Raw genomic sequence first — 141,957 nt, forward strand, 5'->3', positions numbered from 1 at the left:
GGCTCGTCGCGGCTCGGGCCGCCCTACGGCGCCGCGCTCATCGTGCTCTGCTACCTGCTGCCCTTCGCCGTCATGTGCTTCTGCCACTTCAACATCTGCCGCGCCGTGCGGCTGGCCGAGAGCCGGGTGCGGCCGCTCACCACCTACGGGCACCTGCTGCGCGCCTACGGCGAGATGCGCACGGCCACCACGGTGCTCATCATGATCGTCTCCATCATCTGCTGCTGGGGGCCCTACTGCGTGCTGGGGCTGGCCGCCGCCGCCGGCCGCTTGCCCTTCTCGCCCACCATGGACGCCGTGGCCAGCGGGATGGCCTGGGCCAACGGCGCCATCAACCCGCTCATCTACGCCGCCCGCAACCCCAACATCTCGGTGCTGCTGCGGCGCAGCCGGGAGGGCGGCTACAGGACTAGGAACAACGTGGTCGCCTATCTGTCGGTGCCGGGCCGCCGGGCCGAGCCGCGGAGCCGGGCCGAGCGTGTCCGGGAGCGCTACATCAATCGGCACAGCGGGCCCCCGGGCAGCGCCTTGTCCTCCTCCAGCCCGGCCAGCGGCGGAGAGGTGGCCCTGTGGGCCTGCAAGACTCCGGCCGTGCTCTTCTGCAGGGATGGGCAGCCGGACACGCTCTCCGACGGCACCCTGAAGGCCAAAGCTGGCACTGTCGACACCAGCCTCTGAGGGACGGGGGCTGGGATGGAGGCACCTGGCCCCGGGCCTGTGTGCCTGAAGAGAGTCCTGGTGCCCGGAGCCCTTTGCCACCGGATTACCGGGAAACTGTGATGGGAGTGTGTCTCTGCTGTGTGAGCTCTGGGTTGGTGGCCTCATCTGCCAGCAGCAAGAGCTCCACAGGGAAGAGAAATCCATCCCCGGGGAAGGGAAATCCATCCTCAGGGAAGGGAAATCCACCCCCAGGGGAGGGAAATCCATCCCCAAGGAAGGGAAATCCATCCCCAGGGGAGGGAAATCCATCCCCAGGGAAGGGAAATCCATTCCCAGGGAAGGGAAATCTATCCCCAGGGAAGGGAAATCCATCCCCCTTCCTTTTCAGCAGGCCTGATGCATCAGTGACGGCCACCGAGCCCAGCCAGGGCGAGACTCAGCTACAAGAAGAGCACAGCGTTTGGACCTGCAGAACGTGCCACTGTGAAGCTCAGACACACCAAAGCCGGCTGAATGACTCTGGGAGCTGATTGTTAAGTGCCAAGAAAGCAATTGAGAGCTGAGCGCTGGCAGCTGGAAGGCACTCTGAAAACACCACACTGTGAAAACCGCATTATGGCAGGAAAATGTTGCTTTTACCCGTTGTATGTGGAAGTGCCAACAATCATAAAGTCACAGACTGTAGGACAGGCTGAAAAAGTGGCCTATTTATATATTTTTTTAATTTAAACTCTGAAGCATAACAAGAAGAGTCATTGTGAAAGGGAATATGTATGATACTGGGAGGGAAGGAGAGGAAGGTCATACCTCAGGTGTCAGAATTTCAGCAGCCTTTTCTCTTTTTTTGCAGGTACAGTCAACTTAAAATACCATGAATATGAAAAACATGAGTTCCTCAGACAGACTAAAAGGGTGTGGGTGTAAACTGTGGTGTGCACAAGATGTGTGTTTTCTTTTTGAGCTCATCCAAAGTGTCTCACATCTCCAAGGGTTTTACCATAATTAGAGGAGCTGTGTGAGAGAAGTGTCTGAAAGGAGAGGTAAAGCAATACCACGTGTTCCCTGTGTGCTCTGCAGCGTGGGAAAATGTGTATGTGCACAGAACAGATATTGTTGTATTGATGGCAGCAATCCATTGGAATACAATATTTAAAAACCAGCTGTTTGCTGTTGAAAAAAAAATGGAAAATAACACCACGGAATTTATGCGATTGCACAGCATAAATTCAAATGAATTTATCAGTGTAATCTTTTTGTTCAAGGGCCCAAAGCCTTAAATTAGTATTTTGAATCAGAAATTAAGATTTGACCTTTGTTTGTCTTTGCCAGAGTTAAGTGTGAGACAGCATTTTTCCTTGTACAGGCTTTAAAAATAGTGTTTCAGTTTTACCAGTTTTTTCAGCTGTTTGTGACACAAGTGAACACACTATCATTATTTTGTAAGTGAGACAAGAAATAAATTGTCTTCTATGCAGGAAATGAAAGTGTCTCAGCCTGGCATCATTCTCAGGCTAGCCTTGGGAAGGGAACTCCTGTAAAAAAATTGCCAGATGAATGACAGTAGAGAGACCTAATTGTTTGTGAAATTTTAATGCAGCTGGTTTCCATGCTGTAAGCATTACTGTAACTTTCTTCTCTGATGCTCCTGAAGCCCACCAGGAAAAGATCTGACCCTTGACCACTCAGCACTGCTAATTTGCCCTGCAGCTACTGGATTTTGCAGGTTGAGCAGTGTTTTCTTTCTGTTTCAGAAGGAAGCTGTGCAGAAAGCCCACAGCTCTTCTCAGGAGCTGTTTGGCAGCAGTTTGGCACTGCTGGCTCATTGGAAGGGCAGGGCAGGAATTCCTGGCACAGCTGCCCTTCCACAGCAATTCATGGCTAAGTGTAAATGGAAAGGGCTGGTTGTGAATGATGAGATTGGATTTAACTCTTAGCTGGGTGGCTGCAGATGGTAACAAGGAGATTGGTGGGGGATAATTGATAATTGGCTCTGGTCACCTTCCCTGTCCCTTCTGGCCCCACCACCCCAGCTGACTCAGGCACTGAACAACCAGTGACTCCCTCTTTTTCACACTGGTTTCCTCTTCTAGTGATTTGGTGTCCTGACCACAGGCCAGGGGAGCGTCTCTGTGGCAGTCAAGGGAAGGACTGGGGATGTCAGCACTGAGGGAGCTGCACTGGGAGTAAAAACTTTCTAGGAAAGTGGTAGTGAAGCTGCTGTAACACAGGTTTCAACATATTTTTAACAAGCTCAGGCTGGTGCATGTTAGTCTTGCATCTGAGGAATTGAAAGAGGGCAGCTGGCTGTGGTCTTGGAGGCATCACAAATTGGCACATTTCTGTGAAAAGCTAACTTGGGCTGTAGCAAGGGGAGATTGTTGACCTGATCCTTTTTGACATGGACCTGCTGCAGCTCCAGTAGAGAGCCAGCTTGTGTTTTAAAGCTGTGCCTGGCCTGTGCTCCTCATAATCACAGAATCATTTCAGTTGAAAAAGGCCTCTTGGGTCATCAAATCCCAGCACTGCCAAATCTACCACTAGCCCATGTCCCTAAGTGCCACATCTACACGTCCTTTAAATGCCTCCAGGGGCTGTGACTTTACCACTTCCCTGGGCAGTCTGTTCCAGTGTTTGGCAACATTTTCTGTGAAGATATTTTCCCTAATATCCAATTTAAACCTCTTCTGGTGAGACTTGAGGCATTTTCATCTGGTTCTGTTATTTGTTACCTGAGAGAAGAGACCAGCCCCACCTGGCTACAATCTCCCTTCAGGTAGTTTTAGAAACCTTTCAAATCTCCTTTTCTCCTGGCTAAACACTCCCTCAGCCACTCCTCATATCACAGCACTGTTGAACAAGCAAGGTATACAGGTCTCTACACCCACATTTTTAAAAGTATATTTTAAAAAATCCAACCAAATGGTCCTAAATAAACCACAAACAGCAGCAAGAGACACACACAAACCAGGCCAAAGGCTGCAGGCTGCCTGCCAAAACAGTGCTTGAAAGGCTGCTGTGTCCCAGCTCTGCTGAAGGTTGCTGCCTCTCACCCAGCACCACACAGTGGGTGAGCAGGTCTGTCCCTGCACCTCACAATGGCTCCATGTGTTCACCTGGGAGAAAGAAACCAGGGGATTAAGCCACTGTGCCACTCTAGCTCTGAAAACTCTGCCTGTGGTTGCAGCTGCTTGTTCTTGGGTGAGAAAACACTGCAGTAGGTGGCTCCTGGCCAAGCCACTATGGGATATCATCCACACATGCCCATGCTGGTGTCACCCCACTTAGAGATCCCCTTTCTCTGGGCTGAAAAACTCAGAAGGCAGGAAGACACTGATGTTTTGGACACTACAAAACTGGCTCTGAGGCTCCAACCCTCCAGCTTCTTTCCTTTTTCCTACCTCAAGAAGAGTTTGGACAAAGCAAATTGCACGAGTCTTATTTTCTCAAAGATAATGGGACATGTTTTAGCACACCAGAAATCATGTGGATTATCCTCTGCAGGATATTCAGCATAAGAGAAAGAGGAGTTCAGGTGATTTGAAGGCCAGTTCAGCCCTGGATACCAGAGACAACTTCAGTGAAAGACAAATTAAAAATGAATCTTTGGGCTCTTTAGTCTCTTGTTGGCTTTCCAGCATACTTAAACCCTCAGTTTAAGAGTACCTTACTAATTGGCAATGATGACACGCTGCTGACTGAACTAATGCATTATATCTTAGAAGGAAAACGTTAAGTCTTGATGAATGACAAGCATTTAGAACATACTGCTCCAACTGCATGAGGTGGTAGTTTTCCTGCTGATTTAATCACCAGATTCATTCAAGTAGTTATTTTCCACTCTCTTCCTAATCTGAGGCTGAAGCCTCCGTTCAAAGCAAATGCTGTGTGCATAACTTATGAACTGTGAACAATTAGCAGTCCAATTAGCAGTATTTATAAGTGACAGCCAGATGGGCTGAAATATTTGCCATCAATCACCAGAACTGGGAGAGCTCAGGAGTATGAAATACCCGACTGCTGCCTCTCTCTCAGCACTGGTGTTGATTCCTGCCTCCAGCAGATGCCAGCAGAGATCTAAGCAGCCAGCACAACATCCTGGTGGTGATCCTGAGAAAATCCTCTTTCTGTTAACGGGATCAGCCACTGCCCTCAGAGCTGCTGCTTCCCAAATATGAGCACTCAGGGTAGGGGTTGTGACTGATGCCCAAAGAGCACCTCACCAAAACCTGGTTTGGAAGACAGATTCAACACTTGCTGCTCTTTGGGAAGTTTGTTGTGCAGGCTGAAATGAATAATTTGGAAAGCACATCAGAAAAGTGGCATTTTTTGTGTGCAGGGCTGAGCTGCAAACCTGCAGCCTGGAGGGCTGGTGAGATCAGTCCTAGTGCTGGCAGGGTGCTTTGTTCAGCAGCACAGCTGCCTCTGCACTCTGGCTGCTTTTGCATTTCCAGATGATGACTCTGATTATTAATAATAAATGGGTGCACATCTAGATCTGCTAGCAAAGCATTACAGAGCCACAAAGTAAGTGCTCGAAAGAAAAGGTCCCGAGTCCTCCAGAAGGAATAACCCACAGGAAGATCCAGTCTTGGGGGACCTCATGCCCAACTGCACAGTTCTGCTTTGCTGCTGCAAGCCTTGGGGTGAGTCCCAGTGGCTTCACTGGGGCTGAATGTGGGAGGATATCTTGGTTTGGAAAGACAGGTGTCTGTCAGGGAAAACTGGAGTTTCCCTTGGAACGGAGAATGTAAACCCCCCTCCCTACAAATTATTACAATTTTTGCAATTAAGAAGAGCTTTCAGGCAAAAATATGGGAATAGGAATAACAGTTGTTTACTAGGAATATTAAAAATACAAATGCAGCAATACAAAAAATAAAAAAAACCAAACAAGCAAACAAAAGTCCTAGAAAACCCTAACAGAGTCAGGAATATGACCTAACACCCTGTTGGCCAGGGTGTTGGAAGCAGTCCAAATAAATCCTCCTGCAGTGACAGATGTGGTTCTGTTGGAGCAGAGATGATCCTGCAGACAGGTTCAGTGGTGGTGAGATGAGTCCAGTCTTCCTCTGAGAATCCAGTGGAAAAGAGGAATGTCCGGTGTCCCTGTGTCCCCATTTTTATCTGGGTAGGAATGGTTGGCTCCTCCCCACTGGGTGGAGCATCTCCCAATGGGATGATGGAATGTGTCAGTCACTGGTGAGCCTCAATGGCCCATGAACAGAAGAGATCCCCGAGGGTGGATGAGGTTGATGAACGAGATAAGAAACCCTGCCCCACCTGGTTTAACAGCTGGGCTGTTATCAGAAGGCATCCACCCTCCTCCCCCCTGGAGTTACAAGAAAAAAATACAAACCATCCCCCAACTGCTTTTTACAGATGAAATAAAAGACAGGTTTTTTTGGTTACATAACCCAAGACAGAGGACAAGGCCAGCCCTCCTGCTGTTCCCAGTTTGCAGAGGAGTGATGGGTTTTCAGTGCCGTGCTGCTGGCAAGCCACCGAGTCCTGAAGTATCACCACAGCCAAAGTGCTTGGGCAACAGCTAAGCATTTCTAGGTATTTTTTCCCTAGGCAATCACCACTGCAAGAAGCAGGAGGAAAAGTGACATGGAGAGAGACAGACTGTGAATCCCTCTCAGTGGCATGAAATGGATGAGTCCCAGGGGAAATCAAAGTGAAAGCAGCAGGAACCCCAGGGCACAGCACCAAGGCCTGCACTGATCTGTCTGGGGAGTTAGGAATGATCTCAGCCAAGCAGAGCCCAGGAGGCTGTGACAGAAGGAAATTTAACAAGGGGGGCTGTTTGCTGGGGCTGTTTGTACTGGGTGGCAGAGCACACCAATGTGCCCACAGCCTCCTGGGGTGATCATAGGAGATGAGTAGGATCCAGCTGTGATTCAGCAGAGGAAGTAAATTCACCCTGAGAGGAACTGCTTGTTATTTGTGTTATTTCTTGGCCTGCTGGCACTGAGCTCCTCCAGGTTCGGCTGGTTGCACAAAGGCAAGCACTGCCAGAAGCCCACAGAACCAACTAGGGAGCAATTTCCAAGTACTTGGGAACCTTAATTTTATACATCCTTTATTTTCACCTTTATTTTTAATCTTATCTCTTGCATAGTCAGTTCAGAAGCTAAAGGAACATCAAAAGGTAATCATAAAGGTAACAAAGTTTTTTTAAAAGCTTTGTTTAGACCAGAGGATTGTGCCTTTCCTCAGAGGCCTTTCATTGTGTGCACTGAAGAGTTAAAGGTGTTTGCAAACCACAGTGCAAGTTTGCAACCACAGTTTGCAACCACAGTTTGCAAATGTGTTTGCAAACACATTTGCTCTCCCCTCAGACATGGGGACACCTCCTTGCCACCAAAAAGAAAAGCAGAAAGATGCAGCCAAGATGACTTTGGGGAAATCACTTGGGAAAATGATAATCCTCAGTTCCTGGGGTGGAGATTGGGAGTGGAAATAGCGCTGATCAGCCTTCCACGTCTGGAGGAACATCCTTGTTTCTCCCAGGGGCCAGAGCAAGTCTGGCTGAAGGCAGCAGGGAAATCTCCTCTTGCTTCTGCCAGCAGCTCTGATGGAGAGGCTTAAACACTTTGGGTTAAATTCCTGGGGGCTTGGCCACAGGGATTCACTGAGGGATTCACACTCAGAGCAGGTGAAAATTGTCCCCATGTTGGGGCTACACATGGACACCAGGCTGGCTCCTATGTGAGATTATGGAAAACACCAGGCTAGCCCAGCCCACCCCACTCCATGGGAGGCAGCTGGGAGGATGCTGGTCCTTCAAAACCCCTCTGGATGGGCCCTAAAAATTAACACGCCCCTCCCCAGGCTCATCTATCCTCAGGGTAGATGTGGACAAAACCAGCAAAATAAATTTCTCTGAAATTCGTCTCGCCCTCCCAGCAATTTCCTCACGACCCCATAAATGTAATTTGCTTACCTGATTTAGCAACATACTCTGAACTAATCTCAGCATCAGGGTTAAAAAATGCTCTGAGTAACCAGGTCACTTATTTCTTTCCAGTAGAATCTAATGTGCTGCAGCACTTGTGCCTGATCTGTGCCTGTGGCTTCTGTGCTCAGTCTGGTGCATTTTACAGAACATTTGGTAATATAGCATCCCTGAGGTCATGTCAAGTTCTGAATACAGCATCTGAATTGTGGAGTCTTTACAGAAAATGTAACTCAAATGGTGATCCTCTGCTGCTATTAAATGGGAAAGCTTTGCCATGGGAACTAGGTCTTGCCTGAGTGCTTCTCACTGATTTTATAGCAAAAATGGTTTTAGGCAATGATCAGGAGCTGGGTGAAGCACAAAACTGGGACTTCCTTACTTTTCCTTGAGCCTGGGGCATGCTCTGCACAGAGCCTGGCAAAGTAAAGCCCCTTCCAAGTAACAGACACAAATTGAAGCAGATGGAAAAGCTGCTGGTACTCCTCAGCACCCAAAGCCCAGGTGAAGCCAAGGGGCACTGTCCCAGCCCAGCTTACAGCAGCGTCCTGGCAGGCCAAAGGCAGGGGCTGGGCAGCAGGAACAAAGCTGTGTCCTCCAGACTGGCTGTGGTGGTGCCCAGGATGATCTTGGTTTAGTGCAGCTCTGCTTGCTGTTGCCCAAAACCAAAGCGTGTGAGTCCTGCCCCTCCTGCACCTCTGAGCTGAGAGCACGTGAGCATACATGGGAATGTGGGCCAATAAAGAAAGTAATGCAAAAATGGCAATTTCAATGGCTTACCTTCACAGAATTGCTTTGAGAACTGGGAAACTCCAGCTTGATTTCAAGTTGTTTGTGGTGTGACAACAGAGTGCATACAAGGTGTAAGGAAAGCTGGGTTCCCAACAGGCTCCCAAAACAGACCCTGGCACTGGGGCAAGCTGGGGACGCTGTAGGGGAGTGGGACATTCTGTGGTAATTTCAAAAGCCATGGAAGTAAGTTCAGATGACCCATGAAGCAGTTCTGAGGTAGTTTATCTCACACACATGTGCATTTTTGGTGCCTTCACGTGCACACACCATGCATAGACCTGAAGGTCGGGTATTGCCCAAAGCCACAGAGAAGCCACAGGCTGTGACCTTTGGCTATTTGACTCGAATTACAATGGAGAGAATTAAAATTAGCCCTCCTCAACCACACTGGAGGGAAACTTACGTAGAAAATTTAGCATGAGAACTTTTCAGACCACGGTAGAGATCGCAGAGGAAAACAAGAAGCGGGTTTGGTTTTGTTCTTGACAGCCCTAAAATGCTGAAGTTGGAAGGTGCCAGCAGATGGCTCTTTCCTCAGCCTTTGCTGAGGCTCTGGTGGTGCCGGCAGCACGGGATTTCTCCCTGGCTTAACTGCACACTCTCATCAAGCCTGGTTAAAGGCTAAAAAATGACACAAAATGCTCAGAGGTTTCAAGTCACAGCACTCCTGATTCAAACTGAGAACTCTCCTTTTCACATGCAGCTGTTGGAGGGCCCTGAACGATGCCAGGGAGAGAGCTCACAGGAGAGATGTCTGCAGGATTTACTGCAGGAGATGGAGATGGGGCTCACCTCCTCCCTCCTGCATCCATCACCTTTGTGTCCTCTTGGCCTCTCCTGTCTGCCCCAGGAGCAAAGCTCAAAGAGTGTGTCCACCCAAAGCACAGGCTGCAGAAATAACCAGCATTTATGGGAGTTGAGAATCACAGAATTGTTTGGAATCACAGAATCATTTAGATTGGAAAAGATCTCTAAGATCATTGAATCCAGCCATTCCTCCAGCACTGCCAATCTCACCATTAACAAAGTGCAATGTCTACATGGCTTTTAGATACCTCCAGGGATGATGAGTCCACTGCTGCCCTGAGCAGCCTGTTCCAATGTTTGGTAACTTTTTGGACAAAGAACTTCAATCTAAAGCTGCCCTGGCATAACTTGAAGATGTTTTCTCGTCTTGTTGTTTGTTACCTGGGAGAAGCGATCAGTCCCCACCTGGCATCACTCTCCTGTCAGGGAGCTGTGGAGAGTGAGGAGGTCCCCCTGAGCCTCCTTTTCTCCAGGCTGAGCCCTCCCAGCTCTCCCAGTTGCTCCCCATCAGACTCCTGTGGCAGTCCAGCACAAGGACTGTAGATTTGATCAGGCTCTGTGACAGGGATGGTGCCAAAGTGCAGTTTTACCCCAGAGCATCTTCTAGAGGAGTGACACGGGGGCAGTGGCAGTGGGGACAGGTCCCACAGCACAGGTGGGAGCAGAACTGGAACATCCCTGCTTTGCCTACCCAGTCCCGAGGGCCTCCAGCAGGGATATCAAAGTCTGACACGTCCCTTGGGCCCACGATCCCCTTTTTTTGGGATTAAATAAATAATCCAGAAGCCCAGCAGCTCTTGCCAGTGGCACAGAGTGGCTGCCAGCGGGATGGGAGCCAGGTGTGTCTCCCCATCGAGCCGTGCCTGCCCTGCCTGCTGAGCTGAGCTGTGCATGCAACGCTGCAATGCTGCAGTGCTGCAATGCTGCCGTGCCTGCATCAGGCCATTGCCACAAAGCCCTTGACTCATCTTTTCCAAGGGGAGGTGACACCTGACACTCCCAGCTCCGGCAGTGGCCGCAGCCCTGGGCAGCAGGGAAAGCTGCCAGGCTGGAGCCAAGCACAGTCAGGGCTGGCTCTGCAGGTTCAGTGCCACCAACCCCGGTGGCCCTGTGGGACAATTCCTCCAGGAGCACCGTGCCCAGCAGTTTACCTGGCACCAGCAGGTCTGGGCAGGTTTGGATCATCCAGCACACAAGGGTGCAGCTGGAGGAACAGCCAGGATTTGGGGCACAGGAGACTTTTAATCAGGTGAAAGCCTGGACAGCCAGGACATCAATGGCTCAGACAGCACAGTGCCCACCCTGGTGCCCTCTCCTCTGGGATGACAAATATTGTATCCAAAATTTGGGTTCTTAAACAAGACATGCTGCTAATCCAGCCATGTGGAAGGGTTTGAAGTCGAGGAAACTTGAAGGTTACTAGGACTTTTTTTCCCGTCACGTATCTTGGTTGAATAAAAAGCTGTGTCCTGACCTGGCTCACATCTCCCACAGCCACCCTGCCCCCATCCTGTGTCACACAATGGCATGGCCCAGGAAACCTGCAACCTGCCACAAACTAGAATTCCAGGTCCTCATCTGTTTGTGGGGTTTGGCCAGCTTGTTCACATCTATTTATGGACAAACCCAGAGCAGCCCTATGCTGGGGACATGAGGATTTACGATGGGAAGAGCAGCTGGAGCCATTCCTGTTTTCCTTGGGCCCTCTCACCACACAGCCCTGGGCTGCTTTCCCATGGCATCACCAGCCCACAGCTGCCAGGGCTGGTGATGGAATCTGCACTCCCTGCCAGCCCCAGTCCAAAATGGGAAGCCCATGGGCTAGAGAACAATGCAGATGCTCCCACTGGCACAGGCAGTGGGGTCTGGGGGTGTGGGTGCTGCAAAAATCCCTCAAGAGTGTTGGAAAAAAAAGTAACACAGAGCCTGGATGGAAAGGTGTGTGGGAAAGGAAAAGGTGAGCAGGAATGAGACAGGAGGGGTTTGGGCTACTGCCAAGGAAGCATCACTAGATAGGCTTGCTAGAGGCACAGTGGCCAGCCCAGCCAGCACTTCTCCTGGAAAAAGGGACAGGATCCAATCCTATGATGCAAAACTGGCTGCTGCCTCAATGCAGGATCCTGGAAAAGCCCCAGTGGGCTTTTGGAAAAATTCCTACCAAGTGGGAACAGGCATCAGCAACAACATGAGCAGAAATGAACAGGTTCACCAGCTGGGAGGCATTTCAGAACCCACACGTGGGTGACAATGAGGATGCTGTAATCCTGGATGGATGGAAAAACCCAACTGCCTTAAACCCAGCAGGGTGGAAAAACCCCAACTTCCTAAAACCCAGCAAACAGGGAAAGGGTGAAGGGGGTATCACCTGACCCCAGAAATGCCTGCACACACACTCGAGAAAGAGCCTCTTTTTCAACACCTGCCTCAATTCCTAATTATCCCTTTTTTTCCCCTAAAAAATAACTCACGCCTCTGCCATGTACACTCACTGAAATCGTTTTGCTTTATTGCATATTGCCATCTTAGAAAATGTACAGTCTCATAACATTACACAGCATTTCCCACTAGCTAGAACTACTAACATCCTTGCACCTAACAGACTAACTTAGTCACTACGAAGCTAATATGGTCGAAGACATAAACTTTCGTTTACAAATTATTATGGATTTTTTTTTGTTGTTTTGTTTTTGGCATTATTAAAAAAAAATCATCTTTAAAATACACACCCAAGAGAAAAGAGTGGCTACTTACACCAGCACCAATCTAAAAGTAGTTTTCGACAATGGCACATGGAATTACCTGCACACAGCCTTTGTATTTATTTATAGAGATATAATATTTTTTCTTTTTTCTATTTTTTTTCTGAAAGAAAACAAAGAAATGGCAAAGTCAGCCTGACAATCAGGCTGTTGTAAAACAATTTAAAAAAGAAAACAACCCAAGAGGTTTGGAAGGGCAAGAGGAAATCTGTCAGGAAAGGTCCTGATGTGGCACTGGGGTTGCAGAGGCAGGAGCCGGGGTGGGTGCTGGCACCCAGGGACCCCGGGAGGAGATTGCTCTTTCTGACCCCCACCACCTGTCCAATTAATAAACACGTGTGACCAACCATTCCTTAAACCATCAGAAGCCAAACTTTTTTTTTATAACCTCTTTTTTTTTTCCTTCTTATTTTATGTATTTTCAATTCCCCCCATAGTCCATTCCCTCAATTGTATCAGCCCCATTTTTTTCAGCCATAAATAAAAAATATAAATAGAGGCACTTTAGTTAAGGAATAGTATTATCATTACCTTTTGTCTTTATTTCCCCCTCCTTCTTAAAGCAAAGTGCTTAACTCCACCTTTGAACATAATCTGCAGGTTTTGCAGCTGCTTGGATATGAGGTGCTGGACTTTTTGCGCTTGCCTGGTTTATTTATTACTGCTTTGAATGCTACTCAGAAAGTCTTTTTTTTCTTCTTTTTCCTTTTTCTTTTTTTCTTCTTTTTTTTTTAAATCTACAGTGCGTTGAACGTTGCAATGAAGAAAAGAACAAAATGGTAAAACCACAGCTCTTGACAACTCTGCTTTGAGAGAGATTTCACAGCTTTCACTCAGCACACAGACCCCGCGGCCTTCAGGTGCTTAGAACCTTATTTTTTTTATACAAATTAGTTTAAACAGCACTTTTGCTATACAGTACATATAGTTAACTGACATCCCATACCCCACCAGTAATACCGATTATCTGACAAAAAAAAAGAACAACCAACCTTATTTCAAATAGTGTTAATATCTAGTGCAACAGGGACAAACTCATCTCTCCACAGGAAAAAGAACAAACAAACAAACAAAAAAAAAAGAGATCACAAAAGTATTGGTGGTATAAAAAGGTTTTGTTTTGCTTTCTTAAAAAACATACCACAAATAAATAAAAGTAAAAAGTAACAGTCCTCTATATACTCAGCATAATTTAAGAATAGAAATGTTAATATGTTAATGGTGGTTATTTTTTATTCTCCAATTCTTAATTTTCTAAACCCTTAAATTATTACTCCCTGAGAGCTCTGAATTACTTTTATTATTCTTTTTTTTGTCTTTTTTTTTCTTTTTTTTTTTTTTGGACTGACATTTGACAGGTAGTTCTGCTTACAAATTTGCAATGACAATGAACAGCAAACCAGTCAAAAAAGGACCTGGCTAAGAGACAAGTGTTTCTTGGCATCGCTGCTTCTGTGTGTCTGAGAAAGAAAAAGGAAAAGAAGGCAGGTGAAAGCTGGCGGGTTTTACCCCAACCCCTTTGTATTTCAGAGACCTTTGGTCCTGACCCACCTTGACAGAGGATACAGTTTGTCCCATTGAACAGAAAGCAAGAACAAAAGTTACAACGCAAAAGTTTTTATGCTCTTCGTCTCCTCTGAGAACCGAACCTTTCCCACCGCCTTGGGCCAGAAAACGTTGCAAAAGTATAAATACATCAGTGTGGCGTTACAGCGAGAAGCACTTTGGGGTAAAGTCTGTCCTTTAGCAAGGTGGCAGCGGGAGGAAAAAGAGCATTTCCCAAGGATGACGGGAAGAGCATCGCCGGGAGCGCCCGCGGCGCCGAGCTCGGGAACCGGCGCGAACGAACGCACGGATCTGCGAGTTTCTCAGAATCATCACGACAATGAGAGAAAACAAACAAACAAACAAACAACGGAATAAAGTTCAGTCTACTTTGCTCTTTTTTTTCATCTTTTCTTCTTTAAACCGCTCGGCTTGTGTGCAAGGCGTCCCCTGCCAACGGCCCGAGGGCGTTCTGAGCAGGAGAGCAGCAGGAGGCAGCTTCCCCGCTGGCCTTGGGGCCACGGGGACGACCGGCGGCTTGGGGTTGGGTCCTCTCGTGCTCCACGGACGCGGCATTGTGCTTGTGCATGGGGAGAACTACTTTTTGGAGTGGGGAGGAGGCAGTGCTGGCCCTCACCAACGTGAGCTGCCCACACACCTCCCTCCACACCCCCCGACCCGACTATGTACACAGTATATACACACACGCGCTCGCCCGCGGGGACAAAGAGCGCGCCACTGTTCCGCCTCGAACCGCCAGGCAGCGTCGTGGAAACAACAACAACAACAAAAAAACCAAAACCAAAACCAAAACCCACTCGAGAAAGACTGACCCGCTGTGTCTTTTGCTGGGTTTTGCTGCCAGTTCGTCTCTCAGAAGTTGAGCTTGGTGACGGGCCTCTCGCGGCCGCTCTCGGCCAGCTGGTTGGTGATGCGCTTGCGGTTGCGCTTCAGCTTGGTGAGGTCCTTGTCGAAGACTTCTCCCGAGCGCAGGGCCGACACCAGGTCGTCAAACTCGCCACCCTCCTCCCCGCTCTCCTTCGCCTTCCTCGCCTTGCGCTCCCGCTCCCGCTGCTCCTTCAGCTGCATGTCATGGTGAGGGGGAGAGAAGGCAGCTCAGTCGCACACAGGTGGTTGTGGGGGTGCCCAGCATCCCCAGGTGATCCCCAAACTCACGGAACAAGGGTGCTTTCCCACTCCAGTGCTTAGCTCATGAGAGGTGGTCAGGGTTATGGATAGACCACATCCCTGGAAGTGCTCCAAGGACAGGTTGGACAGGGCTTGGAACAAACTTGTCTAGTGGAAGGTGTCCAAGCCCACAGTGAGGATGTTGGAACTAGAACTAGGTCACTTCCAATCCAAGCCATTCTATGATTCTGAGATTCTATGGTACAAGCCATGGGCTGGGGGGTCACAGCAGCCAACAGACAGCACCAGCTCTGCTGCACATTTCAGCTGCAAGACCTCACCGAACCCAAGGTCATAAATCAAGTAACCAAAAGTGAAAAGCCATTGGGACTAAGACTACACAAGCTCCCTTCCCAGTCTTCAGTGCCACCCTGACCACCACGAGGACATCACGACACGTTTGGCACTCCCAGGTGCCCTGGGGGTGCTGCCAAACTTGCTGGTGTGTGCTCACCTGTGCCTCCATGCGTGCCCGGCGCTCCTCCTCCTCCTTCCTCTTCCTCATGTTCTCGTTCTCCTGCTTGGCCTCGGTCACAGCTTGCAGGAACTGGTCAAAGATGCCAAAGAATTCATCAGGCTGCATTTTGTCTGTGTCTTCTCCAAAGTGCTTCACAGCCTTGGAAAACTGGAAGAGAGAAGACAGGGGTGCATCAGCCTTGGATAAATTCACTGGAGAGGTGGAACTTTCAACCTGATGGGGCACAGTGAAACACTTCCAGCAGCCACAGCACACAGCAGGGCTTTGCCTCATCAAGCCTTGATTTAAACCTGAAATAAATCGCCTCATGTGTTACCTGTTGCTCTGCAAGTCCTGGATCACTACCAAGCTCCCTCTCCCCATCTCGCCTCTGGCTCTGCTGAGCCTCCCCTGCCCCAGCTCCACTTTATTAACTAAGCAGCAGTAAAAACAAGGAAGCAAAATACTGTGGGACTGAAGACATAAAACTAATAGTAAACACGGCAGGGGAAGGGAAACTTGCACTTTTAAGTTTTTCTTTGAAGTATTTTTGGGGTATTATTTATCATTGCCACATGCTCTGCTATTGAAACCAAATGTGTTGGTGAAACTTCTAAAAGAGATTTCTGCCCAGGCTCAGGCACAGCCCTGGGCAGGGAAATAGGGAGTTTTCTGGCCTCTTGTGCTGTTTGCACACCATTAATGTGAGGGAGGCGAATGAGGCCGTAGCAGGGGTCAGGACAGGACATCCACGATCTGCCAATGTCCCCAAGCAGCCCCCAAGCTGTCCTTGGGACTGACACTCTTTGTTCTCACTTCCAGTCTGAAGGAGGCTCTTTGTGCAGAGCAAGTTTGTTAAAATTGTGGAGGCACATTCTGCAGATAAGCACGCTTAAAAGAAAAGAAAAACAAAATCAAAGCACCAACAGATTTATTAGTTGCTTTGATATTGCAGGGTAGACCAAGAGGAACGTTTTTAAAGCCTGCCTGTATGATTTAGTTTTATTTGCAGGGGTGCCCCAGGCTCTTTAAAAGACATTTAGTGCATTTTTATTTCTTTGTTTACTTAAGAGACTTAACGCTTCAAGATGCAGGGAGGAATCTGAGAAGTGCCACTATATAAGTCAATATAATTGAGGTTAATCTTGCTGATTTTAATCAAGATATTACAATTCTCTGCCGTGTTACAAGAGATTCTGGTGGGGGAGGGAATGCTGAAAATGCTCTCCTCATGTGATATAAAGTTTATAAAATGGGGATGTTTCTGCTTTCCTAAGAGAAAACAGGAACACAACTTGAATCTGGACATATGTTTAAAAAGCAAAGAGCTGGAGCACTCCACATAGCCCATCCCTCCCAACAACCATGGAAAATTGCTTTAGAGTGGACTTCCACAGATGCTGGGGACCACGACCAGACCTTCTCCTCCAGATCCAGCCAAGTCAGCAGAAGATGGTGCAGTTTGCAGAGCATTTGTCACCAGTCCTAACCCAGTGCAGAGAATATCAGAATATCATCAACAGGCCAAAAGGGTGGCCTGGGTTAGCCACGGCCTCAGGGAGGTCCATCACAATGCCCAAGCATGGCTCAGAAGGACAGTGCCAACTGGAGAATGGGCACAGCCAGGGAGAGGGAGGTGAGGCTGAAAAGCTGCTCAGATCTCAGGGACACTGGTGGCCTTACCAGCTCTTTTGCTTCCGTCAGGAGATCTTCAACATCCGAGAAGCTGAAGCTGGCCAGGGTGATGAACTGGCTGACGACAGACACAAACTTGTCACCTGCTTGCTGGACCTGAGACTTCTGGAAGTCCAGCTCCTTTGGAGGGGGAAATAAAAAGGTAAATCTGGTCAGATTGTGGCTGATGAGGGACACAAATACCATTGGCCTTGGGAGTGTGCCTGAATCAGTGCCAGGGGTTCTGCCAGCACCACCACTGCTGCTTCCCCTGCCATGCATGGCACCCTGGATTACACTGCCTGAAGTAAGCTAGTATGCCATATCCTACAGGAAAACTTATGGAAGCAGGATAATTCAGCAAGACTGAGTCCTTTGGGATGCCTCCACCATTTCACCACCACTCCAGCTGTGCTGCAGAAGTGCTCCCCAACCCTCAGTGGTTTTACAGCCAAGGGGAGACTCCCCTGCACATCACAGGTCCTCCTTGGGCATCACCACTAGGCTTACTCAGCCTCCCTTGATGTATTAGACATAAACCATGCGTGTGCCTAAACACACATGGTAACTTCAGTGCCAGAACAGCCCTGAGAGGACAGGCACACGTGCAGGGCAGGAGGGAAAGGCAAACAGATCTCCAGGATGGGAGATAAAAGCAGCTTTGCTGGGAGCTCCCTGGCCTGCCTCCCCAAGGAAGGATGCAGTCCTGCTCAAAGCCAGGCTGGACTATACTTGATTTAAATCATACTTACAGTCTCCACTGCTCTCAGGCCGCTTCTCAGGGTGTTTATTTCTTTCTCCAGCTCAGTCATGCTGTTGGAAATAGCAGGATGTTAATTTTCAGCTTTTCCCAGCAAAATCTACAGCTCTCCGACCAACCTGACCATGGTTTTCCCACTGAAAAGCCCCCAACCCTGCCCACATTGCCTCCTCTTTGCAGATCAGCATGACTCAAGCAGCAAATCAGGCTGACAGCCTCTAAGCTGGGACTATCTCAAAGTGGCTGCAGCTGCTTGTTTCAAAGCAAAGCACTTTTTCTGTATTTTTAATCAACTGTGCAGGTTTAGCAAGCTCAGCAGCCTCCAGCCCTCTCCAAGAGAAAGGATGGCTCAGGAGAGGGCCTTGCTGGGCACAGATTTCTCTCCAGGTCCAGAAAAGATGGGATCATTGTCCCAGAGCACAGAGGACAGCTTTTCAGGGTACCACGGCTGGGTGAACACCAGGCAAAGCATCCTTCCGAGGAGCAGCGAGGCTTTCACAAAGGGAGACAGCCCAAATATAGAGAAATGAAAATAAATCACCACGTCTGGCGCTGGCTTTGTTTACACAAGGCTCAAGCCCCTGATGAGCTTCAAATTCAAGTGCTTATGGGTTTCTACCACTGTGTCTGAGGGGAAGCTTTCTCACAAAGCCTCGGTGACCACAGGCTTGATGCCTTTCCAGGGGTGTCTGAGCGAGGGCTGGGGTCCTTGGAAATGCTGAGGCTGGGTCATGGGGCAAGCATTCCTGGCAGGTTTAGTCTGGGAAAATGTAGTTTTGGGAGCCCTGTGCTCCAGCAGTTCATTACTAGCGGTGGGATTGACAGAGGCGGCAATTTCTGCTTCACAGCTGCAGCACTGGGGGGAATTCAGGGTTTTCCAGAGCTTTAGAAACTTTTTGGTTTCGCTCTAGATTGGACCAAGCCCAAATCTTACATATGGTGTCCAGTTTAGAGTGAAATGATAAAGTTTAGGGGGGTGAAGAAACCCTCTGTGCAGGCGTTTTCTTTCCCATCCGTGTGTCTGTGCAACAGCTGCAGATCAGGAGCATGGGAACGCCAGAGTCTGCAGCAGCAGGGAGCACGTCCTGCTCAGCTGTGCCCTCAGCTGATGCCTACAAACTGAGCACCACAGAACCATGGAATATCCTGAGCTGGAAGGGACTGACAAGGATCTCCGAGCCCAACTCCTGGTCCTGCACAGGAGAGCCCCAAGAATCCCACCCTGTGCCTGAGAGCATTGTCCAAATGCTTCTGGAGCTCTGCCAGGCTTCATGCTGTGACCATTGCCCTGGGGAGCCTGTTCCAGTGCCCAGCTACCCTCTGGCAGAAGAAGACTCTTCCCTACACACCAATATTTGTCCTGTCATTGTGCTCAATCCCAATGGCTGATGATTATTTTACATTTTATACATGAGGATCCTTGTTTTGTCCAGCACACATCTTCCCTGGGAACCCACCACTGCTACAAGAGATGTCTGAAGCTTGGAAGACCCTCGAGCCACCGTAAAGTCCAGGTACATTTCATAGCATCATGGAATGGTTTGGGTTGGAAGGGACCTCAAAACCCATCCAGTTCCAACCCTGCTGCCATGGGATACATTCCACTATCCCAGGTTGCTCCAAGCCCCATCCAACCTGGCCTGGAACACTTCCAGGGAGGAGGCATCCACAACTTCTCTGGGGAGCCTGTTCTAACTGCACCCTCCCTAAAGAGATGCAGTTTCAGCCCCTTTTCATGTCCACAGCTGACACGAATGGCTGCAGAAATGTGTGACCTTTGCTGCCCACATCCCTGAAGCATCAAAGCCCATAAGCTCCTGCTGGAGTTTAAAACCAAAACAGAGCCTGATTGATTTCAGAGATACTTCAACACACACTTGAGAGCTTTGCAGAGCAACAGCAGATTCCTCCTGAACTTCAAGGTCCAGGCTGTGTTTAAGGGCTTTGCTGAACTGGGGCAGCCTGTTCCCAACAGGTCAGTGGGCAGGGTTAAAAAGCTGATTGCACACCCCATGCTGGTGGAGCAAGGGGCAGGCAGGACCTGGGTGCAGGTGAGTCCCTCCCACAGCTGCCTGGTCCTGCCCCTGCTGCAGGCACAGCCTCCCTGGCAGATGAAGATAACCAGCTGCCCTTTATCTGCAGCCACACCGCAGCCGCTTCCTCCCGGATCACTTAATGCACCATTAGAAATTAATTAAATGCTTCTGCGGTGAGATAACAGCAGGAAGCGGCTGCTCCCAGCAGCTCTCCTCCCCCAAGCTCAGAAGTTTAGAGCCTTCACTGCCAGGGCTGTGATTTAAAGCTGCCAGGTGATGTTTGCTTCTGACTCCTGGGCTGCTCTGGGCCAGCGTGGCCACGGCAGGGGATACAGCCCAGCAGCCAGGATCTGGCCAGGAGGGTGAGCTGGGGTGAGGTGACGTGGAAAAGCAGGCTGAAATGAGGGGACAGGAGCTCCCAGTGCTGCCTAAGTGCCACCTCAACCCCTGCTTACTTGACTTTGGCTGCCTGCGGGATGTCTCGCAGCTCCTCATGCAGGTGGAGGACTTTGGGATATTTCTTTTCCACGACAGTGATGAGATAGTGCAGCAGGGTGATGTTCCTAGGAGAGAGGAGCAGAGAGGTCAGGGTGGCAGCATCTTGGGGAGCTCGCTGTTCAGGCAAAACCCCTGGTTAAACCCCAACCCTAGTCAGGAACTGTTTGAAGATTCCTGCAAGGATGCTGCTTGATGCCTGTCTGGGGACATGGGATGGGTCTGTCCCATGCCCAGCTACAGGGCAGAGCAGCCTGGTCCCTGCAAACAAGGGTTCTCCACAGCAGGAACCCAGGGGAGGTGACTTGAGCACTTGTCCTCCACTGTCTTTACTGATGGATGAGGCTTGAGACCTGACCCAGCTCCTCTTGCTCTGTGAACAGAGCTCAGCAGGGCAGAGCAAACCAGGTAATGGCTGCATCAGCATGGGAGAGTGGCAGAGGGAGTTCCTGTGAAGAAAAGCCCCTGGAAACCCTTTCTGTGGCTCTTGGCATCTTCAAAGGGGTTAAAAGGCATTTGGAACATGATCCTCCTCATCAGCTTTGGCTACAGTTTATCCAGCCCAGGAAGGAAAGGCCTCATCAGTCACTCTGCTGATCTGCAGCTTGGCTTCCCTTGAAAGCTGTCCTGCTCAAAAAAGTGCACACTCACATCACTGGATGTGCTGAATTGTGCAGCAGGAGGAGGGGCCTGCTCCCACCTACCCATGTCCCAGAGGAAATGCTGATGAGCCCTGCACTCCCCCAGCACCCCTGGGGCCCGTGGATGCTACCAAGGGTAAAGGCAGGGGCTGCTCACTTGTCAATGCTGGACTTGGTGTCCGCAATCTTGTTGAGGCTGGAGATCTTAAACCCAAAGGCGTTGCCCCTCTGGCCCTTGTTCATGTAGTTCCCAAAGGCCAGGACCACCTCCAGGAGCTGCTGGAGGCTGCTGCTCTGCAGCACTGCCTTGGAGCCAGCACGGATGGCTGCAAGCAGAGAGGGGTGGGACATTACCCCCTGCCACAACAGCCCACCAGCAACCCCCTCAGTGCCCCCAAAGAGTGACCATGAACCCTTTCCTTTCCTTTCCTTTCCTTTCCTTTCCTTTCCTTTCCTTTCCTTTCCTTTCCTTTCCTTTCCTTTCCTTTCCTTTCCTTTCCTTTCCTTTCCTTTCCTTTCCTTTCCTTTCCTTTCCTTTCCTTTCCTTTCCTTTCCTTTCCTTTCCTTTCCTTTCCTTTCCTTTCCTTTCCTTTCCTTTCCTTTCCTTTCCCTTCCCTTCCTTTCCCTTCCCTTCCTTTCCCTTCCCTTCCTTTCCCTTCCTTTCCCTTCCCTTCCCTTCCTTTCCCTTCCCTTCCCTTCCTTTCCCTTCCCTTCCTTTCCCTTCCTTTCCCTTCCCTTCCTTTCCCTTCCCTTCCTTTCCCTTCCCTTCCTTTCCCTTCCCCTCCCTTCCTTTCCCTTCCCTTCCTTCCCCTCCCCTCCCTTCCTTTCCCTTTCCCTTCCCCTCCCTTCCTTTCCCTTTCCCTTCCCCTCCCTTCCTTTCCCTTTCCCCTTCCCTTCCCCTCCCCTCCCCTCCCTTCCTTTCCCTTCCCTTCCTTTCCCTTTCCCCTTCCCTTCCCCTCCCCTCCCTTCCTTTCCCTTTCCCCTTCCCTTCCCTTTCCCCTTCCCTTCCCCTTCCCCTTCCCCTCCCTCCCTTCCCCTGGCTCATCCTGGCACAGAGGATGCTCTTCCTGGGAGTGATCCCTGTGCTGGCACAGAGTCCCTTGGCAGATGTGGTCACTTGCCTTCCACCTTGGGCTTGACCTCTGCAACTCTCTCTGCAAACTTTTTCTTGAAGTAGAGGGACTGCAGCCTTTGCTGATAATGGTTTATCCTGGAAAAGAGAGGAGGTGCAGGTTGAGCTTTGCTTGCTCCAGGCAGAGCTCCGTGGTTCCACTGCTCACAGCTGTGCTTACAAAGCATTCTTCAGCCAGGGTGATTAAAAGATAATGACCCCTTTTCTCCCTGAAACGGTGCTGGGATGGGAAAAATTGACAACTGAAGCTACAGCTGTGCTGGGGTGGATCCCTGTGGGTTCTTAAGCACATGCTTAAGCCTATCCCCTTAACTCAGCAGGTTCAACAAGTGGATTTTTACACCCTGTTGGTATGAACAAACAGTTCTTTCACAACCACTCCTAAGCAAAGGTGCTGATGAGGTCTGCGCTCCCTATGGATTTGTGATGAGCTGCAACTGGAGAGAGGCTCCCCACAATCAGAACTAATGAAACTGGACCTTCTGATCATCAGAATGATGGGCTGGGCTGGAAAGCCCCTCTCCTGGGTGAGTCAGTGATGGCTCTGCTCCTGTCAGTTGTGTTTATGCTGGCCAAGATCTCACTTGGTTGCACATGGCAGTCTGATCTGAGTCACTTGGATCAAGCACCCACGGGAGACATGCTCACACACAGAGCCACAAGCTAGGCTGTCCTGCTAATCAGAGGTGACAAAGACATCACACTGGGTTACAGGCCACAAGGCAAAATTAAAAAGCCGTGCTGGAAATCAAGGAAAACACTTGCATCAGCACATTGTGCTTTCCAAAGGATGAAGGCATGGGAGCAACGCTTAGGCAAGAGTCTGTGAAGAAGGAAGGTGACCTGTGATAGAAAAAGCTAATTCTGAGCATGACTGAGCCCCGAGGGCTCAGGTCTGAACCTCACAGCTCCATCCTGCCTGCCTTTGACACTCAGCAACCACACAGCACATCAGCACCGTGCTCATCCATGCACTTCTCGGGGAGCATTTCTATTTCTGATCTCCCAGTGCAATTGTAAAACTCGCTGACCTTGCCAACAAGTGACTGCCTTGAAGTTCAGCTAAGAAATTCAAAGAGCTCAGTGCTCAGTTCAATTTAAATAAGGAGCTTCAAGATTTTAACCCAGCACCTCTAGAGGATGTGCATGCAATAGATAAGGTTATTCATCCCTGAAGACTCCTAAGTTATACATGATTGCTACCAGGAGCAGGAAGAAATGACATTTCCTTTCAGTCTCACATAGTCTCAGGAGCCCTGGAGATGAGTCAGTCCTGAGGAGAGAAGTGGGACTCATCTACACAGCAGGGCAAAATGTACATACATCAGGCTTGAATATTCATTAGGATGAAAGGGAAAGGAGCATTGTGTTATCATTTTAACAGCACTTCCCACCTGGGGCACAATGCATCAGTCATAGAATGGTTTGGGCTGGAAATGACTGAAAGATCATTTAGTTGCAACCCCTCTGTCCTGGAGGGACACCTTCCACTTGACCAGGTTAGATTACAGAATCCCAGAATCATCAAGGTCCAAAGAGACCCTCAGGATCATCTAGTCCAACCACCAACCCAGAACCACCACAAAATCCATCTCCCCATCCCTGTCTATCCACCTGCTGTTTGTATAGGAGCACAACCCTGATTTCAGGACCAGAACATCACATATGATCCTTCTAATTTGGAGCACCTTGCTTGCCCTCCTGTCTGCTTGGCCCACTCATTTCTTAATGTGAAAAACAGTAAGGAGGGCTTATTTCCCAAGCAGGCTTCATGAAACAGCCACCCCCCAATCAGCCTGTGCAGCCACTGTCCCAAATGTGTCCCTGAGCCTCCAACCTGCTCATTTCGAAGAGGAACCGGTCAGCCTTGGCCATGCGGTCCAGCTCGTGCTTGTGCTCCTCCAGCAGGTCAATGTCACCCTTTTCAGGAACAAACTTCAGGAGCTGGACAGGAGAAAGCACAGCAGTGGACGTGAGATCCATGCACGCTTTTTTTCAGGAGTTAAAAAGTGATTTATTTCCTTGAGTCTAACACCTTTTCAGCATGTACAGACAGTGACCCCAAGGCACCTGTGAAATAAGTGTTATTGCTGTCCCTGTGACCTCCCTCACATTACTCCATCACGTCAGTGTCTCCTGCCTCTGCCCTGCCATCACTCAGCTTTTACAACAAATGAATCAAGTCTGCCTCAAGGAGGTTTCAACATCAGCTCTGCCAGAGGAGATGTCAGTCAGGGATTCCCATTTGTAGCAACTCCACTTATTAGCAGATGGAAATTTCGTGCAATGAATCCTCCCACATCTCTGCTCAAAGTGCAATTACCAGCTCAGCTTTAAGGACAGGTGAATAATATGCTTCCAAAGGGACTCAGAGGGGGTGAAAATGGGATTCTCCTTGGAGGACTGTCACAAACACAAATAAACCACCACCGAGCACAAACTTCAAGCTGCAGCCACAAAAAGGGGAAATGGTCCCAGGGCAGACCTGGGTACAGGAATGGCACATGGGGGCCATGCTGCTCCCAGCACTGGTGCCACAACTGAGCTGCTTTCCTGCTGCTCCAGCCCACCAGGGTGGTTTTTCACCAAGTGGCGGGTAAATAATTTGGGGCCCAGCACACTCAAAGCTGTGCTTTGGTCCCAAGCACTTGGCACAGCGATGTCTCAGCATGAGGCCACCATGAAGGAGCACCAGACACATCTCCCACCTGTTCCAGCATGTCTTTTGGGAGGTCCTCCTGCTCGTCCATCGTCAAAATCGCTCGTTTGATCTCCTCATTGGAGAGTTTCAGCCTGGGAGGTGGAGGGAAAGGAGAGTTATTCCCAGCCCAGCAACAGGGGAAGGCTCAGGAGTGTTTCCCTACACACCTGTGCAACATGAACAGCTGAACCCCCAGCCAGCAGCAGCATCACAAACAGCTCCATCCAGCGTGTTAGGGAGCAGGATGTGTGAGAAACGTGGTAGGACCTTGCTCTGCCAAGGCTCAGCACAACACTGGCCCTGACCCTGCTGCAAACAGGGGGCCAAACCCACCCAGCCAATTCCCTCTCCCCACAGCACAGCTGCCATTCCCTATTTCCCTGTTTTACAGTACTTTATTTAAGGATTGTAAGCAGCACATTGAATACCCAACTCTCAGATGTAACTCTTGCCCATAGCAATGCTGCTCCTGCAGTCCCAGCACCCCCAAAGGCCACAGGGCCAGTGAGGTGACATTCCCCTGGCAACAGAGCCCAGCCCAGGCTCAGGAGTGCAGCTCAGCACTGCCCCTGAAGCCACAACCCTCAAGGAAAATCTGGCCAATTTCCACCACTGTTCTTGAATTTAAACCCTGTCTCTCCCACTTTTCCTCACCACCTTTGGCTGGAGTCTTCCTCTAGGAAAAAATCAGAAAGAAATCCAAAATCTGGACAAGTGGATGTTCAGCATCCCAGGAAACCCATCATTTTGGTTTTCTTTGGAGGGGTGGGGATTCAATGCTCTTGGAAGTGTAAGAAGCTAGAAACCAGACTCTCCTCCACCTTTTTCTTCCCCTACTTCACCTAACAGGAATTGAAGATGCAGCCTCAAAGTGGAGATTTCCAAAACCACAGACCACTGTGTCACAGCGAGCACCACCAGGCTGGGCTTCCCTGGCAGGGATCTTTCTGCCAGCAGCCCACACTGAGCTGAGGCAACAGAGATGGAAAGACACCCTTGGCTCCTCGTGGGCTGGAGCAGCCATTAATTACAGTTTAATTCGACTGCAAGGAACCGCTCCCTGCAAGGACTTTGATTGCAAAACCACACGTATTTTTCTCATTCTTTGCATTGCGGTCTACAAAATAATCTAAATTAAATAAAGGGATAACCCAGAAACTCCTGCAACTCTATTTACCTACATCCTCTCTCTTGCCTGGCGTGCAGTTGTGGTTAAAGGCATTGCAACAGACCCAGTTTAAAAAATGTAATTCCCTGTACTGGCACGCAGGGAAAAGCCACAGAGTTGAAAAGAGCTGTTTGAGGAACCCCATGGCCCCAGTATCGGTGATCAGTGCTGCCAAGGGATGCTGAAACACTGGATGTGGCTCCAAGGAATGAGCTGGAACCAGAAACACGACCCACAGCAGGATGTGAGACCTTGGAAGTCAACCTGATCAGCAGATGAAAAGATCAGGAGCTGACTTGATCACTCTGAGTAATTAAACAAGGAGGGTGTTTTTCACCCCCACATCTCTTCAGGGTGCAGACTGAGACTGTGGAGTTGGCTTTTGGAAGCTAAGGCTGATACAGGAAGGGTGCTGGTCTCTGAGGCCAGGGTAGCAAGTGCTTGATTTAGCTTGGAAGATTTTGCTCAATTAGCTTTATTGAGACAGGCGCATCTTACAGACCTGGTAAGTAAATCTTCATTCCTTATGAGCCCATGTTTCTCATCCTGTACTCAGTCCTGTCTCACCCCCTCCTCAAGGGAGCACCCCAGAGAGGGTCTGTTTAATTAAGGAGTGAATGAAAATCTACCTCAGCCAGGGGAGGAAGCTCAAAGATTGCACTGAGCAGTGGCCAAGACACTTGCTGGGGTCATCGTACAAGGAACAAATCCAAAATCCTTGGAAAATATCCCCTCTGCTGCTTGCAGTGCCAAGCAGCCACATCCTGGGGTCAGGTCACTCTACCTGTCCCTTACAATGGCAGTGGCCAGGATGGGACAGGATCCGAGGTGGGATGTGAAACTGCAGGAAAACTCCTTTCACACCCAAGCAGAAACAGGAGGGCTCAGACCACCAACGCCAGTCTCCACCCTGATGAAAAGCATTCATTGCCTAGATCTGGGCATCTGGGGATCCCTGGGAGGCAGAAATGCTCCTGGGAGAAGGGGGTGGGCAGGCAGCTACTCCTCATCCATGGCAAACACCTGAAGCACAGAAAAGTCCCGTGATCATCTCCAGGAGGGTGGGGGAAGATGAGGGTGACTTTTTTAAGCCCTTACTCATTGAAAGCAAAGTCAACGATAAAAATGCATTTAAAAAGAAAGAGTTTGGGGGAAAAAAAAACCAACAACAACCCAATAACTTTTCTCAGGAATCATCACAAGCCACTGCCAAGAACAAGAGCCTGCCCCTGCATCGGCAGAGAGCAAGCGCGGGGCGCCAGAAGAAAACAGCTTCTCAGACGACTTGATGGGAAAGGGGCCAGTGAAAGCTAGAAGCTTATCTATAACCACAATAATTATCATTGTTGGCAGCAGCTGTCGAAGGCGAGCCGTCTGAGAGGAACGGGGTCACAGGACTCGCTGTCACAGGGATTTAGGGGCAGCAGCCTGGTGATGCGAGGTGACAGCTCGCCAGCCCCACCAGCGCGGGGCCGCCCGGCGCGGCTTTTGTCGGAGCCCGCGGAGGACGGGGCAAGTGTGAAGGGGAAAAACAAATTCCAGAAAGCAAATTCAGGGAAAGGGACGCGCCCTGCTTGAAAAGCCACATTCATTTGAGGGGGAAAAAAAATAAAAATGAAAAAAGCCTCACGTCGCCTCGCTGGGAGGGAGGAATCAAACGAGGCATTCACTGCCAGCGCAGCCGGAAAACGACGGAGCGAGGGGTGGGTTTGCATGTGGCAGAATGCAGGGCTAAAAATACACACCCACAGACAGGGAGCAAAAGCAAGGGCTTGGTGGGTTCACAGAGGGAGACACGGGAAGGCACTGACATCAGCAAAGTGTTCTCCAAAAAGCAGAAGGAAAAAAGCAAGCCTTAAAAATATTCTTGTGCTGCGTTACAAGCTGGAGGAAAATCCAGTGATCTCACTGCGCAGTAATTTCTCCCAAAGCAATGGAAACAGGCAAAAAAATAAATCTACAGAGAGAGATAAAGTATCTCACTGGCCGTAATCTTTCCACGCTGCGAGCCAGACAATGCCTGGTGAGCTCACAAACGTCTGGGCTAAATCAGGGGCCAAGCCTGCAGGTCCTTTTGCATGTGAGTGTCTGCTCAGCCCCGTGGTGGCCATGCAAGCGAGGCAGGACAGCAGAGCCCAGCTGCCAGACCAGTCCCTTTGGAACACTGGGATCAGGGACCCACAGCTTTGGGATGGGCAGCTGGGGTGGGCAGAGGCAAAAGGGTTTGCCCAGTGATCGTGGAGTCTGCTGGAGATGCGGGAGCTGGACCTGAGAATACTAAAAGGATGCGTGGGCTTTATCCCTACACCACCTCTGAGACACTTGGCATCAAATCACCCAAAGGGATTTTGGGGAGAGAAGCTCAGTTGTGGTCCTGGGAGAACCATGGGATGAGCTCCAAGCACTTCCAAAGCAGCATCTGGGGCAAGTCACTGCAACTTCAAAGCCACTCATCCCTGCTTGAGGATGGGCCTGGGAAAAGCCACATAGAGGCCTGAGGACCACCTTGCAGGGCAAGCCTGATCCTGCTTCTCCCCTAGGAACTGGCCCACAGGGAAAGGCAGGCAGGCAGCAACCTCCATCCTGCCCTTTTTTGGGATCAGTTACTGGCAATTCGTTTCCAGCCATTGCTTTCTTGGAAGAGCAAGGTTTGCTGGTGAGATGAAATTGAGACCTTCACTCAGTGAGATGTGCGAGATGCCTTTGAAGTTCAGTGCTTGGGTCTCTCCTCTTGCCACTGAAGGAGCTATTTGTGTGCTTGACTTCCAAACATACACTTAAACCTCTGGCTGAATCACACCTAAACCCACTCGATGCTCAGCCTACGTACGCCGGGAGCAGCTCAGCCAGTGCCCCAAATCCCATCGTTTTACTTGCTAATAGCTGCCTGCCACAGACATACTCATTTGCCTGCCGCTTTAAACTCTGCTTTCATCATCATCCTTTTTTATTTGGACTGCTAGGAAGCACGAAAATCCCCAGAAGCAGCCCAGAGCAGAGGCAGACAGAAGCAGGGCAGTTTTACCCCCAAACGCTGCCGCACTCATCGCTCTCACTGCCCACAGGCTGCCAGCCACCTCTGGGAGAAGCACCAGGGGCTGAGTTACCCACTTAGAGGTTTCCTTTTTTTTGCAGACATCAGCCTCTCCAAGCTTTCTAGGGAAGGAAATCAGCTGGGCTGCCCAGACAAGGCAACATCTCCACTTGGAAGAACCAGACAGAGCCCACAGTCTGGGAAAACACTGAATTCAGCTGCAAACCCAACCCACCAGAGATGCTCCTACATCCTGGCCAGTCCTGGGTGGCACAGAAGTTTCTGTGCCTCCAGACAGCACAGTGAATAGTTTTAAATTTTACTGATGTTGGAATTTTCTTTTTTTGCTGGGTGAGTCAAAACAAGTGGAACTTTTTGCTGCTCTTTGGGTGTTTTTTTCCAAATAGCTAACACTGATGGCTCATCCTTTCAAACCACCTCAACCTGGTTTCCCTTTTCTCAGGATTCAGTATCACCAGTGTAGTTTATCTGGCTGAAATAATTTCTATAATTTTGGCAGCAGTTTGGAGATCAGATTAAATTTCTGGTAGCTGTGCTGAGCCTGCCTGGTGAGGGGTGTGAGGGAGGCTGTCAGACCAGCAGGGCAGCTGTAAGAGGGAGACATCCCCTTCCCAAAATTCAGATGTGGGCAGCAAGGTCCTGTTCGAATTATTGCTGCTCCCTGAACCGTGCTGATACCCAGAACTTCCCCAGCCTAGAGAGACTCTCTTCAATCACCAGCAAAGAGCAAACAAAACCCGGGCTGAGAAAGATAAGAGGTGAAATCAACCCCCTTCCACCTCCTGTGAAAGCTCACTGGGTATTCCAGCCCTTGGGGGCTTTCCAGGGACACCAAATTGCCACGAACCCAGTTAATGGCACTGCCCCCCCTCCAGGTCACCCCACCACGAGGATGTAAGGCTATAGCTGGGTTCAGGTGTCACTGGCTCTCTGTTGCACTGGCTCCTGTCATCAACCCCCTGCTCCAGAGACGAGGAGCACACTCAGGGCAGGGTATTAAGCATCCCCCCACTCTCCAGAGGCCAACAAGGCATTAACCATACCTGGAGAGGAGGATGTTGCAGTTCTGAGCTCTCCGGCCGTCTATGACAGAAAGCTCCTTGACTTTGTGCCGGGAGCTCAAAGTGTCATCGATGGCATCTTCCTTCTAGGAGAAAAGAAGAAGAAAAGCCTGGAGAAGAGCCATGGAGCAGCAAGGACATTTAGCACTCTCAGCACTCAGCAGTGTGATACACAGGGGGCCCCTATGAATCAGGAGTGTCACCAGGGGTTAAAAACCCCTCGCCTGTAACCCACACACAGAAAGTCATTTCATAAACCAGAGCTGGCTTTGAAGCCACTGGTTGGAAATGTAAATATTTTCTCAGACAGGGAAGATTTAAAAACCTGCAAACACAGGGGCGCTGCTGAATCAATAAAGGCAGGCTTTCTTAGCCTACATGCTTATGATACTTCATCAAACCCTTGCATGGAGTGTTTCATTACGGGCTGCTGCACACGCTCAGCGTCGCTCTTGTTCCTCACCCCTGCCCCAAACATCTGTGATCACCCTTCATGCCTCAGTCCTCCCCAACCAGCTAACCAGAACAGGCCATCAGACTTGCAAAAGCTTTTTCTGTGAAACCCTCCCAAAAGAAGGGATTTGAAAGCAGGAATTGGTGTGGCATAAGCACCTGCATCTCTTAAGTGGCCTAAACATGTTACCTTCAGATGAGAAACAATATTGTGGTTGTGGGCAAATGGACAGATCTACCTAACAGCAGCTGTGCAGGAGGTTTGTGTTTTTTGCCTGAGGAGTTCATGTTGCCCCAGGTTTTAATTTACCATATTGCATATTTTAGTAAGGTTAATCAATTAAAAGCTAGCTATTCAATCCTTCTGGAAGGAACACAATCTGGAGCTGCAAGGTCCTGAACGTTACAGATCCACACTCAAAGGCCACGAGTGTAGGAGACCTGGCACATGGCCACTGCAAGGGCCAAGAGTGAGCACTGAAATTACCATTTTTTACTCATTTTCTTGTTTCAATGAAAAGAACACACAGATATGAGAAGTGGGAAGAGAGGCAGGTGATAGAAAATGAGCCCCAAGTCACCCAGCATCAGCTGCCCCTCTCATGTGCCTTGCCTGTTCTGACCAAGCAGGGAGCTTCAACCCGTGGGTTTATTTCCATCGTTTGAAAACAAAACCTGCTCAGGGGTAGGAGCTTCTCTGTGCTCAGCTGTATCTAAAAATCCAACTCTTGGACTCAGACATTGGCTTTGACCTGAGGCCAGACAGCAGAGAGGGTGGGTTCTGCCTTACCAGCCTCCCCAGCATCAACATTCAAGCTGCTCCTTCTGGGTGATCTTTGCACCTCTCTGATTCAAGCCTGTTTGTCACACATTAACACCCCTCCCGTGTCCCTGTCCCCAGCCCCAGCTCACCCTGCCCACCTCACACTCCTGCAGGTGCTCACTTACCTGTCTGGAGCTACCATTCACAAAGAAGTCCTACAGCCATAGCAGAAGCATGGAAAAAGGCAGGAAAAACACATGCAGTTCAGTGATCTCAGCAAAACCAGAGGGAACTGAAGCACAGAGGATGGAAATGTGCAACATGGGGGGGTTGGCAGCATGGGGAGGCACTTGGGGGTGCCAGTGCTGAAATGGGAGGGATGCAGGTGAAAATGTGGGATACAGGATGTGCAGAAGGGGAGAGCAGATGTTAGAGGAGGCTCCACGAATGGATCAGGCCAAGGGACATCGTGCACAGAGGTGAGGAGGGGACACGGGAGGAGGTGGGAGGATGCTGGCCAAGCCCTGCTCCTGGCCCAAAGGCACAGCACTGCTCAGCCTGCCGTGGCTGGGAGGAAAATCGCTGCTTCTTGCACATTTGAGGGACTGAGATGCCAATGAGGCTGCCAGGAAAAACAGGGCTTTTAAGTGGAAATAACGAGAGGCGCATCCCAGAGCAAATCTGGCCGTGGCAAAACTTCACCATTTGCCACAGCAACACGCTTCCCCTCGAGTCCTCCTCCTCCTCCTCCTCCTCCTCCTCCTCCTCCTCCCTGCTTCTCCAGGGCTCAGCAGCCTGGCCAAGTGCCACCCCAGTGCCCACCAGCACCCTGCCCCTCCCCAGACCTGGCTGTCCTGCTGGGCTCCCCACAGACTGGGAGCAGGTGCAGTAAAGCCAGCACCACACACATGTGCACACACACTGAGCATTTTCCTTCCTCCTTGCCTTGGCTGGGCTGTGCTGATCAAGAGTCTGGTTCCTAACAAGCCTCTGGTTCAGTTAAGGCTAAGGATCAATGTTTCATTTATCAATCTCTTCCCAGCAGTCTCCTTGGTGGGACAGGCACAAAGTACACCCACAAGCTGCATATTTACCTTTTTGATTGATACCTTTAAAGAGTATCTTTATCTCCTTTAACTGGTCCCTAATTGGGAGCTCTTCCTTCCATTTCAACCCTCCGACCTGCCCCACCATGCTCAGACTTGCCCCAGGCTGCTGGAGAGGGAAAAGGACATGGTGGGACTTTCTTTGCAGTCTCCTGCTCTAGGAGAGGGAGGGCTCCTTATGCATTAAGGTAAAGAAAAGGTTCACTACAAAATCCCTCCCTCTGTGCCTCATCCCTGCCCCTTTCCCTCGCAGGAGCCGTGATCCAGGCTCTGCTGCAGGATGGTGTAAGCTTTAAATGTGCTCTCACCATCCCCACAAACAATTCCCAGCCCTGCTGTGCCTGGCCCCTGTGCAGGTCACTCTCCCTTGCACAGAGGAGCTGGAGGCTTTACTTCCTTCATCCTTTTTTGGGAGGTGAATTCTTTCCCAGCTCACTGCTAAGCCCCTGGTTCAACAACACATATTTTTTTCCACTTGGCCCTGACTCTTTTACATCACTCACCGCTGCAGGACCTGCCAGCACTGCCCTTGCTCTGTCACTGCTACTTATCAACACCACTCCCAGCCTCTGCCCCATGCAGACTCTCAAGACATCCCTGACAGAGGCACAAAGCCCTGTGGAGTTTAAGCCCTGATGGTCCTGGACTTGCCTTTCTCCATCACTGCATGCACACCCTTACACAGCTACTGCCAGTTCTCATGCCACAGCCAAAACCTCCTGTTGGCTTTTCTGTAAATGCTGGTGTTCTGTACAGCTGCAGGGCTGAGACCTTCTCTGGGGACAGGGACATCTGCAGAGCCTCCGCTGGGAGGATAGAGAGCTCTGCAGATGTCCCTGTCCTGTCTGCTCTCCCAACAGCTTCATGCACTGTGAGGCAGGGATGCTCCCAGGCTGAGCCCCGGGAAGCCCAGAGGGTTCCTGCCCTCCCCACATGGAAAGAACCTTTCCCCAAAAGCTGCAGAGCTCACTTAATAGCCTGCATTTACATCCCAGCCTGTGATGTGGGAAAAACATTTAAAGAGATGCTTAAAATTAAGTACATCGTTAAGCCTGGGGTCTGTGCAGCACTCAGTGACTCCCAGGAGCTCTGGCAACAAAACCAGACAAATCCCAGCAAAGGCAGCCCCACAACAGCCACCCTGGGGGGGACAGAGAGCCCTGTGCACTGCACACACCTCTGCCTGCTGTCCCCAGGTCCTGCTGGGGCACTGCCACAGGGATGCACGCCTTGAGCACGCATTTTCAGAGCCCTGGCTTGTCTGGGGGCATGGGCAGACAGGCAGCCCCTGATGCCCCATGTCCTGTGGATATTGTGACTCAGGACAAGTGAGAGGCATGATCACCGAGCAAGTGGCTCAAGACAGGGAACACGGAGGAGAAAACCCTGATCCTCCCTTGCATCTTCTGGACAGAAACCAAGTTTTGCTAGAGCTTGAAAAGGCTGTGAGTTATTAAACCATTTTAAGTTCAGTGTGCCTCAGGGACAGGCTGTTCACTCCCCCAGCCCCCGACTATGCACACAGTGCCCCGTGGTTTAAATGTGTTACAGAATCACAGAATGGCTTGGGCTGAAGGGACTGTGAAGATCTCTGGTCCAACCCCCCTGCCATGGGCAGGGAACACTCGAGCAGGCTGCTCAGAGCCCCATCCAGCCTGGAACACTTCTCCTGGTCTCATGGAGCACATCTAACCCCACACTCTGGTGCCTGCACTGCTGCTGGCTGCAGAGCCATGCACCCCCTCTCCATCCTGGGACTAATGCTGGGAGCACCCTGGGGACTTCCAGCTAGACAACCACATCCCTCAGGCCCAGGGAGATGTGTCCCATGGCTCCAGGACTCACACCAAATGAACCACGAGGAACTTGTGCATCATGTCCCCAAGGGCAGCTCCAGCCCCAGCAGCGTCTCACAGGTGGGATTTTGCCTTGTCTTTCCCATCTGCTGTTCAGATGCTCTTGCAGCATCTTCTGCCAGTCCCACCCCAGCCCCTGGCTCCTACATTCAGCTCCCTTTTGGTCCTCATCCCATCTGGGGTGTAAGCCCATGTCACAGCTCTCCTTGCACCATCTCCCTCTTCCTCCTGGCCCCAAACCAGCCACTTCACCCAGCAGGACCTCAGCCAAGCCAAATTATTTTTAAATTCCTGCCTGGCAATAATCCGAATCACACCAGGTGACTCATGGGCTCGAGGGCAAACCATCCTGCTGACACTCAGGTTTCTATTCTTGCTCCTCTTCCATTTCCATTCCTTGTCCTCAGACATGCCCTCCAGTAGGCATGAGTCAAGCCCAAAAAATGCCAGGGGAAAGAGACATTGCTGTGGTCACCTATTCCCAAAACACTGGGGCAGGCAGCACGTACTTCTGCTGGGTTACTCTTGATTTTGCCCTGCTCCAATCCACCCTGATCTTTCCCTCAATTAGCCTCTGGAACAGATTAAACTCTCACACTGCCTAATGAGCTTATGGGTCTGGCCCACTCCTTCCCACACCATCCCTCTGACAGCCTGGCACGAAGGAGACAAGCTGCTCCCTCCTCCCAGGAACACAGCCAGGTGTTCAGCAGGTGAACATCCTATTTCAGCCTCTCTCCTTGCTTTTTCTACTGCCTTCTTGAAACACCCACTGGTTTTGCCCATTTTCATCCTGCCTGGGGTGAAATAAGTGTCTAATTTTGTGCGCTTTGATGCCTTCCAAACTGGGGCTAAAGTGCTTGAGCAGGAGATTAAAAAGGAGACTTCTGCCTGCAATGACATTATTTTGGTTTGGGATATTTGCTCAAAGCTCGCATTTTGCTCTTGGCTCACTACAAAAATAAAAGAAGAGACCCACCCATGGTAGATGTGGGCAAAACTTAGTCCTTCTTGGCCAGACAGGGATAGAAATTTTCCACCCAATACAGACACATGGAGCAGTTGCTGCTAAGAGCAATCCAAAAATATTACCCAACTGTGGCCACATCTGGGGGTTATTTTCATAACATTCCCTGTCTCTTTTCCTGTTTTTGTGTGTTTTTTTGGTGATCCATCTCCAGGGTGCACGTGGGCAGGTGTGTGGGCAGGGCTGGGATCAGGCACAGCCAGCCATGAACGGCCACCTCAACGCCAAGGCTGTGGCACGTGGGTGAGAGGACAGAGCAGATGAGGCCAACCTGGCTTTGGTATGAAATAACGATGGGAGATGAGTTTTGGGAGCACAAATGGAGCCACGTGACCCCACAATGGTGGCACCCTGGTGTGCCCACCCCGGGCCAGCTGTTACCTGCTGTCTTTGGTAGGCGGAGAATGTCCTTTCCAGGTCTTCCAGGTCCAGGATTTTGAACACTTTTGTGTCATCTATGTTGGTCCATACGGTGCCTGCCAGCTTGTTCTGCAAGACAGTGGGAGCATTGCAGGTTGGGGGGCTCCCACCCACTGCCCTTACGTCCAGCACCTCTGGCCTCACTGCCCAAATTATTGCCCAGCTTACCTCTGGAAGCTTGGACCAGTTGAAAGATTTGAGGGCGTTGGTTGGCTGAGGGATGCTCTTCTTCTTGAAGGCCGTGCCCAGGGGTGGCCCAAGGGGAGGCATCATCCCACCCAGGGGTGGGGGGCCAGGGGGAGGTGGGGGCCCACCTGGAGGAGGTGGTGGGGGAGGCGGTGGGGGACAGACCCCTGGGAGTGGAGGGGGTGGAGGAGGGGGCAGGAGAGACCCGGGAGTTGGAGAAGGTGAAGGGCCACCAGGTGCTCCTGGTGGCATGGGAGGTCCTCCAGGACTGGCAGCACAGATGGCCCTCTGGGAGAGAAAGAGGGATGGAGACTGGTCACATGGAGTTGAGGGACACCACTTAAGAGATACCCCCATGCTGATTTTTAATTATTAACTTGATTAAAATTTAGGAAACAAAGGAAGCATTCAAAGACTTCAACACTCCTAACTGAGGCTCAGTGCAGCTGAGAGGCAAAATCACCCCATCACTAGGGACAGACACCTTGGTGGCTCTTCCAACAAGGCTCCTTCTCAGTCCCCCCATGCAGCTCAGCCTCCTGAATTCACCCCACAGCATTTGCAGGGCTTTAGGGCCCACAACAGGGAGCATGTCTGAGGTCTCACCCTGCTCATCTCATGGAGCTGTGCTGTGAGATCTGCCACTTGCTGCTTGACCTGCTTGTGCTCGCTGGACTCCTTCTCCAGCTTCTCCTTCATCTTGTTCAGCGTCTGCATCATCTCCTCCTTCTCCTGGGCCTTGGCATCACACTCCCTCTCCTTCTTCTCCAGCTTCTGCTGCAGCTCTGTGTGCTCTGAAACAGCCCCAGGAGATCATCAGTGGGTGACAAACTCTCCTTTTGCCAACAACAAGAGGGGGGCTAAACCCCACACTGCCCTGCAGAGAAGCTGCAGCTGACAAAAGGGAGCCTGTGCTGTGCCCTTAATGCCCCATTTGGAGCCTCTCCATGAAAAAATATTTCCTTTGCCCATTTTCCATGTCAGCCCCATGGCATGATACTATTTCAGCCCTTCAATAAAGCCAGCAGATAAATGTGTAAATAAACATATAAATACATCTGTTTGTTAACTGTGTAGCCAAGGTTAGAGCTGACAATGTGTATTTCTCCATCACTCACCTTTTCTCATTTTCTCTGCTTGCTCTTTCCACTGTTTCACTTCATTTTCATTGACTAACCTAAAAGGAAAAGAGGTGTAGCACGTGAGACAATCCTACTACAGCAAACAGGAGAGCATCACCAGCAAGGAATATGACTGAGGATATGGGATTTAAGGCCCCCAGACTGGCACACCTGATGTCTGCTGTGTCTCCCCTCAGCAGGGTTGTGTACAATTTATCAGGGAACATGCAAAAACTCCTAAATCTCAAATACTGCTTGCAAGTGCTGTCTAACAAAAAGGATGGGCCTCATTGATAAGGTGGGGTGAGTGAGTCCAGGGAAGACAACAGCTCCAGGGATGCTGCCTTGTGTCCAGCCAAGGAGCAAGGAACACTCGAGCACTCACATTCGTACGACGTTTTTGATGTTGAAGTTTTCCAGGGGAGTGGCATCGGGGTCCTGCCCTTTGTCACTCTGGATGACAATCTGCTGCACGATCCTGTCGAGCAGCAGCCAGTACTGGACAGTGTTGCCACTCCTTTTATCTGCAGGGAAGGAAGGGGAGAGAGACTGAAATGAGCAAAGGGGATGTCGTGGCACTGCTGGGCAGGAGAGCTGGGTTTCCTGGCCTCTGCTGGGACTCACAAGGCATCTGGAGACAGTGGTGCAGGATGGACATAAAGTGCGGGTACGCCTCGCTGTGCGTCAGCCTCTTCCTCGTCAGCTCGAACATCTGCGTGGCACTTTTGGTGTCAATGTGGACCTGTGGGCAGGAGCCAGGCAAGGTCAGGCCACGGCACCCACAACAGCATTGCCTACTCCCCCAGTCTCAGCTGCAGACCCCCTGAGCCACCCCTGCCCCAAAACTGGCAGACAAACCGGCCCCACTGCCCTGCGAGGGGCAAACAGAGCTGTTGGGCAGCCAGAGGGCAGAAGGGCTAAGGCAGGCTCTAGGACACGTGTTGCAAAAGAGCAGCACAACAGAAAAGATTTTCAGTCTCCACATTTTATCCAGAAGACCACTCTTTGTCCCAGGGCACACAGGTGTTTGTAAAAGTAGCTGTGACATTGAGTGCCAGTGCCTGTAGGAGCAGCATTTGTACTCACCAGCTCAAATCTTTTGGCAAACTCCAGCTCATCTTCATTTCTAAGCATTTCGAAGAAATCTAAGTGCCTGAGGAAAGAAAGGGAAAAAACCCCACCAGAACAACCTGTTAAAAGCAGATACAAACGTGACAATTAATAAATTACAGGCAGCTGGTCTGTCAGCAGACCAGACACTGTGAGGGCTTGAAACACCAGCTGGTCCTTCAGCCTTGACTTCCTAAGCACTACAGGATGTCCAAGGAGCCTTTTGGGATGAGAAGAGTTGGATGAGGGCTGACAGCATCCTCTGAACCCATGATGGCACATCCTCCCCAGCTCAACCCTACATCAGCAAAACCACGTTGGAATTTTTTTCTCCCTCTCTGGAGACAGCAAGGGATTTCTGTAAGAGGTGTGATAGAGCCATGAGATTCCCCCAAAGGCCAACACCAAACCCACAAATGCACTGGGGGTCACTACTCACCGGTCCAGGGTTGAATTTTCATGTTGCCTCAGTTTATCGATGACGGGCTGGATGCCAAGCATAAGGAACTCATATCTCAGGTGGAGTCTGAAATCCAGGCTTTCCTGCAAAGGACAGTCGTGTGCTCAGCACAGCAAGGTGCACGTCCTCAGAAAGTTCAGTGAAATAAAAGCCCCCCAGCACAGCCTCCCTCCCTGAGCCCTAGTGCTCACCACGCCTGCCCCCTGGCTCAGGACGGCGTTGATGAAGGACATGATGGCTGTCTTGAGGCTCACTTCGTCCCGGTACCGGCCCGTGCTCTTGTCCAAGTCGTTGATCAGCGTCTGCCAAAGACATGGTGTCAGTCAAATGCTCTGTGACAGCCCCAGTGCTGCCCAAGCAGCCAGGGAACACAGGCAGGAACAGCTCCTCATGGTGCTCCCACAGCTGGTGATGCACCTTCAGCTGCTGGCCACCCCAGCACACATTTGGGCCAACACCAGCCCATCCAGATATGCTGCAGCCTTGCAGAGCTGTGATCCCAGTGACCCTGCACAAGCCTTTTCTTTTTTGGTGGGTGTCGCCTTAAATAACTGTTTCCTCCCTCTCTGCTCAGATGCAGATCTCATCAGACAAAGTTCTGGGGTAATTCTGGATTTTCCAGCTTGCAAACAGCCATAACAAAACATTTCCAACTGGCCAGATCTTAGATTTAATGTTTCAGTATATAGTAATACATATGGGGCAAGATGGAGGATCTTAGACATTGTCTCAGTCCTTCTTCTTCACCTTCTTCTTAATGGTTTTGGGTGGTTTCTTCTAATTAGGTGAAAAAGGTCCACATTGTGGGCCTTGGGTGGTCATTATTGGGTCAAAAATATAAACAATACAGGTGTCATCTCATTATTAGGTGATCAGTGCTTAAATAACCTTGGAAAGAGTTAGAGACACCTCCATTTTCTAACTCGCCAGTCAGAGCTCACAACTCCTAAGACTATAATATGAATAAAAAATAATAAACACCGAGTCCAAACACAAAACTGTAACTCCCATGTTAAAAAAAAAAAAAAAAAATTAACATGTTAGGATATTCAGGAGGAGAAAGGGACAGGAATGCTGGATTTCAAGGGCTGAGGGCAGACCCACCCACCTGGAAGCGAGTCCTTTCGCTGGCGTATTTCTGGTAGTGCAGCATGGCCTCCAGGACCTTTTTGTGGCCCCCAGGAACCAGGCACACGGCGCCCATGATTTCCAGCACTGCCACCTTGGTCTTGATGTTCTCCGTGCTCAGACTCTGAGCGATGACGTTGATGCTCTCCAGGTGGGCCAGGACGTGGGCCCGGCCCAGGGAGTTGTTCATTAGTGCTTTTATACACCCAATGAGCGAGGTATGTATTCGAGACTCTGCTGTCTCATAGTCCATGCTTTTGAGGAAGTTGAGGATACACGACAAGCCGTCCAGGTCGATGAACCGGGTCACAAACCTGCCAGGAAAAGGGGTTTTTCACTTGTCCTAGGTTACAGTGTAAGATGTGCCTTAAGTTTGTATTCTATCACCACCTTCAGGAGCTGTTGGAACCAGGTGGGGCAGTGTTTCCCTTGCCCCTCCCTCTGGATATCTCCTGTTCATGGGCCATCAAGTCCTGCCCATGACTCACAGGTAACTCCCTGGGGAGCTCTCTCTGTTTAATGGGCAATCAAGGACCCACTGCAGGACCCATGGAATGAGATCAGCCCATTCTGAGATGCTCTGCCCAGGGGGAGCAGCCAAGCATTCCCACCTGGATATAATCTGGGATTTGGGACAGCACAGCAGGCCTTACCCACTGGATTCCCAAAGGACAAGAGCTACTAGACCTTTCTACAGGATCACAGCTTCAACAAGACTGCTTCATCTGGACTGCCACCACCACCCTCACTAACAGGGTGTCAGGTTGTATTCTGACTCTGTCAGTGGTCTTTTGTACTATTGCTTTTATTTTATTTTACTTTTTTTCTCTCCTATAAAATTGTATTCCTGACTTGGAGTCTCTCACTGGTTTTGCTTTCAAACCAGCACATCACTTTAAAACAAAATGCTAAAAGTGTGTCTCACCCTCGAGCAGAGCTAACTTGTCTGTTGGTGTAAACCTGGAACCCTCCTGTAAACTTCTTCATGGACAGCAGAAAGTCTGATGGACTCCTGTGGCCCAGGAGTCAAAAAAATCAATTTAAGTGGTGCCTGGTAGCATAGGCAAGCAGGCACCACCTGCACAAGGCTCTTCGTTGTGAGGATATTTCAAAGAGAACCAGCTAACACAGCCATCAACACAAGTCCTGGGATGGAGGTTGGAAGTTTGCAGTCACACTGCAAAAAATACCACCCTGAGTATTGAGACCAGTTTTGAACTGGAAAAAGATCCCAAGCCCTTAAGTCACCTCCTCCTCAGCTGCAGACAACTCAATGTCACCCCTTCTGCTGCCTCTCCTGCCTCACCATCCACACCCTTCTCCTCCCTCAGGCACAGATCCCCAGTTTCAAGGGATTTCTGATTTTAATGATGCCTTACAACACCACAGAACAGAAAGCAGGCAGCAAACACAGGGCAGTGCCCCAGGCAGATCCACCAGAGCAGGCAGACACAACACTGCACACTGCTGAGGCATTTTAGGGCCCCCATGCCCAGTGCCATCCAGGCTGGTGTGCTCTGGTTTGGCAAAAGGCACGGGATCAGAAGGCAAACGAGCCAAGAACATCCCAGCACTGGGATGGTTTTAATTCGAAACAAGCCATGCTGATGGGCAGCAACAAAAGGGCTAATTGGAGGCTTGGGGAAAACTGCTTTCTCTGCTTCAAAGCCTGCTCTTCTTCCAGCCAAAGTCAATAGGAAAGTTGGTGTTCACTTCCCTAGGTGCAAAAGTTGCTCAAACAGGTAAAATTTTCTACAGAGCCTGCTGCATCCCTCAAAAAACACACAAACCCCACTTGTAAGGATTTTGTTTCATGGCTGGCCACCAGCCCTGCAACACCCACAAGGTTCAGGTGTCAAAGAAATCAGGTGCTCACCCTGGGCCCTGGAAATGTCTTACCATCACCACAGGTGGAAAAGGGAAAGGTATTTGCAAGCAATAGTAAATATGTTTCTTCCATAACCAAAACAGGGTTTTCCTAATGGAACACATTCCCAGCAGAAGATGTCAACCTGAGGCACATTAAGTGTTGTAGAAGTGTGCATGCAGACTCCAGAGAAAATGAAATTAGGAAAAGCTACAGACATTCAGAAAGAGTCCCAGCCTTCATTTATCCTCCTCATCAAAAATTGTTTTCCATTTCATAAAAGCCTGGAGATTCATGTGACTTTATTCCCTTATAAAGTGCAAGAGGAGTTGAAGTTGAAACAAAGGGCCTAGCTGACCAATAAAAATGGTTGTTTACCTGAAAAAAACCCCAATCGTTAAAGAATTTTTTAATTTCTTTTCAGTACAAAGGAAAATTTAGAAAAATAGAAAAGTTCCCTGATTTGTCTGAACAGACAGGGAGGTCCTGGTGGCTCTTGGTCACTAAAAGGACCAAGAAAAAGGAACAAAACGACAAAATGTGACACAAAAAAAGCAGTTGGTGAAACAGAAAAAATGCAATTAGTGCCTCCGAGTCCTCACCCCCCTCACCCTGTACAGCTCCCATTTATATTCCTATTTAACCCCCTGCTCTGCCAGAGAACTCAAATCCAAAGCCACAACCACAGCAATCAATAAAGCCAGGAAAGGGAAGGGAATTGCCTCATTGGTTTTGTCCGCAGTGCAGTCTTCAAACTTTCAATTGTTTTATTTCTTTCCTCCTCGTCCTCTTTTTCCAAGGCGATCAGTGATTTTCTCTGTGCAAGGAGGAAGGCAGAAATCAGAAGGGGAATGTGCCCCAGGAGGGGCAGTGCCCACCACCCACAAGCCATGGGGATCCCAAGCCCAGCCTGGAAGTCTAGAATCCTTATGGCAATCTCAGAACCTGGGAAAAGGAGCAGGGAGGAAAATCACTCCATGGTCTGCAAGGAGACAGCCTGGCCTGGGGACAGAGGGATGGATGAAGGCTCTGTCTCCAAGCCCCCACACAACTCCTGCTCTGCTCTGCACTGGTGTGGCCTCACCTTGAGTGCTGGGGGCAGTGTCAGGCACCACAATATAAAAAAAGACATCCAAAAAAGACATCAGGCCATTGGACATCATCCAGAGTAGGCCATGGGGATGGTGAACAGCCATCATTCCAGCCTGTCATTCCCAGGTCTCCCAGTGCATCCACCAGTGTGCCTCTCAGCTGGGGACAGTGGCTGTGTGCACGGGATGCATCTCCCACGCTGGATTTTGCTCTCCAGCTGGGGCTGGGGCTGGGATTTGCCTCCTGCACAGGGCTGCCTGCTCCCTGGGCATGCACGAGGCACAGCTACAGCTGAAGCAGCTTCCCTGCACCACCCAACAGTGCTGGGCCCCCAGAGGTGTCAGGGTGAGCCCTGCCAGCCCCGGCTGAGGCTAATCCAGAGCAGAGACAAAGGGTCCCAGCAGATACGGGGAGCTGTGCTGACCCCTCCATTTAACCCAGCTCCTCCTCAGCAGCACATCAGGGAGATCAAAGCCCCCCTCCAGGCATCTGGCAGGCTTTGATCACAAGCTCTGCTCAGGCTCAGGGCTCTGCCTGGCTGGCAGCCCATGGCCAGCACTGGGTGTTCCTGCCCTCCCAGGGGGAAGCAGCACACTCCCTCCTGGCTCACAGCCCCTGCTCATCCCTCTGCCCCATCCCTGGAAGTGTTCAAGGCCAGCCTGGATGGGGCTTGGAGCAACCTGGTCTGGTGGAAGGGGGTTGGAACTGGATGTTCTTTAAGGTCCCCTCCCACCCAAACCCCATCCCTGGTTGTGACTGTGTGAAACGCCCCGGGTGCCACAGAACATCTCCCCTCTGCAGCTGAACCTGTTGGTCCAGCAGGTGACACAGCCTCTGTTAACACCTGCCACCCCCTCAATGCTGCCAGAGTGTCCCCACTGTGCTGCTGCCCCACGTGGGGTTCAGAGGCACCAGAGCTCTGGGGGAATACTCACAGCAGCCATAGAATTCAGCTGATCGATGTAGAACTCTGGCCAGCTGGTGGCTCCTTTATTTTCTTCCTGGTCCTGGAAAGGGATGAAAAAAGTGAAACAAAGCCAGATTAGTAGAAACAGTATTAGCATCCCCTGCCCTTTGTGACCGACCACTTCTGAAGCACCCCTGAGCTCCTGCATTACTTTATATTAATGTAAGTGTGACTTTCTATATTCTGAGCTTACCCCTGACTCCAGCTACAGGATCATTACCTGGTTTATTGAACTGCCATACTTTAAATACAATTACACCACCTGCCTATGACCAAACACCGCCCCACTGATACTGCATCAGTCTTGTGATTATCACCTTCAGGGAAATCACACTGAAATTTTACATCCAAATCTCTCTTGTTTCAACTTTACAGTGCCCTTGAAGCTTTGGCTGCACAGCCTTGGATGTGCTCAGGGGGGAAAATGTTTACAAGCAATGAAAGTGTTTAAATGTGACATGATCTAGGCTGCACTCCTGGAGCAGAACCATGACTTATCAACATATCAACATCCTAAGAGAGATTCCAGGCACAACAGCTCCTCTGGGGACTTCATAAGTCATGGGGAGGGAACATGCATCTGGCAATGTCACCCCTTAAAGGATGTCACCCCTGGGCCCATGGTCTATGGCACTGAATGATGCACAGCCTCCTTTGGCCATCCTGGTCCACGATGCCCTCCATCTGTCAGGGTTCAAGAGGGGTTTTCAGGTTCTGCCTTGTTCTTGTAGGACATGATTGAAGGACCTCTGAGCCCAGCTCAGGTCACTAATGCTGCCCATTCCTGGGGGCTGCACGGAGTAAGTAGGAAGAATTTGAGGGAATACTTCATCATTAACCTTTTCCCCAACACCATCTTCCTGAGGACATATATATCAAAACAAAAGAGGATTTCACAGCAGAAACATCACACAGGTCTAGGCTGGAGATAACAGATACCACACAAATCCCAAACATTTTCCATCTTCTGATCACAGCCTGACTTGCTGCATGGCTCTGCCCCTTCCCTAACTTAAAAGAGATGTTTGTAGACCTCATCCTACACCACAAACACCTCTGATGGTGGGAGCTACACCACCTCCTCCTTGCCCCGTCTGTGCACACAGAAAACCACTGCTGCTCCCAGCAAGCCCGAGGAGCAGTCCCAAATATTTACTGTGGCTCAACAAATGTGGAAAACATTTTTGCATCCAAACTTCCCAAGCTGCAGCGTGCCAAGATGAGGACAAGCAGAGTCAAGGACAGGTAATTTGGACGAGGCTCAGCTTGCCCCAGGGCAGAACAGCCTGTGCCTCCAGACCTGACCCCAAGGTAGGGACAAAACAAGCTGGAGAGCGCCGAGAGGCCTGAGAAGCTCTGCCCTTTGCTTTAACACTTCTCCTGACCCCACAGTCCCTCAGAGGTGCCAAGCAGCTGGACTGAGGCTCAGGCCACTGTCTGCTCGGTGTCAGCTCTGTCTGACACGGCCATGGGGGCTCTCAGCTCCTCAGCTGAGCCCTGGGCACTGGTGCCAGCCCCTCCTCTGAGCTGCCTGTGCCCTGCCAGGGGAAGGCTCTGCACAAAGCCTTGGGCATTCTGATTTTCCCAGCTTTGCTGCCCCACCTAAGAGCCCAGCATGCAAATGTGCTCCAGGGGACAGCGGAGCTGGGACACGCAGGGGTGCCTTGAACATGGTCCTGTCCCTTCCTGGAGGTGCCAGAGAAGGTCTTTCCCACTGCCCCTCTTATAAGGAGCATCTCTTTCCCACCAGAGACACCAGCTGGGGAGGGTGGCAAGGTCCCCACCACGGCCACAGCAGCAAGAGGTGTCCAAATGTGCCCAGCCAGGAGAGCTGGGCAGGGAGTGAGACCCATACTGAGGAATGGGGAGAAAAAGCAGCAGGGCTGGCTCATCCCACACCCCAGGACCTTCCCACGTGCTGTGAACACCTGTGAGGCAGGCAGGGACGGGGACCTGCTGCTCATTTAGGGTTGAAAAGGAGCGGTGGAGCAAATAAAGGTCTCCAGGGGGTGAAGGGGAGGCTGAACAACAAAATTGGCTAAACTGCTCATTTATAATTAACGTGCTGCATTCTAAATATTTCCCTTTGCTCGGCTCCCTCGGGCTCTTGCATTTCCTCCCTGAAACCCCCAATTTAGAGAGTGCTCTCAATTAAGTGCAGCAGAACCTCATTAATTCCGACCAGCAGCTGGGCAGGCTCGTAGGAAAGCAGCTTCCCAGGCAAAGGGGGACTGCACAATAAAGCAGGCAAAGATCAGGGCATGGGCTTCCCTCCCCTCAGCTCGCTGCAGGACGTTGCTCAGTGGTAATTACCGAGGCTAATGGTCTACAGCTCACTGATAAGTGTCCTTTGGTGTATTCCTGGTGGTAAAGAAATCTCCTGACAAAGCGACAGCCCGGAGGGAAGTGAGTCACAAGGCTCTGCTCAGAGCCAGGAGGAGGAAGGAACCTCTCCAGCACCCGGGTTTGAAAGGCTGAGCGTGTAAAATGGTTTCCCAGCACGCAGGGTGGGTTTTGGGATGTGGGTTTTGCAGCCTGCCCTCGGGGAGGGATGCCCAGACACAGAGCTCCAACCTGAGTGTCTCCAGGATGTTCCACTGCATCACTGAACATCTCCCAATTTCTTATTCTCTGGGCACAGCCTGTGCTGTGTGTGCTCTCAAGCAGCAAAGGAGCAAGGGCTGATGTGAACCCTACTGGAACCCAGACTGAGCTGCTCTGTTAGAGACACACTGATGGCTTTAATTGCACATCAGCATCCCTCCCAGTCCTCCAGGCCCCCATGTGCCACCACACACGTGCTCAGCTGCAAAAATTTAGACATGCCAAAGTTGTGCAGACATGGACAGACCGTGCTCCACCCCCTGCTTTGTTCCACCTGCTCCCCTCACCTACATCTTCTTTCCAGGGACCTGGCAAAAACACAAATCCCATCATCCCATCCCAGTGTCACCACGTCACCCTCTCATGTCACAGCCTCTGCTGTCCCTTAGCCCTGAGCTCTGTGCATGGGGCTGACAGCTGCTGCCACTGGGCTGCTTTGTTCCCTGGTGGCAGAGGCAGGGGGTGTTGTGATGTGAACCCAACAAACGAGCTCCATCCCCTCCTCAGCACCAGGGAAAGCAGTGCCCACTCAAGGTGCCTCATTAGCAGGAGCTTCCTCAAGTGAGGGTCACCAATCTGCCAGCTCCAGCCATCCCTTTGCCCTTCCCAGGGAGATTTCACACTCCCCAGCCTTGTCTTGTCTTGGTTATGAGCCTGACATTGCCACAGCCTTCCTGCCTCCCCCTTGGAGTGCCAGCAGCTCCCACAGCCAGACTTCCTTCTCTTCCTTCTCTTCCTTCTCCTCCTAATGACCACTGCACAAAGGAGGTGGGGGCTGAAAGCAATTTCAAGGCTGGTCTCTACCTATGTGCACCTGGAAGGTTCGTCCCCACAAGCTCCTGCTGCTCTGATCCACAGGAATTCAGCTGCTGGGAGCAGAGCACCCTCACAGCATCTCCCCATGGGCAGAAAGACACCTGTGATGCTCCTCAGTGCTTTGTCACACCTGCTCTGCTTCCTAAACAACCTTCTGGCAACACTTTTGAGATCCTCAGCCCGCAGGTGATGTCCCACCTGATCCAGCAGCCTGCCTCATGCTCACAGCCCAGGGTGGTGCTTTAGGATAACGGGATCTGGAGCTGCTTTGGGATAACTGATGGTGGCTGGCTGAGTTCTGCACCTACCTATTGTCCATCCTACAAGGTTGGAAGGACAGGGCTGGCTCACAGCAGCCAGCTCCATGCAAGCCTCAGAGAGCCCTTCAGTGACAACAGTCGTGGCTTTTCTCCAAGGTAACAAGCGATAGGATAAAAGGAAAAGGCCTCAGGTTGTACCACAGGAGGCTGGCATTGGGTATTAGGAAAAATTTCTTCCCTGAAAATGTGGTCAGGCACCGGAACAGGCTGCCCAGGGAGTGGTGGAATCACCATCCCTGCAGTGTTCAAAAAAGTGGGGATGTGGCATTGGGGCCATGGTTTAAGGGTGAACACGGCAGCACTGGGTTAATGGCTGGATTCAATGACCTCAGAGGTCTTCCCAACCTTAACAATTCTGTAATTTTGGTGCTTCACCTTCCTCTTGGCACCACCTGCAAGGCTGGTCTGCCCCAGGAGAACTCCCCAGGAAAGGCACAAAGAGGGATTAAAAAACCCATCTTCCATTGGCACCAGCTGCAAAAACAGAAACACCCCCTCACTCTTACACACTGTCCTGACATAATTTTTATTGTGCAAAACCCTCCTTGCTGCTCCATAACAGCAGAGCAAGGGAAAGCTGGCAGCAGCTGGCAGCTCACTGCATTTTGCCAACCCCTCCCTCCCTGACTGCTCTGGATGATCCCCCTGGATGCTGCTTGCAAGGTCACAGAGGAAGCAGGCTGTGGCAGGGGTGGGTTTTAAAGCCAAGGGGTCTGCAGCCTGTATGAGATGTTTAAATCCAGCCCAGCTTCACCAACATGGCCCAGCCTTTGCCAGGCATGTGCTGGTGGAGGTTTGGGCCCACCACAGCCCCCTCATCCCTCCAGGTATCCCTGGAATAGCATCTAAATGATTCAACAAAGCTGCTGCTTCCCCATGGAGCCATGCTGCAAAGGGCTGGAATCTCATCAGCCTCTCCCCAAGCTGGGATCTCAGGGTCTGAACCAGCCCAGCCCAGCCTGCTCTGGTTTTCCACATGCTAACACTTCCTAGACCCTCTCCTCCACAAATCCACACGTGCCCTCGTATGCTTTTCCCAGGGTTTAAAAATTATGCTCCCCATAAGCAAATACAGCATGACCAGATGCCTTTCGTAGTCAGCTGGTTCATTGTTTGGAAAGCTTCACTTTAAAATCCAAAAAGATTGCTAACAGATGCATTTTTTGGCCGGAGAGTGAGAAAAACCTTGCTTAAACAAAAGTGTGTTGTGATTGGAACTAAAAGGGGAATTACCTTGAAAGATAAAAACTACAAACATTTCCCCCTGAAAAACACCCCCAGCCATGCAAACAGCATGGTCAGCCTGAGCAAATGACACCTGAGATGGTATTTCAGCCTGCTGCTGCAGTAACAGCAGGTATATCTGGATGCTCAGAGGCCGTGAAATCCTTCTCATCCATCCCAGGTGACCCTGGAGCACGGCAAAATGCCGAGCTATTCCATCCTCCCCTCCCCTGCATGCCATCTCTGTCAGCTTTTGCTCTTAGTTCTGCTACTGCAGCAAAAATGTGGGGAGCTGATGCTTTTGAAATGAAGGAAATGGAGCACAAGCCCCACGAAGGAGCTGCAGGACTGAGCGGGACAAGTGGAAGAACGAGCTGGAAAGCAAAGCTCTCTGGAGGGAGTGGGTGGAAGGTGCAGTTGGAGGGGAAAGAGGCTGGCTGGCTGGGAAATAGAGGATTATTTGAGAGACATCACTCATTTCCCTATTTATCACATATTTCCCCTGGAAAATCACCACTGCTGCCTCTTCCTAATGCAAAAGGATCTTGGTTTTTATCTGATCCCTGAGGAAATTTTAGATACAAGCTTTGCTTCACCCCACTCAGAGTGATGTGCACAGGGTTAGTGATGCCACTGGGTTTTCACCACAAGCTTACAGAGCTCAGCATCCCTTGGCATCCCTGCAGCTCGTTTTTCCTCCACTCCAGCTTTAGAAATGCTCAGCTGGACCCAAAGGGAGAGGGGCAGAGCCAGACCCTGCATTCACATGAGCTGTTTTTCACTACCCATCCCTCCCACCTGGTTATTTATTCCGAGCTTCTGCCCCAACACCCTGTACAGAATTACTAGGTTGGAAGATTCCCTCAAAATCATCGAGTCCAACCCATGCCCTAACACCTCAACTAAACCATGGCACTGGTGCCACATCCACCCATTATTTTGAGGCTCATAAAAGCCACCCTTTGAGCTGCTGTAACAGCTTGAGATGATGTACACAGGCTGTCAGGAGCCAAATCCCCTGCTGTTAAACAGGTCCTGCAGACTAAGCACGAAGGGTTAATCATTAACTCCCCCTGGAAAAGGCCATCCTGAGTCACCCTCCTGCACTGAGGCAAGCTCACAGCCAAAGAAACAGCAGGTCTGGAATCCCTGCTGCTTCCTCCCTGCACTTCCGAGCAATATCCTCTCCTGGAGAGCAGGGCCAGCAGGGCCAGAAATATTTTGGGATGAGGTATGAAACGAGTCATCATCCAGAAATACCACTCCTGAAAGCAGATTGCATCCCACTGTTGGTGCATCCCTGCCTCTGCATTTCCCTGCTTTATCCCAGCCTCAGAGGGGCTGTTAACTTCACAGAAGGTCTCTCCAATAATGTTTAAATCTCTCTCCTGAGCCCAGCACTGCTGGGTTTAGTGCAGACCTCAGTTCCTCCTCGGGTTGCTGCTGACAGAACCTGCCAGCCCCATCACAAGATGCTTTTTGTCCCCCTGTCCCCTGAGTGACACAGGGTGATGCAGGAGGGGTGGGACCACGAGGGGTTCATGCAGTGCAATTCCCCAAGGATGGGATCAAACCCCGCTGTCTCCAGGGATGGAGAAGAAGGGAGAACAAAGCCTCCACCCTGCCAAGCCAGGCCTGGGGGCTGGGATAAAACCAGCTGCTGGCAGGGCAGAGAAACCAGGATACAAGGCTGCGGGCCAGGGGGAAATATTCCAGGGAAAGAAACATGCCTGGGGAATAGGTGGATTCCCCTATTTCCTCTCAGCAGGCACGGCCAAGGCCAGGTGCTGTCAGGTCTCTTTCCAGAACAACCCAGTAAAAAATGTCTCATTTTTGGTTCCCTTTTATGAAATCTGGTCTGTCACAGGAATATAAAAACCAGCAACATCTGGGATGTTCTCTGGAGAGCTGAGTGTGGTGGATGACACCGACAGCAAAGCAGAAGCGCCAGCCAAAACTGCCAGCAGAGTAAAGAGCAAAAACTGCTCAGGGGACAATTTTGGATTGTTGGTAAGTCAGGCAGCTGCCTGAGACTGATGTCCATCTTTGCCAGCCCCCTGGGAGCCATCAGGTGAAACTGGGAGTTACAAAGCATCTCAAGCAACAACTTGCTGTTAAACACAGGCTTTGGGCATCCTGCACTTCCCAAATCGCTGCCACTCAAGGGAGGTAGGGCCACTGTCCTACCCCAGCTCTGCTGCCCTGCCCAAAAAGCAGACACTGCTCTCAGCTGGAGAAGTCCAGGCCCTCTCCTCAATGCCAGGCTGCCATGTAGGTGATCTGGCCTCATAAATACACAGGAGCACAAGTAAGATTTGCCACGGGCTGCCAGGACATCCACCAGTGCTTTCTGCTGCTCACCAGTCACCATCACACAGGGCAGCACAGCCTAGAGCCTGCTGTGCACAGACATGTTCTCCAGCCCATGTAATTCCTCATCTCCTCCATGGCTGGAGCCCTCATTGATATGAAAAAGCATTTTTAATGAAAAAGCAGGAGAAAAGATTTGTCTTCACCAGCACATCTCCACCAGGACAAGCAGTGGCACACACTCTGCAGCTCACTGCGATGGCATCACAGGCAGGGAAGGAGTGGCTGGGAAGAGCCAGAGGAATGAGGACCAGAGGAGAGCAGCAGCCAGGATCCAGCCTGCTCCCAGAGGATGCCACAGGCACTTCTGTGGCTCCTTCTCCTCGTGAGCAAGGAGTTTGACAACACAGCCCTTAAAAAACCACGATGCAAGGAGGTTCTGGACAGGGAAAGAGCCCCCAACAGCTCCATCTAAACCCTTCCTCAGGAGATTAGATAGCACATAATCTCCACTCACAATAATCATTACATGGCTTTGCTTGATTTAACCCTCCCATTATCCAGACACACCAGGGCAAGGCTCTGCTGATCCACCAGGGAGTGAGGAGTGAGCATCCCCTGCCCACTCTCCTGTTGATCCAGCCCAGTGCCTGTAATTTGTTAACATCCCCTCTCCCCTCCAATTTAAATCTCGGGCATGGCAGGCCTCTGTCTAACAATAATACAGGGATTTCAGGGGTATTTATGAGAGGCTTAAAACTTAATCCTACATGAGCAAGGTAAGCCTGCTCTTGGCCTAAAATGCGGATGGAAAATCTGGTGCCATTGCTAGAGCAGGAGAAAAGAGGCATTTACAGCAGCAAGCAGCCTTTGAGTGGGGCCAGTGACTGCCAGCCCTGCCCAGCCACCCCCTGCAGCCAGGGGAGAGGCACAGGGGCAAATTAGGGAATAGAATCACAGAACCCTAGAATGGTTTGTGTTGGCAGGAACCTTAAAGATCAGCTGGTTCCAATGTCCCTGCTGCCAGCAGGGACACCTGCCACCAGGCCAGGTTGGTCCAAACCCCATCCAACCTGGCCTGGAACACTTCCAGGGATGGGGCAGCCACAGCTTCTCTGGGCAACCTGTGCCAGTGTTTCAACACCCTCACTGTAAAAACCTTCTTCCTTTAACAAACCTAAATAAAACTTCCTGCTTGAAATCATCACCTCTTGTCCTACTGCAACAGCCCCTATTACAAAGTCTGTCCTCATCTGTTTTACAAACCCCCTTTAGATACTGGGACGGGCTCTGAGGAGATGGGGAGCAGCCCCTCTCCCCTGCAAGGCCAACCCCAGTGCCCACAGAGTTCCACGTGGCCCTGATGTGCTGGCAGGGATGAGCATGGGCTTGGGGACACCCATGCAGGTCATGGGGACACCCATGTGGGTTGTGGGGACACCCATGCAGGTCGTGGGGACGCCCCTTCCAGCCCCAATGGGCTGGGGACCAAAGACCTTGCTTTCCCGAGGTCACTCCAGGAACAGGAACACCCCAAATACCACCTGGCATCCCAAGAGAGCTGTGTCCTTCCCCCACAACTCCTCCCCATCCTGCACGAGAGGGAAGAGGCTCAGCACCCAGCAGGTCTCTTACCTTTTTCTTGCTGCAGTAGATCTGCCACTTCTTCTCTGCTGGCAGTGCAAACATGGCCTCTCTGTGCTTGTCAGTGAGGTCAAGCTCATCCTAAAAGGGGAAAAGAAACACAAAATATGCAGCCTGAGTACACAAACAGGGGATGGCACAGACACAGCCCCCCAGACATGCAGTGTAAGGGTCTTAGGTTGAAAAATGTAACCAAAAATGTGTAATCTATTTTCATCTGTTGAAACCCATTGGAGATATTGCTCTTCTCTCCTCCTCCATCCATCCTCCTCCGAGGGACATCACCTGTGAATGGGCCATTTAAGGCCTCTCACATGACTGATAATGTTACTTCATCCCATTGTGAGATGCTTCACTCTGTGGGAGGAGCCAAAGCCTTTCCACCGGCATAAAACCTGCAATCCCAAACACTAATGCAGCTGGTTTTCCTCTGAATCCTTGGAGGAAGACTGGACCCATCTCGCCAGCACTGGACCCTTTTCTTTTCTCTACAGGATCATCTCTACTCCACAGAACAACATCTGTTACTCCAGCAGGATTTATCTGGACTCCTTCCAACCCTAACAACAGGGTGTCAGGTCATATCTCTGACTCTGTCAGGGTTTTCTAGGACTTTTGTTTGTTTGCTTCTTTGTTTTTTGTACTACTGCACTTGTATTTTTTTAATATTCCTAGTAAACATCTGTTATTCCTATTCCCATATTTTTGCCTGAAAGCTCCTAATTGCAAAAGTGTAATAATTTAGAGGGAGGAGGTTTTTTACATTCTCCATTCCAAGGGAAACTCGGGTTTCCCCTGACAGATGCCTGTCTTTCCAAACCAAGACAATAAGTCAATGTGGGGCCACACCACGGCGCAGCAGTGACCCCACAGCACCAACCCTTGATTTGTCAGGGACACGATGCCAATTCTCATCCTGCTCTTGCTGACCTCCCCTGACTCTGGGCTGCAAACTTCCCTGCCTTGTCCCTCCCAGACATCTCCTCCATTGCTTTTAAGGGCTGGAAGTGTTTTAGAAAGGACACCCATAAACCCATCACGGCTGCCCACGAGACTCACACTGACAGCTTCAGGTGAGCAATCTCATCTCAAACACACACTGCAAAGAAAAATTCAAAGAGGACCTTTCTTTTTGATCATCATTGCTTCACTGGAGCACCTCACTCTGAGTGGAAAATCCCATTTCCATTGCTGACACCCTCATATCATCAAAAACTTTAGATGTTTTGGCTTTTGCTTCGTTTTCCTACAGCTAAAAATAGAAAGCTCTTTTCCTAATACCCACAGTTCATAAAGAGGTACATCCTCTCCATCAAAACTGGATCACGTACTGCCTGGCAGAGATAAAGCTGTTTACTGACTGAAGCCTTTATTGGTTTATCTGATCTTTTAAAGTACACATCCATTTTCGACTTGGAAGCTCGCTGAGCGCTGTGCCCTCCGCCGGGATGCCCGAGCATTATCAAAGCCTCATCTCTTCCTGGTGCTAGATGTAGGTCAAAGCTTTTATGAGGGAACTAAATAAAACATTCAGGCAGGGCTGGGAGGCTCGTTGCTAAAGCCAACATCGATCTGAGAACCATGGGTGTCTTAAAATCACCCCCACTGGTGATAATCCTCGTGCTGGAGGGGTTTGGGGGCAGCAGTCAGATACTGGAGAGGCTGCAGAAGGTCACAGGAAAGCCCTGCCATGGCTTCAAGCCAACTCATCCCACCCAGACAGCGGATTTAAGTAAGAGGATCCCCATTAAAAATTACACATTTAATTCCAGCAAGCAAAAAAAAAAACAAAAAACACAAAACAACGCACATGGAGAACAGTTAAAGCTTCCCTTCCTGAACAATAACACTTAGCAACTAAAACTGGCAGCTTCTGTACCCCAATCAAAGCCACATCTGGGGAAGGCTGAGCAAGATGCCTCTGGGAAAAGATGGGTACTTGCATCAGCAAGCACACAGGCCACCAAGGAATTCAGCTGATCTAATTTGAGCTCATATTGCACCCAGCAGCCAGGGAAGGGAGCTTTCAGTATCTCGTAACCCAAACCTAGTGGTCCTCCAGTACAACAACCAGGGACAAAGGGCTGCTAGCAGTCCCAAAACATCTCAGAAAAGCTTGTCTATCCACTGCAGGTATTGATTTCTTTTCTTGATGAAGTTACTCCTCAAAAGGAAAGGTGTTGCAGGGCTTTTTCTATTACGTATTCATGGGGGAGGCTTTGCCTCTTCTCTGACCTTTTTACCCCAAATCTTCAAACCACCATGCTGCACAGAGTTGATCCAGTGCAGTTCTGGAAGCAGACCTGGACACCTTTACAACAGAAAAAAACCATGCTGGTACAACAGAGACTGGGGGAAAAGAGAGGACTGAGAAAACCTGGGCCCAGTGCGAGACACACCTCATGCTCCTGCCCCAGGGAGGAGAGCCTGGCCTTGGGACTGCTCCAGCCAGTGCCATTCTCAAACATGCCCATGTCCTTACAGCTTGGGAGGTCAGAGATTCCTATCAAGCAACCAACCTCCACCCCAGCCTTGGGCAAGCCTCCTTCACCCTTCAAAATCAAAACTGCACTGCCCCGTTGTCTCCTCAGGCTATGAGCCAGTCAAACATCCAAGCTCTGCTTCAGCCTCAGTCCACAGAAATGACAGAATGGTTTGGGCTGGGAGAGACCTTAAATATCACCTCGTTCCAACATTCTCCACCTTCTAAACCAGGTTGTTCAGAGTCCCATACAACTTGGCCTTGAATGCTTTTTTGAAAGTCTAGAGGTGACCAACAGGATGACACCTACACAGGGACCTGGCTGAAATTCAGCTCATTGGAAAAGTAAATCTGGGAGTGTGGGGGAGAACAAGGGCCTCTTGATGAATATTTACCTCTGTGGTGAGGGTTTGAGAGAAACTGCTTCCACTGTGACCCCACTTTCTGGCCATGTGAATTTGATAATCAGGCATGAAAGCATCAGCCATGCACATCTGCACTTAGGTCCTCAGAAAAATATTTACTGAAGCTTTCAAAATGCCCATATCCTTAAAAGACATCTTGTGCAAATGTGAAGATTTATTAATCTAGGGGAAAAAAAAATCTAAATCAAGCTGAAGCCTAAGCGGGAGCAAGAAGGGACAAAACAGAAGAACATATTAGGTAGGTGCTGGCACATGACAACGTGCAAACACATCCAAAAAAGGTGCAGAAAGGCTTCTAAGTCTCACACAGCACATTTCATCGTGCCCCAGCTGTAACATGTTCAGTCATCGCAGCCCTGCATCACTCAACAACACCTACCTAATGATATCTTGCAGGATGCTTGGGAGAGGTGTTTAAATAAATACTGTGTGGCACCCAGTGAGTATGAAAATCCTCATAATCAAAGAGTGACTAATGACTGCTATTGGGAGCCCTAACAGTGACTCAGCTGCCAAGAGCCAGGTCTCTGCTGCTTTTTACGTGTGTGGGGATTCCTGCAGCCACCTCCAGCCCCTTGCTTAGGCTCACTGATGTGCATCTCAGTGCAGGCTGCTCAGAAAGTGCCCTTTCCAACCCCAAAAGATCAAGAAAGGACAGGAACACCCCCTGTTTTCTGGGGGCTCACAGCCCACTGTAGAAATGCAGCTCCCACAAAGCCTTTAACAACCAATCGGAGCAGCAGCCCCGCAGAAACTCACACCCATATGGGCCTTCAATTAATAATCATGAGCTTGATAATTAGGTGATTCTAACTGGCAATTCATTTTACGGGCCATTTGCAACCCACACACTCCCTCTGCAGCGTGCTAGGCTGGCAGCTGTTGAAGAGTGAGAAGACAACCAGGGGCTCTGTGTCCATCACCCTCACTGCCCTCACCCCTCTCTTCAGCCTCACCTCTCACAGCTCTGCCCCTTCCACCTGGCTGCCTCCCGTGTCAGGATCTGCCAGCTTCACTGTTTTTAATACTTTTTTTGGAACTGGGTCAGTGGCACATGAAATAGCAGCCTCATTTCACCACCAAAAGGAAGTCTCTGCCCAGAGTGTTTTTACTGGAAAGAGATACGCTGCTCTTAAATATTTATCCTGTACAGCTAAACTCTTCACCTTTACATCAGGAAGCAGGTTTCCACATTAAATCTTCATTTGAATATGGTTTTAAAAAAAAACCTCACAGGGGAGCTTTGACTCTCAGTGTGTATTTTGCTATTTCCAGGAGGTACAACAGTTCCATGCTGTGTGCTCTGCTGACAGCTCTCCCTTCCAGCCAAGCAAACCTCACCCCCTGTCTCTGAGCACAGCACGAGCTCCACTGAAGGTGAGATCTCATACCATTCCCCTAAAGCTGCCTAAGAAATGCTCAGCTCAGCTCAGCACACAGTGAGCACAACCCTGTGGGCCAAACAAGTGGTGGAAGGACACACAGCAACATCCAGGGACAGATGTTCCTCCCACAGCCTGCACCTTCCCGAGCTGGCAGCTCATGGCATGAGGAGACCTCTGGTCAATCAACCCCCTGGTCAGGCAGGGCCACTGCAATGTACAGATGAGCATCCCCAAGGGAGGGAGATGCCACCACCCCTCTGGTTGGTAGCCACTGCCACCTCCTACCCCTCCTGAAGGCAAAGCCAGATCAAGCCAAAAAGCCTCTGGAAGAAATGTTTGACCCTCCCAGCAGGAGAAGCATCAGGTCCAGCCTCAGCCTCACAGCACAGTCGTGTTTGAGACAAACTCCTGTCCCTGCCATTTCACTTGTGCTTTAATGAGCATCTTCCACAGACTGAGAGCCACGGGCTTTCGTGGGGGCAACAGGAGGGAGACAGCAGGATGCTGCAAACCTCCTGACTCCTGGATGATCTCCAGGATGGGTTCGTGGAGCTGGGTGAGCCCAGGTGCTGCCCACCCACATCCACAAGACCACAGGGTGACCAGCACGGGTTTTTCCCCTACATGTCACAGCTCCTTCATGCCATCAAACATTCTCCATGCAGCACCTGGGGAGCACAGATTAAAAAAGGAACAACTCCCTGTAGAGGGGTCTGCAACTCCAAAATAGCCTTACAGGTTGTAAGAAAAGAAGATGAAAAACCTTTAAATCAACAACCTTTTATGCACCTTTCTGGCTGATAAATTGTGTAAGTGTAGTACATGGAGGAGACTGGGGGTCACCCACTGCCATAACTGAAACAATGATTATTTAAAATTTGCTGGTTTGTGCTGGCTTTGTATATACATACATATGTATGTTTACAGAATGATAGAAAAGCTTGTTTTGGGCAGGAGCATAAAGATCAGCTAGTTTCAACCCATTCTCTGTGAGCAGAGACCAAGGTGCTCCAAGTCCATCTAACCTGGCTTTAAAACTTCCACGGATGAGGCAAATGAGGCACTCACAACTTCTCTATCTCTGGATTTACTTATACATACATGTGTGTGTGTATATATATGTATACATGTACAAAAATCCTATCACTGGACCAATAAATGACCAATATAATAAATAACAAGTGAATTTACTCATGATGGATGGATGCATAGAGTTTAGAAACTTCTGTAAGCAAGGCTATAGCATGTAAAGATGAGACCTCTTGCATCATCACATTAAGCATGAGAGAGATCCAAGATTGTTTAAAAATTTGGAAAAAAACAGAAGGAAAAAACAAAGTGTGAACTTTTTGGCAATGTTTGGCATTAAGGGGTCCAGCATGGGAATTAAAAAGTCAATAAATAATGGCCTGTTGAAGCCTGCACCGCCTTCCTTTCTCAGGGGTCATATCACTTTTTCACTCTCTTCCAGGCATTCTTCTCCAAGTTCATCAGTGTGATTTATCCCAGAACGCTGTGGTGTCAGGGGAAGTGGCAATCAGCATTTTCCCCCCGTTCCTCAGCTCATGTTTTTCCATGCTGCTCCACTGCCAGCCCTGCTGCCTCCAGCAAACCCCTGCCTCACAACACTCCCTACTCAGCTCATTATTTTCTTTTTAAGCTGTTTTCTTGGGGAAAAAAAAAAAGATGTATTAATCCTTATTAATCAGTGGCTGCTACAAACAACCCCTCGGCCTCCACACCCACCCTGTGCCGCAGGAGGAGCTCCTCCAGCTTTATTTAGGCAACTACAATTCTCAGTGTATGCAGATTTATCTCAGGGTTTTTTTAAAAAAAGTCTTTTGCTTTTATGATCACTAATAAAAATGCCTCCTCCTCAGCACACTTCTTTTCAGCTGCAGTACCCTGAGAGCTTAAAAACAGCTCCTCAGACAAGCCAACCCCTGCTAATATTATCACTGTGTATTTTTAATTTCTCCATGACAACCTGCAGCTGCAATTACAGAACACGAACAAAAATCAACTATTCATATTTCTTAATGAATAAGCATAACAGATAAAAGATTATTCATTTTGCCTTTATCATGTAATGAATTTCCTGAATAAAGGAAATTGCTCACAGCCAAGTGAATGAGTAGCAGCAACAAGGAGTAACAGAAGCACTTCAAAGTGCTCATGCCTGGTTAACCTCCTCCCAAAATGAATTTTTCATCCTAGTCCCAGAAAGACCCCAATCCACCCTGCTCAGTTATTGACCTGAACATACTGGACAGACATAAATAAAATAAATATTCCTTCCTTCCTCTGCAGGAAAGATTATGGCCATCACTAGCTGATTTAACCCTCCAATAAACCCCAGCTGCATTGATTCATGTTCCCCATCAGTTCAAACACCTAATTGAGGCAGACAGCATGTAATGCTTTAATATTTTAATTCAATTAATTATTTTAACAGGCTAAAGGTCGCAAAGCTGCTCATGTTTCAGTATTAGTGTATTTTAACTGAGGTATCCACTTAGTTGCTCCTTCCTTTTTGTTATTATATATATATATATATATATATAAAACCTCATATACACTTTTTTTTAATGTTATTTATTGAGCTTGGCCTCCTGTGACCTTTTAACCAACCTTATCTGGAAAACCTTTCTCCCATTTTAATTAACCCCGGGTACTTTTCCAGCCTGAGTTATTGATCTACACAGTTTCACCCTGCAGAGCAGCCTCAGATCTAGGAGCCCTGCAGGTGCATCACCAGCGCACTTTTTCCACACAATTGTACATAAACCCTGAAAAAACAACAAAAATATGTCTCAGCCTATTATCTACTACTGTGACAGCTCAAATGGATTCAATCCAATCAAGCAGAGATGGGGATGGCTGTCCTTTGGTGGGTGCACCTCCTACCACAATAAAGCATGAAGCTGGAAAATAAGTAAGATTTTAGATGTGGATCTCTCACCTCTTTACAGAACCAAAGCAGCAGCTCTCTTTCAGTCAGATTTTACACTGCTGCTGCTGCTGGCATCCCAGGGAGCTGCTCAAGATGGAAATCAAGCCAACAGGTCAAGTGTGGCTCCAGACGTCCCCTGCCTGACAGGGATGCTCAGGTAGGAACACTGTGGATGGTTGGTCTGGGGCTAAACCTTGCCAAGGTTTCCCCAGATAATGCTCTAGGAAGGGTTTCAAAAAGGAGCTGGATGGAATTAGAGGCTACAAAGCCCCACACCAGCTTAATCCTGGAAGTTTCCCAAGAGGTGCCACTCTGGTTGTAGGACCTCGGGAATGCAGCCATGGGAAGCAGAAGCCAGCTACAGCCTGATGCTGGTGGAGCAACACAAGGATGGAAAAGGACACCTGGATGGGACAAGTCCTCACCCCTCACAGGCCTGGCTTTAGTCACACCTGGCACCCCAATGGCATTTTCAGGAACTTACTCAGGTGCAAAGCAGAGTCGCCCTGAGAGGAGGATACTTCTGACCAAGGCTGGATGAGACTTGGAGCAACCTGGTCTGGTGGAAAGTATCCCTGTCCATGGCAGGGGGGCTGGATTGAGATGATCCTTAAGGTCCCTTCTGACCCAAACCATTCTGTGATTTCTATGATTTCAGGGTCTGACACTCAGTAAGATGTGACGTGCAAGCAGGCATCAGACTGGCTTACAGATGTTTGGTGTGGTTGGGAAAGGGAATCTGATCCTTGTAAATAACAAAATTGACTTGAACTCTGGAGTTCCTGGGAATTAGGATGGCTGGGCACTCAGGCAGGATCCTCCCTGCAGGGCTGTGAAAGCCTGGGCTGCCAAAAGCTGACCTTGGTGATGTTCCCACGCTGAGGAACACCCAGCTCTGCCAACAACCAGATACTACAGCAGCAGGGACAGCTCCACTCGTATCTGCAAATGGATACAAGGCAGGCACAGGCTATTCCAGGCAGGAATGCTTCCAGCTGGGGATGGTGATAGAGCACAACTCATCTGCTGTCCAATCCTGCTCATAACTCCAGCAACACTGTTGCCTGGAACGCAATAATCAACCACACAGAGGCAGAGGTCTTCAGTGAAAGCTGCTCCCCACCGAGAAAAAGAGGGCCAGCCTGTTTATTTCTTTCCTTTTATAATTTTGTGGGTCTGGAAGCACATTGGCTCTTGGGGTTACTACCCCTTCACCCTACTGGCCATGCCAGCTGTCAACTAACATTGTTTTCAGGCTGGAAATATGTAAGCAAAGGACAGTGAACAAAAACAAGAAAGGTTGTTTATGTTCCAAAGCGTAGAAAGTGAAAGACTGACCCTTAATATTGCAACAGTAGCTAAAGAACTGACTCTATCTTACAGTCAAGTAGAAGGCTTTAAAAAATCTCAGAAAAACCAGGGCAACACAACACCACCCAGCCACTGAGCAGCCAGGAGGGAGACTCTGCTGGAGCAGATTCCCCATCCAAAGAGGCTGGTACCCTCCGTGGTGACCCGTGCCAGAAATACTCAGAGCGAGTGCAAGCCAAAAACCTAAATGCCTCAATGAAGGTCACCCATGCATTTCCAAACCCAGGCATCTCCCAGGGATGTGGCCTCCTCTTTTACGAAGTGCAAAGTGGAAAGCATTTAGCAGGTAGACTGTATTATTTTTCCACTTCACTTGTACTCCTCCTGGAAACAAAGGGGTTCCTTATGTGCTCTCTGCCTTCAGCTGAGATTCACATTGTGCTGTAACACGGTTCCTCTGTAAAATCAGGGGTTGGGAACAGCACGTTTTTTGGGCAAGCCCCCACGCTGGTTTGCAGCAGTAACAGATACTGCAATTGCAGGGCTGTTCCTGCTGAAATACAGCGTTCCTCGGCGGGTGGGTTCGTTCAGGTCCAGGGAACACACGTAGGCAGAAAACCCTGATTTTCTGACCGTGTAGGTGTGTGACTCCTCCAGCAGATGCTTGCCTATCAAAAGGTGCATTTAGAGATTATCTGGGAGGGTGTTAACAACACGAGGTGATGAAAAAAAGCGCCGTGAGCGCTGGGCTGGGGTGGGAGCCTGGCAGGTCCAGACTGTTCACATCCAAGAAACAGAAATTGGGCAGCCTGGTAAAAGTGCTCATATGGCACACAGATCCCTGTAGAGTGAATTTAAAGCAGATATTACCAATCATTTGGTTCCCTTCACATCTTCTTAGAAGTGATTCATAAGCCAAGGGTGCTTGGTTTTGGGAGACAGCAGTGGGATGGGGTCAGGAGCTCCATGCTCAGCATCTGGCTCTGGATTGACTCTGTAGAAAGGGGTGACTTCCCCAGGACACAAGGGCTGCTCCAATTGTAATTTTTTCCAGCCACCAACCACATGCTTTTCTTTGCAGATATAGGGGAAATGGCTTCGGTCACCATTCAGTGGTTCTCAGAATCCTGAAGTCCTTAATGTTGGAAGGACCAGGCAGCAAAATACAACAGCTGACCTGCAAGCATGAAATGCAAAGCTTGGCTTTGCAGCTGATCCCTCAGCTGCTACTTAAAAGCCATGTTGTTTTGCAAAGCCCAAAACCTCATACTTTCTCCTTATTGGATTAGGAACCCGGGGGAAAAGCACATTACTGAAGTTCCTAAGTACAACTGGATATCACCAGCAATGAGTTCCCAACCCAGGGCTGTTACTGACACACAGCAGTGCTCACACTGATCACACCACCACTTCTCCTCACGTTTATAAGCTCCCTGTTCAAGCAGCACATAAAACAGCCATCATCCCAGCATGCCAAGAGCAAGGCAAGGCACAGCTCCAAGGGACAGTTATGCTTGGAGAATCCTGCCCCAGCACTGCACATTGGGAGCCACAGAGCCATCGACCACCACGAAGCATTTCAAAGGCAACAGATTTAATGTCTGTGACAAGGGATACTATCTCCTAACTATCTCCTGATAGCATCCAGAGAGCAGCTCGGATGAAATGCATTAGTTGCCCCAAGTACAGCAAAAACAAATGCTGTGATAAATCTTTTAAGCTGCCAGAGACCTTTTTATTGTTCCTCAGGCTCATAAGTTTTTCCACTACTTCATAAAGCAGCAGGGATGAATAGGCTTCCTTCCCCCTGCCTTCCATGTGAGGGGAAGGCATAAAGCCCAGGCAACATCAGTGGGCAAAGGTCTGCACCCCCCCTGAGTCTGGGGGCTGGGGACACTGCACAGCCACTCGTCTCCTGCTGTCACCTCCCCAAATACCAAAAAACTTGCCAGCTGCTGGAATCTGGGCAAAGGGACCCAGGGAAGGTTACCTGCTCTGGTTCCACAGGCTGAAAACAGGCTGCTGCACATCACAGGCAGGATGCAGGGCTGGATGGAGGTTGCCCTAATTTCTTCTGCATCACTAACTCAGAAGTGAAAAGGCTGCGAAGCCCCATTGGGAGCTGTAAATGGAATTTCCTCAAAGCCTGGGGAAGACAAGCGTTGAGGAATGTCTGGGGCAGCATCTCCTCTGAACCCATCCCTCCACCAGCAGGGATGCAGGCTGGGAGCAGGGTGTGGGATCAGGGAGAGGCAGCACCTTGTGCTTCAGGGGCAAGCAAAGCCACACCAGACTCAGCAGCTCCTCGGAGCATCTAATCTGAGGAGTCACTGGAAGCATCTCTCTCATTCTGCAGGGGTGGAGATGCCACTGTGACACACCCCACTGTGAGGAGAGGGGTCCTGGGTCATGCTGGGGCTCCTCCTACCCTCTCCAAACCAAGGCATCCCAGCCCAGTGCACAGCACCACACACAGAGCATTTCACTGCAAGCCTCGGAGTGACAAGGAGTGTCAAGCAGATATAAAGGACATCAGTCATTCACCCATCTGGTGGAAAGTCTAGCTGCTGGAGGAAAATAGAGAGGATTGTTATGGCAAGATCCACCATATGGCACCATTATGTGGAGCTTTGCAAGTGCTTTCTTGCAAAGATTTCAGCCTTTGAAGAAATGCTGTATTGTTAGCCTGGATAGGCAGGAGCCTCTTGAAAGAGGCCGTGGCAGATGGCACAGCTTTGTTCCCCAGTTCGCAGGCAGCTCGTGCAGCCCCAGATCTCCTCCTCTCCGGGGCACAGTGATCAGGGATCCCCCTGATGTGTCCCACGGGAGGACTGATGGCCCCTGGAACTCCTCAAATCCCGTGGATGCTGCCTGGCAGGTGCCACACCTCTGCACGAGCCTCGGGAAGCCAACACCGCCTCCCCAAGCCGGCAGCGGTGCTGACGCCCGGAAAGCTGCACAAAACCAGCGAGCATTGTCCCAGCCACAGGAGCTGCAGATCAGTAAATCTTGCTGAAATACCCTGCTTTTGTTTGTGCCTCTCTGGCAGCACCTGCTCCTCCCTGGGCGGCTGAGCCTGGCCGGAGCCCCGGCAGGACAGGGGACAAAGAAAAGCCTTTGAGCCAGGGCCGATGCCCGCCTGAGCGACATCCCAACAATGCTCCAACAAAACCCATTCAGCCCCGGCTGGGGAGAGGCAGAGAAAGGGAAAAGGTTCCTCTGGGAGGAAGCGGTGATCAGTCATTGACCACAACAACAACATCTGCATCTGCCCGAGCCAGGGAAAAGCCCCTGCCTGCTGCATATGGCTGCTGGGACAGGCAGCATCGTCCCTGCAGCCTGGGATGAAGATCAGGCATTTATTGCTGAAATTTGTGCCCAGGTGAAAAAAAAAAAACATTTCCCTGTTGGTCTTCATGCAGCTAAGTGAAAAACAGTTGCACAGACACAGAATAACCCCCTAACTGTTTATCTCTTCTATTTACCTATCCTAATTAAAATCCAAAGTGTCTATCTAACACAAAACAGGCCAAAAAACAGACACTGGGAGAGCAGCCCAAGCCTTTAGCTGACCTTGGAGTCACAGCTGCTCCACATCCCTCTGCAGCTCAGGCCCTGATCCTCTGCTGCTGGCATGGGACAGTCACCAATTTCTCACACTACGGATGTTTCCTGCCTCAGATCAACAAGGCACACTTAAAACCACACAAAGCTCAGGGAATATTTTTGCAGGATGGCTCCAAAAAGAAAGGGACTTTGCCCTTTGATGCAAGCAGCAGGCTGGGATCTGTGGAGCAGGGATCCCACTTTTGTTTGTGTCTGTAGGAAGATTGTCCATGCCAAGGGACCAAGCCTACTGCTGCAATGTCCCCAAAAATAGCCCCCTGGCCTGAAATCTTCCATCCTTTCCACTCTGATCCCTGATGCAAACCAGTGGGGCACAAAAGTCATGGCCAGGCTGCAAGAGAAGAGCTGGCAAAGGACCAACTCCAGCTGGCAAAGCCTCCAGATCCCCTCCAACCCCTTTATCTTCCCTCAACCCAATGGGCTGAGACAGCCAAGGACTTTGGAGGGAGCCTTAGTCCCACAGGGCAGGCACAAGCCATCCCACCCAGGAGGGCCAAGCATGATGGCATCAGGGGGCAAAGATCAGCCCAGCACCTCTGAGTGCTCCCTCTGTCTCTCTTCCAAACGTTACACAGTGGGTTTGCACAGGAACAGTGGGATACTTTCCAAACCATTTAACTAATGCTGAAATTTAACACCCGACACCAACAGGTTAGAGAGAGCAAGAAGGAGCCGTTGTAAGGACAGGGACAGGGGGAGGATTTGCAGCTTCACTGCCCTGAATGGGAATCTGCCTTCTTGTGCCCACAGGGCAGAGCTTGGCCTCCCCCTCCCTCCCACCCAGTGCTGGCTTGGGTTGAAACCTGCCTGATGGTTTTTTTGGGGAGCCAGGGGGTTGCAGTGGTTGTGCAGGACACTGTCCCCCTCCCTGCATGACTTCAGTCCCCAGGGAGCCAGCGTGCCCTGGAGCAGCAGCTGCCTCCAGGCTTTTTCTCACCCTTGGCTGGGGAAAAACAACTAAAAATCCCAACAGCATGGAGCAGGACTGGGGAGCAGAAGGGCCACACCAGGCTGGACTGGCTCCTGCCTTGCTGCACACACAGAGGTTCCCTGTGGCACTGACACTGCACAAAGCATCTGGGTGAGTTTGGAAGAGATGTTTTGAAAATCCTGGGCTGAGATGAGGTGCACAGGTTTGGTGGGACTCCAACAAATGAGCCTCCAGAGATGCCCTCTTCAGCCCAACAAGGCTCTGGCTGGGGCATGGGGAAAGTGATCTCTAGGAAAGAGTTATTCTAGGAAAACCTGACTTGGCCAAGTTAACAGTGGAGAATAAATTGGGACAGAGACAGCCACTTCTCCTGAACAAACCCAACCTGACCAGAAGAGTCCTGCTGCAGGGACACTTCATCCCCACTGTGCTGTGTTGGTGTCCTGGTCTGCCACATCCTGCCCTTGGAGAAGGATGTCTTGGCAAAAGCAGCTTTTATAATAAAAACTGGAGCTTTACCAAGAGGCCTGGCTCAACAGGTCCATGCTGCCTGGCATTTAATGGGATGTGCTGTGCCTTGAGATGTGACTGACCAGTGTCACAATTCCCAGCTCCCTCTATGCATCCAAGCACTGTAGGAAAACCTCATTTCACTGCCGAATGAACTCAAAGTGGAACACCATCCAAAATACCACACCAAAATGTTTTTGCTTAGAGAAAATTGAAGAGTTTTTTTGGCTGTCAGGTTTTTTTCTTTATCTGTGTTTTTCGATGTTTTGGAACCAAGGGATAAAGAAACAATATCCTGACTTTCCAAATTTCAGTGTAGCCCACACCTGACAATTTCTGTGAAGCCGAGTGCCCAGCAAGTAAAGTCACTTTGCACCTATGGGGAACGTCCTGCTTTACCAGCTCAGACCCAACCCCCTGCTATAAGAAATTAAGAGTTTCTAACGAGAGAGACCACCCCAAGCTGGCAGAACCTCAGGGAGGAACGGAGCTCAGGCTTCAGCAACAGCAGCCTCCCTTCACACCAAAGTTTGCCTGAAGACTCAAAACCAAGGCTGGGGAGACTGCAAAGAGAGGAAAGAGGGAGAAACCCCCAAACTAAAACTGCAACTGAGAAGCATTCTGACTTACCACCAGCTCGGTGAACATGGCATCCAGCTCCTCCACCGGCGGCATGGGCAGCGAGGGCTCCATGGTCTGCAGGGCGAAGCTGCTGTCATTGCGCAGCCGGTACGTGATCTCGGGGTGGTCGCTGCTGCGGAAGCAGCAGAAGATGAAGGAGATCCCCCGGCTGCTCCTCTTCCTCGGGGCCATGGCAGCAGTCCTGCGGGTCCCTCCCTCCCTGCTGGGCACTAGATCCTGCGGGGAAGAGAAGAGGGAGGCTGGAGCAGCCGGCCCGCGGTGGGAGGGGGATCGAGCCACCCACGCGCTCGGCGCGCAGGGGAAGAGCACACACGGTTTCCATGCCAAATATTTCTGCTCACATTTGACGTTTACAGTCCTGGCAACCTTGACGACCACGCAAATTAAGAAGATGGATTTGCTTTGCCTCGTGCCAGAGCTGGCAGCGGCAGGGGTCACGCCGCCGTCCCCGTGGGTTGAGGAGTCCTGGGCCCCACCACTGTTGCCAATCCCAGCAAATCTGCACCAACCATGGTAGCCAGGCCAGCCCCCCTCATGCCCACACCTCATATCCCCTCATGCTAGGAGTATGGAAAATTCAGGAGACTGCTGTCAGAACAGCTGGGTGTGCTTGGGGCCACCAGGTCCCCACCATGGGTGACTCAATCCTTGAAGACCTCATACGGCTCAGCATGCCCCGAGCCACAGACAGCAGCAGAGCTGAAAAAATATCCTGCACGCTTCCCCTGACTCTTAAACGTGTCCCTAAACATCCACCAGCAACCCCCGGTACGGCGGCTCTTCTTCGTGGAAAGTTTTGCTTGGCTTTAATTAGATAAACCTTACTTGTAGCTCCAGTAAATATTTACAAGACGCTGATTTCAGCTGATAAAAATCACACGGTGCCGGTAGCTCAGATTTTCCTAGGCAGTGCTGACGTCGGGCACTGCTTGCTTGGATTTTGCTGATTTCTGAACTCTGGTTGGGAGCAAAGCTCAGGGCAGGAACCATGTGCCAAACAACACCAAGGACCAGGCAAAAGCTGCCCCAAAATTGGGACACAAGAGGAGGGTCACCTATGAGGAATGAGGAGTGTGGAGAAACAGTCTAATGAGAAAAATCAACCAGCGAAGCAGGGAATTTTTGAAAGCCTAAACATTTGTCTTACAGAGTTACACACCCACATATTTTATCTCTGCGAAACAAGACACTGAGATGTTAAGAGACTGGACAAACAGCCAAGGTTGAAATATGGATGACTCAGATTTATTAACAAAGCTATGAAGAGACTCGGGGAAAAAAGGTCAGCATTTAGAAAGGAGTGTCTGATCTCCCTGGAGCCTGCCGTTCCCTCCAACTATGGATTTGTACAGAAGAATAAACAGCTGCTGTACCCTGTGGAGAGCCAGGGCTGGGGTCAGACCCGAGGTCAGACCCTGCACCACCACAGCAGGGCAAACACTGCCCTCTGAAAGCTGGGACCTTGCAGAAAATTCAGGCTCTACCCACAGTTCTTTGACAGAGGATTTGACCCTTGAGATGATCTCCATGGCACGTTTTTAGCACATGGTGTAATCATCTGCTGAACCACGGACGATGGGAAACAGCTATTGGATCTTCACACAGGATAATCCCAGGCTGTGCAAGCTCTGTGCCCAGCCTGGAGAGTTCCCCCCCTTTCCTGAAGGGCCCCAAATCTCATTTCACATTTTTACATCTTGGATGTAGAAATATGCAGCCGCTGGAGGAATTTCAGCTGCCATGAAAGCTCTCTCATCACGGCTCCCCGGCAGGCAGCACCGCGGCAAATCCATTAGCTGCCTGCTGGCATCCCCTCGGTGTCAGCAGGGCTTGGGGACCTGCTGCAGAGCTCCTCTCCTAAAGAAGGCAGGGAAACAAAAAGCCAAAGGCACACGGATTTCTGTCCATTCCAATATGGATGAAGGCGCTGCAGGTTGGGGTTTTAAAGAGCCACAACGAGCAGGGTGCAAAGGGAGATGCTGGTGGTGCTGGTGCTCTGTCCCAGCCCACACTGGGTCCTCAGATGTGCAAAGTTTGGTCACCTGGTCATTCCAAGTTCATGGGCACAGCCACACCATTCCCAGAGCAGTGTCTGATCCTGATCCTGCCCCAGCAGCTGGTCTGGAGCAAACAGACCCAGTTCTTCCACAGGGCATTTTCCATCCCCTTTTCAACACCACATCAACCTCATCCTGCTGCTACATACAAGCTCTGACTTGGGCTTACAAAAACGTGTGGAAAGCTTTTATCAGAACAACACCTGCCCTTCAGAGATACGCACTCCTGACAATGTTTTATGAGGAGTCTGAAACACAGACCAACAGGCAAGGTTTTATTTTGGGGTTTAAAGCAGACAGCCATGTAGCAACCAAGACAAGGTACTTCTGAGCTGCTTCCAGCTCTGGAGCTACTGAGGTTCCTCATTTTCATCTATAAACAATTTAAAAAACCAAACCACCCTATAATGCAGACTGAGTGGGCTGTAGGTTATTAGCAACCAAGGCTAAAAAAAGGTTAGGGAGAGAATATGTTAGCTACCAGGCAAATAGCATTAAAGCTTCAGAAGGCTGATGAATATTCATTGACATGATGGATCAAAATCAAAACACAGCTCCCTGGCAGGTCCTTGGGAGCTGCAGACAGCGCAGCTTGCATCGTCAGAACAAAGTCCAGCCACACAGCCTCCTCCTCCCCTGCAAATTCTGCAGAAATTGGTTATTCAAGAAGAAAAAGCAGCAGCCCCTGGCAATCTGGAGGCTTGTGTTAAGGAGAACAGAAGGGACAAGTTCTATGCCACATCATATGTTAAGTGTCCTGCTCCCACCTCCTGCTTGTACCTTTGACCGCTAATTAGATCAATAAATTTGAGTCAGATTGTGATCTGATGGTGCCTTCTGGCCTCTACTATTGAGCGGGCCAGAATAAATTAAGCTTAATTGCCCCTGTATGAACAGAGCCAGGGATGATAGGTTGGGAAGGGCCGCTGAGGGAACTTGTAGCCAAGCCCAAATCGCAAGGCAGGACTGATGGGGCTGAATCATTCCTAAACAACTCTGTTTTCACAGAAACAAGGGTGAAACTGTCTGTGTGATGGGCTCAAACTGGACACCCAGACTGCAGAGAAGGAGAAGGAGCTTAGCTCATGTGTGTGACCAGGACAGACGAAGGCCACCTGGCTCAGTGATACACAGAGATAGGAGTTTACTTCTCCCAGCCCTAAAAAGAAAAGCATCCAGCCTACATTGCCCTGAGCAGTGTTTAAATGAAATCAGCCATTAGGAGAAAATTGGACCCCGTGTCGCTTCCTCCTTTGCTTTAAGGAAAGGAGAGCAGCAATTACCGCTTGCATATTCAACAGCCTCCTCAGCAGAGCTAAATTAAACTGCGTGGAAGCTGCCAAAGCCTGTCTGTGACCGATGGCCCGACCAGCTGGTTGGGAGCCAGCACCGGTACGGCAGCGCTGCGGTCTGCAGCCTAAAAATACCCAACAAGGGCACAAACACACACACACACTCCCCTTGGCACCCGCCTCCTCCAGACCCACCCAGCAGCCAGCAGCTAAACCCTCAAACGTGAATATTAGCTTGTTGTTTTGCTGGCTCCCCTCCCAAGATGAGGATGCAAGATCCTGAGCGAGCTGCCTCTCTGAATGTGGGGCTTTGTTCCAGCCTTGCTCAAGGAGGGAGTGGGTTTGGTGCAAGTGTGGCAGCAGTCACTGGCCGTCTCTGCCATGTCCTCACCGGTTTCAGCATCTTGGGCCACGGCCAGCTCTGCCTGCCTTTACTCTGCAAGAGCTTCAGCACAGCCTGGGATGCTCCCAAACGATGGAAACATTCCAATTTTCATCCATCACTGCAAAGTGACTTCCTTGATGGCTGGGAGGCACTTGGCCTTAGCAAGGACTTTAGGAAGACACCATCAGTGTCACCAAGTGTTAGAGCCAGGTGTCCTGGACCCCTTTTCTCAGCACCTAGAAAGCAGGAATTTGGCATTCCACACATTGCACCCTGCAGTTGTCCCATTCCAGTGCTGAGCAGGGCTCATCCTCCCCCAGGGCTTCTCCCTGTGAATTAAACACCCAAAACAGGGCACAGCACAAGATAACTTGCATCATTTTTTTTAAATAAACAATTCTATGTGGTTTTTCCTCCACTGTAAGTCACATCCAGACCTCCACAGCAATAAAAACTATGCTCCCACAGCATTTTTCAGATCATTTGCTGTACATTTGCAGCACATTTGCAGCATTCCCTGAGAAGCACCAAAGCCCCTCCCAGGCATGTTTTAATTTTTCACCTTACAGACCCAAGACAGTCAGCACCTTCCTTGGCTCCACTCAGTAACCCAACCTCTTCTTGGGTTTGGTTCTGATTGTGAACCACCTCCAAAGTGTGTTCATGGTGCTCTGCCCATCCAAGAGGCAGCAGCACATCCCTCTCAAGAGAGAGAAGTGCTCCTCCATTTCACATTTGCATCAAAGCTGGTACATGGAAACACTTTTTGCTGAGGGGGGGTCTAAGCATTATTCAATTTTAAAAATTAAAGGTTTGACATTGAGCTCTTGCATGGATGAAATGCTCAGAAATAGGATTGCCTTCCCCTGAGCAGGAATCACCTTCCCTCCAACACAGAAGCTTAAAGGATCTCATCTCATTGCCAGCACCTCCACGGTGCTGAGCATGGTGCTGGTATCCCCAGGACAACTGCTCCTGTTTAAAGCAAAAAGAATGACTTTTTGGCCACAAACTCTCATGCTGATTTCCAGAACCTCCTCTCTCCAGTGTAAAGCTGTTTTCAGGCAAGGCTGTAATGGGGAGAGATGTTTGTGTTTGGTGAAAATCAGTGCATATCTTCAGGAGGGGGCAAAAAGCCCAAAACATTCAGCTAAAAGGCTTTAAACTATTGATTGATTTTTGTACCCACCTACTCTAAAAACAGCAGCTCAAAAGGGATGGGAACAGGACCCTTTCCATGATGCAGCTGCCAGGAGGAGCCTGATTCATCACTAGTGCATCACAAGAGCCTTGATTCTCAGCACAAGTAAATCTCAAGGACTTGGCTTCCATGGATTTATAAATACACTCACCAAACCCTGAATTGCCCCTGATCCTCTTTCCTCGTCCCAGAAATCCTACTATACTCTACGAACCAAACAAAAGGAGTGTTTTGTGTCTCCATATCTTGCTTGGGTTACCTTGGGCACACTGCCCTGATGCCACGAGGACGTGGCTGCAGCCACAGGCTCTCTGCTCACTCCAGCAAAGCCCCATCTGCCAGCATCATCAAAAACACAGTGCTTGCCTAAAATGTGTCACCTCCTCTTTCTGTTCTTTCCTTTTATTGAGGCATTTGTCACATCCTGAAGCATACATCTGGGCCTGCTGTCTCACAAGAAAATATTCTGCTCAGCTCGAGGGCAGATGAGCTTCAGGGGTTTGATGGCCACATCCAGGGTGCAGCAAGAAAAATTAGACCAAGTTTATTGTAGAGCCAGTGAGGGAAAGACACAATTTCACAGATTTGTAACAAGCCAGAAAAGCTCTCCTTTTTCCACTTTAAACTTACACCTATCAAAAGTGCTGGGAGAGAGGTTTTGTCTGCATGGGGCTCCCACCTGGAGGTGTTGATGCTATTCAGGGAAAAGAGCAACAATCTCCACCGTGCTGTGGGAGTTCCACAGCCTGATTTGCCTGTTGCCTCTCCAGCACAGGAGTGAGGGCCCTGCCAAGGGAAGCACACAGGCTGCTGACTCTAATCCACTTTTCAGGGGGCAGAGCGTGGTGCACAGCAGGGTGAGGAGGGATCTGTCTCAACGCTCTCCAGCTGAAATCAATCCTGGGAGCAGCGCCGCTCGCTTTGGCAAGGCAGCAAAAACCCCGAGCAGGGGATGTGCATGCCAGGGCATGGAGACAAGCCTGGATCCAAGGAGAAGGCTGAGGGCTTGCAGCATCCATCAGGAGCTGGTCCAGGGAACCCCACACAGCCCTTGATCCCCCGTGGTGCACGGCTCAGCGCACGTGTTAATCCAGCCGGGAAAGACGCTGCTGCAGCAAAACTTTGTTTGGTTTTTGCGGATTAAAAACCAAACCTTGCTGGAAGTTTCCCAGCCATCTAGATGGTGAGCAGCACAGTAATGCTGGAGGTCATGAGTTCTCCACTAGAAGGTTAAATTTCATCAGTGACAAGCTCAGCACTGGCGCCAGATCCTCCAAACCACTACAGGCCACTTCTTAGAGGAGCTCCAGCAGATCAGCTCAGGCAAATACCATTTATTTCAGGAACAAGGGCAACAACATGGAGCCACAGACAAGACCCAGTTTGCAAACCTATATAAATATACATATATATATTTCTTGATATTCACTAGGGTGCTGAATGACCCAATTTTACAGACACACACATCCTGCCTTCCCAGAAACCAGGCGGAATCATGGTCCTCTTTTTGCAGAATCAAACGAAAAAAGTGGGGTGGGTTGGCACTGGTGGGAGGAAGAAGCAGCTTTCAAGTCACATATCGCTCCCTTAAATGCACTCCACGATTTGCATCCTGAAACCCAGGCACGACACCTATCCAAGCCCAAGGGACTTTGCAGGAAGGCAGAGGGAGGCAGAGTTGGCTGGGGGGCTCTCCAGGAAGGATGCTGGGGCATTCCCCTGACCTCCCTGTGTCCCAGCCCAGTTTGAAAAGGCAACACATAAAAAAAAAAACCAAGCAGAAAGGAAAGGCAGTGTGAGAGGCTGCAGGTCCCACTGCTCCCCTCACCCTGCTCTTGTTTTGGGGCAGCAGCTGTCAGTGCTGCATTTGTGGTGGGGCTCAAAGGGGCAGACACAGCCTTTGAGAGCCAAGGTTACATGCAGGGAGGGATTAGCACCCACCCAAGGCTCTCCTGAACGCCTGGCAGGGAAGAGCCTCCCAGAATTTGTCCTGTGCCATTTGAACCTGGTCTCTCAGGCAGTGTCCAGGCTGGGTGATGCCAAGCCTTGTCCAGGCAGCCCTCAAAAACAAACCCAGTAAAGAGAGGGGGGCAGCTCAGGGGGCTCCTACAGCCTCACTGAGCATCCTCTTCAGCCCCATCCACGTTTCCACTGCTGCTTTTGGCCCCAGCTGGGAGAAAACTGCTCTTTCAAGGCACAGCACACCTCCAGAAGGTGCTAATACCAGCTGTAAAGCTCAGCCCAGACATCACAAGTTCTGACTACTCCCTTTGACCATGCAAATGCTGCTAATACAAACTCAGCAGCCTGGCAAGCCAGAGAGGATTTGTATTTCCCACTGGAGGAGGATACTTGTTTGCCAATTAGCCTTTTCCTGGAGAACAACAGTTCAATCAACAACCTTCCTTTATGTTAATTCCTCCCTATTTTTCATCCTCCAATGAGTATTTGGGCTGTGACTGTGATTTATCATATGCAAACCCTCACTGCTGAGCTTTCCATTTCACTGCTCCCCATTTCAGCACTAATCCCCGGGGTGAGACCTGGCTGAAGGCAGGCAGGTTTCTTTCCTCTTTTAAAGCCTCTTAATTTGGCTTCACAAAGTGGAGTTTCCGAGCTGCTCAGCAGCAGATGCTCCCAGTCCATCAGCACAGCAACATCTGCCATGGGGCCACCACCACGACAGGGCAACAAGGAGCCACTGGCTGAGTCCCAGAGGGATTTTTTTGGGTGATGTTTGGAGTTTTTTAGCACTATCTGTGCTTAAGGTGAGGCTGCAGGTGTTCAGGCATTTTGTGCTGTGGAGCAAGCTGGTTTCTTTCTCTCTCAAAATGGAAACTGGATGAAGGCTGCTGTAAACAGGAGCCCTCCCCAGCAGGGAGCCTGATGGCTAAATATCATTAAACTTCCAAGATATCATTAAATTCTCAGTCCAGAGGGTGCCCAGAGCAAACAAAACACACTTGTCAGATCTCTCAGCTGGCCTACCCATCTGCAATGCTGATTTCCTTTTAAAGGTTTTTAAATTCTGATGCTAATCCAGAGTGATTTCCCCCCCTAAAGTACAAACCTGGGGTTGAGAATTCTTTGATAAATATGTCTAATGGCAGGAAAGGCCCCCTGGCCACTTTTCCTTCCAGTATGACACGAATTCCTCCCTGTGCTCCAGCAGATGAACACCAAAAAACAATGTACGTGATCTCACATCAGGCACAACACGATCCCAACAGCTCCCACTGAGCCCGGGAAAAAACAGCAACTTTTATCACATTTCACTGGAATACTGTCTGCATTTAAACAAAAGAAAAAAGAAAATCAGGCGAGAACAGCAAGTGGGATTAACTGGAAGGCTTGGTCATCCTTACTTTATGTGGCTACAACACAATGTAGCTTATGGCAAAAGCCCTGCCTGGACTGGGATGGATCTGCACCAGCAGGACTCGATTTTCCAGGACAGCTGCTCAAATCCACCACCTGCAATTCAGAGGACCTGTCTTAATGGGGACACGTGGCTTTAATTGCCTAATTATCCAGCCTCAGACCGAGGGGATGGACCAAAAGAAGGCTGGAGCATCCAGAGGGGAATGTCAGTCCAGTGGAGGTCCCAAGGGGATGCATTTAAAAATCAATAGAGGCTATTTTAATGCCTAATCCAGGAAAGTATCAGCATCAGCAGCATCAATACAAACCGAATTTAAACACACTGAGTACATGCACAGCACTGTTAGTTTTTCCTCTGTGCATTGATTTAACCAAATCTGGTTTTCCCCGGAGAGTTTGGAGTCCAAACAGGGCATCCACAGCATCTCCAGTGCCTCAGGCATCCTGCCTGCTTTCATCTCTACACACTGCTCAAAACACGAGCCTCTGCACCCCACTTGGGCAAACATTTCAGTGAGGAAACCCCCTGGAGCAGCAATATCACAGCAACAGTGGTCACATCCCTGCCAGGGCTGCATATGGGAGTGGATTCCTCTTCTTTGCTGGTTTTCACACTGCACCCAGCAAAAATCACAACACAGGCTTCCCACCCCTGTAGATATTTACACAACCATCTCCCTTTTCATTAAAATAAATTTTAAAAAAGCCTAGCAATCACAAATAACCGCTTTGAAAAAGTGACCCAAGGGGATCCTGAGAGGCTCAGACACCCTGAGAGAACATAACTATGTTTGATTATTTGAAAATTCAATCACATCTGCAGCAGGAGGGCAGGCTGGGTGCTGATGTACCTGGGACTCATCACACTTCAGACGTGCCCAGAGCACAGATGCACCTTCCCCAAGGCCACTGCAGGCATGGAGTGAGCTCAGGGAAGTCAGATAATAATATAAAGTTGTCATTGCTAACACTTTTTAAAACTGATTTTTTTATTTTTTAAACTATGTTGGTTACACATGTAGAATTCGTAATTAAATTTAAGGGTTTTGAGAAAAGTTGAAGTGCTTTGATTAGAGTTGTTAATTTTGTCACTTGATGTGAACTTTTTATTGTTTGAATGCTCGATTTTTATTTTTTGAGTTTTGCTACGTTATTACTGATTGTGTGTTTTTCTTGACCAATTAGTAAATACTAATTAGTAAATTTTAAAAGGTACTTCACTTAGTTATTTCTTTGAAATTCAATTTTGCCTGTAATAATCTTACTCTCTGAGTGTGGGCTCACTGTGTCACCCACTCCTGATGGTGCAGCACCAAACCCTGACACCCACCTGCCCCAAGCCCCCTCTGCTCTCTGCAGAGACCCCACACCTCCACTCCTCCCCTTCCCCAAACCAGTCCTGCCCCTTTCCAGAGTTTGGAACACTGCATTTTCCTCGTGTTTGTGCTGGAAACAGCGTTGCTAATTCAGGGATGTTTTAGTTGCTGCTCTGCAGCCCCTGCACAGAGTCAAGGTCTTTTTGCTCCTCAGGTAGGAGCAGAAGAGGCTGGGGGTGCACAAGGAGCTGGGAGGGGACACAGCCAGGACAGCTGACCCCAGCTGACCCCAGGGAATTCCTGGAGTCATGCTCAGATTGTAAATCTGGGGGACACCTCTGCAGTGAGGGCATTTTTACCTCTCCCCATCAACACCAGCCTGGCTCACCCACGCTCAGGAGGTGAGTCCTGGGGGTGGCCGGGTCTTGCAGGGCTCTTCACACCTGGGCAAGGCTCCAGTGCCCTGGGGATCAGTGACTTGTGGCATTCCTTCAAAGCCCCCCTCCCTTCACCAAGGCATTCTACTGGCACCAGCTCTGCAGAGAGAAAATTCATCCCCAACACCGGGAAAACACCCTCCCATTCCTTCAGCAGCTTTTGGAACACCTCAGTCACCAAAAGTGGCAACGGAGTTGGCTGACAGAGGCCACCCAGGGGTGCAGCTTTGCATCCACCACCATGTCAGGTCCTCCAGCACAGCCCAGACAACACCATGGATAACAAAGTGGGGCCCAGCAAGTCTAACCAAGAGTGAAACCCCTCTCAAACCCTTCCCTAGAACAGACAGCCTGCAGGTTCGCTGCACAGACTGCCCTGAACATTGAAAAACATTTTTCCCGCTTTGTCTGACCTCTGCATCCCGTTGTCCCAAATTAACACTGCAGTCTGGATGGCCCAAACACATGGCAATGACAAAACACGAAGAGAGACCAACCCTCAGATCATCCACAATCTTCTGACTCTCACAGGGGAAGGAAATTAAATGGCTTTTGGATAACAAACCTTTGCAGCATTTTCCAGCACGAGACCTGTAACACTGAAGTGAAGAACTTGAAGAAGCTGCAAATTTGATTTAGGTACCTGAAAATTCCAGATTCACTCCACTACTGCCAGAGCTGTCACAGGAAGAGAAAGCACCCTGAAATAATTGCCTGTCCAGGCAAAAACTTTCAAAATGCTCTTAATGCAGATTTTTAGAGCTGGCAAGAGCTACCCATCCCCATGGACTGCAACATGAGCCGTGAGAGCAGGCAGAGGGGAGAAAAAGCATCTTCCAGGCAATCACAGGCATTTTTTCCCCAGCTGAGTGCCTAGTGAAAAGAGCAGCCCATGCATCAACAGGAGCCCTTGACGCATGCCAGGGCTTTCTAAATTCACTTTCAGAAGATTTACAAACACGTCCTATGGAAAAGGAATTCGTGCTATGCAAATCCAGCCTGAGACTGCTCCCTGCCTAATCTAGCTTTAGATTCAAATGCTTATTTACCATGGTGTCTAATCGGGTCATGTGTAACAGACAGGTTTAGTTTGGGCTCCCAGGACTTCAGCTGTGTTCTTACTAAAGCACTGAATGGAGAAAGAAGAAAGGAAACAAAGAGGGGAAAAAAAACCCCAAAAACCCCAACACTGTGAAGAATTCAGGTCTTGGTGGAAAGCAGGCCTGGAAAGAAGCATTGACACCTACCAGTAAAAGCCAGGCTGCTATGCAAACATTTGGCAGCTCACCAAGAACACACTGACTGTCAAATCCTGTTTGCACCCCATCACATCCCTGCAGGGAAGCTGGTGGTGGCTGGTCTTCCAGGGTCTCTTCCTTCCCCCTGAGACAAGGTGATGAAATGATCTCACACCCACGTAGGACCCATCCACCAAGCCCAGCTGGTCACACCATAACCTCCAGACTACCCTAGAGATGCTCTGAGCAGCCACACCAGCACCTGCAGAGCCTGGGTAACACGTGCCAGCCTGGAGCTGCTGCTGGCTCAGGGAGGAAGGGGGTGCATCACTGCCTTAGCGTCTGCAGCAGGACCCTAATGGGGACCATGGGAATGGCATTCCCAGAGGCAGCCACCTCCCTGTTTGCTGGCCCCAGCCACACAGCTCCGGCCAAGGTAACCTCTGTCCTAATCAGCATCAGGCAAAACGTTTCATTTAACTTCTGAGTTTGTGAAATTTGTTCTGCTCAAACCAACCCTGGTGCCTCCAGGACACAACCCAGCACCTCTCACCTCCACCATGCAGCTGCAGCTCAGCACCTGGGCACCAGAAATAATCCAGAGGCAGGGACACAGGAGCTCCCAGTCAGGCTTCTCCTCTCCACCTGCTGCTCACCTTTCCAGACCGTGCTTTTGATACAGCACAGTGAGGTTTCCAACAGCCCTGCCCAGCTCCCACCTTCAGGATGGGAGCATGGCCTCCCCTGCCTCCACAGTGCCAATCCAACCAGCTCCACCAAAAAGGCAAGACATCCAAATATTGCCACCAGTTTCTGAAGACCCTACAAGACAGTGCTGACCCTGTGATGCTACCAAAACTAGATTTGGTGGGGTGAGCAGCACTAGGAATGCCAACATGAATGCAAAGATTTCCTTCTGTGAATCTCAGCAACATAAGCTGATTTTTAGAGTGAGGCTGCAGGATGAACTTACATTTATTAGACATCAGAGAATTCACTGAGGTGAACATCCCCCTGGCAACACCTACATGTCTGCACAGAGACCTGCAGCGTGGCCTCTCTGGTGCCTCATAACGTGGCAAATCCAACTAAAGCACTCTTTATGGCTTGGATGTTCATAATATTTATGTGTATTCCCTGGTGTCTACTACAGGCTGAGGTTTCATTGCATCCCTTAATAAAAAAAACCTCCGCAACACCCTTCTAACTTGATGGCTGTTTGGAAAAAAACTGCAGCAGCTCCACAGATTTGAGATGAAAAAACAACCTGAAAGAAAGGACAAAACCAGGCAATGGACTTAGTGAATTGTCAGTGACGGGAGGAGGAGCAGATGGACAGTGACCTTAAAGCTTCCCTTCATTAGGAAATGAAACTAAAATCACGGGTCAGCTTTCAACAATGCACATTATTACTGAGGAGAGTGAGGCAGCTGATATCCTGCCACTCAGGCACATGTTTCTCTATGCTTCATCATTTACTGAATTAATAATCAAATGCTTTGAAAGGAGAAGGGAAAAAAAAAGCCCAGAGAAACTGGAGGCTGCAGCTCTCAGTGCTCTCATCAGCCTGTTCAAAGACCAAGCCAGATTTACCAGAGCCTGCATTGCTGCCCGGCTGTGCTGGTGCCTGGCCAGGCTCTCCCTCCAGCACCTCCCCAGCTCACAGCTGCACCTGGAACTGGTCTGGGGGACTTTTTTACTCGTTCCTGTGGCCAAAACAACCAGCAGGGATGGTTAAACGAGGTGGAAAGACCCCTGTTTCCATGCAGCCCAGCCTGCAGCACAGGAGGAAGAAACTTTGCAGGACTCCCTGCCTGAGGACACAGATGGAGAAGCTCATGCAGGAGCCCTTCCCAGCACCAAAGGAGCCATGCAAATAGTATTTACCAGGTCACAGGTACTAAATACTCCAGCAAAGTCATGCTCACCTGTGAACCAAAAAAAAGAAAACCTCACATTCCTGTGTTTACCACTGCCACTTCTACAGCAGCCTCCAGGACAGGTCATTCCCAGTGATGACTGTGGGGATAGTCCAAGTGAAGAGATCCATGGCACAGAGGCTCATGGATAGCTCACACACAAGTGCAAAAATATTTCCAAGCCTCAGAAGCTGCATTGCTGGAGCTGTGGATAACACACAGGCAAAGAGCATGGTTTGCTTATGATAAGCCAGGATGACAAGCCAGTGGAAATGTAAAAATAATTTAATGAATAAGTATATTTAGATTTATAATCCCACAGCAGCTTTATTTATAGGGATGCCAATCACTTTTACACAGATATAAAATTGGCTGGCAGAACGCCTTAGACTATATCCAGAAACCCATCTGTAACAAATCTAAGCTGTGATATCCCCGCACGCGTTTGGCCAAACAATAACGCTGATGCCAGTCATCTTCACTTCAAATGTGCAGATGGGCCCAGGGGGGCTCACCCAGCCCCCCCACAGCCAAAGATGGATGAATTCCCCCAGCACCTACTGTAAACTGGTTGGGAAAAGGAGCAGATGAAGGAAAACCAGTCCCCATCTGGGCTGTGTGGATTCCAACACCAGCGCAAAGCCGGCATCCAGCTGGCTCCAGGTGAACCTCCTCCAGAACCTTCCATCACTGAAGTGGGGAGCTGTAAGCAAGCTTAAAAAACCCCATGGAGCTCTGCAGCACCTTTAAAAGGTGGGGATATTAAAGTAGGGCTCTTGGGTATGTTGGTTTTTTTTTTTTTTTGATTCATCGTTCAAGACACAAAGCTGGGACAGAGGAAGATGCAGGAGAAATTAACTGGAAGTCATCACTTGGCTCAGTCTCAAAGCAGATGAGGATTTCTAGTGATCCTGGCCCAGGATCTCACAACTTTATCTAAACCTGCAGATGTCAAGGGAAGAGGCTGCTGTGGGTTTCCACAGGGCTGGCGACCACCTGGAAAACTGAAAAGTCACAACTAATTCACAAGAAACAAAGGAAAACCTGCTCTTCACCCCAGTGGGACTTCTGGGGACTGGTTGTCTCAAAAATGGGGCAAAACAGGGATGGCTCCATGTCAAATACAGACTGTGAGTAACTGCAATTCATCCATAAAGCTTTCAGTGTACTGAAAAATGCCAAGGTGGAAAAGGTTATTCTGGAATATTATTTTGAATAGCTCTGGGAACAAACCCAGCGTTAATTTTCATCACTTATTCAGCAAATGATTTGAATAAACTGAGAAGGCTCGTGCACACATACTGACAGTGTTATTTGGTAGATTTTTGCCTCTGCTCCTGAGATAATTTATGACAAAACAACTCCCAGCAAAGACGATCCCTTTCCAGACCAATGAGTGTATTCAACTACCCTTGGGGACAAGGTAACCTCTCAAGATTCCTTCCAGCACAACTTTAGTACCATTTTACACCACAAACTATTTTCACACTGGCATTTGCTCTGATTTATCCCTGGAAATAAGTTTGTCTAAACGAATAATTGATGGAAAGAAAAAACCAGAAACCCAACAGCAGTTTTCTCGCTCAAGGACAAAGCAAACAACCAAGCACAGAGCCGCGGCATCCTTGATCCAAATGTTTTCCAAAACACTTCCAAATGTTTCTCAAAGCTTCCAGATGAAGCTTTCATAACTAGGCTGCAGCCCCTCCAAAGCCTGGGGCACTGAGCTTGGCATCATGGTGTGCTGCAGCAGAGACACCAAGGAGATGGCTGGTGGTGACACTGCCAATGTCACACCTGCCAAAACACACCCGAGAGCCCTGCACAGAAAACACAGTGTTTCACAGAAAAACTGCCCCTGCCTCCTCCACAGGGCATATTCCAATGGGACAGAGGAGTTTGATTGCTGCGTGGGCTTTCAGGGGGGTTAGGTCCCTCTGTGCTGAGCACTGGTGAGGCCACACCTCAAGTGCTGTGCCCAGTTCTGGGCTCCTCACAACACGAAGGACATTAAGGTGTCCAGAGAAGGGAAGGAAGCTGGAGAAGGGTCTAGAGAACAAGTCTGAAGGGGAGCAGCTGGGGGGGCTCAGCCCAGAGAAAAGGAGGCTCAGTGGGGACCTTCTCAATCTACAACTCCCTGACAGGAGGGGACAGCCAGGTGGGGGTCAGGCTCTGCTCCCAGAGAACAGGGACAGCACAAAAGGACAGGGCCTCAAGCTATGTCAGGAGAGGTTCAGGTTGGACATCAGGAAGGATTTCTTCACTGAAAAGGTTGTCAAGCATTGGGACAGAGCGCCCAGGGCAGTGGTGGAGTCACCATCCCTGGAGGTGCTCAAGAAACAAATGTGTGTGGCACCCAGGGCTATGGTTTGGTTGACAAGGTGGTGCTTGATCAAAGATTGGACTCAATGCCCCTGGAGGACTTTCCCAACTTTAATGATTCTACAAATACATGTGGCCAGATGTCCTCATCTCCTCAGCAGGCTTCTGAATTTATTCCAAGCAACTTAGGAAGATCCTTCCCTGCCTCTCTTTTGGAATTACAAAAAAAAAAAAAAAAATTCAGTAAAATAATAATTTAAAAAAGTTTCAAACCCACTTATGAAATGGTAAGGAGAGAAAACCGTGCATTTTCTACACTCAAGCTAAAAATGCTGGAGTTCTGTCTGCACACTATCAAATGTGGACATTTATGGTTATTACACAGAGAAAACTGAGACAGTCGCAGGAGATTCTGGTCTGAGCAGCTGACCACAAGCACAGCAGCCAAAGGATGAGCCCTGAGGTCTCAGCAGTACTCAGCTGCAGGAACTGACTGCTCTGGGGAGCTGGTCCCCATCCTCAGCCTCCCCATCCCACTGCTGACACAACTTCCATCTGCCAACAGCAGCGTCCCTAAAGCAGGGTCTGAGTCCTCCAAAGCCCAAAGCTCATCTCCACCTCCTTCAACATGGGCACAATCAGAGCCCCTCCCATCAACTGAACATGGGCTTTGGATTAGACCTTTTGTAGAGTAGGAAAGAAAAAAAAAAGAGCCCTTCTTGAGGATGATAAAGTCTAGACACTACAGTATATTTTCCAGCTGATGCAGCAAACCCCAAAAGCCCTCCCTTGATCCCGGACTGTCACGATCAAAGCCATTATCCCGTTCAGAGCCCTTCTGAAACTGCAGCTTCCAAATGTGCAAGTTATTTTTAAAATCTAAACCAGGCCAAGCCTCTTGTTTGGAGTTTTATGAGGAAAACGGGGTGTGCTCCTCCCAAACCTTCCCCCACCACGCCTGGAAGGGGCTGGTGGGCACATGGTGGAGGACCAGAGCAGGGAGGGAGCCCCATGTCTGGGGACACCTCAGTGGCACCTGGTGGCCACGACCTGCTTGCATGAGGGGACATAGCTGAACCCCCCCAAGGTGGCTGTGGTGTGGGGAATATTCCCCATCCCTGACTGAGACAGAGATTTTTGGAGACCAAGCACTGTTTGCATCCCCATGCTCAGGATCTGTGCCTGCCTTTGGCACCCTCCGTCACTGAGTGTGCAACTCCGGAGACAAAGAAATAGAAACAGCTTGAGATGCTTCCGTTTTCTACTGAAATAAAATAAAACTAAGCACTATGATTTTCCTTTACCAGTTGGCACGATGATCAAGTGCACAAATAACATCCAGCTCTGCACCAAGGGACAACCAGAGAAATAAAGTACTCAAAATCATTCTCCAGTCTCTTGGAGCAGTTTTCCAGCTGGCTGAAAGAAAATAAGAAATACACAGCCCTGCAAAAGAACAGGAAAGCCACAGGGGCATCATCCTCTGCCTTAAGTGGGATGCTCAAGAAGTGGTGGAAGACCAGCTAGCTCATCCCAGACCAGCTGGTGCTGTGTGATGAACACCAGAGCTCCTGGCATGCCGTGGCCTCTGCAGGAGAGGGAACCTGTGGTCAGTCCCAGCCACCAGCTATCACAGTGTCCACACTGGAAAAAACCAAAATATGGATGGTCTGGAATGATGAGGAGCTTGGAGAGAACTTTGAAGGGCTTTTTGAAAGCAAGTGACCACCAGGCTTCCCCTCCCACATCCTAAGGTCGACTTTTAATGGGGATGTTCTTCAAAGGGAGATGGGGGCAGGAGGAAGCTCACACTGCAGAAAAAAGAGAGCAACACAGAGCATTCACATGCTCCAAAGCTATTTAAATCTAAATGAGGCTCCCTAGTCAGCACTTTATTTAACTAAGCAACTTCTGAAGCATCAGGCAAATGAGCCACATCATCTGCTTTTCCTCCCAGCATCCTCTCCACCACTCTGTCATCTCCCTTCCCCTCCGTGCTTTCACTCTCCTCCACTCCCAGCAGCTCTGCTCCTCCTCCCCATCTCTCCTCTGTCCAAACCAAGCAGATCTGTGAAAGGCTGAGTGAAACAGGCGGCCACACACCAGTGGGATGGGGATTAGAGACCTGCCACCCCTTCCAGCACCCCCACTATGGCTGGAGGGACCATGCCAGGCAGGAGCGATGGCTGTGCTGCACATCACACATTCCCAGGGCTTTGGGAGGTGTTGTCTGAACTGCCACCAGCCTCCCAGCTGGGCAAACATCGAGGAAGAAATTGTGTTGACAAGCTTTCTTAAGAATATTTCCATCAAGCAGGACTTTTCCCACCTCCACACACACCAGAGCAGAAAGAGAGACCTCACCAGTGCTGGTTGTGACAGCCACCACATCGGCTCCAGAGGGGACAGAGGATGAGCCAGCATCTCTCCAAATTGTTCCTCTGGAGCTGGGACAGGATGTGGGGATCATGCCCAGCTTCAGCTCTGCCACAGCAGGGTCCAGCACACCCCATCACTGTGGCTCGTCTTTACTCATCCCAACAATCAGAGAGGAGATGGACTTCAACCTTCACACAAGCAACTTTCCCTGAAGCCACCAGAGCCCTGCAGATCCCTTTGGTCCCACCTTGTCCCCTCCCTTTCATGAGCTTCTCCCAGGGAAGGAGAACAAAGCCCAGCTGCACATCTGTATCACCATGAAGGGCTAACACAAAGCTACCAACCTCAAAAATTTATGCTCCCTCTCACACAGGAAAGCAGAGAACTGATGGCAAAGGCTGCTTCTGGATTTAAAGTATCTAAACCCGTCAGGAAGCAGCATGCACTCCAAACTCTCGCTCCCAGAGCTTGCACATTGGACATGATAAATGAGGCAGCAAAAGCCAGCTGACAAGCCAGCACCTAAGAACCCAACCCCTACCTCACCAGCTCAGGAAGGGAGAGAAACCAAAGGGAAAAAAGCAAATTGTCCAGCCCCACAGCGCCATCAGAACAGGGCCACTCATCTGCTCTCAGTTACAAACACTGAAGGGAAGGCATCACACAATTCCCTCAGGTGCCAGGCACAAACCAGGGCTGGGCTCAGCACCTCACTGCTCTCCCTGCGAGGCTTCCCAGCCATCCCACCCTCCTCTGCAGTGCCTTCCTGTGTCTGTCTCATCTCTTGGGTTAGAGATGGGAAACATGTGCATTAACAGTCCCCCTTCCCAAACCAAACATGCAGACACAGGCTGAAAAACAGTTAATTCCCAATCCTGCCAAATTTACAGTGGTAACTTATTTCCAGACAGAGCTGTGACTTTTATAAGGGATACCACCGGGTTAAGGAGTCAAAGCTGTAACTGTAGGAGTGAAAGCAAAAGCCTTTCACTCCTGTAAAGCCTTTTTTTCCCCCCTGCTCCTGAAATGACAGGGAGCCACACAGCTCTTGCCAGTTCAGCGGGGTGAAGGCTTGGCTGAGAGCAGCCTCATTAAACCGGCTGGGTCCTTCAGCGCCAATCCAAACACTCTGATCACCACATGACAGGCTGAGAACCACAGAAAACTCACAGTCAGACCCGTGACAATCAGGAAAAATACAAAATCTGTACACCCCTCCCCAGGCTGAATCCACCAACAGCATCCCCACCCTCCCTGCTCTCATTTATCTATTTATTTGTTCACTTACGTAAGCCTCATGACAGATAACTTGGAGGAAACGGGATGCTTTAATGATTGAGCGACACTCAGGCAGCCCTCCGGAAGACAAACGCGCCCTTTGGTAACCCTGCAACAGAAACAGAAGGTACAAACAGACAGTAACTAATTATTCTGATTAAATCTTGGAAGACCTGAAATACCCGACTGCAGCAGAACAAAGCCGGCGTGCGCACGGGGGCTGCTCGTATAAAGAAAAAATAAGTCACACCCTTTTTTTTTTTTTTGGAAAGAATTCACCCAAATAAACCTTAAGCGCTTCTGTGTTGTTTTTGTTTGTGTGTGTTGTTTCTTAAGGCCTGGGCAGCTGATAGGAAATCTGTGCCATACCCTGGAGGGATCCCGTCGCCTTCAGCTAAAATTAGACTTCAAGGGAAGCGGCGAAGGCGGCGTCTCCAACCCACCACGCGCTCGAGGAGCGGCGCGTGGGGGTTTCCCCTCCCTCCCTCCCTCCCTGCCCATCGAAACCAAACACAGAGGGGCTTTTAGGATTAAAAGAAATTAAGGAAAATAAACAGGTAAGGTGCACTCCTAAGGAGAAAGGCGGGGACAGCAGGTCTACCCCGCTGCTAGGCTGGGAGGGAGCTGAGCCAGGAATGAGGTGCAGGCAGGTGGGGATGCAAATGAGCAGGATGGTCAATGCAGCAATGAGAGGGACTTGCAAAGCCCACCAGCAGCCCATCCACCATCGTGGATATGGGGTAAGGCACCTGCTTTATTGGTGCCTAAGACATCAGTGCCAGGAGCCTGTTACAGCCCATGTTGCAGACCAAGACAAGGGGATGAGCTCAGCAGACATTCCCATACTGTCCTTGCCTTGGAGGAAAACCATCATTCCCCTCCACCCCTTCCCTCTGCCCTCCCCCCACCACACAAAGTGCCAGTGGAGCTCAGGGGAATATTTAATCTCAAACCTCAGTAATCAATCAGTTCACCCTCATGCATGAGAAAGAGTCACAGCGGTAAGCACCAAATCCCATTTCCATCCAGCAATACGACAGTTTAATTACGTACATAACACTTCCCTTCTCACATAAATCCTGGAGAGACCCAGGCAGCCCCCAGGTTGTGGGTGGGGAAAGACAGTGATGGGGAAGAACACGGGGAAGGGGTGGAAGAAAGGGAGGAGAAACCATGATGGCAATTATTTAAAATGACAACTTTATATGGCTGCTCCACTTTGCTGTTGGCACAGCCATTGTTTGACCTTGTGTTTGCTGTCCCAGAGGATGGGCAACAAGCCCAACATCCAGCCCTGCCACCAGAAGCTGCATCTGTTTCATTCCAACACACCAGCAAGCATGTGGGAAAGAGGGCATGCAAAATGCAGGATGGGCACTGATGGAAAGGCCTGCCCAGGCTGTGATACAAATAACAGCACCAGAGCCTCCCCACTGGTGCTGCCAGGCTTTCCAAAGCCCGCTCACTTCAAAGGGAGCCCTCCTAGCTGGGTCTGAGCAGGTTTGGGATCACTCCCTGCCAGCACCTGTTATCTCCAAGTGCAAGAATGGCTGGAGCAGCAGGGCCATCACACAGCTGCCAGGGCAAGCAGGCACTGAGCTACATCCTTCCTTCATCCAACCAGACCAGTCCTGAGGGGCACAGCTCACAAAGGGCCATGTTGAAATATATACATACTGGTTTTAAATATAAACACATGCACAGACTTTTCTAATATACAGGAACAAAAGAGGGGACACCCTGCTGAAACCCCATGTGCAGCCCCACTGCTCTCACAGAGACGAAGGAAATGAGAAGCAGAGAGCAGGCACAAACCCGCTTGCCACGGCATGTTCTGGCTCTGGGAAGGTTTCTGGATTCTCCAGCTTGAGCTCTGACCTCCAAGAGATATAAAATCATCTTGGAGCTCTCAGGAAGAGAACTGGAGGGGTCCCTGGGGGCTCAGCCAGGCAGGTGGAACAGGATGGAGAGGTGCTCACAGAGGGACAGCGGACCCAGTCCATGCCCCACCAGTTCAGAGGCCCTCACAACACCCACTGTGCACAAGATCAAGTGAGGAACGACCCAAATCCCCAGGGAAACAAGTCAGGACTGGGGGCTTTGTGGTTATCTTTGACTTCTCCATGTGTAGCGGAGCTGTGTTTCTGAACCTTCTTTTTCCAGGCAGATCCACTGGCAGGCTTTGTAATCACATGTCCATTGCTTCCAAGGGGCTCATAAAAGCAGCTTTTAGGAAGGGACGTGGCTCAGAGCAACAGGAGTTTTTGAATTCCTCTGGAGAGGAAGCACCACTCAGAGATGTGGAAGGAAAATCTACCTGCAACCCAGATTTCCTCACTTCAAAGGCCAATGATCCTGCCCCTCCTTTTTTTTTTTGGCTTCAATTTCTCCAGGATCTGTAACATCAGGAAATTCTGGGCACAACAGACCAAACCCTCAAATTCTACACACAGGGAAACTACTGCTCTTACACCCTTCCTGAACCCTTTAGCCACACCAGGAGGTGCACAATTAACAGGGATCAGGCACCATCAGATGCTGGCAGCATGTTCCCAGAGGATCCATCTGTATCCCCATCCTCTCCCAAAGAGCAGAACTTGGCAGTGCAATTCAGGACAGATATACTCTGTGCAGTATCTAGAGCACATTAAACCTCCCAGGCAGAGCAGCAAGCATGGATTTATTGATTCATGGAAAACGTCCTTATAAATTACTTCATTCAGACCAACGGGACAAGACAAAACGAGGCCTCTCCTCAGCAGTGAGAGGTTCACTGCAGTCATTTCAGTCCCACACTCCAGAAGAAATCACTTTTTCAGAGCAGGCATTTCTTACAGGGCTTCGGGGGGCTGGCAGAGGGCAACACAGAGGCCACCACAGATCTGTGTCACAGCTCACCTGGTCCCCACCTCTCTGCCCCACAGCAGGCACAGCCAACAGATGATTTTTGCAAGCAAACAGGGAAAAACACTGCCTGACATCAGTTTCACAGCTGCAGAAACTCCATCCACACCTGCAGGCTGACACAGGGCTGCAGCCACCAGCTGGGATGGGACACAGAGGCTGCTGCCCCCAACAGCTTCCCAAACACTGGCCCAGCCACCCCTCCAGGGTCTCCTCACTGTGGGACTGTCTCCCTGGTGAGATGTGGCACAGATCCATTAGGATCTCCTCTGCATTGTCCTCCCCCAACCCTGTGAAGCTACATTGGAAGTGTTTGCTCTGAAAGCGATTTCTCCTGGAGTATGGGGCTCCCAAACACTGCAGCTTGTTGATCTTATCTGCTTCTCTTGCTACTGATGGCTTGATGTGCTTTCATCAAGCTCAAACTCCCTTCAGGGCTACCTGTGGCCTGCATGCAGCATGCTGAGCCAAGGCTAAGGCCACTCTCTGCAAGTGTTTGTTCCAGTGGCCAAATGCACCTCAAATATAAATAAACATCCAGATGTGCCTTGTTCAGGATCGCATGCACCTGGCTTTGGCTTCCAGGCATGGGCTGAAGAGCTGCTGGATGCCATTTTACAGCTTCTTGATGAAAAGGCAAGAGAAGCATTCCCACTCCCCCAGCACAAAACATTTCCCCAGCTTTTATGCACCTACAGCACTTCCCTGCTGTCTTGGTTTGGAAAGACAGGTATCTGTCAGGGGAAACCCGAGTTTCCCTTGGAATGGAGAATGTAAAAACCCCCTCACTCCAAATTATTACAATTTTGCAATTAGGAGCTTTCAGGCAAAAATATGGGAATAGGAATAACAGTTGTTTACTAGGAATATTAAAAAAATACAAGTGCAGTAGTACAAAAAACAAACAAGCAAACAAACAAAAGTCCTAGAAAACCCTGACAGAGTCAGAGATATGACCTGACACCTTGCTGTAAGGGTTGGAAGCAGTCCAAATAAATCCTGCTGGAGTAACAGATGTGGTTCTGTTGGGGTAGAGATGATCCTGTAGAAAAAAAAGGGTCCAGTGCTGGCGAGATGGGTCCAGTCTTCCTCCAAGGATTCAGAGGAAAACCAGCTGCATTAGTGTTTGGGATTGCTGGTTTTATGCTGGTGGAAAGGCTTTGGCTCCTCCTACTGAGTGGAGCATCTCACAATGGGATGAGGTGATGTTATCAGTCATGTGAGAGGCCTTAAATGGCCCATCCACAGGTGATGTCCCTCAGAGAAGGATGGGTGGAGGAGGAGAGAAGAGCAATATCTCCCAACAGATTTCAACAGATGGAAATAGAATACACATTTTTGGTTACATTTTTCAACCCAAAACACCTGCACACCCATCAGCCAAACCAGGGTCAGGCACTGCCCTTCCACCACGGGTCCAGCAGCACCCCGCTCCCAAACCACCTCTTTTGCTAACTACAGTTCAGAATGCTCTTCCACAGCTCCAGGTCACTGCCTGTGTGCTCCCTTGTCTTCCTACCACCTCCTAGAGCTCTGAAAATCAGCACCAACCCCTTTAGAACATCCCCAGCCACGCCGCTGAGTCAGGCTGCTGGATGGCACCCACCGAGGGCTTCTAGGAACGCCTCCTCCTCCTGTGAACTCCCCCGCTGGAAACATTCAAACTACAATTATCTCAGTAGATTAACAACAAGTGCAGCATCTCTGGCAGCAGTGTGAGGCAGGGGCTCCAGCAGCACCGGGTTAGCAGGGCACACACAGCTGTGTTTGCAGCCCCGGTGAGGGCAGGCACCGCCGCCCTGCCTCGCCCCTTCCCCTGCCCTCGGCACTGATCAGTGCTTTGATAAATAAAATAAACCTGTCTCGTCTCATCTGCTCACTGCAGCCACCACTGAGGGGCTGCCACTCCCACCCCACTGGATTTGCAGAGCGAAATGCTGGTGGCTTTCCATATCTCTGGTGTGGTGTGGTCCTGGCCTCCTCCCAGCTCCCGGCTCCCCTGCATCCTCCTGGATCATGGACAGGGCAGGGAGGTGAAATCTCACCTTCTGCCCCACAGTGGAGAGCTGCTCTGCTCCAGGGACACCAGGAAAGGAAGGACAAACTGCCTTGGCCCCTGGAGAGCAATTCTCTGCTTCCCTGAACTAACAAACTCGGGCACTGCCACAGACAACAAGGAGCTGATCTTCCAAGGGTGAAGCTGATTTCTCCTGCTTTTATCTAAAAGTTGGGGCAGGCACCAATCTTGTCTTTGTGGTGGCCTGTGATAGAACCTGAGGGAACAGGATGGAACTTGTGTCAGGGGAGGTTTAGGCTGAATATCAGGGAAAGGTTCTTCCCCCAGAGGGTGTTTGGGCACTGAACAGGCTCCCCAGGGCAGTGGGCACAGCACCAAACCTGACAGAGCTCAAGGAACATTTGGACAATGCTCTCAGGAACAGGGTGGGATTCTTGGGATACCCTGTGCAGGCCTGGATGGGACCCTTTGGGATCAGTGATCCCAAAGGGCCCCATCCAGCTCAGGATATTCTGTGCTTCCATGATAATTTACCTCCCCTGTGTAAGTCAAATCAGGGATAAAGCAGGTCAGTGGCTCATTATTTTAGGAATCATAGTGAGACATATATATACATATATTTAATTAAACTTAAACACTTCAATTGGCTTAATTATCCCAATCCAGGAGTTTGCTGGTGCATTTTTTGTTTTGTTTCTTTTTAAATAACAGAGGTAATCATCCCAGGGAAGGCAAACACCCATTTCCCATGGAAGTCATCCAAGCCTTTCCCAGCATGCTGGGACAGAGGAGCAGGAGAGTGTGAAGGGCTGGCACAGAGGAGGATAAGAGGGTTAAATCCAGCTGCTCAGAGATAAGCTGGTTACACACCAGGAATGGGGGGCTTAATGGGGGAATACAGCTTTGCCAGCCTCCAGCAAATACCTGCACAAGGCACTTGCATGGCTGACACGGGGTATTTAACTCAGAAGCTGCCAGCATTAGAGACCCTGGAGCCACATTTCACTACAGCTCTCCTGATGAACTGCTCTCCTGGCTCCTCTGAGGCCAGCAACAGTGAGGGCTGAAAAATTAAGTGACTACTGGCTTTGAGGCCAGCATGGCAGGGAAGATGCAGCAGCACATTTTACCTCTCGTTGTGACTTTCTGGTCTTTCAAGGACCCTTGTGAGGCCAAACACAGAAGAGTCTGAGATGCTGTCACACAGGACAAACCTCAGGAGATAAAGCAACCAAAGACCCACCCAGCAGCTCTGGCAGAGACAGACAGACACCCCACAGACAGGACAGGGTACAAACAGGCATCCCCCCAACACACAGCTTGTGTGTTTTGTGCTAATCCCAGGCACACACATTCCCAGGTGGCACCTTTGGACTAAGACATTAAATTTCACCACTGGCCTTAAATTTCCCTTTTGCCTTCCAAGACTAGAACTTCCTCCAATAGCTGCTCAAGCTGACCAACAGCTTTTTTATTTTCCTTTGCATCCAGAAATACAGAGCTGCTGCTTATGGGAGAGATGGAGAGGAACCTTCTCTCTGTCCTGAAGCCACCAGCCATGCCCAGGTAGGTGCAGCTCAGCCACTAAACTTTAAAACCTGTCAGACGATGGAAAGCTCATGGCTATGCTGGAATTCCTCATGCTTCCAAAACCTGTGTCACATGAAACTCTGGAGCTGGAGCCCTCCACAGAGAAGCCCATCAAGCATCTCACACTTTGGCCCAGGTCCAGATACAGCTAAGCAGCAGAGTCTCAGCCATGGGATGTCCCAGTCCCACTCTTCTCCCGGCTCCATCCAGAGGCAGCCAGCTGCATCCCATGTCAGTGTGTTTGCCATAACCAAAAAGGGAGTTAGCCTCCATAACCACAACCCAAAGGGTATATTTAGCTCAACTGGAAGACAAAGGAGATCATGTCCACCGCAGATGAAATTAGCTGAGGTTGCATGCACCGGGAGTGCCTGCCTGCCATCCATCGCAACTCCCACAGATTTATTCCCAGCTCCCACTTTAGTGGTCCCTCATGGAGGAGCAGACCTGCTCCATAAAAGCTCTGAAAAGCAAAGAGGTGGAAGAATGGGTCCAACAGGTTTCCAAAGCCTTGGGCAGGACACAGTCTCTGGCAAAGTTTGTGTCACCTGTCTGGACCCTGGAGGCACGGCATGGGATGAGGTGCAGGAACCCATATGGGGCTGCACCTCCTTCAGCCCACAGCGAGGAAGAGGATGACAGGGAACAATGGGGGACCCTCTGAAACCACCCCAGAGCCCAGCTCCAGTGTGTCTCCTGCATCCCAGCACAGTACAGGAGGGCAAGGACATTTCCCTGAGAGGGAAAGGTCCTGAAGACCTTTCCTTCAGATCTTTCCTCCAGGAAAAGACTCATTTCTCCTGCCTGCTTTCCATGGATATCATTTCAACCCCCACCTCCTTTGCTGCAGTCTCACGCAACTCAAAGACGCAGCCAAAGACGTGGTTATTTTTACATCCTCCTCCCAGGAGATGGTATCTCCACGGGGCACGGCTGCCATGCCTCATCAGATCACAGCACCACACCGCCTCAGCCCCACAACAGCACGATGGAGCTGGGGGGACACCTTGCCACCAGGTATTTCTCTGTCTCACCAGCATCAAAACTCAGCAGCTTTCCAGACAAGAGCATCCCAAAAAAGCAAAACAGCACCAGTCCTGGAGGTTGTTCCAGCTCCTCTTGCCATAACTCCCAAGCACTGAAACCATCTTCCAGTCATCCCAGTTTTACATTTTTCTGAGGCTTTTGCAGTTGTCATGGAACTCTGGAAGGCACTTGCTTCATCCACATCTTTGTAGATTCAGGATTCCCAAGCTGACCCAAATTTCCCCAGCACAGAAAGTGACTGGGTTTGGCCATGCTGTGATCTCAGGGTCCACAACATGACCTCCTTGATGAGGAACATGGCCTTCAGCACAGCATTCCATGTCTTTAAACCCACATATCTTATTGGGCACTTTTACACTGAGTGAAGACAAAAAGCAGCACTTCCACAAATAACCCCAGGGATTTTTTGGAATTTAGGGAGTGGGGAGATGGAGAGCAAAATTCTAGACATGCAGGGAAAAGCTGGTTTGTGCACCCCTAGGAGAGGACCAAGCGGGGCAGAAGGGTGGTCTGCTGCATGTCACAGCACACTTGCAGCAGCTCCAAGTTCACTCAGTGTTTTCTTTTCCCCCTTTCCCTGAGATCACTCTTGCCATCATTTGTCTGTAACAGCGAGGCCAGGCACGCAGGGAAGAAGGTACCACCTGTACATGGCTTATCTGCAGCTACTTTACAAATAAAAGCGATCACAATGAGTGTTCGCACCCTAAAAGAAATCCCAGCGCCCTTCCCCCTCCCACACCTCCCAAGGAAGAGCACAGATCCAGCTGCTCTGCAACCTTATCTTGATGCAGAAAGTGTCTGGGACAGAGATAGAAGGGTTCCCCGAAGGCACAGCTGATTAAAGGCATCTTTCCTTCATCGTTTCTCTTCACAAACGCTGCACTGAAGCGCCGTTCCCGGACTGGCTTTCATCGCAGCAGCAGCAAACACCCCCAGCCTGGCGAGGTCGTGTGTCCCCCTGGAAAGCCACAGGGTTTTTCCAGGCTGAAAAGCAACCTAAGACCAGGCAGATACAACCAGGCCAAGGCACTTTGGGTGACCTGCAGCTCAGAGTCACAAGGAGCTCCCAAACACATCCTTGCTCTCGCCCCAGGAACGTCCCAGTAGTGAAGTCCACGGGATGCTCCCTCTATCCAGCAGCTTTTTTCCCTCCTACCCTGCTCCTGCTACCGCAGGGGATTGCACACTTGCAGTCAAACACTCCTAATCCCGAGTTTCAGAAGCAGAGCTACAAAACAACCACACAAAGAGGCAGCAGCTCGCACGCATCCCGGGAACCTCCCCGCGGCCAACGCCTCTGTGTTTATCCAACACGCCATCTCCACTCCTTCAGCTGTTTCCATCCCACCCTGCTATTAATGGATGCAGAAGGAGGTTGGGTGAGGCGTTCGACAAAAATCTCATTTAGAGATCAAGACAAGCTTAATTGGTTTCCAGCCAGACCCGCACAAAGATGGGTTACTCCACAAATACAGTTGCTAATCTGCCCATTATACTCCCTAAGCTCCCACCCACAAAGAAAAAGAAAAATAAGGCAAAGATGCACAAAGGAATGCAGGATTTTGAGCTGTGTTACTTCCAGCGAGGAACACATCACGAGTGGTGAGTTCTGGTGCAAGAACAAGGGCTTTGCTTTTCTCTGAAGGAAAAGGATAACCAAGCGGTAAACAAAACAACAACAAAAAGACCTAACATAGATTAAATCTGCCTTTTCCACAGGCAATCCCCAGCCATTCTTGAAGGGCATTTCCAGCAGCTATTGTTTCTGTGGACAGGCAGAAGCAGGGGAAAAGCTTACACGGCCAAGGAGACGTCACGTCACAAGTGACAGAGTAGAAAGGATGGGGAACCTCGTGATTAAAAAGCACAGGACTGAAACCCTGGAGAGCTGAATTCACTTCCGAACTTGGCTGTAAAAAAATAAATAAATAAATTCGCGAATTTCCTGTGTGATCACATCCTAGATGATTTATTCAAAACCTGGTGTTGAAAAGCCAAGGGAGGGGGAAGGAAGCAGGAGGAGGAAGGGGAAGACACGGTCCTGTGGGCTTTTAATAAGCTTGGGGTTAGACCAGCACTGGCAAGCTGTGAACATCCATCTGTACTGGGCACTGCATGGCCTGGAGCTGGCGCTGGGAAAGCACTGAGTATCCCACAAGCTCAGATTAGAGCCTGCCCTGCTGCTCTGCCCAGGTGTGTGCCACGGGCTCACAACACCACAGCCCCACCAGCAGCATCCCACAGGCTTCCACAATGCTGCACTTCCAACAGGAACACAGCCACGTGCAAAATGGAAAGGTTAGGGATGGTGTCCCCTCCTGGAGCTACACGAGGATTTAGACACAAGGACATAAAGCTGTCCCCGAATGCAGCGTGTTATAAATGAGACAGAGCCCAGCTCCAGAGCAGCTGCAGTGGCAGCACAGGTAGAGGCAGGCGATGAAAGGGTTGTTTGGTTACAACCTTCTCCCCTGGTGCAGCAGCCCAGGACTCCCAGCTCCAGCAGAGAAGGCCTGCTTATTTCCCTGAAAGCCAGCCAGCCCTGCTAGGCGGGAGGCACTGCACCCAAGGGAGAGCAGAGCCGAGATCCTTCAGCAGGACAGAGCCAAAAACAGGGCCAGCACCAGAAAGGATCACAGTGCTGTGGTTGGGACTGCTACAGCAACACCCCCTGAGCTCCAGAGCACCTCTGCAGGGCCTTCTGCAGCAGGTGAGCTCAGAACAGTGCACAGACACAGAGGGGTTTTTCCCAGACCTTCAGCCACGATGGGCACTCACAAATCCAAGGCAAACAGGGCCCAGTCTCTGGCGCTGGACAGGAGCTTCAAGGCATGGAGATACGAGCTTGGTGCTGTTCCAAAATGCTGCTGTGGGAAACCCAGGGTGAACAGATTCAAACTTCTCCTTTCAGCAGCGAGAAAAGCTGTAATTAGCAGCACTGAATCCAGCCCAAGGGCTGGATAAGGACATTCCCGTGACATATCTGACAAGGCGACTGCTGGATTTGTTTTCTTTGGCTTTTTTCCCCCCCTGGAAAAATGAGCACCCATTTTTCACAGGTCTTTTGCCCCCACTCGGTGTTGCCTGGAGTCAGTTTCCCAGAGTAGGGGCACACATTTCAGAACACACTGTAACACAGCATTACCACAGCTGGACCTCAAGTCTTGCCATCCTCAGGGATGGGTCCCTCCTTAATTATCCCACATCCCATGGCATACTGGGGATGCCAGACCCCCAAGTCTCAGTTTGACTTTCACAAGAACGAAAAACACAGCCCAAACCACAAGACAAAGGTAAAATAAAAACATGAACATGAGGCAACTGAGCTACAGCTGCGAGACACATCATCACCACTGTCTCACACGTCTCTCACCTAGCTCAGCCTCATCCCCAGAGCAAAACCAACAAAGCTTCCTGTGATGCAACTACAAGCAATCCTTTGGAAATCAATGCAGAGAATTTTGAGGCTAAAGTCCCTCTTTACTCTCTTTTTTTCAGGATGAAAGCTGTCACGCTATAGAACAGCTTGAAAAGCCTGAATGCAAGGTAAGTCCCAGTGTGCCAGCTAAGGGAAAAGCACAATTTCATGACTAGGTAACCCAAATCACAGCCTGTCACACACCACTGCAGTTTGAACACAACTGTGACCATCACTGCATCAATTAAGAACTGACAAATTTTGCTGAACCTGGGAAGTGGAAGAGAGCATTTAATACAAAAGTAAATGGGGGAAAAAAATAATGACAGTAAAGGCTCAGTTCCAGCCCCAGCCCCAAAAGCAGACAGACTGTAGGGATTACAATATTTAGCATGCTCCAAAAATTCTCCTCAACATCTTTTTGCTCTGTGTAATGGGCAGGGATTTCTTGTGGCTCCAGAGCCACCAGCACATGCCATTTGCCAGCAGCACTCCCCATGGAAAAATAGATGGAGCTCATAAATGGATCCAAGTGATCCCCAAAAGGTTCCAGTCTCTTTGCAGGGTGTCCCCAAAACACTGGGACAAGGAGATGGCACACTGAAAACCAATCTCCCAGACCCGTGGAGCTTTGGTAAGCAAATGGCTTGCGTAAAGTTTCTGTCAGAACACCCATTTGAAGCGCTGGCATTGTAAACAAGGTTGCTCCAGAGACACCTGGGATTAGCTCTGTTCAAACAGTCCTTGGCATGACTTACCAGAGCACCCAGGAACAGATCTGCAAGTTCAGCTTTTCTCCTGCCTGGCGCTCACCCGGCACCACAAAACAACACCAGAGCTTCGACAGCCTTAACCCTGCTGTCTCCTACATGGAGTTTGAGACATGGGGCAGCAGCCCTGCACTTGATGGAAGATGAAAACCCAAGGAGGCAGCACCGTGGGGCTTTTTCCCTGTGTTGCAGGATGAGATCCAACACCAGGCTGTCCATGAGCAGGCTGGGCGGTGCCCCTGTGCAGAGGCACGGCAGCTGAAAGCGATGCATGGGATATGCAAGGAGAGCAGTGCCAAGCCAGGAAGGGCAGCTGAAAAACACCAGGCATCCTAAAGGCTTACCCTGGTATCAAGGCAGAGAGCAGCCTCTCCTCCCTGCACTGGGCACACCAGCCAAGACACTCCTCGTGCCTCGGGGGCAGAGGGAAGGAAAGCTCAGCCAGCGAAGCGTCCTTTGCATGCGATTCCTGTGGAAGCCAGGCACACAAGGGTAGCCCTTCCCTGACACATCTCCCCCACCCTCAGCTTCTGACCCTCAGAAAGTGCTGTGGTTTCCAGGAGAAGCAGCAGCATGGAACAACAGGAACACGAAGGATGACTGCAGTCACGGCAGGGAAAGCTTTACACAAACAGGTTTACAGCCACTTCCATCCACACAAGCATCCTTGAAGGAAACAGCTGCACTGGAGCACAGCTGACACACTCTCCAGCATGGGACATGAGTTCACAGCTCCTCTAAGCACCATTCATTAAGTTGATGCTGAGGCCAAGCAAAGAACAAGCACTCAGACAAAAAAAAAAAAAAAAAAAAAGACAAAAAACCAAAAATAAAAACCAAAAAGAAAACCAAAAACCACCTAATGGCTAGGTAAGTCAGATGGATGTGCAGCTCCAGAGAGCCGCCTCAGAAAGGTCTGGACAAAAGAAACACTCAGGAGCAGCAGCAGGGCAGACCCACCATGGACTGAACTCTGTCCCACAACCATCTGAGCCAGAAAACATCCCCAGCACTGAGCCCATGGCCATGCTACAGCATTATCTGGAGTGGGGGAAATGGTCTCTGGACTGTTCCTCAATCTCTGCTGGAACTGTGAGGAAAGCCTGCCAACAGAGTTTGCCTGTAACAGGCACCAAGCTGCTGGAAAATCACCTGAGCAACATAAAACATCTTTCCACACCCCCCTGTAACACACTGCACTCTCCTTGTCACACCTCAGACCTGAGTGGCTGCAGATCCCACCCCTGAACAATACCCCTCTGCATCCCCCATTTCCATACTGAAGCTCTTTTTTTGATTTTAATGACAAGTGCTGTCCTCTCCTCCCTTCCAAGTGGTGCAAAGCTGGCTCCCAGGTGCAGAGCACAGCTCCTGCTCCCCTGTCCTGCAGCCTCAGCGTATCACTTGTGCTCCTGCCCAAAAACTGTGTGAGGACTTCCCTGCCTGGTGAGAGTTTGCCCTCAAATGCTCAACCCTACAACCTCTGAGGATGCTCTGCTGGCTGGAAGGGGAGGCAAGCTGATCCCCAGCCCTGCAGAGCACCAGAGGAACCAACACCCCGCAGAGCATTCCCCAAAAGCTGCCAAGCTCCCAGCTCAGTTTTGCATACTGGTCCAGAGCCCAGCTGCTGGTGTTTCACACACCAGCCCCCAGAGCCCGCTCTGAATGGCACAGTTCTGAATTGCTTCCTCCTGCCACGCTGCCCCAGGGCAGGATCTGCCAGCAGCCCAGCCCACGGGAAACAGGATGAAAGCCCCATGTGAAAGACCAGCAGCAGGGAGCAAGGAATGCCAGGAGATCCCACTGTGTTCTCCTCCGCTCTCCTAGGGATGGGCACAGGTCAGGTGGATTAACTGGGTCCTTCCCCTCTCTTTATCTCACCGATCTCTGGCTGTTGCCAAGTTATTTTGAGCTTTGGCATGGCCGCTTTCCACCCAGGGCCCGCACAAAAGGGGATGAGGAGCCTCAGCGCAGAATTCCTGGCGACAGTCCAAAGCCAGAGGTCGGTAATTGGGTCACCGGGTTCAGCTTCCGAAAACCATTCCTTCAGGAGGTGTGGTAAAAGCAGGCACAGCCGCCTCCACCGCCGCAGACAGGCCGGACACTCCTGTGAGCCTCCACCACACCCTCCACACCTTATTGCATTGCCCTGTCATAAAAGCACTCGGTGACACAGGGACAGAGCAGCCCGGACAGGGAGAGCCCTGAGTTCCACACGAGCTGCGTGCACAGGGGAGACATGATTCAGGTAAGCAGCACGTAGCTGAGAGCACATCGCTGTGCACTGCGCTCAGCCCCAGGAATGCAGAGGGGAAACATGAAGCCACTTGTCTGGCACGGCAAATAACCCTTCAATCATCCGCCAGGCCCTGCCGGGGAGCTCTGGGTTGGGAAAGAGAGGATGTGTGCAGCCAGCAACGCAGCAGCTCTCACACCAACAGCACCACGGTGCGCTGCTGCGCTTCCTCCGTGCCTGTAAGAGAGCTCCAAACACAAAAAATAAAACCCCAAGCAGCAGCGAAGAAAGTGGCGTGTGCTGCAGGAAGAGGAGAGGTTTGGAGAGCACCCATCAGCACTGGGATGACAAGCAGCCAGCTGATGGGTGAGAACATGCCTGTCCAACACCACCCTTCCAGCGGGTCAGTGTTTTGAACACAGTTTCTCAAGGCAACTCAGGCATGAGGAGCAGAACATCGAGAAACTTTCTGAGTCACCGTCACACTGACTCACCAGTGAGTGTCTCTAGGCTGGGCCACCACATCCAGTTTGGCTGACTCAGGAGGGACCTGAGTAGCCTCCTTGCCCAGGTGCTCCAGGCAGCACAAACCTTCTCTGTTTAATGCATTTACCATGAATTCCCCCCAAAAGGGCTGGGGGTGAACACAGGAGGGAGCACAAATGGGATGGGGTAATCAGAGACTCATGTGAGGGCACAGAGGTTGCTCCAGACCTGGGCACAGCATGGGACAGATGCCCTTGGGAATGACCCCACCCAACCCCACCATGAGGAAAACACAGGCCAGATGTTCAGACAACTTCAGGCGTTAATTTGGCTAATTTGCTATAATTCAGGTGGGCTGGTGTTCAGGCCACACCAATCACAAAACAGAGTGCTGTCAGCTCAGATCCTGAAACTCTTCAGTCAACTAACCACGTCCTCATGGTGTGCCAGGCCACTTCTCTCATTTCCATCTCCTTTGGTTTTCTTCTCAGTGGCCACAAAGATCTGAAAGCTTTATGACTCACTGAGCTGAGATTTTCTGGGCTACCCCAGAACTCCTGGCTCCTCAGTGTACTCCAGAACGTTATGACATGCCACAAGGACAGAAGATACCAAGTGCAAATGGTCTCCTGATAGGGCAGGAGGGTAAGCAGGCACCAGCACAGCTTTCCTCCCAATTAAGGAAGAAAGGAAAGAAGAATCAAAGGCAAACAGCAAATTACAACATCTATCTGGCAAGGGGCTGTGGAGCCTCTAATTTTTGCATTAAATAGAAAGTTGGAATTCATAGAATCACAGAATGGTTTGGGTTGGAATGAACCTTAAAGACCATCGAGTTCCAACTCCCTTCCTCTAGTTTAGGTTGCGCAAAGAATATGTCATGAAGGGTGAGGGAACTAATGCAATACTCAGAAGAGCTTCTGCTGGAATAGTTAATGACTTTCCAACCCTTAACTAGCTGTTTCTCTCACCCCCTAGTATGGTAAGCACACAGAGTGAGTAAATCTATGTGACTTAGCATCTAAATTAACCAACACACAAGTCAGGATCAGGCATTCAGTATTTCTGCCCCAATTTACAGCCCTTTGCTCAGATCAGCTCCTTTTTCTTCAGCATGGCACTGACATCTGTTGTGTTGCATGAGTGAAAAGTACATATATGATTATCTTAAAAGAGAGAGGGGGGAAAAAATCAATGTGGACATGATTTGAATTTTATGGCATTCGGCTGCCACGACTTGCAAATAAACAGCTGTCCCAGCAGGTCCATGCAAGCTTAACAGCACAGCAGTAAAACACAAGGTTTTTCTTCCCCTTTAAGAGGGTTTTACTTATATAAAAAAAGTATATTTTTATAAGAAAATAAATTGCAGGTTGAAGAATCATAGTTAGGTCACACTCAATTCCAGCAGAACAAGCACATCCTGCTTCACATGGCCTCACCAGTCACTCCACAGCAGTGGCAGCTTTCTGAAGCCAAGTTAAGATATTTAATTACCAGCATCAAGTCAGAAACCAAAGCGTCCAAAAAAATCCTCATTTGTGAGCAAAGCCTGCAGAAATGTCGTTGAGCAGGCTTTGGCAATCTCCAAAGCTGACAGCTGGATGCCCGGGCTTATCGACTGCTGGAGCACACGCGGAAAAAAGCTCTGAATAGTTGCAGTGCCGAGCAAGCCTTCAAGGCAGCCCCGCCAGCCTCTTAAAAAGGCTCACAGAAATAGGCAGGCTTCATTTATTAATACTTCAGAGATAAAAGTGGCCATGCGGGACAGGCTCAGTGGGTGTCTGCACAGGAGGAGGATGGGCAGAAGACCACCCGCTCTGGGTGTGCATCTGTCAGGATCCCCATGCAACCAGGTCAGGTTATAAATGCAGCAGGTAGGTTTGCAACCTGGGCACGTGGTGGGATGCTCCGAGTGCATCAGCCAAAGGCCTTTAGGGAGGGACACAGCAGGGATGGTCAGTGCATGGGAACCTCAAAGCAGGAAGATGGAGCGAGAGGAGCCACGCTCCTGGCTGGCTGACAAACAGAATTAGTGGGAAGCCCAGCTGCCCAATAACTCCACGTCCCCACTGCCTTGGGTTCCTCAGCTGTGCTATGACAGCGCGGGAAAAAGAGGAGGAAGGAACCAAAAGGAAGCACAGAAGCAAAGGGAGATAAACACGATCCAGTTAGACCGGCTGTCCCCAGGTCTCACCTGTCCTCACTGGAGGAGCCAGCCCGCTGTGGCTGTCCCTTCCTGCTCCCTCCTGCACCCCTGCCACAAACAAAGGGTCAGATAAGGAGCCAGCTCAGGTCAAGACCGGTTTGACTCCGTTTCAAGCCCAGGGGAGCGGATTCAGTGCTGATTTTACACCTCACCCATCCTGTTTGCCTCCCTGGGGCAGAGGCCAGTCCACGGAACAGGGTGCACGCCTGGCTGGCTGGACCCAAAAATCCCAGGGCCGTGTCAGGGCAGCACACACCAGCTGAGCGCTGGCCAGAGCCAGGAAGCGTCACTGCTTCCTCCTGTCCCGGTGTCACACAGTGCTGGGCGCTCGGAGATCGTGGACTTTGGCTTTTGCTTCCTGCTCCTGACAGAGCAGGGGCAGGTCCCGGCACACGGCCACGGGGAGAGCAGGGCGAGTCACTCATTAATCGAGGAACAGCAAGGTGGAAGCCTGACCCGCGGGCTTTGGGGGGAAACGCACGCCAAAACAAACTCCAGCGCTCGTGGAAAAAGGTCCAGATGCTGCAGGACCCATCTGCTCCTAGTGGGACTCAAAGAGGGGCAGGCGGGGAAGGCAGATAGCTTTGGAATACATTGTTTTTGGCAAGGGAGGATAACGAGGTTGCACCACGGTTCACCACTGAGGCGTTAATACACACCAGCACCTGATTTTGTACGCAGTATCAGAATCAGCCTCTAGAGAGGGAAAGAAAGGAAACCGCTGGCTTCTCCCTCTCCGTGCTGCCGGGAGGAGCCGGCTGGCTGCACAATGTTGGGCATCTGCAGTGCTCAGGCCTGGTCAAAACCAGCAGCACCTGGAAAAGGGGACTTGACTGCACCCCGTGATCTTGCACCTGGCTTTGATTTCCACGGGAGCCCCTCGCCCCCAGTTTGGCAGCACAGCCCTGTCAGTTCACGTGGCTTTTGTCAGGAGGCACATTATCATCCGTCCTTGCCTCAAATTAACCTTGATCACTTAAAGATGCAGAGAGACTGTTTCACACCAATGCAAGAGGCAGCGTGGTGTGAAAGCCATGAGCACTGCAGACCCCAGGGACGAAACCCCACTGTTCACACTGACGATTTCATGCCAAGCAAAAGACCAGGATCTGACCACAGCCATCACACACCAAGGCAGTGGGTGCCAACCCTCAAGGCTCCACACAGCAAGGGCAGTGTCCCTCCTCCAGGCAGACCCTGACCAGAATCCTCCCTCCCAGAATTTTTGGGCGGGTGCAGCCAGTGCCAGACTCGACCTCCCCACCTGGTGCCTGAGCCACACACCTGCTTGTAGCCAAGGCACAGCCCAACACCGGCACATGCCAAAATCCTGCTCCCACATCAAAGCATCGGCTGGACCAGAGCACGCCTGCAGCAAAACGTGTGACACCGGCACCAGTCTTGGCACACACAGACGATGGGACAGCCCCGAGCTGCTGTGCCTGTGGGGAGGCACTCAGGAGGCTGAGACCCCCCCAAAGCCCGCGGGAGCCCCATCAGAGGGGTCACATCGGTGGTGTGGGAGTCGCCGCAGGGGTGGGAGCCGCCGTGCCAGCCGGCGCCGGGGCTGCAGCAGCCTCCGGAGGCGTTGCCATGGAGAAGGCAGCGCAGCAGCAGCATCCCGCATCCCACGCCCCCGCGTGGGCGCCCCCGGCCCGGCGCCCAAGGGGCTGGGCAGTGCCTGGGACACGCCGGGGCCGGGGGACACGCCAGGGAACACTCCGGGGAACACGCCGGGGCTGGGGGACACGCCATGCTCCGGGGCGCCGGCAGCGGGGCGGGCACCGCGGGGCCCGGGCTCTCCACGCAGCGCCCGGGGCGCGGTGGGACGCGGGCTCTCCTCCCTCCCACGGCGGGGAAAAGGCAGAAAAGCCCCGGCCCCCGCCCCGCTGCCGGCGCTCCCGAATCCCTCCCCGGCACGGCCGCGGCGTACGGGAGAAGGGCACCACACTCCGCCAAAAGCCCCCCGAACCGAAAGGGGAGGAGCGCCAAGAGGCGCGGAGGACTCACCGCAGCGCGGCCGCCGTTCGTGCCGGGGCGGAGGGCCGGCTGCCCGCGGTCCGGCCGCCGTTCGTGCCGGGGCGGAGGGCCGGCTGCCCGCGGTCCGGCCGCCGTTCGTGCCGGGGCGGAGGGCCGGCTGCCCGCGGTCCGCCCGCCGTTCGTGCCGGGGCGGAGGGCCGGCTGCCCGCGGTCCGCCCGCCGTACCTGCCGGCGCGGCGCTGCGCTGCGCGGCGCGGAGCCCGCCCGGCCCCTGCCCACAATGGGCCGCGCCCGCCCCGCCCGGCGCGCTGGCGTCACCGCCCGCCCTCCCCGGCACCGGGAGTGACGCGCGGGGCGGGGGCTCCGCCGGCGGGGCTGCCCGGCCGGGGGTACCGCGGCCGGGGAGCCGCCCGAGGGTCTGCCGGGAGTACCGTGCTGGGGATGCTGCAAAGGGTGTGCGGCACCGGGGGCACCGCGCCAAGGGCACCGCACCAAGGGCACCGCACCGGGACAACCCGCGCGGAGCCCGGCGCTGCAGAGGAGGCGGAGGGCGGGCAGGAGGGTCCCGCTGCCGCCGAGATAAAGTTTCACCCGGCTGGCGACATGGGTGACACGCACACTCAGGATCTGTGTCGCAGCTGGCTGGCAGAGGCCTCCCAAGATGCGGCAGTCTCCGCTTGGATTTAAGAAATCAATTTTGCAGGGGTTTCCATTTCACGTGAATCAGAGCAGCAATTGGATACACGGTTGGGTTCCCACATGCATGGGAATAACCTCGCTGCAGGAGATGGCAGAAGGAGCAGTTAGTGTTCTTGGTGCAAATCAAAACTCAGATCAAATTAATAGCGTGGAACATTTCACCCTAAGTAAATTTTTTTCTGGGTAAGAGATCAAGCTATTTATATCTTGCATATATATATTATTTTTTTTCCTTTCTTGGTAACAACTATATGGTTTGAAAGGCAGGAAGGGATTTACTGTGATTGTGTTTCATATGGAGTCTGCACAAAAATTGATACAGAGGCAAAGGAAAAGCCAGTGTTGGGAAAGTAAAGAGCATCCTTGGAGGAGCTCATACCAAAACATGAAGGGAAATTATAGAATCACAGAAGGGCTTGGATTGGAAGGGACCTTCAAGATCATCTTGTTCCAACCCCTCTGCCATGGGTAGGGACACCTTCCACTTGACCAGGTTCTCACTGGCCTTTTCCATCTGTGCCTGGCCCCATCCCTAAACATCAAAATCACATCCCTGTACTCTTACAAGGTCACCTGTCCATGGCCTGTACATTTCCTTCTCACTCCTCAGGTTGAGGAGCAGGTCTTTGCTCGGCCGTGCTGGTCTCCAGCCTGCCTTGCTTGATTTCTTGCCCGTCAGGTGTTGAAGCAAATGGGAGGCAGCAACCACAGAGGCAGTTTTGGGATAAAAGGTGTCAAGGGCAGATTATCTGGAGCAGCAAACCCAATGATGCTCTTGTGGAACTGGTGAGACAAGAGGATAAACATCTGTACCAGGGCACAGGTTTTGGCAAGAGAAATTATAACAAACAAAATCTATCACAGTCCTTGATGGAGCCAAATACGTGGTAGGAAAACAGAGATCTAATGGATATAAGAGATATTGATTTCCTAAAGGCTCTGACAAAATCCTTCATCACAACATACTGAGGAGAGTAAGGAGCCATGGAAAAAGACCTCGGTGGTTTACAGACAGAAACCACAAAGGCTGGATTGGGTGGTCAGTCTGCACTGGAGCTATGAGATGGGGGGAGTTTTACAGAGATCTGAGCAGGAGTCTGTGCTCAGCATCTCCATCAGTGACGTAGGAGTGGGAGTGGGTGGGGACGTGGTGAGGGTTTCTGGTGACACTGAGCTGCTTGGAAAGGCCACTGGCATCTGTCCTGGTTTAGGGCAAATTTGGGAGGAAGGTTGCAAAGGGGTCCCTCTAGAAAGCAGATTCAAGCGACTCTTCCCCCAACATGTCTGGGAAAAGATTCCTTGGAGGAAAGTGGGAAAAAACTGTTTATCTAATGAACAAAGTATTCACAAGCATAAAAAAAAAAATTAAACAATAAAACCTCCTACTGTAGTAAAGAGATAGCAAATTCAAAAAGTCCTTGTTGTGAGGTGTAGCTTAGCTCGCTCAGTCTCTCATCAGTCCCTCCTGCTCTGGAAAATGCCATCCTGGGCCCCGGTGGCCTCAGGTGTGAGCTCCTGGTGTTTTTCTGGATTTTCAGTCCAAAGCAGGGCTGATAAGTTCCAAGAAAAAGAAAAGCCACAGTCTGGGGAACTTCTCTGCCTGAGCTAGCTGAAAACTAACTAAAAAGCAAACTCTCCCACTGTCCATGCTGACAACACAGTCCATGAGAAGGATGCAGAGGAGCAAGTGCAGTTTCTGCCAACTGCGCACTTCTTCTCCCCCCCTTCACTCTCAGAACCAGTCTTAAAGATGCAGAACTTAATATCCAGCATAAACAGAACAAGCTTGGGGATACAAGCATCATAAAGTCACCCTAGGACAGCACCAAGCTGCAGCAGGACCTCGGGACACTCGGTGACAAAATGACAGATGGAATCCAGTGGAGACAAACGTAAGTGATGAGCCTCACAGGGAGCACTCCTAACTAACATCATGCACATGGCAAAGGGCTCTGAACTGACTGCAACCCCTCAGGAAAAGGATCCTGGGTTATGACAAGGAATTTGATGAAAGCATCAACACTTTGCTGAGCAGCAGTCAAGAAAGCAAATAGATGGATAGGAATTAATGAGGTAAGAGGAAAAACTGCTGTACAAATTTCCAGTTTTCTCTCCTCTTGAATACTGTGAGCAGCTCTGGCCTCTGTTCTCACCAAAGAACAAGTGATCAAAGATAGGGAGCATTTTTCACTGAGGTAAAGGGTTAGGCCACGACTATTCAATCCAGTATTTCTATACAAGCCTCAGGCTCAGGAAGTCCTGGAGCTGCCTGCAGCCTGCTGTGGGCTTGGACACTTTATGGGAAAATATCCCTGAACACTTCTCATACCCCTGGCTTATCATACACCATTGGCTTCTAGAGGTTGCTGGGCAGGACGGTCCCTGCCTCTGACCCAGCACAGCTTTTCCTTTGCCCTTCCATTCATCTTTATTTTCTCCACAAAATGCCTCCCCAGGACCCCCTTGCCCACTCTTCTCCTCCTCAAGGACTTTTGTTAACCATGTAGTGATGGTTTGATCTGCAGGCTCCCAGCCTGGGCAAGTGTGTGCTTAATGGTTGGCATCTGGAATTGCATCTTCCTCATGGAGACTGCTCAGCCATCTTCTTGTAATTGCCTCCTCGGAGCTTGTTTGGACGCTGCTTATCAAGCCCCATTGTGTTGCTTTCCTGCTTGTTTTTCCAACAGCCGCCTATTAAATTAAGCTCCTGTATTCAGACAGGAAAACCCAATAACCAGCTGCCCAGAGCCTCTCTGGATAAGTAGGACACATGCAGTAGTCATCGTGTAAGGCTGATGAGCATCCGGCCCCGAGAAGGGGAGAGCATGGGTACCAAGCCTGCTTGGAAAATAATCCCTGTAATGCCTTGTAACGGGAGGGAGTTGGCAGGGTTTGCTCATTGGATGAAAAACTAAACCAGGACTTTCTCGGAGCTGAGGGAAAGAAAATGGGTTTCTTGTTTTAAATCTGTAAGAATATACTTGGTAGTGCTCATCGTTTGATGCTCTGTAGACCCTAATAAATGTTCTCGGAGACCAATCCATGTCAGATCAATACTGTCTTGTCCCTGGGGGAGAGTTTTTATGTGTCTGTTCCAGTGAAACTTAAAAGGACAGTCTTGATTCAGCTGACAGTAATGGAATATGGAACCCATCCCCTCACAAAAATTAAATAAAATTGATTTTGGAGGAAAAAAGCCCTCTCGAGGTTATAGTCTTTCACGCTGCACAGATGATATGCTCAGCAGAAAAACAGGCCACAGCTTTTATTTAATTGTTGTTCTGGTTTAAACCAAAGACTTGCACCAAAAGAGCAAACCCATCATCTGAGCCCCCACCACCATCCCAGTCCATTGGAGCTGACGGGAAGATTTCCATCACAGCAATCAGGGCTGGTTTTGGCTCAAAGGTAGGAGACAGCATCATGCTTTTTGTTCTTTGATACGAGGTTTTTAGAGTACTAGAGGACCTTTAGCGGTTCTTTATCTGGGCTGGGATGTTCTGTGTGAAAACAAACCACACCCTAGACCAATGTTATCTCCGTGAGTGCCGAGCCCAATCTCACCCCAGGATTTACATCGGCTCCCTGCAGCTGGCAGGGGGAGGCAAAGCTTCGGCGTGACATTTCATAGCCTAAAAGGGAAAATAAACGCATTCCCAAGGCAGGACTCAGCCGGCTGGGAGCGTTAGCAAAGACCCAGTGGATTTAGGCCCTGATTCTGCAAAGTCCTTAAGCTTGTAAGGAATTTGTAATTTGCTTGTAAGCAAATTCCCATCCGCTTCAGTGGCATTTAATCACATGCACATAAGTGCTTTATGGCGTACCAGGGAGCTGTACCTTGGTGGAGGTGGGGATATTGGGAACCCAAGCAACTGAATCCTTTTCCAGTGTGTTCAGAGAAGGGTGAAATCATGGAAGCATGCTACAGAATCATAGCATGGCTTGGGTTGGAAGGGATCTTAAAGATAATTTAGTTCCAAACCCTCTTTCATGGGCAAGGACACCTTCCTCTAAACCAGGTTGCTAAGGGCCCCACCCCGCCGGCCTTTCTAAGAAATAAAAAATGTAAGAAGTAACTGGAGAGGAGATTGTGAGACTTCTTGCAAACAGCTATAACACAGTCTTGCTCCAACCCTGCCCTGTCTAAACCCACTGTGCTGGGAGATGCTGGGAGAGCACAGCCTCTCCTGGCTGTTTCACCTGAAAGAACACCATGCCCTGTGGGAAACAGATGACTCAGATGAGTGGCAGAGAAATCTAAAGCACTTGTAAGTGTGCTGGGGGTGTAGGAAGCCCAGAATTATTTCAGTGCCTTGGTCAGGGCCCTCCACCCCACCCCTCTCTGTGCTCCTGTCATTGCCTTCCTACCCTCTCCTCTGGTCCCTGAAGCTGCCAGCAGCCCCTTGTGCTTCCCTTGCCATCCATCCTCCCAGCTGTCCCCTGTGAGATGCTGCTCGTGTGGCCATGCCCTGGTTTGGATCATCCTGCTGGTACCTGGCGTGTCTTTGACAGACCCTTGAAACTCAGTTCCTGATTGCTCACAAAGCCAAGGGTCAATTTTCCTCCCTGGATTGTCCTGCCAGTGCCAGGCTTCACCCACAGCCTTGTGCCAGCCTCAGATGCTGGGTCTGGGGGAAGATGTGTTGTTCAGGGTGGCTGGAGGGCTCTATCTCTTCCCCCTGGACTCTCCAATACAGCTAGAAAACAGCAATTCCTGGTTAGGGATCTGTAACTTTGCCTGGGTCTTTTTTCTCCTCCCTATTCCTAGACATGAGTTGCACTGAATTGCTATAAAAGGTACCAAACAAACAACAATAACAATAATTTAAAAAATCACACACAAAATACAAACAAACAAACAAAACCAGAGTAAATTGTCAATGGCTGAAAGTTCAGTGCCCTGTTTTCTTCCTCACATCCATGGTTATTTAACTCCTGAGAGCAGGAAAGGAGGTGAGGGAGGAGGAAGAGGAGTGAGGGGATGGCAGAGGGGTGTAAGTCAGTGCCTCTCTCTCAAGGCCAGAGGCTGCTGCAGATTTCCACCAGCTGTTACTGGGGCTGTCAGAGAAGGGTTTAACAGGGATGTGTGCACACATAGCCTACAGGGAGAGCTGCTTTTATTTGTTCACATCTAGCAGGGGTTGAATTTATTGCCTTTGCAGAGAGGCCAGCAAAAAGCCAGAGCATCACTTAAATCCCATTTAAAACCTCAGATTAAGGCTTTGCAGGAAGGGAAAACAGGGAGGTGGAAATGGCCTGGCCAGATCTGGGTCCATTGCTTGGGGGAGTGGATCTGTAGCCCAGGCTGTTGTTTTCTCAGTGAGCATCCTTTGCTCCAGACCTGTAGCAGCCACTGAGTGAGGAAGTGCCAAGTCACCTTACACTCATGATGAGCCTCCAGCCTCTAACTGGAGCATAAAACAGTTAACCCTGAGGTCACCAGGTGGGTCCCAACCCAATCCTGCCATCCATTAAGGAAAGAAGCTTATCCAAAGGAATTAGGAGCCCTCATCAAAGGCCTACCTGCATTTGGAATATCTTAATCCTCATGATTTTTGGCATGATTCAATGTTCCATACCTATCTGACTTTTGCAAGATGCCTAAGCCAATTCTTGGCAGAATTTGTCCAAAGTGACTCAGCCAAGGTCACTCTCGGAGTCTGTGATCGACCTGGGAATGGCTCACAGATACCCCAAGTCCTGGCTGAGCACAATAAATCACAAAATGCTCTCCATCTTGCTCACTATTTTGGTCCCCCTGATTTGTCCTGCATCATTAAATTTTTACAGTGCCTGACTCCAGATGACTTAAAGTTTGTGCCTGCTGTCTCCAGTAACTGCAGAGCTAAGAGGTTTTGTTCCTCCCAGCACAAGGGCTGGAATGTGAAGACTCAGCGGCCAGCACAGGCAGGGAAATTTCTCCCATCCCTGACAGCTGTGTAACTGGACATACGTGCTCCTGGTATCTTACAAAGCATCAGTGTGGCTTTTACTGCTCCTGGTGCTGCATTTCTTTCCCGTCAGCAGAATTCAGGACAGATCTGTTACGGGACTTGAACAACGAGGCTGCAGCCAGCAGAGCAGCAGAGTCCTGTTTGCATCCCTGCCGAGAGATCGCGTCCTGCACGGATGGGGTGAGCACAGTACTGCTCCAGCCTCCCTGCTCCATCCCTGGGCACTCCTGGGGTGACATCAGCACCGTGAGATCATCTCTCTTGACTGGCTGTATTTTCTTACAGGTTTTCCCTGGAGGGCTTCTGGTTACTCTCCAGTTGCAGTTTCTCTGCTGCGAGGACTTCTGCAGGCTCATGTTCCCCTTTCCATGGTGCCCAGATGTTGCTCCACCCCAGGGTCTCCATCCAGCTGTGGCTCCATCAGCTGTCACAGCCACTGTGCTGGGAATGTTTGTGATGTGGAGGTATTGCCACCTCTGGCTGATCCAGGCTCTACCCACAGCAACAGCCCTACTGGAAAGTTTTCCTGGTTTGGCATGGGGTTGGACTCTGCAGGAAAGATCTTCTCTTTCCTCTGCTCATCCTTTTCTCTGCCCAAGCACACAAACATCTCCTCCTCCGTCTGCCTTGCAGTAGTTTTAGGTCCATGCACAAGACTCTGGCTGATATCCTGGCAGGATCTCCTTGGTATCTAAAAGCTGTCCATGGCTGGTGATGCTGAGGTCTCAGACTCAGGTTGCAGCCTTGGGAGAGCAGCACCTCCCTGGAACAGGAGGAGCCCCTGGGAGTGCAGGGATGAGCAGCTGGGGACTTTAGTAGATGTGGCAGTAACAGCAGCCTCCCTGTATCACTGCCCCCGTGGTGGGTGGAACCCTGAAAATGCCCTCACTGCCTCGGATTACCGGTGACAAAAGGGTGTTGCTAAACTGGCAGAGAGGGAAATCATGGTCACAACAGCAAGTGGGATCTCCCCAGTTGCAACCTCCTTAGTCACAGCTGGATTACCCCATTCTTATATTTTCCATGGGGGTGGCATGAGTAAGAGCTGACTCCTAGGGATGTCTGTTGCCTCCAGAAACCCTTGAGGAGGGAAATGCTGATGAGACTATCAGGCTTGGCTTTTCGTCCCCTTATGGGGGTTGTTGAGTGGTTGTGCAAGGAGTGGGATGGTGACTCAGGTGCAGGACAGAGCCAGCCCGGGGGCCAGGATGCTGAGGAGTGCCCCAAGCATCCCCCGGGGCAGTGTCACTGGGAGGGGATGGGCATGCACGGGTCAGCCTTTTCCAGAGCATCTGCAACACCTCAGTCCCTCCAGAGATTATATTTGGGACACGGACTTGCCTTGGAGAAGAGCCCCTAGCCCCTGCAGCAAACCTGCTCTCTTCATGGCTCTCCTTGTTTTGACCAGTGGCGAGTTGGGAGTGAGATCAGACCTTGGGAGTGTCTCAACATCTCTCTGATGCTGCTTTATGTATAAGGGGCAGTGCAAACGATGAGCATAGGGCTCAAACACACCCCAAGTCTCACAGGTCTCCTGCAGCTCCCAGCCATGGGTATCCCAGGAGCCTCAAGACCCTGGCTCACCTCCCCACAGCCAGCTGGGCTGTTGGGGTGCAGGAGAGTGAGATGGCAGCCCCCAGACCCCGGGGTGATCCCCCTCTCTGTGGAGCCCTGGAAAGGGAGGAATGGGGAAGAAGAACTTTCCCACTTGGGCAGAGCTGATGGGAACGGAACCTTGCTCCCTCAGCCCTGACTGCCGAGGCGGTGGGAATCTGAGCTCAGCCCCTAGGCCACTTAATGGGCTTTTTAAAAACCCCTTTGTATTGGATCCATTCTTCTTCCCAAAGCTTGCTGGCCCCGCTCCAAGGGGAAACCTTTGATTCCACAAATACACCACAATTATCATCCCGAGGAGTCTCAGCTATCAGGCTCCCCGCCTCTAAAAGATCAGCAGGATGCCGGAGAGGTGCTTAAATCATTTCATCCTAAGAAAGCCTTGGGCTGTAACAGCTTCCCTGTTGCTCGGAAAAAGCCACCCCTCTCCCAAAAGCTTGGCTCCATTTTTCTCGCAATGCCACCGTCGCTAGTGGAGGCAGGGTAGGCAGCACTGTGGAAACCAGGCCACTGGGCTTCCCAGTGATTTCATCAGTCCTAGGACACAGCTCACTGAGATTTATGAGCTCACAAGAATCTCGCCTTGGAGTTATCTCCCCCTCCCCGCTCCTTATGGCTGTGCAGAAAGGGAGCCGGCGATAGAGCCCTGCTGGGTACAGTAACAAGCTCGCTCTGTTGGACGCTTGCAAATATTTTTCTCCAACATTGCTCAGGTCCGTGTGCAGGGGATGCTCTCGCCACCACCCAGCACCGGGACGCTCGACTTGACCTGGGGGAGAGGCAACCCAAAATCTTGCCAAGCACTGCATCCACTCCCCGACTCCTATCCCTTGCTCCCGACTCCCCTAAGCCCTCCTCCAGGTAGGTTTTTATTCTTAAATTGTGCGGTTTGGGTTTTTGTTTTGTTTGGTTTTGTTTGTTTTAGTTTTGTTTTCAGAAGTACTTTTATTTTCTTCAGGTAACACAAATCCTGCCCTTCTGCAATTCTCTCCAGTCTAATTCTGGGGTTTTTGAAGGGGCTGGGTGCTCCACTTCCAGCAGGAGTCCAGCACTTCTCTCCTTGCAGAAATGCCCCTTCAAAGCACGTCATCGGTGCTCTCCTGCAGCTGTTTTTCTTAGTAGTCTAAATAAAGCTTTCAAGTTATGACTCCTTGATGTGAAGCCAGATTCAGAGGCTGTCAGTTCCTTTGTGTATCCTCAGCTTATCCGGGGGTGTTTTGTTTTATTTTGGGATGGCTTCATGCTGCAAAGCTGTGAATTTAGCAGCCCATTCCTGCCCCATTCTGCTCCTTGCCACTGACAACTTTACCTCCAAAACACCACCGAGTCCGGCCCTGCAAACCTGTTGGAACCTTGGCAAAAAAGAAGATAAAATGCGACAAAAACCCTTTGCACCGTGCCTGCCTTTCTGTGAGGATAAAGGATTTTACAAGCAGGAATTTGCTCGGGCCGCGGGCTTACTATCACAGCAGCCCCAGGGCAAGGTGCTTCACTGTGGCTGAACAGCCAAGGGCAGTGCCTGTCCTTCCTGAGCTGCCCACACAGCCCTGGAGACAGATGGAGTCCCTTCCTCATGAGAATTGGTTCTGTGGGGAAGGCTGATCCCGTTTGGTGACACACAGCCACCACAAGGCTCTAGCAGAGGCGACACGGCATTGATTTGGGGATGGCATCCCCATCCTGCTGCAGGGCTGTGTGCCACTGGCTTGGTCACACTGCTGTGACCAAAGCCAGCCAGCTCCCTGGGCCTGCCCAGGATGAAGGGGATGGGAGGCTGAGCCAGCTCTGCCACCAGGAGGAATGTGGCCCCATAGCCAACTTAGGGACTCACACAGATCACTCCAGAAATCTACAGGCAAGCAACAGGCTGAGACCAAAAATCCACTTCTCTCCCTTATCAAAACCACTGCCGCTTACTTAGGATGCTCCAGGCATGATTCAACACTCATTATCTTCATTGAGCTGGAGATTAGGCTGCAATATTCTCAGATAATAGCTTTATTAGCTCTGTATTATTCTTTCTACATTATTTATTTACACTAAGTCAAGAACACTCAAAGCTTTCACTGAAACAGTAACAGTTCATCAGACAACATTTTAGGCTGTGTTTTTTGCAGGAGCAAAGATCCCATGTAGAAAAAGCTACCCCAGGACAAAAATACCTTTGCCAGTGAGGTCTTTTTGGCTCAAGGAAGCTGTAGGTGTTACGGGTGCCCCACCAGATGCTATTCGTGTGGAAAGGTCATTTTCTAGAATTTCAGCACAGGCAATGGACTCTTGTGTCCCATTACCTGCTCTGCTGGCTCTGCCAGGGCTGCTCCTGGCCCAGGAACAACTGAGTCTCAAGGCATAGCTCACCAGAGATTTTTTTCTTGAGCTCCCATGACCTGTCTGCCTCCAGCCATCCATCCTGTCCCAGCACAGGCTGGCACCAACCCTCTTTTGGCTGGAACAAGATTGCATTCTCTGTCCCTCTCTCCTGAAAAAGGAATTAGACTGATTTCATGGTAAATGTATGGGCTCTTGGCTCTGGCCTTGCTCATCAGCCAAGACAGCACATGGGCCACTGCAGAGCTGTGGTAACCCAGAGATCCAATCCTGGGTACAGGGGGTTGGCCCCAGAAGGGCTGCTTGGGGGGTCCTGAACTATGTGTTGGTGATGTAACCAAGCCCAGATTTTCCTCTGACTTGGTGTCACTGCAGAGGGTGACTGTGGGGGATGACAGCAGCTGAGTATCCATTCACCCTTGCCCTATCCTTAACGACCTTGTCATGGAAAACAGGAGCTGCAGCCTGGCCCTCCAGACAACCAGCTCCTCCCCGGGATACAAAAGACCTTTACTGGCACAGGGTGTTTGACTTTCTCCATTTTTTCCCAAATGACTCTTTGCAATCAGAGCTGCTGACCATCCTGTTAGCACACAGCCCAATCTGGATTAAAGGGACTCTAACGATGCTGGGGTGTTTTTGGCCCATATTCTCCCTATGAGCTCTTGGTACCCATTGCTTCCAGAGCTGAGCACAGCCCGACATGACACCTGACACACTCCCTAGGGAGGATGCTCCAGGAATGTCATATCACCCACCTGAGTTCAGCAGGTGCAAAAGCAGAGCTGAACACGTACAGTCTTGATAGCCCCAAATGGATCTGCTCTTCCCAGTTCTCTCCTGGAAGAAGGATTCCCACTTGAGATGGTGTGGCTCATCCCACAAAGATGCTGTGGCTCCCCAACAAACCTGGGAGATGCTGGGGGCCAGCTTTGATGTGTATTCCTTTGCTATTTGAAGTGGTCTCTCCTGGAAGGGCTTGCACTGGAGGCTGTATATAAAAGCTGCTGCTGTTTTTATTTTATTTTTATATGCTGCCATCCATCTGTTTATAACACAGATGCCCTGAGTGATTCTGCTGGCGAGAAGCGGAGGTGAAGCGGCTCCTTTGGATGTGCTCAGAAATCATCTCCACGTCCAGGACTCCTTTTAGAGATGTTTACCATCATCCATCTTTCAAGCCTCTCGCAGCACTGCCACGTTTCTGGGGTTTGGTATAAACACTCGAGTTCAGAGTCAGTGAGATGGAGCGGGGCAGGCGCTGCAGTTGCGAGCTGTCCTGCGTCAGAAGTGGTGCAATTTGTAGCTGCTTGGAAACGCCCTGGCAGAGGAACAGGGGATCTGGGAGACGCACCTCTCCATTCCCGGCTCAGCCCAGGGGCAGCCTGCCAGCCCCGGAGCACAGGCACGGAGCCCTAATGGAGCTGCAATACAAACTGCTCGTTTGCTTGCTGTTTGTACTCCACATCAACCAGAGCTGTCTGGGAGAAGCTCTGGATAATATTTGCTTGTGTGCTCCTCTTCAAATTCCCAGCTCCAGCTTTCTGGAGCTGCTAGCAATATATTGCTCCGGCACTGCCTCTAACTGGAGCTCTAGTCAACCAAGAAGTGATGAATTTGTGCCTTCTTTTGAACAATAGGAGTCTCCATCCCTGTCCCCACCTGTGGTACACCCACCTACACCCCACCTTGGGCTCTTCTACCAAAACGCCTCTGCCACCATCAGCCCAGCTCCATCTGCTCCACCTCTCTCCCAATACCCATCCCTTTCCTTTGGGACATACCTCCCCTGGGTGCAGATGTCCAGCACAAAGTCCTGGCTCCCTCTATGCCTCCTGCAGCTCCTGGGGCTTGGATTGCAGCTAGATGTCTTGCCCAAGTGCAAAGAGTGGGTGAGTGTCAGAGGAGGGATGTGGACATCCCTCCCTGTGCTGTGCCTCCAGCCCAGCCCCGCTGCGCGTGAAAAGCGCACAAACCGGACATTCAACTCACCACGTCTTTGCACAAGGCTGGCCGTGGCTGGGGCTGCCAGGGAATTATCAGATGCTCTTGTGGCTCTGCAGAGAAGCCAGGATTCTAAGGGAAGGGTTACTGATTGCATTTTGGCCCTGGGGAGCTGTGTTGGACAAACTGCTCTATAATCACCGCACAGGCCAGCCTGCAGAACAGCACTGTAATATTTTTCTCTTATCATCGTGCAGTTTTGGAAGCTCTTATTTGATCTCCTTTATCCACGTGAATGTGTTCAAGAATGCAGCAGCCTCTGCCTGCAGAATAGTTCCTATTGTTCCTTTTGTTCATGTGTCTGGGCTCTTCCTCAGCCTCCTCTCTCCTTTCCCTGCAAAGAGACACACTCTGCATGGTCAAAAAGTATCTTTACAACTTGATCTTAGATATGAACTCAGGCATGAGGAAGGCAGAGGGTACATTTTCCTGAATGTTACAGCTTTTTGTGATGCAGAGGGGAGCATGGTAAAAAGTACCCTGAGCTCATACAGTGAATTAGCTGCTTTTAACTCCAACCAGGATCTACTCACCCATACCCAACCTGGGAGCTGCTCCGAATTAATGCTGAAAATGGATGGCATTGGATTGGACATTTTTGGCTTATCTATCTGTTCTTCCTGAAGTGCTGACCCTCTTAGTTTGAATAAATCCACAGTAACACAGCAAATCAGCCTGGAAGAGAAACAAAGAATCTGAAGGCCATGAGAAATACAGATCCACATTTCAAATTTTTATCCTGCTTTTTTTTTTTTCTGATACAAAAGCTTGTATGTGCCTTCATGCTGAAAACAGGCTTGAATTGACTTAGATATTAAAAGTGTTTAACTTGGAGATTTCTTTTTGTGAGTGTGCAACTAAATACAGTGCTTTTCAAAAGCAGGCCTCCAGCTTTGCAAAAATGTCTCTCTGATTTCTAGATCAGCCCTTTCTACTTCTCCTTCCAGACAGGTCTGCAGCAGGTTATTCTAACATGATCTGCACAATCTTTACACCCCATCGAGTGCACAGTTTCAAAACAAACCTCAAACAAACCTCAGCTCCACCTGAAAACCCATCTCCTCTCCATCCTCCTTGTGGAGAACCCGTAGGAAAATGTCAAATTATACAAATGAGAACTTTGGCACAGCTGAGTTAGATCAGGCTGAGTTAGTCATCAAAGTTACAGCTGGAGGTTGTTAATCTGGTGGTGATTTCCAAACAAATTATTTTTTATGTTCTGTTTACAAAATAAGAGAATTTATATTATTGGTTGAGCCTGGAGGCTGATGCATCACCAGCCATGGTAAAAGCAAAGATGACACGGAGCTTGCTCGCACACTGAGGAAGGTGTGTTCCTTAATTAAGCCTGAGTCATCACTTCCATTAGGAGCAGGATGGAAGGGTGGCACCAGAGCCACTGGCTGCCGTGGGGCAGGGGCCAGAACCTGCTGAGAGCCTGATCCTGCACTGCCTGTGGCACACACAACTGGTGAGACAGGCTGGAAATCACTGGCTGCAGGCTGGATGTGTGCTTTGGCTTTCCTACCTGCCTCACTGGGAATTCCTTCAGAAATCCTCCCTGGGAATTCCTCCTTAGATTGAATTTAGGTGAGCAGGAGGCCAAATAGTTTCCTAATTTGTTTTAGGTCTTGTTACTTTTTTGGGTTCTGAATGAAGCTAGGGAAATCACTTACTGCTGTTCAAGTCTCATGGATGTGCAGTGCTGTTAATCTCAGACTTCAGAAATTGTAAATTAAAGTTCCCAAAATCATGAGATTTGTATTTGTTTCTTTTTAAGTAATAGAAGTTGTCTCTTTTTATTGAGGTTTTGTGCTTTCAGGACATGACATGTCCTGAAAGCACAATGTCCTTTTTCCCTCCACATGCAGCAGCCCAAAATTAAAACCCCCAAATTAAAACCCCCAAATTAAAACCCCTATCACAATTTCCTGACCCCAGAAACAGAAATTTGGAAAAACATCCCTTTCCTAAAGACCCAACTGAGACCTCTGGACATGAGCAGTGTAGGTCGGGGTAGACATTTTGGTTCATAGGGACCAAGTTCTTTTCACCCTCATCTCTGAGCGATGGACTCTGAACCTGCCATTGCTGAGCACCCATTGTTGGATCTGCAGACTGAGGAGGAAAAAAAACCCAACAAAAACCCAAAAAACAAAGAACAGCTGATTTTCAGTGTGGCCTCTCCTCTGCCTTGTGGCAAAACCCCTTCCCAGAGTACAGAAAGCAGTAAAACCCTCCTGCCCAGCACTTCTATTTTCCAACAATGTCAAGGTGAAAACCCCCACAAGTGAACCCTGAGTGTTCCTTTCCTCTGCATGGCTCACAACACAAAAGCAAAGAACAAACCTCCTTTGCTGTCCCTCCTACCTCCCTGAATCCCTTCTCATTAAGGAAAGAAAAGGTCAATATTGGTGGTGTTGAAATGAAGCACAAGGACCAAACTGCCTCCTGCGCCTGGTGCAGGGCGCTGAAAGAGCCAAGCGTGAAACAACATTTTCCAGAGCCTCCATCAGCTCAAGGGTCTGTTTTGGCCTGCCAGTGTGCAAGGAGGGAGCCTGATTTCAGGAAGCAATTTGCAACCAGCCCCTTAGGAGACTAAGAGGGAAAAAAAGCACCTGTGAGTGGGTCATAGCTTGGCATCTCCTGACAGAAGTTTGAAAAGTGCCTGGCAATTTGGGAAATTCAAGAGGTGGTGGACAAGTCCCACCAGGAGGATGCTGAGGAAACCTGAGTCTTGCCACACCAGAGAGCTCTTGGTGAGGCTTCCCATCTTGGCCCAAGCCACTGTCTTCCCTCCTCCTAGCATCTGTTTGCCAGCCCATCCGTGCAGCAAAGCCAACACCTGAGCCTGTGTCGTCCTCATCAGGAGCACAAATTCTCAAAAGTGGCACAGAGAGGTGATGTTTCCCACCCCACCAATTTACCCACCCAACTTATCTCTCTGCAGCTGTCTTCTGCCTCACCACAGCTTCCTCTCCATGGCCTGGTAGATGCTGTCCTGGCCAAGCATGGATTTGGTTAATCAGAAACATCTTGCTCCACTTTCAATCCCACCACCTTCATATTTCCTCCTGTGCTGCCTTTTACTCTTCCCATTAAAACCTCATTGCCCTCTTTGAGTCCTGCCTGGTGATGGCTGCAGGTATTGAAGCTGGGACTGGTACCCAAGGCTTTGAGGCTGTACCCTCATGGGGAGTGGACTCTCCTGTATCCTTTTGTTTTTCTCTCTGTTCATCTCCATCCACTATTGCCTCTGCTCTTAAATCCTCTGGCACTCTGGGTGCAGAGAGACATCCCTTTGGTCTGTATTTATCTCCCATCACTATGATGCTGTCCTGGGTGCATTATGACAGATATTGCCTAAGCCTGGGAGAAAAACTGGGGCCAAAGCCCCTTGGGACCAGCATCACAGTGATCTGTGTGCTGCAAGCTGAGCAGGGATGGAAGGCTTAAGTGTCCCAGAACTTTGCAACAAATACTGTCCTGTGAAAAATAGAAATATTTTTCCTTTTTATTGCCCTTATTTGGTATCAAACCAAGTGTTTAGAAAGCCTGGCTTTTCTCTAGGGATGAAAGTTTGATTTTCGATCAACCTGTCTCTTGCAATCTTAAATCTGTTTTAGAAGGAACCTTTTTTTAACCTTTTTAAAAAATTATTTTTCAGTGCAAACAGACAATTTCTACACCAGCCAAATACTCCTTTCTTGTGTACTAACTGCACAAAGCATTTACCTTGGCAGGCCAGGTAAAACAGTGCCCTGAGGGAAGCTGAATAGGCCCTGGTGATGAGTTACAGTGTCTAACACTTCCCAAGTACAATCACAATGATTTATGGCCGCTGACATGACAAAGATTTTGTCTGGTAGTGAGGAGTGATGGCTGATGTTCCTCTAAATGCTTATCATTTCTGGCAGCTTAATTGAATCCTGTTAACAGATGCAACAAAACTCAGAAACATTTCTCCTCCTCTCATGAGTCCTCATCAGAGCAAAGCGAAGATGGTGTTGGCATTATTTCCCTGTTTTCAGGAATTCTTCTTTGAAGTCAGAGGGTGCAGAAATGATCTTCCTAAAAAGAAAATGCCACCAAAGTAGTATATTATCTTCTTAATTGATTTTAGGACACCTTGGCAGGAGAACAACCTCCCATGATGGTTGCAGTTGCTGCAGCTTCCCCTGTGGAGTGAGGCATCCCTAATTCAGCATGCAGAGGACTTCGGCTCACATCCAACTTGGAGCTTTGCCCTCCTCTTGGGAGTTTCGAAGCTTTTCAGACCAGTTGAGCAAAACCTCAGATAACTGTGGCAGCCAGGGCATCCAGCCTGGCCTGTGAGGTGTTCTGGGAACAGCTCTGCAACACAAGAGCTCCAGCAGATGCAAGGGAGGGATCCAGGCATTTCTGACAAGCCTGCAGGCAGCTGGGAGTGCTGCAGGAGATCCCAGTGTGCCTGCAAAGGGTGGCTGCAAAGGGGCAGCGTTTGCTCAGCACCCAAGAGAGCAGCAAACCCACAGCCCCTGGAGGCAGGTGGAGGGAGAAAGCTCCACGCTTCAAAGCTGCAGTGTGCAGGAGGAGGCTAAAATGTGGGAGATGGTTTTCAATAAAGTTCATCCGTAGCAGCAGCAGACACTTGTGGTCTGGAAGGACTTTCAGGAAAGATAAAGTTGTGCATACAGCATGTCCTCTTGCAGCAGCTGAGCCATGCTAGTCTCTCATCTGATTTCATGCACTAGGGTGTTATCTTTTTCTCGGGAAAGCCATGGAACCGGGTAGAATTTAAATTATACCCCAGAGGAGCTGGCTCGCTTCTCTGACAGAGGTCATAATGAGGGAGTCGGGATTCCAGTTATAGCTCAGCACAGCAGATGTAGCTGGTTTTGCAGATGATAAAAATACAGCCTTGTCTCAGGAATGCTGCAGGAGTGAGGCATGCGTGTGGCTGGCTTTTTTATTTTTTTTCTCAGAGCTGTTGGTTAACTCTGGCTGTCCTGTACAACAGTTGTTCCCATTGGGAAATCAATATTTACAGAGTAAACAGCAATGGGACGTGGACTGGGTGCCATCCAAGCACACAGCAGGACCTGCTCTGGTGAATGCCTGCACCTCAAACTCTGTAAAATGTTCCTCCTCTCTCTTTTGGGGTAGGAGTACTTTTCATTACCAGTGATGAATACTACTTTATTTTTACTCTGCTCTGTATGCCTTCCAAGGCCAGCTTGCAAGGAAGGAGGCAGCCACTGAAACATGGAAAACTACATTATATACTCTCCTATATCACACACAGCTCACCTCTTCTGGTCAGAATTGAGTGTTTGGTGCAGAGAATTAGCCACCCACCCCAAAGGAAAGCAATTTATCTGAGAAAGCAATCACAACAAATATTTGAAATACTGAACTTCCACCTCGAGCTCCTGCTTGCTCTCATCTGTATGTCATAGAATCATAGAATGTTTTGGGTTGGAAGGGACCCTCAAGACCATTTTGTTCAAACCCCCCTGCCATGAGTTGGGACACCTTCCATTAGACCAGGGGGCTCAGAGCCCCATCCAACTTTGCCTGGAACACTGCCAGGGATAGAAATGTTACAGGAACCCCTTCAGGGATCCTGGAATTCCACTGCCTACAGAGACCTTTCCCTGGAGGACAAACACAGTGACCTCCCTTCAAGGAGCAGGTCACTGAGGCTCAGCTGGGACTAACACAAACCTGGCCATGTGAACTCAGTGCCTTGCTGTTCCTCTAGACACTGCCAATGGAGGAATGCACTACAGGCAGAGTGGCATTCTCACTTTATCTGGACACTGTGATGTGTCCATGTCCTCTTGGATTCGCAACAACACCCTTGAAGCTGGCTCTGTAATACTGCCTGGCCCTGTATTCCCTCCTGTTTGCAGAAACACAGCTGTAAGGAAAATGTTCTGTCTCTAATCTCTATTTACACAGGATGGTGATAAAGAAATTCCTCCACAATCATTTAATCTCCCTTTGGGCTGACACCACCATCTTTGCACAGCCCAGCTCCAGAGCAGCAACACGTGCAAACATGACACAGTGATTTTTGGGCTAGGGAAGGACAGTCACATGCAAACAATCTCTATACCAGAGTACTCCTCAAGTCTTGTGCTCAGTGTTGAACCTCTCACTGCAAGAAAGACATTAAGGGGCTGGAGTGTGTCCAGGGAAGGGCAATGGAGCTGGGAAAGGGTCTGGGGAACAAGTCTGATGAGGAGCAGCTGAGGGAGCTGGGGGGATTAAATCTGAAGAAAAGGAGTTTAAGGGGGACCTTCTCACTCTCCATAACTCCCTGACAGGAGGGTGGGGCCAGGTGGGGTGAATGTCTTTCCCCAGGTAACAAGTAACAGAAGAAATAGCCTCAAGCTGTGTAACAGGAGGTTTAGATTGGGTATTAGGTGAAATTCCTTCACTGAAAGGATAGTCAGGTATTGAAACACACTGTCCAGGGCAGTGATTGAGTCACTATCCCTGGAGGTGTTCAAAAGGTGTGTGGATGTGGCATTTTGGGACATGATTTAGTGGTGGGGTTAACAGTGCTGGGGTAGCAGTTGGACTCAATGATCTCAGATATGTTCTCCAACCTAAACAATAATGTGATTCTAAGGTTTTTTTGCTGAGCGCTATGAGTGGGAATGAGTGATGTGAGTATCCCACCAGGCAGGATGATACTGAGAGGAAGCACAGCCCCATCTTCTGGAAGCTGAGGTGACTGAAGCTCTTGCCCAGTTTTGGTGAGAGATTCGAAGCAAGCAGCCTGTTTTGGGGTGGGTTTCTGCTGCAAACTCAGCTGTGTGTCTGCAGCAGTGAGGTGCCACTGTCATACGTGCTGTCCCCACTGTGAGCTGGCCTGCCCGTGTCAGCAAGCTCTGAGCAGGCTCTTCATGAACTCACCGCCCGGCCCTAAAGGATTGGCAAAACAGGAAACTCTTTCAAAAGTGTCTAAGGACTCGATGTTGATGTTTGAATTTCCCTTTCATATCGCTGAAGCATTTTTGTCCAGGCAGTTTATCCCTGCAGCGCAAAGCTGTCATTTATTTGTAGTTAGTTTGATTCTGTGCTTTTGAAATTTAAGCCAAGGCGGACAGAAAATAAAAGTATTCCAAGACACTTTGGTGCATTAGACAAATGTTAATTAGGGGAAGCTGAGTCTTTCCAGCCCTTGGGGCAAAGCATATCTTGCCTACAAATAATTCAAAAAAAGGCAAAGCTGTTCTGCCTAGTGAGATTTTCGGTTCTATACATTTTGAGGAAAACACAGAATGTACTCATCAGTGGAAACAGAGTTATAACACAGTGAAAATAACTTAGAATGAGCTGATGAGCTCCGAGGCCAATGCAGAATGATTTGCCACAGCTGGGAAAGCAGCATCCTCGCTCAGCCAGGCACACAAGCAAGAAAATTGGCTGAGAAAACATGGCAGGGTTATTAAAGGAGCTCCTCTGGTCACAGTCCTACCTGTGAAATGGGTTCTGTCTGTTCACTGCCTGTGATCACAGGAGCAAGCAGGGTGTATCTCACCCTCTTCCCAGGAGCTTCTGGGAACCAGCTCCCAAAGTGGCAACTGGCAGTGATGGTTATTAAACAATACACTCTTGAAGCTGCACCTGGAGCTGGCCATATTTTCCTACCAATTTTTGGCAAACTGTGTACTTGGAAGAACTATGGAAAAAAAACCCACCAAGAATCTGTGAATATAACTCCTTAGGTGAAACTCTGTCCCACTTATTATCCATCCAGCTCAGCAAATGTTAGTGCCCTGTTCCTGAATTCAAATTCCCATCAGAGCCATTTTCCCAAGACAATGGCCTTCTTTGCCCGGTAAACACTGAAAGTGAGCATTTTCTCAGAGGAAGTTAATTTAGCTTTTTAGACAACCCCTCTACACACACTGAAAAAAAAAGAAAAAAAAAAAAAAAAAAAAGGAGAAAAAAAGTGGGAAACAAAACCTTTTCAATAATCTGGAAAAGTATTAACCTTTTCTGCTAAAGAGAAACACTTTCCCCAAGCCATTGAGATGCTAAGGGACAACACATTAATATTATCTTAAATGAAGAAAATTAGATGTTCTTGCATTTAATTTTACCAGTACACATACCTTCCATTGAAGTTCTGACTTTATTTTAAAAGAGTGATTCATGCATTTAGCTTTTGGTTCATTTCAAACTTATTTTAGGAGTCATAATAAATCTCAGTTTGGAAGTGCAGAATGATTAATTTCTCAACTACATTTTTGCTTTGAAGTGTCTGTTGGCTGTTAATAAAATAAGTCCATTTACGTTTTCTTCAAAGTCACAAAACACAAATACATATGGATGCTTTGGCCAAAGGAGGGGGCTGAAAACCTGTCTGGCAGTGGGAATTTAGCTGAAAGGAGGAGGGGAGCTGCTGTCTCACCACTCTGGGGAAAAGTACTGCATTTGTTCAGCCAAAACCTCTGTGTCTGGAAGCAATGGGAAAGTTGGGACTGGGTCTGCAGAGGTCCTGATTTAGAGGGCAGAGTCTTGGGCAATGAACATTACATTTTGTTAGAAAACCATTAGTGTTTTCACAGCCCAGATTTCATAAACCTATCATCTGTCTGACTGAAAGTGAAGTGCCTTACAGCCCTGTACTCAGTGTTTGCTCAGTGGTGAACACTGTAGTAGGCTCTGTGTCGGGCTCACAGCTGCTTTTGGAGTGTGTCTAGAAACACTCGTGCCTCTGAGACATGGAGAAACATGAAGGCTCAGAGGAGAAAACTGCCAGCTGGCAGAGCTGAGAAGCCACCCTTGGAAGCCACTGGCTCAGGCTGGCTGAGGATGAACCTCAAGTGTGTGGTTCTCACTCTCAGGAGTGAGATTTTTTTTTACACATGCCACAGTCAGAGCAGAGTGCTGAACTCCGGTGCTGATGCTCTGGATGACCGCAGTAATGCAAAGGTCCTTCCACCCTGGAAGAAGCATTTCACCAGGAACACTGATGCTACAAAGCAATGTCCATCCCATCCAGCAGCTGTGTTGCCATCACAGCACAGAAGCAGGGAGAAGGGGGAAAAAAATCAAAGCAAGTTGGGATTGAGCAAGGGATATTCCATGAAAGGAATTCTCTCTGGAAGACATAATTCTCAAAACCAAAAATCTTTCTTTTGCTAAAATATTTCACATTTCTGTTAGGGAGAGTCCCATTTAGTTGTTGCACTTTGATCGCTTAGCGCTAAACCAGAAAATGCCACTGAACATCACACATTTCCTTTTCAAAGGAGCTTAAGATCATTTGACAGTATTTCCTCAACTGACCTTCCACAGCCACCTTGCAGAGTCCAACCCCCTTCCTAGGGGCAGGACATTTTGGAAGATTACATGTCCTGAAGCATCAGACTGCAAAACTTGGGTGGGAACAAAATTGGCAGTGTGGGAATTACCTGATTTTTGCAGTATTTGGAGAAAAGGGGTTTGGGCTGTGAAGCCAGCTCCTGGCAGAGGAGAGAAAGGTGCTGCCTTGCATAGAACTTCCCATGATCCAGAGGGACAAAAGGGGTTATTGGTGCGCAGAGGAATTTCAGGTTGCCCAGAAGCGTTTCCATGTGAGGAGAAGCTTGGTGCCAAATCCATCAGCCAAGGGAATCCATCCTTTCCAAGCAGAAAGAAAAATGAGAATTTTCCTTGTAGAGTATGGAAAGGTTTGGAGTGAAAGTCTGTGCTGGGATGTCCCTGGACGTCTGTGTGGATTTTGCTAACCTGGATTTTGTTACTGCTTGGTTCAGGGGGGTTACAGATCAGTGCTTCCTGTGATCAGCCTTCAGTTTGACCAACACTTTTTGCAGTCTGTAACTCACCTCAGGGCAGTCAAAAAATGTCAATAGGGACTAGAGGTATCACAACCTTTTCTGGAGGCAGCTCCTACTTCGGCAGAAATAAACCAACCTACAACCCCTTGGCATGAGGCTTTCCCACTGCCACTTACCCCACCCAAGCCAATTCTCCTGTGCCAAGGCTGAAGGTAGAAATGAAGACAAGGAGAGCACAGGGATAAGCAGCTGCAGAAGGTTGAGCACTAGAGTGAAGTTGCTATTGATGACTTTATGAAATGATCTTACAAAATAGTCTTTGGGTTAAAACTGGCTCCCCATCACAGTAGTATGGAATTGTTCAGGTTGAAAAAGATCTCTAAGAGTGTAGAGAGTCCAACCCCACACCTGACACTGACAAGTCCACCTGAAACCATGTTCCCAAAGGCCACATCCACATGTTCTTGAAGAGCCTCCAGGCATGACACTACCACTAATTCCACGGGCAGCCTTGACAATCCCTAACAACCCTTTCAGAGGAGAAATTTTTCCCTAATACCCAGTCTAAACCTCCCATGGCAGAACTGGAGGCCATTTCCTCTTGTTGCGTCCCTTGTTCCCTGGGAGCAGAGCCTGACCCCCACCAGGCTGCTTCACCCTCCTGTCGGGGAGTTGTACAGGCTGAGAAAATCTTCCCTGAGCCTCCTCTTCTCCAATCTCAGCCCCTCCAGCTCCCTCAGCTGCTCCTCACCAGACCTGATCTCCAGAGCCTTTCCCAGCTCTCTTCCCTTCCCTGTGCTCAGGCCTTTGCCACCACTGCTGTGGGACCTGCAGCAGCATTCCACACTCCACACAGGCGTGTTTTTATCTAACCCTTGCTTGCTCGGAGTGAGAGATTAACCCCTTTTCTTTTCAGTGTCCTAACTTGCAGTCTGAATGCTGGCTCTGCTTGTGCTGTTAGAGGGCAGTAGAGAAAGTCAGCAAGTGCTTTGTGGGCAATTCCCACCCTTTATTCATCAGTAGGTGGGATTTGTGCTAGGCGAACGATTGGAAATGGCTGTTTCCCTCTTCCCCTGCTCAGGGTGCTTTAACAAGACTGGGAATCAGCTAGAGACAAGGGAAGATTGATGTTGTGGAAAGGGCAAGCACGTCTGCAGCCATTCACTCCTTGGGCTTCTCCAGGACTAGAGTGAAATACATAAACCTCTGGCTCCAGCTAGAGGCCACTCACGGCTGGGTTTCTGAGCTGAGCAGAGCTCCCCTTAGGAAGTGTAACTCAGCTCTGCTAAGGCGTGTGCCCTCCCTGTGCACGGACGGAGGCGCCAGGCCCCGCTCGCTGCCCTCATGGTGCCACTCCTGGCCCCAGAGCTCTCCAAGGCCTTCTCCAGGGGCCCTTCCTGCGGCCTTTCAGTCCCTGCAGGGGCCCAGCAGAGCCCTGCAGAGGGGCTGTGTCCAAGGGCCTGCAGGGACAGCTCCAGGGCCCGTGGCTTCCCAGCGCCCCAGGGCAGGCTGAGATGGGCTGTGGGGAAGGAAGCCTTGGCTGGGAGGCCCATGAGGCCCTGGCCCCGCTGCCCACAGAAGCCGTGGCTGCCCCAGCCCTGGCAGCGTTCCAGGCCAGGCTGGATGGGCCTTGGAGAACCTGGGATAGTGGAAGGTGTCCCTGGCCTTGGCAGCACGGCTGGAACAAGACAATTCCTAAGGACCCTTCCAGGCTAAGCCATTCTGTGATTCTGTGATCAAAGGGGCTGGGAATGGCTGGGTTTAATTTGTGTTCAGCACTGTGAGTTTGGCTGAATTCAAGGATACAGTTGAGAGGCCAAGATACAGAGCACATAATATTAACCAATACAATAGGCCTGGTTGAGATCAGTAAAGTTTTGCACACTCCAGATTCCAACATATTGCATTTTATTGAAACAAGAGCAAAGCTTGCCACTTATAAATGTACTAACTATACAGGATTAGTATGGGTTGCAACAGACACTAGATATTGCTTTACTTGTATATAAAACTAATCTAAAATATATAAAATATTCTTTATGACATATGACATATATTATATAATAATATTCATAGATAATGTATATAGTATATATCTTAGATGTATACTATGTGTATTATAAATATATCTATTGTATTAAAATCTTTACAGGCATAAATGCACTGACAGCATTAATATGTGTCACAACAGGTAGTCAAACTAAATATGTGCTCTATTATTGTTATGTAAACATAATTACATATTCAAATCTTTAGAATTTTTTAATGATATGATAATTACATGTTTCATATATTTGATATTATTTTATTAGTAAATTGTTTTATTTTGTTGTATTTTACTATTCTATATGATAATTGAAAAACTGTTTAAGATATAATTTGTATACACTATATATATATCTATATGAAATAAAAATCTAGATTCTTATCTATACAAAATCTGAGGTCAGCTCCAAACAGTTGGTCCAATGCTGACCTAATGGTTTCCCTTTCTGATACGAGGAGAGACTCCATCCATTGAATGATCCTGGCCAAGGAGCGCTGATTTTTCCTCTATGTCTTCTTTGCCCTGTTTCTTTTTTCTTTTTCTGTCCCACATTCCTCTATCTTTCATACTCCAATTTTTGGCCCTTCTCAAAGGCCAGGAACAACTGTGTGTTACAGGTGGGGTTTGTTGACTTTGGCCATACGAGTAGAGCATGTTCTCTTCATGTGAAATTTTTGGAGTGGGGATATTACAGCACGGCTTTATGCAGAATTGGATGCCTTTTTTGAGGAAAATGAAATGATACAAGGAGGTACAATAAATCCTCCCATGCCCTCCACCTGCTGAGGCAGCAGGAGAGGCTGTAGGACCTTTGCCAGAGCCTTTGTATGTATCCTCTTCTCCTTAAATTTATGGTATGTGGTGGGTCTCTCCTGCCAGGTGTGAGCAGCACAGCACAGCTCTGTGCAGCAGAATCCCTTTCAGTCCTACGGTGTAAGGATCTCTATGAGCCGATGTTGCAGCTCCAGGTACTCGCCTATCCCCTGGGAGTGGGCAACCGGATCCATTGCCAGGTGATGGAAGAGGTTGGGTGGCTCAGCAGTTTGAACATCTGAGGGCAAACAGATCTCTTCAGGAAGCCTCGGATTGCCCACAATGAAGTGGTTGAGGCGTTTCATTTCCAGGGATAAGCGCAGGCTCTCGCTGACACTGATCAGTCGCCTCAGGAAATGTCTCCTGCGCCAGTGTGACACGGGAACGGTGTTCAGGAGGTGCATGACAATGGTCTTCATGGTGTAGGTGGAGAAGCCAATGCCCAGCTGAAGACGGACGAAGAACTGGAGGCATTTGAGGTGCAGACTGTCAGGTGGGGCCTGGCTGGCGATGTGGTTGAAGAACTTTGCCTCTGCCACAGCATAGGTCTCTGGCCAGGTTGTGCTTGGGGTGTAGGCCTCTGCAGTCTGGCTGCTCACAAAGATGTCTGAGTCATCTCTCCTCACCCCAAACAGCATCTCCATCCTGAAGCTTTCAATGCCATTGCTCACCTTGAACTGGCAGGATCGTCTGGAGGGCAGCAGCGTCAAGTGCCAGTTGTGTGAGTGAGGCAGAGCTGGCCAGACTGCTCTCACCAGCTGGCAGAACCAGCGGGCAGTTTTGTGCACATCCAGGTAGCAGTCGGTGCACAGGGTGTCCAGGAGGCTGGGCTCCTGATTGCTCCTCAGCTCCTCCTCGGGCTGGTGCAGGAAGCACAGCAGGTTCTCCCCCTGCTGCTCTCCTGTGCAGGTGCACTCCAGCTGCACGCGGACACGGAAGTTCCTCACGTGCCTGTGCCCTGCAGAGTCCAGCTCCAGGTGGAAGCTGTGGCCTGGCGGAGGAGTCATGGGGATGAGCACCTGATACACAACATCCTGCTCACGGGGACTCCAGCCTTCAAAGGCACTGCCCACCCCGATGGCTGGCTGCAGGACTGGGTAGAAACTGTTTGATAACACCTCTCCAAAGTAAGCTATATAGTTCTCCATGAGGCCAATTGTCCACTCGCAGCCTGCCTGCAGGTCCTGTACAGGCCACTCTATGCGCTCCATTAGATTTCTTCCTATGTTCTCTTGAATGCGAACAAGTACTTCATTACCAACATCCTCTTCTTCATTTGCATTCACATTTTCTTCTTGAAACTCCTCTCTCCTCAGGGTACTTCTCCACCCCATAAACCATAGGACCAAGACAAGGACCAGAAATGCAGCAATTGCTAACAGTGGCAAATATTGTGCAGCTCCACTCTGCGTTAGGGCCAGCTGCTCCACCTGCAACTCCAGCAGAAGCTTTTTCTGTTCCTGGCGCTTTGCATGCTCCTCCATGCGCTGACGTGTTTCCTCATCCCAAACATCCCCCACGCCCCGCAGGTGGTGGATGAGGCTTTGCAGGAGCACGTAAAGGAAAGTTATGGGATCCATGGTCTGGAGGAGGATGAAGAGAAGGCCTTGAGTGGGGCTGTGAGGGTGGGACATGACAATGAGGGCAGCAGGGATGGGAATCGCAGGCATCTTGGGGCAGGAACGACAGGGCTCCAGACAGCTGGCAGGCAGCAAGGCCTGTCCTGCTGTCCCAGCAGCAGCAGAAGCAGCACTGTGGGCTGCCCAAGGCTGTCCCATGAGGGGCTGTCCCTGCATGCAGGGGGAGAACCCAGCCCCGGGTGAGGCGTTTCTGCCCCAATCCTTGTCCCCAGCCCAGGCTCCCCAGCACGTGCGCACTCACCGCTTGCCCAAGCAATGCCAGGCCAGCGTTACCTGCTGGGGCCTTTTAGAGCTGCCCCAATTGTGACATGTCCCCCGTGATGTCACAGGTGTCACAGCACATCACAACCCAGCCAGCCCCACCCTTTGTCCCCAACCTGCCTCAGCCACTCCCAGTGGCCCTGGTGTAATGCTTAAGGCTGCCTTTGTGTGAATCTTCTTCCAACAACTGCCATTGTTCTTTATTTTGGATTTCTTTTCATCTGCATTCACCTGCATTGGCAATCTCCTAGACATCCATGTTGGAAGGCAGCCTTGAGGATCATTGAGTCTAAGCTTTGATTCCTTACTGGTTGAGGTGCACTTCAATCTCTGTGTCAGCGAGGTTGAAAAAATCCCTGAAGATCACACAGTCCAACTGCACACTTAACACTGCCTGCTGCGCCCATCAGCCAGGTCCCCAAATGCCACATGCACATGACTTTGAAACCTTTCTGAGCGTGCTGACTCAGCCATTTCCCTAGGCAGCCTGTTCCTCAGCTTGATATCCTTTTCTTTGCAGGAATATTTCCTAGAGATCCCATCAAAAGCTACCGTGCACAACCTAAACTCATTTTCCTCTTGCAATCTTTTTTGTTCTCTGGGCTAATATAATGATCCCCACCTAGCTACAACCTCCCTTCGGGGACCATCTGCACCGTGTCAGGCAGCTGGGCTGTGAAGCCAGCTCCTGGCAGAGGAGAGGAAGGTGCTGCTTTTGCACTGAACTTCCCATGATCCAGAGGGACAAAAGGGGTTGTCAGTGGGCAGAAGTGTTTCAGGTTTCCCAGAAGTGTTTCCATGTGAGGACAAGCTTGGTGCCAAATCCATCAGCCAAGGGAATCCATCCCCTTCCTAGCAGAAGGAAAAATCAGAATTTTCCCTGTAGAGAATGGAAAGGTTTGGAGTGAAATTCCGTACTGGGATGTTCCCGGATGTCTGTGTGAATGTTGCTGACCTGCACAGCGAGACTGTGAAGAAGGGATCTCAAGTGAAATGCAGCTTAGACTACAGCTTCCTGCCATGGTATTTGTGGAGCCTTGGAGGAGAAGGCTGCGTGGGTTGTGGCGACTTTCACCAGCTCTCCTGCTAACAGCACTGGGCACCCCAAGGCTGTTTGGTGTCAGCACAGGCAAGAGCAGGAAGCAACCCTGCCCTGGCTTTGTGGAGCCCTGAGATGAGCAAAGACGAGAAACGTGCAGAGAAGAGACCATCAGCACCAGGCAGCAGCTTCTATCAGCCCTCAATCACGGAAAATTCAAACCTTATTGTTTGGGTTTGGGCTTTGTGTGGTGTTTTGTTTGGAGTATTTTAGCAGCAGGAAAAGCTGTGTCATTTTCAATGCTGGAGACCTGGATTTGAATGGTCCCTTGCCAGTGTTGTGTAGATGGATCTCAAAATTGTGCCTTTGCCCCTCTCTTTCCTCTGTTATGATGTGTCACTTCAAGGGGTAGATGGCTACGTGTGTTTCTTTTTTCTCACCTTGTGCTGAGGAGCTGGGAGAGCTGCTGACCTTTCTCTCTCAGCCCAGCTTGACCCTGAAAGGGTTCTGCAGTGGGGTGAGGTGGCCTGTGGCCAGTGGCTCAGCTGCCAGCACTGGTGCCAGCCAACGTGTCAGGCTCATGGGTATGGCTTGAGTCAGGTCACAGCTGCCAGCATCTGGGCTGTGTCCCGCCCCACATTCGTCCTGCCACCAAGTTGGAGGGCACCAACCTGACTCTGACAAATCCACCTCGAAACCATGTCCCTAAATGCCACATCCACATTATCCTTTAGTCCCTCAAGCAGTAACAATTCCACCAATTTCATGAGCAGCTTGTGCCAGCGCTTGACAACCCTTTCAGAGGAGAAATTTTTCCCTCCTACCCAATCTAAGCCTCCCTGGCAGAAGTGGAGGCCATTTCCTCTTATCCTTTGCCTTGTTTCCTGGGAGCAGAGCCTGACCTGCACCAGCCCAACCCTCATGCCATAATTACATATTTCATATCTTTGATATTATTTTTATTGGTAAATTGTTTTGTTTTATTGTCCTTTTCTATTCTATATGATAATTGATAAACCTTATACTATATAACTTGTATACACTCTATCTATCTATCTATCTATCTATCTATCTATCTATCTATCTATCTATCTAATCTATCTATCTCTATGAAAAAAAATCTGGATTCTTATATATACAAAAATTGAGGTCAGCTCTAACTCCAACAGTTGGTCCAATGCTGACCCAAAGGTGTCCCTTCTGCAGACAAGAAGAGACTCCATCCATTGAATGGCTGTGGGCGAGCAATGCTGATTTTTCCTCTTGCTCCTTTTTGCCCTGTGTCTTCTTCTGTCTTTCTCTGTGCCACATTCCTCCTTCCTTCATGCTCTAATTTGCAGCCTTTCTCAAAGGCCAGGAACAACTGCATGTTCCAGGTGGGCTTTGGTGACTTTGCTGCTGCATGTTCGGCGTGTGGTCTCTTCATGAGCATTTTTGGAATGGGAGAGTTCATACTTAAGCGGGGCTTAATGCGGATCTGGGTGCCTTTCTTTGGAAAACGATACAAGGAGGGAGAATAAATCCTCCTGTGGCCTTCCACAAGCTGAGGCGGCAGGAGAGGCTGTGGGACCTTTGCCAGAGCCGTTGCAGGCATCCTCTTCTCCTTCAAGCACCAGACTTGGACTGTGAGGTGCTTCTCCGCTGCCAGGTGTGAGCAGCCCAAGCACAGCTCTGTTCTCATAGCCATGACTCCGTGCCTGCATTCCTTCAGTCTTCCCCGAGAAGGATTCTCTCGAACCGCGTTCGCAGCACCTGGTACTCACTCATGGCCTGCCTGTGGGCGGCCGATTCCTGCGCCAGCTGATGGAAGAGATTGTACGTCTGACCCGTCTGCACATCTCGGGGTAAACGGATCTCTTCAGGAAGCCTGCGGTTCCCCACAATGAAGTGGTTGAGGTGTTTTGCTTCCACACATAAGTGCAGGCTCTCGATGATGTCCAGCAGTCGCAGCAGAAAATCTCCCCTGCGCCACGATGACACGGGCACGACATTGAGCAGGTGCATGACAATGGTCTTCATGGTGTAGGTGGAGAAGCCAATGCCCAGCTGAAGATGGACGAAGAACTGGAGGCATTTGAGGTGCAGACTGTCAGGTGGGGCCTGGCTGGCGATGTGGTTGAAGAACTTTGCCTCTGCCACAGCATAGGTCTCTGGCCAGGTTGTGCTTGGGGTGTAGGCCTCTGCAGTCTGGCTGCTCACAAAGATGTCTGAGTCATCTCTCCTCACCCCAAACAGCATCTCCATCCTGAAGCTTTCAATGCCATTGGTCACCTTGAATTGGCAGGAGCGTCTGGAGGGCAGCAGCGTTAAGTGCCAATTGTGTGAGTGAGGCAGAGCTGGCCAGACTGCTCTCACCAGCTGGCAGAACCAGCGGGCAGTTTTGTGCACATCCAGGTAGGAGCCGATGCACAGGGTGTCCAGGAGGCTGGGCTCCTGACTGCTCCTCAGCTCCTCCTCGGGCTGGTGCAGGAAGCACAGCAGGTTCTCGCCCTGCTGCTCTCCTGTGCAGGTGCACTCCAGCTGCACGTGGACACGGAAGTTCCTCACGTGCCTGTGCCCTGCAGAGTCCAGCTCCAGGTGGAAGCTGTGGCCTGGCGGAGGAGTCATGGGGATGAGCACCTGATAGACAACGTCCTGCTCACGGGGACTCCAGCCTTCAAAGGCACTGCCCACCCCGATGGCTGGCTGCAGGACTGGGTAGAAACTGTTTGATAAGACCTCTCCAAAGTAAGCTATATAGTTCTCCATGAGGCCAGCTGTCCACTCACAGCCTTTCTGCAGGTCCTGCACAGGCCACTCTATGCGCTCCAATAGAATTCTTCCAGCGTCATCATTTACACAGTTTTCTTCTTCATGCTCTTCATTTGCCACATCATTGTTGTTTTCCACATTTGCAGCTCCATGGACGCCTCCATTTTCAACATCATCTTCCTCATTTGCCTGCACATTTCTGCCTCCCTCTTCAGCTGCACCGTTGTTTTCCTCTTCTAACTCCTCTCTCCTCAGGCTCCTTTTCCACCCGATAAACCAGAGCACCAAGACCAGCAGCACGAGCACAGCAACAGCCAAGGGCTGCAAGAGCTGCACCTGCTTCAGGGTGAGCTGCTCCACCTCCCGCTCTAGCCGAATCCTCTCCCATTCCAGCTGCTTTGCACGCACTTCCATGCGCAGTCGTGTCTCCTCATCCCAGACATCACCCACGGGCTGCGGGTACTGGATGAGGCTCTTCAAGAGCACGAGAAGGAGTATTATGGAATTCATGGTCTGCAGGAGGAGGGAGAGAAGGCCTTGAGTGGGGCTGTGAGGGTGGGACATGACAATGAGGGCAGCAGGGAAGGGAATTGCAGGGATATGGGGGCAGGAAGGACAGGGCCCCAGACAGCTGGCAGGCAGCAAGGCCAGTCCCACTGCCCCACCAGCAGCAGCAGCAGCACCATGGGCTGCCCAAGGCTGTCCCATGAGGGGCTGTCCCTGCATGCAGGGGGAGAACCCAGCCCTGGGTGAGGCGTTTCTGCCCCAGCCCTTGTCCCCAGCCCAGGCTCCCCAGCACGTGCGCACTCACCGCTTGCCCGAGCAATGCCGGGCCAGCGTTACCTGCTGGGGCCTTTTAGAGCTGCCCCCATTGTGACACGTCCCCTGTGATGTCACAGGTGTCACAGCACATCACAACCCAGTCAATCCCACCCTTTGTCCCCACCCTGGCTCAGCCACTCCCAGTGGCCCTGGTGTAATGCTTAAGGCTGCCTTTGTGTGAATCTTCTTCCAAGAACTGCCATTGTTCTTTCTTTTGGATTTCTCTTCATCTGCATTCACCTGCATTGGCAATCTCCTAGACATCCATGTTGGAAGGCAGCCTTGAGGATCATTGAGTCTAAGCTTTGATTCCTTACTGGTTGAGGTGCACTTCAATCTCTGTGTCAGCGAGGTTGAAAAAATCCCTGAAGATCACACAGGCAAACTGCACACTTAACACTGCCTACTGCACCCATCAGCCAGGTCCCCAAATGCCACATGCACATGACTTTGAAACCTTTCTGAGCGTGCTGACTCAGCCATTTCCCTAGGCAGCCTGTTCCTCAGCTTGATATCCTTTTCTTTGCAGGAATATTTCCTAGAGAGCCCATCAAAAGCTACCGTGCACAACCTAAACTCATTTTCCTCTTGCAATCTTTTTTGTTCTCTGGGCTAATATAATGATCCCCACCTAGCTACAACCTCCCTTCGGGGACCATCTGCACCGTGTCAGGCAGCTGGGCTGTGAAGCCAGCTCCTGGCAGAGGAGAGAAAGGTGCTGCTTTTGCAGTGGACTTCCCATGATCCAGAGGGACAAAAGGGGTTGTCAGTGGGCAGAAGAGTTTCGGGTTTCCCAGAAGCGTTTCCATGTGAGGAGAAGCTTGGTGCCAAATCCATCAGCCAAGGGAATCCATCCCCTTCCTAGCAGAAGGAAAAATCAGAATTTTCCTTCTAGAGTATGGAAAGGTTTGGAGTGAAATTCCGTACTGGGATGTTCCCAGATGTCTGTGTGAATGTTGTTGACCTGCACAGCGAGACTGTGAAGAAGGGATCTCAAGTGAAATGCAGCTTAGACTACAGCTTCCTGCCATGGTATTTGTGGAGCCTTGAAGGAGAAGGCTGCGTGGGTTGTGGTGACTTTCACCAGCTCTCCTGCTAACAGCACTGGGCACCCCAAGGCTGTTTGGTGTCAGCACAGGCAAGAGCAGGAAGCAACTCTCCCCTGGCTTTGTGGAGCCCTGAGATGAGCAAAGACGAGAAGCGTGCAAAGAAGAGACCATCAGCACCAGGCAGCAGCTTCTCTCAGCCCTCAATCACAGAAAATTCAAACCTTATTGTTTGGGTTTGGGCTTTGTGTAGTGTTTTGTTTGGAGTTTTTTAGCAGCAGGAAAAGCTGTGTCATTTTCAATGCTGGAGACCTGGATTGGAATGGTCCCTTGCCAGTGTTGTGTAGGTGGATCTCAAAATTGTGCTTTTGCCCCTCTCTTTCCTCTGTTATGATGTGTCACTTCAAGGGGTAGATGGCTACGTGTGTTTCTCTTTTCCCACCTTGTGCTGAGGAGCTGGGAGAGCTGCTGACCTTTCTCTCTCGGCCCAGCTTGACCCTGAAAGGGTTCTGCAGTGGGGTGAGGTGGCCTGTGGCCAGTGGCTCAGCTGCCAGCACCGGTGCCAGCCAACGTGTCAGGCTCATGGGTATGGCTTGAGTCAGGTCACAGTTGCCAGCATCTGGGCTGTGTCCCGCCCCACATTCGTCCTGCCACCAAGTCGGAGGGCACCAACCTGACTCTGACAAATCCACCTCGAAACCATGTCCCTAAATGCCACATCCACATTATCCTTTAGTGCCTCAAGCAGTAACAGTTCCACCAATTCCATGGGCAGCCTTTGGCAGTGCTTAACAACCCTTTCAGAGGAGAAATTTTTCCCTCCTACCCAATCTAAGCCTTCCTGGCAGAAGTGGAGGCCATTTCCTCTCATCCTCTGCCTTGTTTCCTGGGAGCAGAGCCTGACCTGCACCAGCCCAACCCTCATGCCATAATTGCATATTTCATATCTTTGATATTATTTTTATTGGTAAATTGTTTTGTTTTATTGTCCTTTTCTATTCTATATGATAATTGATAAACCTTATACTGTATAACTTGTATACACTCTATCTATCTATCTATCTATCTATCTATCTATCTATCTATCTATCTATCTATCTATCTATCTATCTAATCTATCTATCTCTATGAAAAAAAATCTGGATTATTATATATACAAAAATTGAGGTCAGCTCTAACTCCAACAGTTGGTCCAATGCTGACCCAAAGGTGTCCCTTCTGCAGACAAGAAGAGACTCCATCCATTGAATGGCTGTGGGCGAGCAATGCTGATTTTTCCTCTTGCTCCTTTTTGCCCTGTGTCTTCTTCTGTCTTTCTCTGTGCCACATTCCTCCTTCCTTCATGCTCTAATTTGCAGCCTTTCTCAAAGGCCAGGAACAACTGCATGTTCCAGGTGGGCTTTGGTGACTTTGCTGCTGCATGTTCGGCGTGTGGTCTCTTCATGAGCATTTTTGGAATGGGAGAGTTCATACTTAAGCGGGGCTTAATGCGGATCTGGGTGCCTTTCTTTGGAAAACGATACAAGGAGGGAGAATAAATCCTCCTGTGGCCTTCCACAAGCTGAGGCGGCAGGAGAGGCTGTGGGACCTTTGCCAGAGCCGTTGCAGGCATCCTCTTCTCCTTCAAGCACCAGACTTGGACTGTGAGGTGCTTCTCCGCTGCCAGGTGTGAGCAGCCCAAGCACAGCTCTGTTCTCATAGCCATGACTCCGTGCCTGCATTCCTTCAGTCTTCCCCGAGAAGGATTCTCTCGAACCGCGTTCGCAGCACCTGGTACTCACTCATGGCCTGCCTGTGGGCGGCCGATTCCTGCGCCAGCTGATGGAAGAGATTGTACGTCTGACCCGTCTGCACATCTCGGGGTAAACGGATCTCTTCAGGAAGCCTGCGGTTCCCCACAATGAAGTGGTTGAGGTGTTTTGCTTCCACACATAAGTGCAGGCTCTCGATGATGTCCAGCAGTCGCAGCAGAAAATCTCCCCTGCGCCACGATGACACGGGCACGACATTGAGCAGGTGCATGACAATGGTCTTCATGGTGTAGGTGGAGAAGCCAATGCCCAGCTGAAGATGGACGAAGAACTGGAGGCATTTGAGGTGCAGACTGTCAGGTGGGGCCTGGCTGGCGATGTGGTTGAAGAACTTTGCCTCTGCCACAGCATAGGTCTCTGGCCAGGTTGTGCTTGGGGTGTAGGCCTCTGCAGTCTGGCTGCTCACAAAGATGTCTGAGTCATCTCTCCTCACCCCAAACAGCATCTCCATCCTGAAGCTTTCAATGCCATTGGTCACCTTGAATTGGCAGGAGCGTCTGGAGGGCAGCAGCGTTAAGTGCCAATTGTGTGAGTGAGGCAGAGCTGGCCAGACTGCTCTCACCAGCTGGCAGAACCAGCGGGCAGTTTTGTGCACATCCAGGTAGGAGCCGATGCACAGGGTGTCCAGGAGGCTGGGCTCCTGACTGCTCCTCAGCTCCTCCTCGGGCTGGTGCAGGAAGCACAGCAGGTTCTCGCCCTGCTGCTCTCCTGTGCAGGTGCACTCCAGCTGCACGTGGACACGGAAGTTCCTCACGTGCCTGTGCCCTGCAGAGTCCAGCTCCAGGTGGAAGCTGTGGCCTGGCGGAGGAGTCATGGGGATGAGCACCTGATAGACAACGTCCTGCTCACGGGGACTCCAGCCTTCAAAGGCACTGCCCACCCCGATGGCTGGCTGCAGGACTGGGTAGAAACTGTTTGATAAGACCTCTCCAAAGTAAGCTATATAGTTCTCCATGAGGCCAGCTGTCCACTCACAGCCTTTCTGCAGGTCCTGCACAGGCCACTCTATGCGCTCCAATAGAATTCTTCCAGCGTCATCATTTACACAGTTTTCTTCTTCATGCTCTTCATTTGCCACATCATTGTTGTTTTCCACATTTGCAGCTCCATGGACGCCTCCATTTTCAACATCATCTTCCTCATTTGCCTGCACATTTCTGCCTCCCTCTTCAGCTGCACCGTTGTTTTCCTCTTCTAACTCCTCTCTCCTCAGGCTCCTTTTCCACCCGATAAACCAGAGCACCAAGACCAGCAGCACGAGCACAGCAACAGCCAAGGGCTGCAAGAGCTGCACCTGCTTCAGGGTGAGCTGCTCCACCTCCCGCTCTAGCCGAATCCTCTCCCATTCCAGCTGCTTTGCACGCACTTCCATGCGCAGTCGTGTCTCCTCATCCCAGACATCACCCACGGGCTGCGGGTACTGGATGAGGCTCTTCAAGAGCACGAGAAGGAGTATTATGGAATTCATGGTCTGCAGGAGGAGGGAGAGAAGGCCTTGAGTGGGGCTGTGAGGGTGGGACATGACAATGAGGGCAGCAGGGAAGGGAATTGCAGGGATATGGGGGCAGGAAGGACAGGGCCCCAGACAGCTGGCAGGCAGCAAGGCCAGTCCCACTGCCCCACCAGCAGCAGCAGCAGCACCATGGGCTGCCCAAGGCTGTCCCATGAGGGGCTGTCCCTGCATGCAGGGGGAGAACCCAGCCCTGGGTGAGGCGTTTCTGCCCCAGCCCTTGTCCCCAGCCCAGGCTCCCCAGCACGTGCGCACTCACCGCTTGCCCGAGCAATGCCGGGCCAGCGTTACCTGCTGGGGCCTTTTAGAGCTGCCCCCATTGTGACACGTCCCCTGTGATGTCACAGGTGTCACAGCACATCACAACCCAGTCAATCCCACCCTTTGTCCCCACCCTGGCTCAGCCACTCCCAGTGGCCCTGGTGTAATGCTTAAGGCTGCCTTTGTGTGAATCTTCTTCCAAGAACTGCCATTGTTCTTTCTTTTGGATTTCTCTTCATCTGCATTCACCTGCATTGGCAATCTCCTAGACATCCATGTTGGAAGGCAGCCTTGAGGATCATTGAGTCTAAGCTTTGATTCCTTACTGGTTGAGGTGCACTTCAATCTCTGTGTCAGCGAGGTTGAAAAAATCCCTGAAGATCACACAGGCAAACTGCACACTTAACACTGCCTACTGCACCCATCAGCCAGGTCCCCAAATGCCACATGCACATGACTTTGAAACCTTTCTGAGCGTGCTGACTCAGCCATTTCCCTAGGCAGCCTGTTCCTCAGCTTGATATCCTTTTCTTTGCAGGAATATTTCCTAGAGAGCCCATCAAAAGCTACCGTGCACAACCTAAACTCATTTTCCTCTTGCAATCTTTTTTGTTCTCTGGGCTAATATAATGATCCCCACCTAGCTACAACCTCCCTTCGGGGACCATCTGCACCGTGTCAGGCAGCTGGGCTGTGAAGCCAGCTCCTGGCAGAGGAGAGAAAGGTGCTGCTTTTGCAGTGGACTTCCCATGATCCAGAGGGACAAAAGGGGTTGTCAGTGGGCAGAAGAGTTTCGGGTTTCCCAGAAGCGTTTCCATGTGAGGAGAAGCTTGGTGCCAAATCCATCAGCCAAGGGAATCCATCCCCTTCCTAGCAGAAGGAAAAATCAGAATTTTCCTTCTAGAGTATGGAAAGGTTTGGAGTGAAATTCCGTACTGGGATGTTCCCAGATGTCTGTGTGAATGTTGTTGACCTGCACAGCGAGACTGTGAAGAAGGGATCTCAAGTGAAATGCAGCTTAGACTACAGCTTCCTGCCATGGTATTTGTGGAGCCTTGAAGGAGAAGGCTGCGTGGGTTGT

The 141,957-nt window shown here is 50.3% G+C and overlaps 5 protein-coding genes across 5 annotated transcripts in view; 1 reads left to right on the plus strand and 4 right to left on the minus strand.

The window, feature by feature from the left end:
- The window catches only part of GPR135 (G protein-coupled receptor 135), a 2,788-nt gene extending 658 nt beyond the window's left edge, over positions 1-2,130 (plus strand). Inside the window, exon 1 of the mRNA XM_063397381.1 lies at positions 1-2,130. This exon is cut by the window's left edge and continues 658 nt beyond it. Coding sequence (XP_063253451.1) covers positions 1-678 — 678 coding nt within the window. The 3' untranslated portion in view covers positions 679-2,130.
- Positions 2,131-11,697: 9,567 nt separating this feature from the next.
- Positions 11,698-104,757, minus strand: DAAM1 (dishevelled associated activator of morphogenesis 1). Its single transcript, XM_063399583.1, has 26 exons — positions 104,525-104,757; positions 85,845-85,943; positions 66,618-66,845; positions 52,355-52,444; positions 43,414-43,485; positions 42,109-42,203; positions 39,500-39,833; positions 38,583-38,693; positions 38,371-38,474; positions 37,908-37,974; positions 37,446-37,563; positions 37,207-37,345; positions 36,819-36,877; positions 36,307-36,494; positions 35,683-35,988; positions 35,476-35,583; positions 29,872-29,975; positions 24,613-24,697; positions 23,742-23,848; positions 21,894-21,982; positions 20,930-21,098; positions 20,092-20,199; positions 17,593-17,653; positions 16,850-16,981; positions 15,164-15,334; positions 11,698-14,604 (listed from the first exon to the last, which is right to left on the minus strand). The coding sequence occupies exons 3-26, from the start codon at positions 66,798-66,800 to the stop codon at positions 14,395-14,397; spliced, it is 3,210 nt and encodes a 1,069-aa protein (XP_063255653.1). The 5' UTR covers positions 66,801-66,845; positions 85,845-85,943; positions 104,525-104,757; the 3' UTR covers positions 11,698-14,394.
- A 25,091-nt stretch (positions 104,758-129,848) lies between these two features.
- Positions 129,849-131,531, minus strand: LOC134551496 (inositol 1,4,5-trisphosphate receptor-interacting protein-like 1). Its single transcript, XM_063399156.1, has one exon. It carries the CDS (start codon positions 131,529-131,531, stop codon positions 129,849-129,851), a length of 1,683 nt encoding a protein of 560 aa, XP_063255226.1.
- Positions 131,532-134,382: 2,851 nt separating this feature from the next.
- Positions 134,383-135,906, minus strand: LOC134551497 (inositol 1,4,5-trisphosphate receptor-interacting protein-like 1). The gene has a single exon (XM_063399157.1). The coding sequence runs from the start codon at positions 135,838-135,840 to the stop codon at positions 134,383-134,385; it is 1,458 nt and encodes a 485-aa protein (XP_063255227.1). The 5' UTR covers positions 135,841-135,906.
- Positions 135,907-139,019: 3,113 nt separating this feature from the next.
- LOC134551498 (inositol 1,4,5-trisphosphate receptor-interacting protein-like 1) lies at positions 139,020-140,543 on the minus strand. The gene has a single exon (XM_063399159.1). It carries the CDS (start codon positions 140,475-140,477, stop codon positions 139,020-139,022), a length of 1,458 nt encoding a protein of 485 aa, XP_063255229.1. The 5' UTR covers positions 140,478-140,543.
- Positions 140,544-141,957: the final 1,414 nt, after the last annotated feature.

The sequence above is a fragment of the Prinia subflava genome, chromosome 5 (assembly GCF_021018805.1).
Source record: "Prinia subflava isolate CZ2003 ecotype Zambia chromosome 5, Cam_Psub_1.2, whole genome shotgun sequence".
Classification (NCBI taxonomy): Eukaryota; Metazoa; Chordata; class Aves; order Passeriformes; family Cisticolidae; genus Prinia; species Prinia subflava.

Excerpts from the sequence above, each read along its gene's own strand:
- LOC134551497 (XM_063399157.1), bottom strand. The coding sequence starts at position 135,840 with ATGGAAGTGCGTGCAAAGCAGCTGGAATGGGAGAGGATTCGGCTAGAG.
- LOC134551498 (XM_063399159.1), bottom strand. The coding sequence starts at position 140,477 with ATGGAAGTGCGTGCAAAGCAGCTGGAATGGGAGAGGATTCGGCTAGAG.
- LOC134551496 (XM_063399156.1), bottom strand. The coding sequence starts at position 131,531 with ATGCAGGGACAGCCCCTCATGGGACAGCCTTGGGCAGCCCACAGTGCT.
- DAAM1 (XM_063399583.1), bottom strand. The coding sequence starts at position 66,800 with ATGGCCCCGAGGAAGAGGAGCAGCCGGGGGATCTCCTTCATCTTCTGC. Across the intron at positions 37,346-37,445 it reads CCACTGTCTCCAGATGCCTT|ATAAAAGGAGTGGCAACACT; the intron begins GTGAGTCCCAGC and ends CCTTCCCTGCAG. Across the intron at positions 15,335-16,849 it reads TGACGGAAGCAAAAGAGCTG|TTTTCCAAGGCTGTGAAGCA; the intron begins GTAAGGCCACCA and ends TCTCTCTTCCAG.